Source organism: Euprymna scolopes, chromosome 29, assembly GCF_053919585.1.
Source record: "Euprymna scolopes isolate OS-2025 chromosome 29, ASM5391958v1, whole genome shotgun sequence".
Classification (NCBI taxonomy): Eukaryota; Metazoa; Mollusca; class Cephalopoda; order Sepiida; family Sepiolidae; genus Euprymna; species Euprymna scolopes.
The window spans coordinates 24,022,815-24,144,710 of NC_136510.1; the positions used below are offsets into that span (position 1 = coordinate 24,022,815).

Consider the following 121,896-nt stretch of genomic DNA (forward strand, 5'->3'; position numbering starts at 1 on the left):
CGTGTCTCAAAATTGGAGACTAGAATTAACCGCTCAAGCAAAGATACTCACTTTCCATTTTTCTGCATTCGACACCTGGGAAGTGAATAAAAACTATATAAAACCAACCATCGTCTTGAAGTGAAATGCATTTGTTCAAACAGGTTCCAGCTTCCCTCCAAGAAAAGATGAATTTCAGGTAGACCACAAGACCAATGACGCAGTTAAAAAGTTATTTCAGAATACATGTATGTGTTTATATCTGACACACACATGCAACACATATAGACGATCATGGAACATAGACTGCAACACGATAACTTAGGGTTCAGATAGTAAAGAAGCCACTACATAGAGACTAGTAGCACGACATACAATCACACACACATATAAGGGACTACCAGATGTAAAGAAGTGTGACTATTATTGTATCAATGATTCTTGTATTGTTTTTTTCTTCAGAGAGGATCTTTATTTCAAGTTCGATTGTTCAAACAGGTGAACCAAAAACCAGCTGAATGGAACCTATCAGACAAGAAGGTCTTGTCCGTTTCAATTTTTTGCAATCTGTATATGTCTTGTGAACAGTCCCACACAGTTATACACACGTCGACATAACCACTAGACGATCAATATACAAATTATATATAGTTACGTATACACACACGCAAAACCAAATATATCCCCTGACTGCATAACATATACAGCACCCATTTTTTACTGACTAGGCTCAACGATGCTTAACTTTGGTGACCTAACAAGAACGAGTGTGTTAGTATGATAAAAATGGCATGTTGTTGTCGTCCGTCCGACTGAGCGAGGAGAAGAAATGAACAGTGGAAAGAGAAGAGAGGCAGGCGCAAAAGGACGGCATCCGCAGAGCCTGACAGAGGGTATCCCTGTGGGATGTGCAACAGAATCTGCCGCTCCCGTATCGGTCTGCTCGGTCACAGCAACAGCTGCCACCACTCAACATGACAACCTTCAAGTGTGATTCCCTATCGTCTATCGAGAAGATGGAAGGACGCCAACAACAAAGGTTTGTAGTGGTACTCAGATCTCTTAAGATCCCTTTTTTCACCATAAATAAAATAAAATGTGAAATAAACGGTGTTTATTTACACAAAAATAACCAGTAAATGAATCATTTTTTTTAGTGCCCAAAAGATGCATCTAGATGAACAGTTCTTGTAAAAGCTAGAGACTGTTCATTGTTTTGACAAGAAAAAGCAGAGGATGTCCTTTGTTTTCTTCTGCAAGAAAACCGACTTAATTTTTGTGTTTGCTGGGAGAAATAAAGAGGAAGGTAAATATCCTTGCGTGCGGCTGAATATATGCATTATTCGCAGTGTGTATGTGGATAATCGTGTTTTGTTATGCTGGCGGAAAAATACATAACAACGGAGTCGTTGACGTGAATAAAGAAGTGAGCGAAGGGCCGCTGCAAAGAATGTAGGCTCTTTCTACCGTGCTAGAAGACTACTAACACCCGAAAGTATCCTGTACCTCTATAAGGCGACCATTCGCCCATGTATAGAGTATTGTTGTCACATTTGGGCTGGTGTATCTGCTACTAGTCTCTCGCTCCTTGACAAGGTTCAAAAGAGAGTCGCAAATCTGATAGGCCCTGAACTGGCATCTAAGCTTCAGCCTCTGTCCCATCGACGTAATGTTGCATCCCTCTGCCTGTTCTACAAGTATTTTAATGGTGAATGCTCTGGCGAACTGCAGACACTTGTGCTCCTATGACGTAGACACCCTCGACAAACCCGACAGGCAGCTAAATCCCACCCCAACACAGTAGAGATCCCTAGATATAAAAGATCTTTCTACTCCAGTAGTTTCTTCCCCAGAACCACTAAACTCTGGAATTCCATTCCAGGCCACTGCTTCTCCAACTGTACTGACATGCAGAAGTTTAAATGTAACGTGAATCAACATCTTGCTGCCCAAATCCCAACATAGTACCCCAGTAGTTGTTGCCCCTGATAGTAGCCCCCTACACCAAAGTGGCAATGTGCCTTGTTTGGGGTGAAAATGTAATAAAAAAACAAATAAAATAAAAAAACATGGAGCGCCGAGTAAGAGTGAGTATTTGTCGATTGGCTCCCAGGCGATGTGAGAAAAAAGGTTTTGAAAATTAAATCCGTCTTTGAGTTTTGATTGGTTGAGAAGTTCACTCTTTTGTCATGTGATATGCTTTCAACTACGTCTGCCGAACAAGATGCATTTTCTGTGGCTGAATAAATACAATGACCTGCAAAATGACTTTATGTAATATATGAAAAGTCCTGAACTGCTAAGGTAATGTTGATAATTTAGAAAAAAATAAATAGAAGCGAATCAATATGTAAGTAAATGGCAACATGTTTTGTAAGTGTGGAAGCATTCGTTTAATGGCGAAAGAAGCGAATATAAGAATGGAAAAATGTCTACGCCTCATCCAATCACGGTGGCAGATATCGGCAAGGGAGAAATTATTATGTAGAAGAGATAAAGTGTAAATGGTAATGTATCTGTATGTGGATATTAATCAGTTAAGAGCGGTGCAAACCCAGCAGAGTAGGAATATGTGGAGGTGGCACCAGTGTCTAGTGGTAGTACAGAATAGGCAGGGAGAAAAATATGATCTGCTTCCTCTGCATGTGTTGAGATTGTGATCGTGGCGCTCCTCAGATATGATATAGCATTTTAATCTCACATATAGATGTGTATGTAATGCTGTTCTAAAGTTACATAAGATAGTGTAGTTTTGTCCAAACAGGGAAAATTGCGCCTCTTTTATTATATATATATATATATATATATAGTAAGTTATAAAAGGTATATGCGATTAAGCTACACTGAATATTCCGCGTTTCATCCACTCTAGGATTCATCAGGCTTATGCGCATAAGCCTGAAGAATCCTAGAGTGGATGAAACGTGGAATATTCAGTGTAGCTTAATCGCCATATACATTTTATAATTTACTAACTCGCTCTACCTATGTATTGAGCACTTTTGAAGTAAATACTTAAAGTTTACACATAAATCTATACTTTCGTATATAAATTTATGAGTAAAATATTATTATAATGTAAAAAGAGCCTCGATTTCTAGAAACATGGCAGATAGATAGATTTTCCAGTCAAAAAAGGGAATGTAAACACTAATGCTTTTTTATCTCAATATGTTCTTTAAAAATTTTGAAGGGTGACTTGCATTTCTTGTCAATCAAACAATCTATTATCCAATTGAGAAGAAGAATGGGGAATTATCAAAACTAAAATTGGGGGGAAAAAAATGTGGAGTCAAACAAAGAAAAAGGGGGGGGTCCCTAATGGAGCCATACATATACTGGGTAAATTATGAATTAAAAATAACAATTATTTTTCACCTAATCTAGACATGATCGGTTAAATGTTCGTTTTGGCAACTCCATATTCGTTTGCCTAAAGCACATCTAAATACCATTCCGGGCTAGCTCCTTTCACTCTACACAATCAACATCCATGGAAAAGAGTTTCACCCTCTTTGAAAGGGGAAAGGACATCAGGATATCTGCTTTGCAGTGGGTGGTCAAAAAATCCCTAACATCTCAGAAGAACCAATAAAAAGTTTCAGTAAATATTATAACTCCAAACAGGTTAAAGTGACAATCAAAATAGTTGACGAGAGTCAAAAACAAACAATCCGACACACTACGCTGCAATGAAGCACAGAAGAAGCAATGACTAGTAGTTATGAGAAAATTTATCTCCAGGACTATCAAACCTACCACTACAGGGTGACCCCCCAGAAAAAAAACAGAGGACATTCAATTGTTTTTCTGAGCATTTTACAGTTAATGGAGAAAAAAGACCAAAGACCCTAGTGTTTTTATGTGATGTTTTGAATATAATAAACTAGTTATGACCAAAGTTTTATTTCATTCGGACAAAACACAAAGAAATGGGGTCTAATTAGAGTTGGGGCCCGTGTTTTTGGGTCACCCTGTATATAGCAAACAAGCCAAACTAAAATTACTGCTCAAAGCTATTGGCAGAGGAATTCAAAGCTAGAAAAGTCAGATTCCAGCTGATGTTGAACAATTTAAAGGACACAGTGGTAAAGAAAGGCATCCTGCGTTAAGAGAGGGTTTTGCTATGTAAAAAAAAAAGAAGTCTGAAATGCTAAAAATTAAGCTAAAGAAAATCTAGTTCTCAAAGAAGTCATCGGTCTGAGTTAGAATGACCAGCATTCAAAGATAGTTTATGGCTTTTTTTTTTTTTTTTTACATGGGTATCACTACTTATCAAGGCCAAGCGGCCACTCGAGGATAAGGGTTAAAGAATGTACAGTAGAAATTGGATAATATAGTAATTGTTAGTAATGGAAATTCGGTAAATTTGTTAACTTATATGGAACGGCTCATCAAAAACTTGTTTACGTTAGACTTGAAGACAACCATATTGTAGTCAGCTGGAAAGCAGGAAAACGGAAGACAATTCCACAGGCGTGCAGTTCTAAGAAAGAAGCTTTGTTCATGGAATCTACGTTTAGGTTTAGGTACGGATAAAGAGTGAGGGAAATTGTTGATAGCCTTTTCTGCGAGACAGGTGCTTCCTGCGAAAGTTTGGCGAGGGGGGACCACAGACTGGAGCTCAATCGAGCATTTTCCAGGAAAACAACGATAAAGCAGAGACAAACTCGCAACATCTCTTCTGTGAGAAAGGGGTTGCAGGGAAGAGAAAAGGACATCCCCTACGAGGCCACGGCTTTGGTACTTTGACACTTTAGTGCCCATCTTTTTGTGAGACTCGCTCACCAACGGACAGCGAGTGACGGAAACCACCAGATAATACCGAGTGAGCGAGCAGACAGTAAAAATTGAAAGGGGGAAAAAAAAGGGAAAGGAAAGAGTTTAAAAAGAAAAAAAAAAAAAAGGGCAGAGTATCATTGCGCTTCTTCAAGCAATAAAAAAAAAAAAATGGAGGGAAATGAATCATTCTAGGTTGGAATTTATTTGTAAATCTCCAGAAACGGTTGTCACGTTTTGTCAGGAAAACCGGCTGCTAGCAATAAAAAGGAGGTGTAAAACAAAACAACAAAACGTAACCAATGGTTTCGGATTGGGCCGGATCACACTCTCACCAACTTTAAAAACTTCTTGTGGGATATTTGCCAAGACTATTTCCCAGCAAATACCCCCCCCCCAAAAAAAAAGAAAGTACACCTGTTTCATTGAAAAAATATTTAGCGAAAAATATTGATAAACACCTAAACCAAAAAAAAAAAAAAATGTGTAAATAAGTTTTGATTACTTTAATGAATACAATATCAAAAGGACTTTCCCTAACCAAACAAAACAAAAAATATATCCACTAATTCAAAGAAAAAAAACTTTTATTACTCCCCCCCCCCCAAAAAAAAAAAATACAGTTGCCATAAAAAATATATAAATAAAACAGTAAAATTTCTGAAATTTTTACGGTAGGTTTTTGTTTTATTTTATTTATTTATTTTTTTTTTTCTTCCGTTATAACGGGGCTGTTTCTATCGTTCATTGGGCGTGGCTGAGTGAGACTCACGGAAAAACTGGCACTAAAGAGCAGAAGTTCCATTGCTGCAACCAAAGATTGCCAAATTTGATTGGTTGTTGTGATCTAATCTCAACCAATCAGAAAACAAGTGTCCTGATTTCAGCTGATCGACGATACGTAAGAGGAAAACCAAGTACTTCCGAAGAGAAGGACCACGACTTGCTGAAAGAACTCCTGGCACCTGGGAGAAGCCTGCCAATCAACTCAATCATCGCCAATTCAGCAGGCGACCCATTTTGTCCAAGTTTAGAACCGACAGGCCGCTAAGGACCATTGAACAAACCATCCCATTTAAGGTGTGAAGCAACATACCCTTCGTTATATAGCAGACGACAAACTCTTTTCCCAAACCTTTTCCTCCCTTACCTTGGCCAGATATATTGAAAGACAACGATCATGTGTAACACAGTGAGGGGGGGGCAAGATTCTTCAGGTCCGCCTATACTTTTCTGTATTTTCTTTTATTTTTAATTGCCGCCATAAGTTCCAATTTGAATAAGCTACACAGCACCTTTATTGCTTTGGTTTTTTTATTTGTATTTTTTTTTTCCATAACAAACTAATTTTTTTCCATAACAAACTATTTTTTCTCCATAACAAACTAATTTTTTTCCATAACAAACTAATTTTTTCCATAACAAACTAATTTTTTTCCCATAACAAACTATTTTTTTTCCATAACAAACTAATTTTTTTCCATAACAAACTAATTTTTTTTCCATAACAAACTAATTTTTTTTCCATAACAAACTATTTTTTTCCATAACCAACTAATTTTTTTTTCCATAACAAACTATTTTTTTTCCATAGCAAACTATTTTTTCCATAACATAATGATTGTAAAGAAATGTTTTTTGTGATTTTATTTTTTGTATTAGGGTTAGGGAACTTAGCATTTCGATACCTTCGAGCATTTTATGCAAACTATCCAGACGATTCCGACGATAGCACAGTTTTTACTCTTTTGTTTATTAAATTGTTAAGTGAAAGTTCAAAAGAGTGCATTTTAGTCAAGACATTAAAAAATGAAAATATCAAAAAAAAAAGATTATATTGTACCTATCCGTTTTGGACTGAAGATCTCCCCCCCCCCCCAAAAAAAAATTCATTTAATTTGATCGAGTAGTTTTTTATTTACAGCGGAAAAACACGTTCTTATGAGAGCGTGTTGAAGTCAGCCATTATGAAATTTGCTGAACCCGCCACGGGGAGATAACTCCATGTAAAGTGCCAATAATCTTTAATTCTAGCTTTTCTTCCTAAAAATCGAACCTTTTGCTCAGTATCATAACAAATTGTTTTTTCGCTGTAAAAAAAAAAAAAAAAAAAAAAAAAATTATTTGATGAAATTAAGTGAATTTATTTTTTCGAGGAACTTCGTTCCAAAACAGATACATGCAATATAAGCTTTTTTCGATATTTTCATTTTTTAATGTCTTGATTAAATTGTACAAGTACCCATTTTGTAACTTGGATATAAAACGCCCTCCTCTCTCCATGTTAAGAATGGGTTTCTAAATAATAACGTGATTATTTCAGCACGGTCCGTATTCTGCATATGTACATTTTTCTTTTTTATAAGCCTTTCCACCCAAGCAAAGCCGGGTAGAAACAGCTACAAATGTTACAGAAGATTAAGAATTTACTAGCGGGACCTGTGGAAATTCGACAGGGGACTCATGTTGACATTCTGTAGATGTTCAGCAACAGAGACGCTCTGATATTATTGTACCTATTTACTATGCCTCCCCACGGGGCAGAGTTAGACACCAGGGTCGTTTTTTAACGTGGAGAAAAGGTACAAAAATAAAAATTGTCTCAGTCGTGAAGGATTTCTCCTCCACCGAAAGAGAAAGCTCTTTTGTTAAAACTGCAGAAGTATTTATTTACGCCAGCAGTAGGCCGGTCGTAAAGTATGCTTAAATTTGATATTTTAATTCTTGCAGATTTTGTATATATTGTTATAGAGTTAATGTTCTATCGATTTTTATATATCATAAAGTTGCAATGTAATATATATATATATATATATATATATATATATATATATATATATATATATATATATATATATATATGACTTGGATGCATCTGCATCAGCGTGAATCGAAACCACTCTGATGAGTCGTAGACGACGAAACACGTGTCAGTGGATAATTACATTTCAAAAAATTATATATATATATATATATATATATATATATATATATATATATATATAAACGTGAGTTCCTTCATCGAAACCGAAACCAAGACTTATGAAGAAATCTTGATAAAATCATTTTTTAAAAATATAGATTATTGGAGTGCCATTAGCTATAACCGAAACCAAAATTATGAAGAATTCTTAGTAAACATTTTTATAAAAAAATTAAATGACTTGAGTGCCATCAGCTATAATCGAAATCGAAACCGAAACTTATGCAGAATTCTTGGTAAAATTATTTATTACAAGAAATGGAAGTACATAACAATTAAACGACCCGGATGTAAACGTGACACAGAAAATAATACACGATCGTATTAGATAAAATTCGAGATGTTATTGTGGATATTTTTTGATGAGGAACTTTTTTCGGTCATCACCGATCAGTTTCAAAATATTGTGGAATTGACCAATTTTAACTCATTTTTTTCTGCGATAATTGCGTAAGTTTCCTTTTCAGTTTAATTTTTTGACGAAGAAACTAATTCTAATCAAAATTTCTGTGGTTTATTTTATTTAACTAAATCTGATTTAAACAAAAACAACATTGGAAACTGAATTTAGATGAATACTACGAAGGAAATATTTAGTAGGATTTCTTGCGATTGTGCAGTATAGCTAACAAGAAAAAAGGTTGACAAAAATAAATAAAACAGTTTACGGACCGTGCTATTTTTTTAAACAGGATTTTTAAATAAGATTCAATTTTTACAGTATTTTTTGTTTATTAAATTGTTATATGAAAGTACAAAATTGCTCCGCCTCTCCCCATGTTAAGAATGAGTTTCTTAGGTTATTATTTTGGTGCTTTATGCACTTATGTTATCGTGCTATTTTTTAAAATCGCATTTTCAAGTTAAATTCGACTTTTACGATATCTTTTTTGTTATTAAATTGTTACAGAGTAGTTACAAAACTCCCTCCTCTCCCCATGTTAAGAATGGCTTTCTAAATAATAACGTTATTATTTCAGCACGGTAAGATAGGTGCATAAGAGTCATGCAATATGCACCCCTATGCCTGTTTTACAAGTATTTTAATGGAATGTGCTTTGATGAACTTATTGCAATTGTGCCCACTCGACGTCACGTACATATCACCAACAAACTTGCTTAGCAACAAAATCTCACCCCTTCACTGTTGAGGTCCTTAAGTGCCAGAAAGCTTTTTATTCTAATAGCTTCTTCCCTCGAACATCATTTTCCCCCACCCGACCCCGCCATTTAGCCCTAAAAGTCCTCAAAGCCTTAACATATTTAAATTTGAGTTCAGCACCATGCAAAACTGCTAAATAGACATACATACACAGAAAATTTTGGACAAATATGGTAAAATAGTCCCAAAAATGGAGTGTTTTTATTAGCCGTAAAAGAGACCCTGGGGCACATTCAAAATTATATAGAAATCAGTTAGTTACAACTTTTCAGAAAGTTTTATAAAAATCCAAGGCATCATTTTTTTTTTTCATAACCACGAACGTGTCAATGTTAGCCATTTTAACCCGAACGGCACCTCTAGGGGGTAACCAGAGTTTTCGCGGAAAATCCGTTCTGTTACTTTTTTACTCATATCATGTTTAATGTTTGTGCAAAATTTCAAAAAATTCCAGGGCGTAGTTATTGAGAAAAGTGCGGACAGACGAACGGGCGAACGGACAAGGGTGAATTTACAGGTCCACCCTCCTTTTGTCGGGGACCAAAACTAAGTACCATTATTTCAGCATGCTCATATTTTGCATAAGTACAAAAACAAAATAACTGTTCCTATTTACTTGCCTCTCGGCAGGGGCAGAGTTAGATACGTGGTTGGTTTTTATTGTGAGGAAAATCCAGCTCCCCATAAAGGGGCACTCTGGATGGGAACAAAAATAAAAATTGCCTCAGCCATGAAGGATTTCTCAAGTGGAAAGAAAATTTACTTTAACGTAGCTGCATAATTTTCACGTTCTGTTTATCTTCCTCCAGCGACGGAGTGAGGTGACAAAAGGGTCGGAAAGTGTTGTTTGAAAAGCCAGCGCCCCTAGAGGAAAAGCACTATGGCCTGCCAAAAGTAAAATTTTAAAAATGCCTGCGCAACCCCGTCGGCATTTCCCTGTAGGAGCACGTTGGATGATTAGTAATAAGCTAACTTCTTTCTAAAAGGCAGATGGTAAAGCCTGGGAGGGTGGACCTCCTAGAGCTTCACAGGACCGGAGTATGTTTACTGATTTTTATCGTCTCTATTACTTTTTCTTTTATTATTTTATTGATTTTTTTTTTTAATTCCATTTTCACCCTAAACAAGGCACAGTGCCACTTTGATGTAAGAGGCTTCTATCAGACATATAAGTTGCAGGGATACTATGAAAGGAACAACTAGATGTCTGTTCACATTACACTTGAATTTCTGCATGTCAGTAGTTTGGGAAGCAGGAACCTGGAAGGGATTTCCAAAATCTAACAGTTCTGGGGAAGAAATTATTAGAGTAGAGAAAGAAAACCTTCTTACATCTAGGGATCTCTACTGTGTAGAGGTGGGACTCTGCTGCTTGTTGGGTTTGACACGGGTATTTACATTGAGGGAGTACAAGGGCTTGTAGTTCGTTGGAGTATCCACCATTAAAATACTTTTAAAACAAACAGATGGATACAAGATTTCGTGATAGGACAGAGGTTGAAGCTTAGATGACAGTTCAGAACCTATTAGGTTGATGAGTCTCTTCTAAACTCTGTCCAGGAGTGAGAGATTAGTAGCAGATGCACCAGCCCAAATGTGACAACAATACTCCATACATGGTGGCCTTATAGAGGTACAGGATACTTTAAGGCATAAGTAACTTTCTAGCATGGTAAAGAGAGCCCACCTTCTTCGTAGCAGCCACGGCAATGCCCTCGATGTGTCTGTTTCAGCTCATGTTCCCTGTGAATGTTAAGCCGAGGAGTTAAATGAAGTACTTTCAAGTATTTTTAGCCATAGCTATTGGTGATTGAGAAGGTTTCTTGTAATTATTAAAGGAAATGTGCTTAGTCTTGGCAACATTGAACGTTACCATTGACTTTTGACCCCTTTCCACTAGAGACTGACGGTCTTCCTCTAACGTTTCCGCCATTGCCTTGTATTCATTCATTTTCCCCTCGTACCTGTTATAAAGCGTGGTGTCGTCAGCAAATATACCCATCTCAGAAACAAGGAGGTCATGTATGAATTTCAAGAATAAAATAGGTTCCAAGGATCGACCCCTGAGGACAAGTGTTAAGTGTTGAGACATTATGTTGAACAAAGATGGCGGTGAAGAATCAGTGCAGTTCAGATCTTGATATATATATATATATATATATATATATATATATATATATAATGGTATTATTTATGCTCATGATCATTTACCAGCTCATGAGCATTATCAAATCTGCCACATAATTTACCAAGTGAAAACCGAATATGAAAAGGGAAAGGGAGTGACGCGTTTTCCAACTGTTTGTAGTCGGTTTCCATGGTAACGAGTACATATGTCTTCAAAATTTTATTTACTCAAATTCGTTAAAAATAATTGTGCTTAAATCCTTAGTTTAAAATAAAAACAAGGATTTAATTTTAAAATACTATTAAAGTTTATTAGGAGAATCCTAATATTTAAGTTTTATATAATAATAGAATCCTAATATTTAAAGTTTTATATAATAATAGAATCCTAATATTTAAAGTTTTATATAATAATAGAATCCTAATATTTTAAGTTTTATATAATAATAGAACCCTAATATTTTAAGTTTTATATAATAATAGAATCCTAATATTTTAAGTTTTATATAATAATAGAATCCTAATATTTTAAGTTTTATATAATAATAGAATCCTAATATTTTAAGTTTTATATAATAATAGAATCCTAATATTTTAAGTTTTATATAATAATAGAATCCTAATATTTTAAGTTTTATATAATAATAGAATCCTAATATTTAAAGTTTTATATAATAATAGAATCCTAATATTTAAAGTTTTATATAATAATAGAATCCTAATATTTTAAGTTTTATATAATAATAGAATCCTAATATTTTAAGTTTTATATAATAATAGAATCCTAATATTTAAGTTTTATATAATAATAGAATCCTAATATTTTAAGTTTTATATAATAATAGAATCCTAATATTTTAAGTTTTATATAATAATAGAATCCTAATATTTTAAGTTTTATATAATAATATAATCCTAATATTTAAGTTTTATATAATAATAGAATCCTAATATTTAAAGTTTTATATAATAATAGAATCCTAATATTTTAAGTTTTATATAATAATAGAATCCTAATATTTTAAGTTTTATATAATAATAGAATCCTAATATTAAAGTTTTATATAATAATAGAATCCTAATATTTTAAGTTTTATATAATAATAGAATCCTAATATTTTAAGTTTTATATAATAATAGAATCCTAATATTTTAAGTTTTATATAATAATAGAATCCTAATATTAAAGTTTTATATAATAATAGAATCCTAATATTTTAAGTTTTATATAATAATAGAATCCTAATATTTTAAGTTTTATATAATAATAGAATCCTAATATTTTAAGTTTTATATAATAATAGAATCCTAATATTAAAGTTTTATATAATAATAGAATCCTAATATTAAAGTTTTATATAATAATAGAATCCTAATATTTTAAGTTTTATATAATAATAGAATCCTAATATTAAAGTTTTATATAATAATAGAATCCTAATATTAAAGTTTTATATAATAATAGAATCCTAATATTTTAAGTTTTATATAATAATAGAATCCTAATATTTTAAGTTTGATATAATAATAGAATCCTAATATTTTAAGTTTTATATAATAATAGAATCCTAATATTTTAAGTTTTATATAATAATAGAATCCTAATATTTTAAGTTTTATATAATAATAGAATCCTAATATTTTAAGTTTTATATAATAATAGAATCCTAATATTTTAAGTTTTATATAATAATAGAATCCTAATATTTTAAGTTTTATATAATAATAGAATCCTAATATTTTAAGTTTTATATAATAATAGAATCCTAATATTAAAGTTTTATATAATAATAGAATCCTAATATTTTAAGTTTTATATAATAATAGAATCCTAATATTTTAAGTTTTATATAATAATAGAATCCTAATATTTTAAGTTTTATATAATAATAGAATCCTAATATTAAAGTTTTATATAATAATAGAATCCTAATATTAAAGTTTTATATAATAATAGAATCCTAATATTTTAAGTTTTATATAATAATAGAATCCTAATATTTTAAGTTTTATATAATAATAGAATCCTAATATTTTAAGTTTTATATAATAATAGAATCCTAATATTTTAAGTTTTATATAATAATAGAATCCTAATATTTTAAGTTTTATATAATAATAGAATCCTAATATTTTAAGTTTTATATAATAATAGAATCCTAATATTTTAAGTTTTATATAATAATAGAATCCTAATATTAAAGTTTTATATAATAATATAATCCTAATATTTTAAGTTTTATATAATAATAGAATCCCAATATTAAAGTTTTATATAATAATAGAATCCTAATATTAAAGTTTTATATAATAATAGAATCCTAATATTAAAGTTTTATATAATAATAGAATCCTAATATTAAAGTTTTATATAATAATAGAATCCTAATATTAAAGTTTTATATAATAATAGAATCCTAATATTAAAGTTTTATATAATAATAGAATCCTAATATTAAAGTTTTATATAATAATAGAATCCTAATATTAAAGTTTTATATAATAATAGAATCCTAATATTAAAGTTTTATATAATAATAGAATCCTAATATTAAAGTTTTATATAATAATAGAATCCTAATATTAAAGTTTTATATAATAATAGAATCCTAATATTAAAGTTTTATATAATAATAGAATCCTAATATTAAAGTTTTATATAATAATAGAATCCTAATATTAAAGTTTTATATAATAATAGAATCCTAATATTAAAGTTTTATATAATAATAGAATCCTAATATTAAAGTTTTATATAATAATAGAATCCTAATATTTTAAGTTTTATATAATAATAGAATCCTAATATTAAAGTTTTATATAATAATAGAATCCTAATATTAAAGTTTATATAATAATAGAATCCTAATATTAAAGTTTTATATAATAATAGAATCCTAATATTAAAGTTTTATATAATAATAGAATCCTAATATTAAAGTTTTATATAATAATAGAATCCTAATATTTAAAGTTTTATATAATAATAGAATCCTAATATTAAAGTTTTATATAATAATAGAATCCTAATATTAAAGTTTTATATAATAATAGAATCCTAATATTTTAAGTTTTATATAATAATAGAATCCTAATATTTTAAGTTTTATATAATAATAGAATCCTAATATTAAAGTTTTATATAATAATAGAATCCTAATATTAAAGTTTATATAATAATAGAATCCTAATATTAAAGTTTTATATAATAATAGAATCCTAATATTAAAGTTTTATATAATAATAGAATCCTAATATTAAAGTTTTATATAATAATAGAATCCTAATATTTAAAGTTTTATATAATAATAGAATCCTTATATTAAAGTTTTATATAATAATAGAATCCTAATATTAAAGTTTTATATAATAATAGAATCCTAATATTAAAGTTTATATAATAATAGAATCCTAATATTTTAAGTTTTATATAATAATAGAATCCTAATATTTTAAGTTTTATATAATAATAGAATCCTAATATTTTAAGTTTTATATAATAATAGAATCCTAATATTAAAGTTTTATATAATAATAGAATCCTAATATTAAAGTTTATATAATAATAGAATCCTAATATTAAAGTTTTATATAATAATAGAATCCTAATATTAAAGTTTTATATAATTATAGAATCCTAATATTAAAGTTTTATATAATAATAGAATCCTAATATTTAAAGTTTTATATAATAATAGAATCCTAATATTAAAGTTTTATATAATAATAGAATCCTAATATTAAAGTTTTATATAATAATAGAATCCTAATATTAAAGTTTTATATAATAATAGAATCCTAATATTAAAGTTTTATATAATAATAGAATCCTAATATTAAAGTTTTATATAATAATAGAATCCTAATATTAAAGTTTTATATAATAATAGAATCCTAATATTAAAGTTTTATATAATAATAGAATCCTAATATTAAAGTTTTATATAATAATAGAATCCTAATATTAAAGTTTTATATAATAATAGAATCCTAATATTAAAGTTTTATATAATAATAGAATCCTAATATTAAAGTTTTATATAATAATAGAATCCTAATATTAAAGTTTTATATAATAATAGAATCCTAATATTAAAGTTTTATATAATAATAGAATCCTAATATTAAAGTTTATATAATAATAGAATCCTAATATTAAAGTTTTATATAATAATAGAATCCTAATATTAAAGTTTTATATAATAATAGAATCCTAATATTAAAGTTTATATAATAATAGAATCCTAATATTAAAGTTTTATATAATAATAGAATCCTAATATTAAAGTTTTATATAATAATAGAATCCTAATATTAAAGTTTTATATAATAATAGAATCCTAATATTAAAGTTTTATATAATAATAGAATCCTAATATTAAAGTTTTATATAATAATAGAATCCTAATATTAAAGTTTATATAATAATAGAATCCTAATATTAAAGTTTTATATAATAATAGAATCCTAATATTAAAGTTTTATATAATAATAGAATCCTAATATTAAAGTTTTATATAATAATAGAATCCTAATATTTAAAGTTTTATATAATAATAGAATCCTAATATTAAAGTTTTATATAATAATAGAATCCTAATATTAAAGTTTTATATAATAATAGAATCCTAATATTAAAGTTTTATATAATAATAGAATCCTAATATTAAAGTTTTATATAATAATAGAATCCTAATATTAAAGTTTTATATAATAATAGAATCCTAATATTAAAGTTTTATATAATAATAGAATCCTAATATTAAAGTTTATATAATAATAGAATCCTAATATTAAAGTTTTATATAATAATAGAATCCTAATATTAAAGTTTTATATAATAATAGAATCCTAATATTAAAGTTTATATAATAATAGAATCCTAATATTAAAGTTTTATATAATAATAGAATCCTAATATTAAAGTTTTATATAATAATAGAATCCTAATATTAAAGTTTTATATAATAATAGAATCCTAATATTAAAGTTTTATATAATAATAGAATCCTAATATTAAAGTTTTATATAATAATAGAATCCTAATATTAAAGTTTTATATAATAATAGAATCCTAATATTAAAGTTTTATATAATAATAGAATCCTAATATTAAAGTTTTATATAATAATAGAATCCTAATATTAAAGTTTTATATAATAATAGAATCCTAATATTAAAGTTTTATATAATAATAGAATCCTAATATTTAAAGTTTTATATAATAATAGAATCCTAATATTAAAGTTTTATATAATAATAGAATCCTAATATTAAAGTTTTATATAATAATAGAATCCTAATATTAAAGTTTTATATAATAATAGAATCCTAATATTAAAGTTTTATATAATAATAGAATCCTAATATTAAAGTTTTATATAATAATAGAATCCTAATATTTAAAGTTTTATATAATAATAGAATCCTAATATTAAAGTTTTATATAATAATAGAATCCTAATATTAAAGTTTTATATAATAATAGAATCCTAATATTAAAGTTTTATATAATAATAGAATCCTAATATTAAAGTTTTATATAATAATAGAATCCTAATATTAAAGTTTTATATAATAATAGAATCCTAATATTAAAGTTTTATATAATAATAGAATCCTAATATTAAAGTTTGTATAATAATAGAATCCTAATATTTTAAGTTTTATATAATAATAGAATCCTAATATTTTAAGTTTTATATAATAATAGAATCCTAATATTAAAGTTTTATATAATAATAGAATCCTAATATTAAAGATTTATATAATAATAGAATCCTAATATTAAAGTTTTATATAATAATAGAATCCTAATATTAAAGTTTTATATAATAATAGAATCCTAATATTAAAGATTTATATAATAATAGAATCCTAATATTAAAGTTTTATATAATAATAGAATCCTAATATTAAAGTTTATATAATAATAGAATCCTAATATTAAAGTTTTATATAATAATAGAATCCTAATATTAAAGTTTTATATAATAATAGAATCCTAATATTTTAAGTTTTATATAATAATAGAATCCCAATATTAAAGTTTTATATAATAATAGAATCCTAATATTAAAGTTTTATATAATAATAGAATCCTAATATTTTAAGTTTTATATAATAATAGAATCCTAATATTTTAAGTTTTATATAATAATAGAATCCTAATATTTTAAGTTTTATATAATAATAGAATCCCAATATTAAAGTTTTATATAATAATAGAATCCTAATATTAAAGTTTTATATAATAATAGAATCCTAATATTAAAGTTTTATATAATAATAGAATCCTAATATTTTAAGTTTTATATAATAATAGAATCCCAATATTAAAGTTTTATATAATAATAGAATCCTAATATTAAAGTTTTATATAATAATAGAATCCTAATATTAAAGTTTTATATAATAATAGAATCCTAATATTAAAGTTTTATATAATAATAGAATCCTAATATTTAAGTTTTATATAATAATAGAATCCTAATATTTTAAGTTTTATATAATAATAGAATCCTAATATTAAAGTTTTATATAATAATAGAATCCTAATATTTTAAGTTTTATATAATAATAGAATCCTAATATTAAAGTTTTATATAATAATAGAATCCTAATATTGAAGTTTTATATAATAATAGAATCCTAATATTTAAGTTTTATATAATAATAGAATCCTAATATTTAAAGTTTTATATAATAATAGAATCCTAATATTTTAAGTTTTATATAATAATAGAATCCTAATATTTAAGTTTTATATAATAATAGAATCCTAATATTTAAGTTTTATATAATAATAGAATCCTAATATTTAAGTTTTATATAATAATAGAATCCTAATATTTTAATTTTTATATAATAATAGAATCCTAATATTTTAAGTTTTATATAATAATAGAATCCTAATATTTTAAGTTTTATATAATAATAGAATCCTAATATTTAAAGTTTTATATAATAATAGATCAATCTTCTCAGTGTAAACGAAATAAAATAGTTGTTAAGTGCTGAGGCATTATGTTGAACAGAGATGGCGGTGAAGAAGCAGTGTAGTACGATCCTGAGTGTAATTGCCAGTAACAAAGATAGCGGCGAACTGATTGAATCCAAAATCCGACAATTTTTATAGTAACTTTAGAAGCTTTTCATTGGTTGCTCACCATGACTTGTGGTTATAAAAACGATCGTCGAAATCATTGGTCTCATAATCCCAATCAGGAGTCAAAAACATTTAACACACCTGCATTTATATCATATTGTTTAGACGTACAACCATCGAGGACAATCTGGATTCTTCAGTTATTTTTAGAAGGATTTAATTATGTTAAGTATTCATCCAGTAATACCATAGGATCTGATTTTCATGAGAAGACCATCATGTTATATACCCTGTCAAAAGCTTTAGATATATCTAGGGCTACTACCCTCCCCTCCCCTGCCTTATCCAGTGCATGGTATATACGTTCAGAGATTACAGTTAGAATATCTGTAATAGAACTTAGCCAATCCAGCATGCTTTCCAACATTAATAATAATAATAATAATAATAATAATAACAGGTGCTTATTCAGATTGGCACTGAATGGTGGCAATTAAAAGTAAAGAAAATACAAAAAAGTTTGTATGATGTATGTACCTGTCATGGAATGAAGATGAAACATTCCAAAAATCACATAATTTGATCAATCAAAAATATGCACATATAAAATGGTCGCCAGTGATAACATAAGGAATTATATTGCTTAATATCCGGAAAACTACTTGTTTATGCCTAATTTAAATGCGAGATTCGTTTTCAGCATACCCAAAAACCTAAACAAGTCGTCATTTTAAAGGTTATTGTTGAGGTGGAAAGAAAGTAAAAAGTTACCTTTTTTTTTATTTAAGCAAATCAAATTTTACGATTAAGCCAGTCATAGTGTTTTCATTGGCCATGATTAAATTTGATGAAACAAATAAGGGAGAGACAACTCAAATCAACGTATCGAGGTGAAAACTCAGCCTTATGTTCAATGCAGTTTTGTCATGAAATTGCTAAAAATCGTAAATTTCGATTTTCTTAGTTTAGAAAATGCTGTTTGATCGATTTATGTGATTTTTGGAATATGACGTCTTCGTTCTGTGCTGAGCACGAACATCGTACAGACTTTTCTGTATTTTCTTTCTAGTAATTACCGTTTTTCTTTTCTTTGTCTGCTTTGCGACTGAGGCTACAACGTGTTGGTTCCCGGACAGTGTTAACATTGCATGTTGCCACAGTGACACCTCAAATTGGATTGGTTATCTCGCCTCCCACCCAAGTCCTGGCAAGAGGCAATTGAGGAAAATTATGACATCTTGTCAACACTGCGTTCAAGATCTGATAGTCGATAAATGGGCAGAAACAGAAATAACTGCCCACACACAGCGTGTTTTAATCGTTCGACATGTTACTATATGAGTGAGAACATGTCAATGTGTTCTAAGTTACATGCTTATCACGCCGCCATTCAAGCACTTTTACCCCCTCGACATAAATACCCCCGACAAACCGACAAACAGCTAAATCCCACCCTTTCACGGTAGAGATCCCTAGATGTAAGAGAGCCTTCTACTCCAGTAGTTTCTTCCCCAGAATCGCTAAACTTTGGAATTCCCTTCCAGGTTCCTGCTTCCCCAACTGTACTGACATGCAGAAGTTCAAATGTAACATGAACTGACATCTTGCTGCCCAACTCCCCACATAGTACTCCTGTAGCTTATGTCCCTGATAGTAGCCCCCTACATCAAAGTGGCAATATGCCTTGTTTGTGGTGAAAATGTAATAAAAAAAAAAATTCTTTTAATGGTAAAGAGTGTACATGGCATCTGTTTTTGAGAAAAAAACCCTCTTTTTTTTCTTTTTTTTTTTTTCATGGGGTTCACCACTTATCAAGGCCTGAAGGCCACTCGGGGATAAGGGTTATTGCGTGTACAGTAATCAATGAGATAGTATTGTAGTAATCATTAGTATTGGGGGTTTAGATAGAGTGTCTTACTTAAGGGGGCGGTTTGTCTAGAGTTTGTTTATGTTGGACTTGAAGACGTCCAAGTTGTAGTCAGGTGGGAAACAGGCAAGCGGCAGAGAGTTCCACTGGCTTGCAGTTCTAAGAAAGAAGCTTTGCTCATGGAATCTACGTTTGGATTTAGGCACAGATAAAGAGTGGGGAAAATTATTGACAGTAGTTTCAGCCAGACGGGTGTTTCTCGTGAAAGATTGGCAAGGGGGGACGAGGGATCGGAGCTCAGATGAGCACCTGCCATGGAAATAACGATAAAACAAAGACAGGCTCGCAACGTCTCTTCTGTGGGAGAGAGGTTGCAGGGAAGAGAAAAGGGCATCCCCCACTAAACCACGAAGTCTATTTTGTACTCTATCAAGGCAGGATTTTTTTTTTTTTTTTTTACACAGTGATCACCACTTATCAAGGCCCGGAAGCCACTCAGGGATAAGGGTTATTGCAAGTACATTACGTTAGTGAGGAGATTTGCTGAAATGTTTACTTAAGGGGGCGGTTCATTAGGAATTTGTTAACATTGGACTTGAAGACATCCAAGTTGTAGTCCGGAGGGAAGCAGGCAGACGGAACAGAGTTCCACAGGCGTGCAGTTCTAAGAAAATAGGCTGTTTTTAGCAGCTCCTGCCAAGATGTGGCAGCAGTACTCCATCCTTGGACGTACTTGGCTTTTATACAGATAGAGAATTGCATCAGTAGTGAGATATCTTCTGGAGCGGTAGAAGGATCCCACCATTTTCCCGACGTCCCTGGCAACAGATTTGATGTACGTGTTCCATTTCAGATCAGACCCTGTATTACCCATCTTCTATATATATATATATATATATATATATAAAAGCAAAAATGTGTTTGTGTCCGTGTGTGTGTGTGTGTGTGTGTTTGTGTGCACTTTTTTTTTTGTAAGTCTGGCAAAGGTTTTGTGGGGAGGGCACTAATTATAACAACTTTTTATATACTCCTTACATTATAATATCTCTGATTTACGAAAGGAGTTTGTGTCTATCTTTTATTTGAGTGAATTTTACATGCTATTTTTACACTATTTCTTATTCTCCACGTGTTTGTTTGGCTTTTTCATATAAAAAAGCGAAACTGAATCGGGAGTAAATGTGCCAGGGACGTCCAGAAGCAATGAGTTTTGATCAATGCAGGCAAAACCCCTCATATCAGACAATTGATTATCATTTGGACACTCCCCTTTTTATGGGGAGCTGGTTTTCCTTCATCATCTTGGGGAAACAAAGAAACTGGCTTGCAGCCAAAGTTGAGTGCGGGATTTCATTCCCCTATGACGTGATGTTTGACCTCATTAAATTTACACACCTGTCAATTGACTTTTTAATCATTTATTTTCAACCATTCTCACTTCCGCTGCCCTCGTAGCATTGAGGTAATTTATCAGGTTATCACTTTCTTTTCCGCCTTCGCCTCAAGGTTTCGGGTTCAAGCCTACCAAAACTTCTTTTTTCCTCCTCTCTACGGTCCTGGATATGACCTTAAACTATATCCAGCGGTGAGGCCCCAGCTTGCGGGCTTTGGGGAGTGTGGAGCCAACATTTAATCACCATTGCTCCCAGGTCCACTCTGACCTGGGTCCCAACTATGGGTTAAATAGAAACCGACTTGAAAACAACAAATATATTCTATTAAAAAATTTTTCTTCAAAATTTTTGGATTCGGCATTAAATAACCTGAAAAGGGTTGATATGCCGTAAAACAAAAACAACCAACCAACCAATCCTCCTCTCTACACACACACACCGACAAACACCCGGGCAACGCCGGTCACCCCGCTAGTCTATAATATAAATCTCACCTGTCTGTTTAAATGTATGCATGTATTTATGTATGTATGTTTGTATGTCTGCCTAAAACTTTTGACAGAGGCAACGGATTTTCACAAGATCAGTATTGTTTTGAAGCTTGACCCTTCGGACGACAAATATTGAAAAATTGGCTAAAAACATTAATTCCTTCACTCTCAACTGGGCATTTTTCTACAAGGAGAGGTTGCTTTTTTTTCACTGATATTTCTGAAAGTCATCCCCTCTTTTCGATTGACTAGCCTTAATTTAAACCTTTGCCACTTCCATTTTGACGATGGACGCAACGACAAAGACGTCACGTTTTTTGGGGGGTTTTTTTTCACATTCTTTTCCTCCTTTGCGATGCGGGTTTGAGCCTGCCTGCCTACTACTGCTTGTATTTTTTTGCTCAACATACACCTCCAAACATCCGGGCATCCTAGCTAGTCTCTAATAATGACAAAGAAAGAAGCAGAAAAAAGACCCTCGTCATAATACATCGTCATTGCTTTACTTCCCTTTATTCTCTTCCATATCTGACTAGCACCATGTAAGCTCGTGTTGCAGTATGTTTGTTTATCAAGACAAGACCATAGTAAAAATGATCTTTTAACGAATAAATGTTTGAGAAATTGTATTGTTTATTTTACTGTTTTATTTGTTTTTCTAATTTTCTTATGTTTCTATATTTTTTAGGGAAAGAATTAGCATATTCTATTCAAGATGCTTTCAAACGGATTTACTGTGGATGACATCAAGACTTTGGGCATTTAAGAGAATTGAATCTTTTATTTAAATCATATTCGTTTATTAACTGACTTACCCAACAACTATCATCTGTTTTAAGTCCTCAGTTTAACGGAGGAAGCTAATATTTTATTTAAATTCTTATCAGAAAAAAAGGAAAAAATTATGGCCAGAAGGAGTGCGTCCCATAGGTCCAAAATGGAAATACAAATGTATGAACTGACTTACCAAAAGATTTGTCACCTGTTTTAAGTTGAACTGCTTGATGTGAGTAACTTAGTATTTTATTTTCATTCTTAAGAGAAAAAAGGAAAAAATTATGGCCAGCCGGAGTTCGTCCTATAGGTCCGAAAGGAAATACCAATGTAAATTCTGTACAAAAAGTTTCACTCGTTCAAGTGTGCTCACAGATCACATCCGTGTACATACAGGTGAAAAACCATTTCAATGTAAAACTTGTCTGCGATCTTTTTCGCAACTGGCAAATTTGACGAGGCATTACAAAGTTCACGCCAGTGTGGTACGAACGTTCAGATGTAAATATTGTGATGAGACATTCCCTCATCTTGCATCTCTTCTAGTGCACGAGTCTACACATGCAGCAGAGGAAGACATCACTCCTCTTGCATATCCTGCCGTTTCATTTAGTAACCAAACTGCTGTACGTTCATCTTTAAATGCAGATTCTATTCAAACTGAAAATAGTGCTCACACAAATGTAAATAGCATAAGCGCCAACACTTGTTTCAATAATTCGAACACCATTTTAGTGTCTGATGAAAGTGAAGATTCTTCGTCATTTGACCAACAAATCAATGAAACTTATGAGAATTCATCATGTCCAAGAGATAAGTTGGAATTGCCAACAGACGTGTCTGCTGATTCTGCAAAATATTCTGATGATAAACTCAAAAGAGAGAATTCTTCATTTAAGCTTTCTTTAAAAATCCCAACTGAGGAAGTTCAGGTGATTGAAATTAAACCCGATATTTCGCCTTTATCCGTTACAAATGACAAATTGTTATCAGTAAATAAAACGATAAACATTGCAGAAAGTTTCAATGCTCAAATATTACAGAGGTCATCATCCAATCAAAGCGATTCGGCAGATTGCCCAAATTCCAAGAACTTTGATTTCTATGAAAATACAGAGAATCTTTCTGGAAATATCCAGTATTTTAAATCTGAAAATGATCTTCATTTTGAAAACAATGATCTGAATGTCATTCCTAACTCATCTGCAGAGTCAAGGTCATTGGATGATTCTTCTCTTCCAGGAACTTCCAGTTCGTTTCATTTTGACCATTCTCATTCTTTCATTGATTCTTTCAATTCTGAGAATGATGACATCAGAAGAAATAGTTCCGATTTGGGACAGTTAAATATTTGCCATTCTTCAATTATGAAATTAAATCAAGGTGAGGAATTGGTGATTGAGAATCAAAGTAAAAATGATCCAAGAAACGAGGATTATAAAGTGATTCCGCATGAGATGCCTGTGAATGATCAAATTGAAAACAATGATTCTTTGATAAATAAAGATTTTGTGTCAAGTGATATCATCTTATTGAATCCACCAAGTTCTCCAAAGTCAACATCACAACCAGCAAATCAATTGACATATTTAATTCCACAAGAGAATCAAGTTATTTTGGATTCTCTTAACAAATCTTCAATTTCTGAAAACTCTCACAATGGAAACGATGAAGATGTTTTTATAACACGATGTGACTTGATTTCGCGAAAGTCATTTCAAGAAGAAAACAATTATCAAATCCAAAGTGAATTCAATAGAATCGAAGAATTCTCAGTGGAAAGAGTTTCTGAAGATGTTTCAATTGTTATAGAGTCTGTTTTTTCAATGAAAGAAGATGCGGCCGAGAAATCCTTGCTCTCTTCAGCAGATGCTAAACATTTGGAGACTAGTGATGAGATGAAGAGAAGAAATGATGCTGAAATGATAAATCTTGTTGATTTCTCATCAGATAAATTCAAGTGTGATGAACAACTTAATTGGTCAGTTCCTTTGGTGGACATTCAAGAAATAACAACACAAAAAGTGGACAATGCAGAAACTACTTTCAATAATGAAGAAACAGGAATTGAAGCCAGTATTCTAAAAGAAGCTAATTTGATTAACACTAATATCTTGGACACTAACACTTTAAAAACCGAATTTCAGCAACAGGTTTTAGACTTGGCACCATATTCCCAAGAAATGACCAAAAATCAAAGTAAAGGTGAAAAGTACACTTGCAAATTCTGTGATAAAAGTTTTTCACAAGGCCGTGTTTTGTTAAAACACATTACAACTCACACGGAGGGAAAGACGCCATTTCTGTGTGACCTTTGTCGGCAGCCATTTTCTCAGTTGACTAACTTGAATGAAAAGAGGAATGGTCACTTCAGGAATAAAATGTTACATTGTCAGTTTTGTCAAAGAACTTTCGCTTGCTCGTTTCAACTTTTGAATCATTTGAAACATCATGCACGATCAATTGAAAGAAACATTAAAATCTTGGAAGATAAAATTGAAAGAAGAAAAACAGACGGAAAAGTTCTTGTAAAAAGAACGGAGAAAATTCGTAAGAAATCTTTAGACGTTGGAACATCAACGAATAAAAAGCATGTGCAACAATATGTACAATTATGTAAAAAGAATGCCAATCAAGAAAATGATCCAAATTCTTCAATTTCTGATTGTCAGATTAACACAATTCTGGCAGAAAATGACGAGAATGTGAACCCTCAATATCTTGGTAATAGAGAACGGAAAAAAAATCTGCTCAATGAAAAGGGCGTTAATTCTGTTGAAGTCTGTGAAAATTTGACAATCAACTCTTCATCTGATTCTGTTGTTGATAACATGAGCGTTGGAGAATGCTTTCAACCATCAAACAAAACTTACAAGGAAGAGAACACGACTGAAATTCCAATTTTATTTAATTCTTCTAATGAACAGAACAATATTAAAATTAATTTTGAATCTTTCACAAAGCAGTTTACACCCGAAAATAATTTATCTTCACCAAATATGTTAGAAGATTCCAGAACAACAAATAAATCACTTCAAAATTCCTTGCTTCAAAATCAACCAATCGAACAGGTATCCCAAATTGAATACATCGAAAATCTCCCGCAACATAACCCAATGCCTGTTTCATCGTTTTCTGCTTCTCCTCAAAATGTTTCTTTGGGTGATTTTCAAATTAAATCGGAATTTCCTTTAATACCTGAGAATATCGATACTATACGAACAGATTGCAGTTCAACAACAGGAATAAATTTCCAAAATGATGAAAATAAAACGGAAGCTATTTTTGAGACATCTAAATGTGTGGCAGGTTCATCATATAATGGTTCCTCTTCATACGAGGCTCCAAAATCTGGAGAGTTCCGCTGTAAATTTTGCAACAAATCCTTCAGCCGGAAATTCATCCTCATCAAACATCTCCGAACTCACACTGGAGAGAAACCTTATAAGTGTGAGTTTTGTCCGAGGTTGTTTTCCCAATTGAATAATCTTAACCAACATCGGAAATCTCACATGTCGCTTCGATCATTTCCATGTAAAATGTGTTCCAGCAGGTTCCAAAGTATTTCCGAACTGAATGCGCACAATAAAAAACTGCATGTCGGCATGAAACCATATGTGTGCAAATTCTGCAGCAAGATGTTTTCACGCTCCAGCGTCTTGCGTGAACATATTCGAACACATACTGGAGAAAAACCATATGTTTGTGAATTATGCAATCGCGCTTTTTCCCAATCGACAAATCTCAACCGACACATGAAAGTTCATGTTCCAGGTCGGGTTTTCCGCTGTCGAAATTGTAGTTACACTTTCAAACAGTATTGGCATTTCAAAAGACATATGAAAACACATAATAACTCTGGGAGAACGTCAAACGATGAAGCATCTATAAGGAAAAGCAACAAACCGTATCCACGTGCTGTCCTGCAAATCAATTCCAGGTGGACTAAAACTTCAGATGATATAATTGATAAAATACCTGCCGGTAATGAAAATGACACAAGTAAAAGTAATGGTTTACTTGAAGAGAAAACTGAAAACCTGGAATCAAACAATGATTCTGCTTTTGTAGCTGGAATTTATAAAGACACAATTCAGTGCGATGTTTTAAAAACTTATTCCTTGCAGGATTATTCAAATATCCAACCATTTCAAGAAACTGTTTCAAACATTGCTACACGGACACCAGCGAATTTTTCAGTGAGTGGTCAGTTATTTCCTGCTACTAACAGCTCTCCTTTGCCGCATCTTGCGATGCGGTCAGTTGCAACTCCCATGCAATTAGTACCAAATTTATGCCACAAATCTTTCCAACAAAATTCAGGTCATATCCCACCTGCACAAGGAGACAAATCCGCATTTAACAAAGTCCAATCAAGGCAGCCATTTTTGTTAACTTCTGTTCCAAACCAAACGCAGATTAATAAATCTTTTAGTTTGGTAAAAAGAAATAACAATTTCATTCTTGAAAATCAGGAAACTGTTGATGAATCTCTTAAGAATGAAGATGCCAGAACTTTGGTTAACCCTGTCAATTCATTAAACATCGTCAACGTTAAATTGGAACCTGATGATGTAATTATAGAAAACCGATCGGAAGTCGTCCCTAAAGTCAATCATTTTGATTCTGTTTACAGAAGTCAATCTGCGGCTCCCGTTAAAGAATTTCCTTGCATTTTTTGCAACAAGTTGTTCCATCACAGCCAGGTGCTGTGCAGGCACTTACGCAGCCACCACAAATCCGAAATGATGCTGTCGTCAACTTGTCAGATGTGCCATGTTTCATTTCCTGATTCTGACGCCCTTGTCAGACATCGTAAAACATGTTCCCAATTGATGCTACCATATTTCTGCAATCTCTGCAAAGAAAAGTTCCCAAATTCTTCAGAGCTCAATCAGCATCGGCAAAGAAAGCATTCTGGAGGAGTAAAGCGTTATTCTTGCCGCTACTGCACCAAAGTTTTTGCTCGGAACAGTGTGCTCACAGAACACATACGTACCCATACCGGCGAACGTCCGTTTGTGTGTGAGTTGTGTTTGCGTCCGTTTTCGCAAGCTACAAATTTGAAACGGCATCAAAAAACCCATGCTAAGGACGGCTCTTTTGCATGTCAATATTGCAAAGAAACTTTTAACGAGTTTACACTTTTATCCAGGCATCTTCGTCTGCATGTCGAAGAACGGAAAATTAACAAAAATTATAACGTTGAGCAAAATAGAATGAAGTCAAAGACAAGGCTATTTACCATAAAGGCATCTCCAATCGCTCAGGTTGCACCAAGAGAAGCATCGGAGACTTTGTCCGACAGTGACGTCAATAAAAATAATAATGTGCCTTTTTCAAACATAAAGACACAAATGGGGGCAATAGTAAGCAACTATGATATAGAAAATATTGCTGATGAAGTTGTCTTGGCAACAAACAAATCTAGAATATCTGAAGTCGGTACCATGAATGATCAATGCCAGACGGCTTTGAGATTGCCTGATGTAACGAGGACCACTTTTCGGGCAACTGAGATGGAACAAATTGCTCCAATAGTGGAAGAATCAAGTTTACGTTACTGTTTTTCAGAAATAGATGCAGGAGAAAAGAGTAGAATAATACACAAAGATGATTCATCCGTCCGCATTGCTCGTAAAATGCAAAATGGAACCTCTAATGTTCCCGTCAGTTCATCACAAGCCATTTTATTGGACACAGTTTTCCATGACCAGTCCATAAGGAGAAATTCTTCGGACATGTCAAATCAACCACCTTTAATCAACACCGTGAAAATAGAGGATAACGAGTTGGACCGAAATAACATAGATGCTCAATCGTATGATGTCGGTAACGTCTTTAAACAGCAAATCATTCCTTCCATCACTCCGACCGCAAATGTTAGGCTACACACTTTCATATCCTCTGCTGAAAGAGAATCTGATAGTTTTATAAATAAACCTTACCAAACTCTTGATTTTGAAAAGAAACGGCAATTAAACAGTCATATATCTACCAATTCATTACGAAATGCAAAAATATGTTCCACGAAAACAAACGTGTCACACGTCTGCAAATTCTGCAAGTGCTCTTTTCAGACCTCGCGGCAATTATTGTACCACCAGCAGCTGAAACATCCGCGGAAGAAGTCGCACCAATGTAAATATTGTAACCGCTTCTTTGCTCGCACGAACGTCCTGACGGAACATATTCGAACGCACACAGGCGAGAAACCTTTTGTCTGTAACACATGCGGGAAGGCCTTTTCTCAACTGACGAACCTGAAGCGGCATCAGAAGATCCACGATCGGAAAGTCATTGCGTGCCGATATTGCAAAACTGTTTTCACGGACTATTCCCTGCTTTTGAAACACATGAGATCTCACGGAAAGTCCCAAGAAAAATACCCAAAATGTCCAACCTCTAACGTGCATGCGCCTTGTAATATTTTAACAAATGTTCCAGATGGAATCAAGCACATGTCACCCCAGTTGGATGGAGTCAATACTGAAAATAAAAAAGACACTTCAAATTGTGTGTCTGATATTAAATCTCCCTTTGGTAGCAATCTGGAGCATGAGCAGATTTTTACTCCTAACTCTTCTTCCTATTCGGATTCCTTGGATATTGGTTATTCGACAACTCATGTCCATTCTCGTTACTTTTCAGAAGTAAAAAAGCATCGCTATACTCAGCACGATAGGTTGTCTGAGATTTCCACTTGGCCGTGGAAGACCGAGCTCACAGATAATATTGAACTGATTCCACAATCAGAAGTTGACGAATCTGTAGAAAGAGTAACTAATGATTTGATCAGCGGCAAGGATGGACAACCTAAAAAGGAGGCTCAACATCGCATCAGCTCAAATGATAGTCAATTAAACAAGTTTAGCTCGTTTCATATTTCCTGCTCAAATTCTGTAAACAATGCAAAAAAATATTCTTGTCAATATTGCAAAGACTCTTTTCTTCAACTCGCTGAATTGCATGCTCACATGGCCGTTTGCAATGATCGGGAGAAGCGTCATAGATGCAAATACTGCAACAGGGTCTTTGGTCGTTCAAGCATCCTGAAGCAACATGTCCGAATCCACACTGGCGAAAGACCATTTAAGTGTGACCGATGTTCGATGTGCTTCACGCAGTCGATTCATCTCAAGCGCCACACAAAAAAGCACGGCGTAGATGACAATCAAAAGAAATCTAATCTCAGATCTTTCCCTCATGGTCTCCATAAACAGTTTGGTTATTATAGAAAATCAACATTACGGAAATATAACAAAAAGTCAATTCCAGAAAAATCCTCTGAATCGAATACGGAAATCATATTTTCTCCTTTGTCAAATCCACATTCAACCGATGAATTATCTGTTAATGTTTCACAAACACAATGCGACTCTGTACAGACTATATCGGATAAACCGGTTACTGTCAATTCGAGAAGCACATCGAATGATACAGAATTAATTTTATCGGAATTAAATTCACTGAAACAACAGTCTAAAATCAATGATTCTGATATTAATCCGTCATCGTCAAAAAATGAAAAAACAAATAGAGCAGACAAAGTTACCGTCTCGCTACAACCAGGAATCTCTGCTATAACAGCAGACTCTAATTTTAGACCGACAGCGGAAACGATCAATCCTTCTAATAGAGTGCCGTCTTTTAATGAATCGATTGATTGCAACCGTTATACTTCTGATGAGCAACGAAAATATTCTTCATCTGCCAAAAAACTGCATGTTTGTAAGATCTGCAAGGAAGTGTATGCTAATCGATCGCAGTTAAGTGCTCATTTTAAAAGCCATTCAAAGAGATTATTTCAGTGCACGTTTTGTGAGAAGGGCTTCACTCGATCGAGTGTATTGACAGAACATATTCGAACTCATACGGGGGAAAAGCCGTTTAATTGCATTCATTGTCGACGTTGTTTTTCGCAATTGACAAACTTAAAACGGCATTTGAAAGTGCACAACCGCCAGTACGAGACAGATTCATCAGACAGACGGACAAGTTAAAAACAGGGTTATTTCCCCTGCAGAATTTTATAAAATGACAGATAACATACTTCCTAATTTTCAGCATGGCTGCTACTGGAAGCAAATCAGTTCCTGCACTTTTATTGTTCTTCAGTATTTCTATTGTGAAGCAATTTATCGAAATAAAATATAATGAGAGGACATTATTAAAAAAATATACAATAAAAATTAATAAAATTATAAAAGGATAAAAAAATAACATAATTAGTCTTTATTTGCACTTTTAATAACAAGATTAAAAAAATAAATGTTTTTATTTGATTTGAAATTTTATAAGAAATTATAAAAATTACGTTTTTTTTTTAAGTTTAATAAATCAAAGAATTTTATTTAAATTTATATAAATATATTTATGAAAGTAAAAAAAAATAAAATTATTGAAATCAAAATAATAAAATTTCAAACATTATAAAAAATATGTATCTGATAACATAATATTCACAAAATAGTTCAAAAAGATGTTAAAAAGTGTTTTCAATAATTCTTTAAAAAAGAAGAGCACAAAAAGTGTTGTCAATAATTGTCAAAAAAAAAAAATAATTTCAATAATTCTTAATTAAAATAAGACCGAATTACACTTTTCAATGATTATTAAATAAAAAAAAAGAACCATCGAAAAAGCGTAACATAAAAATGGTACATGCACAGGCAAGATATATTTACATGAGAGAAAAACGTGAAGGAACTAATTTGCCTTATCACCACTTCCGGTAACAGACATGCCGGAAGTTAGGAAGTACGTTAGCTGACTATAACGATAGTGCTTATTTAGATTTTCACTTATAATGAAAATTTTAACTAAAGAAAATGCAGAAAAATCTTTATGATGTACATACTCATTACAGAACAAAGACAGCATATTCCAAAAATCACGAATTTAAGCAAGTAGTTTTTATTTTTTATTTAAGAAAATCAAATGTTATAAATTGCTCGATACGAGAGAAACTGTTCGCCATATTGATTGTAGTTATAATTCATCCCTGCTTACCTCCCCTTAACAACCTCTCCAGAAGCAAGGACTCTCAATGACTGCTGAAAATACTTAATTGCTAAAAGTTGTAAAATTTAATTTTGTTAAATAACACACAAATTTATTTGATCAATTTTTGTGATTTTTGGAACATGACATCTTCATGCCATGACAAGTAGGTACACCATAATAGTTTTTCTTTATTTTTGGTTTCCTAAATAAGTGCAAGTTTAAATCAGTACAAATACTACACCACCACCCTCAAAAAAAGAGCGCAATGAGGTGATCTTTAGGAGGGTGATGTGACCACAGAACACATACTACACGACCACCCCTAAACGGCAAATATTCTCTATTGTGCTTCCGATTTTTTGAGATAAGGATTGACTAGTCCACCCCAGATTTCAGGTCACTTGCAAAACCCTAAACTTCAAAAGAAATTCATTTAATTAGCATTCACGGCTAATTGGTGCGTTACAGTGCAACATTAACAAATTTGTTAGCTTAACCTCATACGTTTCTAATCAAATTATAAAAAAAACTTGTTTGGGAAAAAAATAAAATAACTTTTGTAAATATGTAATTTGTATGTGTTTTTATCGACTATTATTTTTTTATGTCAAGTGGAAATGCAGAAAAGTTGTTTGGAACAAAGATGGTATATTCCAAAAGTCACATAATATTTTTTTTTTTTTTACACAGTGATCACCACTTATCAAGGCCCGGAAACCACTCAGGGATAAGGGTTATTGCAAGTACATTACGTTAGTGTGGAGATTTGATGAAGTGTTTACTTAAGGGGGCGGTTCATTAGGAATTTGTTAACATTGGACTTGAGGACATCCAAGTTGTCGTCCGGTGGGAAGCCGGCAGACGGAACAGAGTTCCACAGGCGTGCAGTTCTAAGAAAGAAGCTTTGTTCATGGAATCCGCGTTTTGATTTAGATACAGATATAGAGTGGGGGAAATTTTTCACAGTGGATTCAGCTAGACGGGTGTTTTTCGTGAAAGATTTGTGAGGGGGGACCAGAGATTGGAGTTCAGACGAGCACCTGCCATGGAAATAACGATAAAACAAGGATAGGCTCGCAACGTCTCTTCTGTGGGAGAGAGGTTGCAGGGTAGAGAAAAGAGCATCCCCCACTAAGCCACAAAGTCTATTTTGTATTCTGTCAAGGCAGGATAGGCTGTTTTTAGCAGCTCCTGCCCAGATATGGCAACAGTATTCCATCCTTGGACGTACTTGGCTTTTATATAGATAGAGAATATGATCTAGTTTATTTTATATTTAAGAAAATAAAATTTCATGACTTGCTCGATGCAAGAGTAACCAGTCACCATATTTGATTGAATTTGAAATTCATCCTTGGTTATCTCTCTTCTAAAAACCTCTCTGGAAGCTAGTAAAAATACTTAATTGCTAAAAGTCGTAAAATTTGATATCCTTAAAAAAAAACTACTTGATCAATTTTTATGATTTTTTTTCATGCTGTGTCAAGTAGGTACAACAAAAAGTTTTTTCTTTATTTTTGTTATCCTAAATAAGTTTAAATAAGCATCAATACTACACTATCCCCTCCAAAAAAAAAGGGGGCAATAAGGTGATCCCTAGAAGGATAGTATGACCATAGAAACCATACTACACAATCACCCCTTAATAAACACTAAAACAACAAATATTTTCTATTTTGCTTCCAATTGATTATTTTTTGTTTTTGTTTTTTACATAGGCATCACCACTTATCAAGGCCCAGAGGCCACCCAAGGATAAGGGTTAAAGAGTGTACAGTAGAAATTGGACAATATAGTAACCGTTACTAATGGAGATTTGGTAAATTTGTTAACTTATATGGAACGGCTCATCAAGAACTTGTTTACGTTAGACTTGAAGACAACCATATTGTAGTCCACTGGAAAGCAGAAAAACGGAAGACAATTCCACAGGCGTGCAGTTCTAAGAAAGAAGCTTTGCTCATGGAATCTACGTTTAGGTTTAGGCACAGATAAAAAGTAGGGGAAATTAGTGATAGTGTTTTCAGCTAGACGGGTGTTTCTTGTGAAAGTTTGGCAAAGGGGGACCATAGAATAGAGCTCAGCCGAGCACTTGCCATGAAAATAACGATAAAGCATAGACAAACTCGCAACATCTCTTCTGTGAGAAAGAGGTTGCAGGGAAGAGAAAAGGACATCCCCCACAAGACTACGAAGTCTATTTTGAATTCTATTAAGGCAGGATAAGTCCTTTCTAGCAGCTCCTGCCCAGATGTGGCAACAGTTCTCCATCCTTGGACGTACCTGGTTCTTATATAGATAGACAATTGCATCAGCAGTGAGATATCTACTGGATCGATAGAAGGATCCCGTTATTTTTCCAGCGGCCTTGGCAACGGATTTAATCAATTATTCGTATTATTTGGATTCTTAAGATTACTGTTCTCATCTTAAGTATTATTTTCACAATGTTTCGGTTGATGCAACCTTCGACCTTTATCTAGCTGCACGGAATTTCAAACGGAACTCTTTATTTAATCCACAGGAGAGTAGAAAGAAAAGACTATTTTTAAGTCGGGATTTTTCCGATTTTTGATACTTATAGGATGAATTCCTGCACAATACATATCTAAGAACACTGTCAGACATATAAATTATCTTTGCGTGAAGTTTGCAAAAGATAGGGTCAGATTTCGAACTTATAAAATTGGCAAAAAAGGTTGTGTGTATGTATATTCATCCACAGTGTATATACATATATACATTGTAGATGCATCTTCAATTTGAAAGTTTCACAGGCACCACAACAAATGACTGTCTCTTCTACAAATTGTGTGTATTGGATTGTTTTTCTTTTCTATTCATGTTAAATTCATTTAATCGTACCCATCATCATCATAATCAGTGAGGATTTGTGCCGTTGTGGACCTGTCTTTAATTTGAAAGTTTCACAGGCACCGCAACAAATGACTATCTCTTCTATGAATTGGATTGTTTTTCTTTTTTATTCATTTAATCGTGGCCATCATCATCATCATCATCGTCATGATCATTAAGGATTTATGCTGTTTGGAACGCATCTCCAATTTGAAAGTTGCACAAATACCGCAACTAATTTCTGTCTGTTCTACAAATTGTGTTAGTTGGATTGCAATGTTTTTATGCATGTTAAATTCATTTAATCATAGTCATCATCATCATCATCATCATTGTTGCCGTCATGAACTCTCCTTCATGTATATTCTAAAATATTTTGAAATAACAGCAAGGGAAGATTTGATTCCAAATATTTCTCATATTTTATATCCCCTCTTTGGTTTTCATACATAAAGTAAATTTTACAGTGTATAAGGATTATTTCATACTGGAGATATTCATAATTGTACTCTTTTTCCAAAAGAGAGAGATATAACATATGAGAAATATTTGCTGTTATTTCAGATCATTTGGAATCATAGCAGTAAGTTTTAGTCTCCTCTCCATCAAAGCCAGAGGTTTCGGAGAAATATATATAAATATATATATATACATGTGCAATAAAATTACAAATATATAACATCAAACAATTTCAACATGGCGATACCCTCAGTCTTGTGTTCTGCACACCTTTTTTTGTCTATATTTAATCTTTCTCTAAGGTCATCAGATCTACGTCTGTCTTAAAGACTCACATTACACATCCACTGTATCGAGCTTGTTCCACAGAAACAATTTCACTTAAAATATTAGTAATCTTCACGTGGTCTTTCTTGAACGTACCCAATGTCTTTCTCAAAACAATTCTGACTAGAAAGATATTAAGGAAACGAATGTCAACAATAATTGGATTCCTACGAAATGAATGAAAGATGCTTAGCAACAACAGCTTCAATTATCAATTTTTGATACTTATCAGAGGTATTCTGATACAAAACCTATCTACCAGGCACATAAGGTATATGTGTGTGAAATTTTTTTAAAATCGGCTCAATCGTTTTGGAGTCTATAGAAAACGAACTCACACACACAAAGTGCCTTTTATATATATATATATATATATATATATATATATATATATATATAGATGCCCTTACTGGGACAAAATTGTAGGTATGGAATATTTACTATCATCTAGAAGATGATCGTGGTTAAAGAGTAAATGATATGGGCTGACAACCTGGATATTCCAAGTTCAAATCCAGTTCGTTCCAGAGAAACACTTTCACTGAGAATGTTAGTAGTCTTCACTTGGTCTCTCTTGGACATACCTAATGTCTTTCTGAAAAGAATTCTAACTAGAAAGATATTAAGGAAACGAATGTCAACAATAATCATTGGATTCCTACGAAATGAATGAAAAGTTACTCAACAACAAGAAACATCATCATCATTATCTGTTTATCGTCGATTCTTCTCTTTCTCTCATGTTTTCCTTGGCCTTCCCCTGTAGACTGACCCTGATACCTCAACTGTTTTACATCTACTAACGCAAGAAATCTCATCATATTGTTCTGTACACATCTCCCCATATTGTACGGATTTTAATCTTCCTCTGAGCTCATAAGATCTAAGTCTGTCTTTAAAACTCATGTTACACGTCCATCGGATTGTTCTCATATCAGTTCTCTCCATGCAACGCACGTCCTCAAAAATAAAAAAATGTAAAAACTTAAGGAAAAAAAAAAAGAAAGACAAACAAAAATGAAAACAAATTTTGTTAAAATATACATGAGGCTTTATTCCAGATATTTTTCAAATAATTTACGACAGAAGTAAAATGACAGAAAGAAAAACACAGAAAATAATCAGTTACAAAGACAGTTTTACAATATTTGCATGAGACGTATTTATGATGAGAGTTCTTCTGATTTGAGAAAATACACTGTATTTACTTTACATTTTTCCACCTCACTACTCACTTGACAACTTTTAAAGGTTTTCGGGTATACTGAAAACAAATATCACATTTAAATTTGGCATATACAAGTAGTTTTCTGGATATTAAGACTTTATTATCCAATGCAATCCCACTGGTGGCCATTTTTTTCTCAACTGAAAAAGTACTAATACGCATGGGTGTTACAAAACACCTTATCCTCGCCAATGGTAAAAGCCACTGACATTTATTAAGTTACGTATTTGTAAAAAAAAAAATATCTTAATATCTAAAAAAAACTACTGTCTGCACAAAATTTAAATGTGATATTCATTTTCAGCATACCCAAAAACCTATAAAAGTCATCATGTTGCTGGTCCTGTGCAGTTGTAGGAGGTCCAGCCTCCCAGGCTTTGCCTTCTCCCTTTGAGAATGTGTTAGTTCATTGCTAATCACCTGATGGAATGCCAACGGAGCTCCCCAGGCATTTTTTGCAGGCCAAAAGGCTCTTTTTCTAGGATGCTAATTATTTGATTCTGTTTTCTAATCCTTGTTCCACATCTTCCTGCTTCAGAGATCAAGAAGTGTGTCCAAATGAACTTACAATGGAACCCCGTGATACAATGGCCCTAGGATATGTTTTTTCAGGTTATGAAATAATAATACAATGTTTTTCTGGACCCTGGTTATGGTATTTGCCCCGCCTTACGGTGTTATTTATAATGTTATTTGATTATATACATGTGTACTATATACTGTACTGTATTTTGTTACTAATTTTCAATGGTGTATAACGCAAAAAAAGCAGACCCTACCTCCCAAAAAATAAAATATGTTCTGGTAAAAAACATACAACCTACAAAGTCGACAAATGTACAAATTTACTTTGATAGAATATTTTTGGAGATATTGTTATCTGTTATACGGCATATCAACCCGAATAGAAGCAGCCAAATATATTTATATTTCCAGTGTAATTAAGTTGCACAGGGGTAGAAAATGAAATAAATAATCTGCAGAGTGAACCAATGCACAAAGATTGAAAGAATATTTTTAGGGTACTGTTGTTTGTTTTACAGCATATCACAGAGTTTGATGGGGGCATTGCTGCCTGTTTTTGCTTTATTTAATGCCAAAATAAATTTTTTAAAAAACTTACAAAGGATTTTTTAATTTAAATTTGGTTACATTTATAAATTTTTGAGGTGAGGATTGATAATTTGTATTATTTGAACCACTGTTCTCATCTTGAGTGTCATTTTCACAACATTTCAACCAATGTAACTTCCAATCTTCAGAGGTATCTTGTATTAATGGTTTGGTTTAGTTTGATTATTTTATGGCATATCAACCCGTTTTGGGTTATTCAATACCGAATCCAGTTATTTTGAAGAAGGTTTTTTTTATTCTCCAAGCTATTTGTATCTTCAATGGCTACTTTGTAATGTTTAGTTTGGTTGTTTTATAGTGGATTTTATCGTTTTTGTCCCCTTCCCTGCAGAACATGAATGAGCTTTGGGAGGAAAAAGGGTTACAGTATTAATGTTTGGTAAATTTTAAGTCAGGATTGGTTTATTGGTTGGTTGTTTTTGTTTTACGGCATATCAACCTTTTTCGGGTTATTTAATGCCGAATCCAAAGATTTTGAAGAAAAATTTTTTAATAGAATATATTTGTTGTTTTCAAGTCATTTTCTATTTAACCCATAGTTGGGACCCTAAAAGGTACTACCACTCCGGGTCAGAGTGGACCTGGGAGCAATGGTAATTAAAGGGTGGCTCCACACTCCTCAAAGCCCACAAGCTGGGGCCTCACCACTGGATATAGTTTAAGGTCATATCCAGGACCCCCATTGAAGGACTTTTACCCTCTGCAGGGGGCCAGTTGGTGTATTCTAATGCCCCACCAGCAGGGCTGTTTAAGTCAGGAAACCAGTCAGGAAGTGGAGAAGATAGAAAGAAAAAGGGGAATTGGGAAGAAGAAAAAGGGCAGAAAAGGTGGATTGTTGTTTTTGGTTTTGCAGAACATAATTAAGTTTTGCAAAAGGAAGTAGCAAAACGAAAAGCATCAATGTCAGAGGCATTTCGTCTCAGGAAGCCAATATCTTCAGACACCCTGATCTGGTAGCACCAGTGTAGTGATGGGACGATTCCAATATTTTTTCTTGAGTCTGACACAATTACGGCTTCTGAACTAAATTTCCAATTCTGATTCTGATTCTTTATGAATCTCTAAATATTTAATTATAAAATCATTATTTTGTCCCAATTACCGTAAAAACACATTTTAAATGTGCATATATTTTACACTGTTGGAGAGACTGATCTATAGATTTTAGTTTTACTAAAAGTTTAAATCGATATTTATTTTGCTTTTATTACTATCAGCAGTGGAAGATTTCGTTTTAAACAGAATCAAATAATGAAAAATATAATTACAGGAATCGTTTTTGGCATCGGAAAACGTGAAAAAAAATGTTCAGATTTCAATACCGATTCCGACACCCCAAAAAGTTTCAATTTTTCTGATTCCCGATTCTGATTCTAATTAATCGTCCCAGCACTAGTATCCTGTCAAACTCAGGAATCTGCACAATATTTAGGACGGAACCCTTCCTTTAATCTATGGGGTAAGCATGCTTTTGTTCTCCAAAGACGTGTAGCATAACGGATAAAGTACTACATAAAATTCAGTTCTAAGTTACACTCTTCTGAAGGCTGAAGGTTCAATCCTCAGTGTAGGCGGTATTAAGAACACAATTGCAAATTACTGAAGACTTCTATCCAGTCATGGCTGATGGAACGGAAGCATTCTACCTCCGTGAATTATGTTGTATTTCTGCTGTGTTTAAAAGAATGACATCACAGTGATATATGTAAATATCACAATATATCTTTATAGACAGTGATGGATGATTGGTTCTTAGAAGAAAAATGTATGCACAGAAATTCGATGGGCTGATTCATCTTGGGCCCAAATAATCAACCAAATCTGATATCCATTTCAGATTATTATTATGTAACCATATGTGATCACCTGAAACACTCTCTTGGGATAGCATTTTCACTGTAGCCACACCCCTAGGGTGTTTTATTCAGCTGTTGACATTTCACTGAATTGACCTGACTTCGGTTTCACTTGATTACACCTGTGTAATCTTTTGCCGAAAATGACTTTTTAAACACTCAACATTTAACTTATCTTTTTGACAATTGATCATGTTTGTGGTTTCTTCCCATGCAGGTGCCTGTGTAAAGCTCATAATTTTTATTCAAATGACCTTTTGGTACATTTGATAATTATTTTATGCTGTTTTTTCATTGAGCTAGGTGCATACTTTTGTCAAAATGATTTCTCGATCCACACTGCCCAGGTTTTAAATAAGATGACAGGTTCATGATTTTTATTCAAATGACGTTTTGGTACATTTGATAATTATTTTATGTTGTTTTTTCATTGAGCTAGGTGCATACTTTTGTCAAAATGATTTCTCAATCCACACTGCCCAGGTTTTAAATAAGATGACAAGTTCATGATTTTTATTCAAATGACGTTTTGGTACATTTGATAATTATTTTATGTAGTTTCCTGCATATCTTCGCCAATTGCACCTCTTTTTGTCAAAATGATTTCTTGGTACACGCGGATATTAAACAATAATTTTATTCCCGAGCAGTATGCACATGAAGATGCATCGAAAGATGACTCATTTGGCTGAAAGTTGCTCTGCAATATTTGCATGTAAAACTACCGTCTCTAATGTGAATTTTCTGATGACGCTTCAAATTTGCTGCTTGTGAGAATGAGCAGTGGCACCATCCGCAGACAAAGGGTCTCTCACCTGTATGTGTTCGTATGTGATTGGTGAGCACGTTATTCTTGGAAAACGATTTGCTGCAATAGCGGCAAGAAAAAATCTTTACTCCTCCAGAATGCTTTCTCTGCCGATGCCGATGGAGCTCTGAAGAATTTGGGAACTTTTCCTTACAGAGATTGCAGAAATATGGCAGCATCAATTGGGAACACGTTTTACGATGTCTGATGAGGGCGTCAGAATCAGGAAATGAAACATGGCACATCTGACAAGTCGACGATAGCATCATTTCGGATTTGTGGTGGCTGCGTAAGTGCCTGCACAGAACTTGGTTGTGATGGAACAACTTGTTACAAAAAATGCACGGAAATTCTTTAACGGAAGCCGCAGACTGACTTCTGTAAACGGAATTGAAACGATCGACTTTAGGGACGACTTCCGATCGGTTTTCTATAATTACATCATCGGGTTCCAATTTAACATCGATAACATTTAATGAATCGACAGGGTGAACCAAAGTTCTGGAATCTTCATTCTTAAGGGATTCAACAATTTTCTGATTTTCAAGAGTGAGAATTCTACTGTTTTGGTGGCTGGAATTGATTTGCGGAACAGTATGTGGATACAGATTTTCAGCTTTCTCTTCGAGTAATCGGTTATTTTTCCTTGTGTTATTTTTATTACTGTCCGGTATTTTAGAAATTAAATCATTCAAAGTTTTAGTCCGTCTGGAATTGATTTGCAGAACAGCACGTGGATACGGTTTGTTGCTTTTCCTTATAGATGCTTCATCGTTTGACGTTCTCCCAGAGTTATTATGTGTTTTCATATGTCTTTTGAAATGCCAATACTGTTTGAAAGTGTAACTACAATTTCGACAGCGGAAAACCCGACCTGGAACATGAACTTTCATGTGTCGGTTGAGATTTGTTGATTGGGAAAAAGCGCGATTGCATAATTCACAAACATATGGTTTTTCGCCAGTATGTGTTCGAATATGAATTTTCAGGACGCTCAAACATGAAAATTTCCGGCTACAAAATTTGCAAATATGCGTTCCTGTGCCAATATGAAGTGTTTCATTGTGCGCATTCAGTTCGGAGATACTTTGGAACCTGCTGGAACACATTTTACATGGAAATGATCGAAGCGACATGTGATATTTCCGATGTTGGTTAAGATTATTCAATTGGGAAAACAACCGCGGACAAAACTCACACTTATAAGGTTTCTCTCCAGTGTGAGTTCGGAGATGTTTGATGAGGATGAATTTCCGGCTGAAGGATTTGTTGCAAAATTTACAGCGGAACTCTCCAGATTTTGGAGCCTCGTATGAAGAGGAACCATTATATGATGAGCCTGCCACACATTTAGATGTCTCAAAAATAGCTTCCGTTTTATTTTCATCATTTTGGAAATTTATTCCTGTTGTTGAACTGCAATCTGTTCGTATAGTATCGATATTCTCAGGTATTAAAGGAAATTCCGATTTAATTTGAAAATCACCCAAAGAAACATTTTGAGGAGAAGCAGAAAAAGATGAAACAGGCATTGGGTTATGTTGCGGGAGATTTTCAATGTATTCAATTTGGGGTACCTGTTCGATTGGTTGATTTTGAAGCAAGGAATTTTGAAGTGATTTATTTGTTGTTCTGGAATCTTCTAATATATTTGGTGAAGATAAATTATTTTCGGGTGTAAACTGCTTTGTGAAAGATTCAAAATTAATTTTAATATTGTTCTGTTCATTAGAAGAATTAAATAAAATTGGAATTTCAGTCGTGTTCTCTTCCTTGTAAGTTTTGTTTGATGGTTGAAAACATTCTCCAACGCTCATGTTATCAACAACAGAATCAGATGAAGAGTTGATTGTCAAATTTTCACAGACTTCAACAGAATTAACGCCCTTTTCATTGAGCAGATTTTTTTTCCGTTCTCTATTACCAAGATATTGAGGGTTCACATTCTCGTCATTTTCTGCCAGAATTGTGTTAATCTGACAATCAGAAATTGAAGAATTTGGATCATTTTCTTGATTGTCATTCTTTTTACATAATTGTACATATTGTTGCACATGCTTTTTATTCGTTGATGTTCCAACGTCTAAAGATTTCTTACGAATTTTCTCCGTTCTTTTTACAAGAACTTTTCCGCCTGTTTTTCTTCTTTCAATTTTATCTTCCAAGATTTTAATGTTTCTTTCAATTGATCGTGCATGATGTTTCAAATGATTCAAAAGTTGAAACGAGCAAGCGAAAGTTCTTTGACAAAACTGACAATGTAACATTTTATTCCTGAAGTGACCATTCCTCTTTTCATTCAAGTTGGTCAACTGAGAAAATGGCTGCCGACATAGGTCACACAGAAATGGCGTCTTTCCCTCCGTGTGAGTTGTAATGTGTTTTAACAAAACACGGCCTTGTGAGAAACTTTTATCACAGAATTTGCAAGTGTACTTTTCACCTTTACTTTGATTTTTGGTCATTTCTTGGGAATATGGTGCCAAGTCTAAAACTTGTTGCTGAAATTCGGTTTTTAAATTGCTAGTGTCCAAGATATTAGTGTTAATCAAATTAGCTTCTTTTAGAATACTGGCTTCAATTCCTGTTTCTTCATTATTGAAAGTACTTTCTGCATTGTCCACTTTTTGTGTTGTTATTTCTTGAATGTCCACCAAAGGAACTGACCAATTAAGTTGTTCATCACACTTGAATTTATTTGATGAGAAATCAACAAGATTTATCATTTCAGCATCATTTCTTCTCTTCATCTCATCACTAGTCTCCAAATGTTTAGCATCTGCTGAAGAGAGCAAGGATTTCTCAGCCGCATCTTCTTTCATTGAAAAAACAGTCTCTATAACAATTGAAACATCTTCAGAAACTCTTTCCACTGAGAATTCTTCGATTCTATTGAATTCACTTTGGATTTGATGATTGTTTTCTTCTTGAAATGACTTTCGCGAAATCGAGTCACATTGTGTTATAAAAACATCTTCATCGTTTCCATTGTGAGAGTTTTCATAAATTGAAGATTTGTTAAGAGAATCCAAAATAACTTGATTCTCTTGTGGAATTAAATATGTCAATTGATTTGCTGGTTGCGATAGTGATTTTGGAGAACTTGGTGGATTCAATAAGATGATATCACTTGACACAAAATCTTTATTTATCAAAGAATCATTGTTTTCAATTTGATCGTTCACAGGCATCTCATGCGGAATCACTTTATAATCCTCGTTTCTTGGATCATTTTCACTTTGATTCTCAATCACCAATTCTTCACCTTGATTTAATTTCATAATTGAAGAATGGCAAATATTTAACCGTCCCAAATCGGAACTATTTCTTCTGATGTCATCATTCTCAGAATTGAAAGAATCAATGAAAGAATGAGAATGGTCAAAATGAAAAGAACTGGAAGTTCCTGGAAGAGAAGAATCATCCAATGACCTTGACTCTGCAGATGAGTTAGGAATGACATTCAGATCATTGTTTTCAAAATGAAGATCATTTTCAGATTTAAAATACTGGATATTTCCAGAAAGATTCTCGGTATTTTCATAGAAATCAAAGTTCTTGGAATTTCGGCAATCTGCCGAATCGCTTTGATTGGATGATGACCCCTGTAATATTCGAGCATTGAAACTTTCCGCAATGTTTACGGTTTTATTTATTGATAATTTCTTATTTGTAATGGATAAAGGCGAAATATCGGGTTTAATTTCAATCACTTGAACTTCATCAGTTGGGATTTTTAAAGAAAGCTCAGATGAAGAATTTTCTCTTTCGTGTTTGTCATCAGAATATTTTGCAGAATCAGCAGACACGTCTGTTGGCAATTCCAACTCATCTCTTGGACATGATGAATTCTCATAATAAGTTTCATTTATTTGTTGGTCAAATGACGAAGAATCTTCACTTTCATCAGACACTAAAATGGCGTTCGAATTATTGAAAAAAGTGTTGGTGCTTATGCTATTTACATTTGTGTGAGCACTATTCTCAGCTTGAATAGAATCTGCATTTAAAGATGGACATACAGCAGTTTGGTTACTAAATGAAACTGCAGGATATGCAAGAGGAGTGATGTCTTCCTCTGCTGCATGTGTAGACTCGTGCACTAGAAGAGATGCAAGATGTGGGAATTTTTTCTTACAATATTTGCATTCAAGCGTTCGCCGATCACTGTGGATCTTATAATGACGCCTCAAGTTGTTCATCTGCGAAAAAGATCGAAGACAAGTTTTACATTGAAATGGTTTTTCACCAGTATGTACACGGATGTGTTTTGTGAGCACGCTCGACCAGCTGAAACATTGCGAGCAGAATTTACATTGGTATTTCCTCTCGGGATTATTGGACGAACTTCTGCTGGCCATAATTTTTTTCCTTTTTTTTTCAGATAAGAATAAAAATAAAATATTAACTTCCTCACGACTGCCAGTTAAACTGAAGACTTAAAACAGATGATTGTTTTTGATGAGTCAGTTAATAAATAGGTATCATTTTAATAAAATAGATTCAATTCTCTTGTATATGTGTCCGACATCTTGATGTTATCAATGGTAAATCTGTTTGAAAGTGTTTTCAGTAGAATATTCTAATCCTTTCCCTAAAACATAAAAAATACATAAGAAAATTAGGAAAACAAATTAAACATTAAAATAAATATTACAATTGCTCAAACATTTATCCATTAAAAGATGTTTTGGTACTTACTGAAATAATAATGTTATTATTTCGAAAGCCATTCTTAACATGGGGAGGGTGTTTTGTAAGTATTCTGTGCTCCCACCTAATGATTTAATAAAAAAAACAGATATCGTGAAACTTGAATTTAACCTGAAAAAACTATTTAAAAATAGCGCGGTACCAAAAGTACATAAGCACTCTTTATTCTGATCTTGTCTTATTATTAGAGCTGAGTAAACCGAGCATGGTGCTAGTCAGATATGTTTTTTGAGTCTGCTCAAGCAGAATTTACATTAGAATTATTCAATGCTTTCCGGCTGATCAATTTTTTTTTCTTTTAGTAAACAACAGATAAAATATTGTTAACCACTCGCCTCTTACCAGAACTTGAGCAGGAGGCAAGAATGTTGGTTAGTAAAGTGCTGTTGTCATAAGTTATATATATATATATATATATATATATATATATATATATATATATATATATATATACCACAAGAAAGATATACTAATAGCATTTCAGCCCGGTGTTGCTCGGGTGTTTGGATGTGTATGTTGAGCAAAAAAAAAAAGCGGTCAATTTTTTTAAACTTTAACCCCTATTATGACCCCTTAACATTTATTGTTTTGGACTCAAATCTAGTTATTAAGTTAGATCCATGTCCAAGGAACCTATATCTAAAATTTCACATGTTTAGACCCAAAATTGTTGGAGGAGTTTGGTAGAGTTCTCAAAGATCAAATCGTTGAACTTTGACCCCTTAACAGCCAAATTTCCGGCCGCAAAACGTATCACAAATCTGCATATCTCTTCTTTGTACTGGACAAATTCCGGGTTCAAATGACGGCGGTTCTTGTGCACATCCCATTAGAACAATGGAGCGTTGTTCATCAATTTATCCCTCGCACAAAACACAAACGTGTGACTGCTTGCTTCTTTCATGATCATCACAGGCATCCCACTGTAGATTTCTGTCAATTTGCAACATTTTCGTATTAAACAAATACAAACTTAGCATATGTTGTTCCCAACAAATGCGGACTTGTTCATTCATTCTTAGCCACTTCAACCCCCCTCCCACTTATGCTGACTGGTTACAACGAGTCCATACAGTGATGGGGGCAGAGAGATTACCATAACAATATAAACTAACGAAATCAAATTTAGATATCATCGAAAAGTTAAAAAAAAAATTTATGAAAATATCCATTTGTTTTTACATACGCGTTTGTATAAAAGAAAACCAGTTCAAATACTCATCCCACAACGGCTTCTTAATAATGAAAGACACATATTACAAAAGAAAAACAAATTTCATTAAAAATATTATATTTTTAAAAATACTTACGTAAGTGAGGAAACTTGTGTTCATTGCTCTCATCGTGTACATTGTGAGTTCTTTGGCTAAATCGATATATCTCTTTTTAAATCTTTTCGGTTTGTTTTGTCTTGGAACGATGCCGGTGCCCCTTTGATGAATGACGCATGCGCAATCAATGCGAGGACGACGACAGCGAAGAAAGTGGGTTTAATTGTGACAAGATACACTGCAAGAAAGAAAAGAACGAGATGCCGTTAATAAACATTGAAAACAAAAGTTATAGAAATAATAATAATAATAATTGTGTATCATGGGGGATCCACCTTCCCTAAATAGGGAGGATTGGTTTGGTTGTTTTTGTTTTACGGCATATCAACCCTTTTCAGGTTATTAGTGCCGAATCCAAAGATTTTGAAGAAAATTTTTTTAATAGAATATATTTGTTGTTTTCACGTCGGTTTCTATTTAACCCATAGTTGGGATCCTAAAAGGTACTACCACTCCGGGTCAGAGTGGAGCTGGAAGCAATGGCAATTAAAGAGTGGCTCCACACTCCCCAAAGCCCACCACTGGATATAGTTAAAGGTCATATCCAGGACCATAAATAGGGAGGAGGATTCTAAATTGAGTGAATGAAAAAAAAATTGCTGTGATCAACTCATGCATGGAACACAATGGAGACTTGTTAGCTTTCAAAGGTTTTATTTAGAGAAAATTTTGTTTATGGGGAAAGACACTAATCTAATTCTCATTACTTTTTTTTTTTTTTTAACTTTGGGATTGAGAGACGCAAATGGCATCATCGGGGTGATATTAGTTTTGTTTTTCTCTCCATTGTTCAGAATGTGTGTTGTCTATCTCTCACTTCTCAAGTCCGACTGTGTAGAAACTCTATTCTCTTTCCTGAACACATGATGTAATTTCTACGCAATATCATTCGACACAACTTTCTACAGGGTGGAATGATAAAAGTGTCACCCTAAAGAAAACAACGCGACAGTTTTATATTTTAAAACTTTTATTGCAAAAATCAATTCAGGTCACTTGATTATGTAGTAGAGCTGACATCTATTTAATGTAGCCGCCTTCAGCCTCAATCACTACCTTGATACAGGTCCGGAAATGGGAGCATGCCTTTTTTACAAGAATTGGCAGGAGCTTTGCGGATGGTGGAAATCAGGCTGGCTTTGGTGTTATAGGAGGTCATGTTGGTGATGTTCACAATGTATGACCAAATGAAGTGATCCAGCGCGTTCAGGTTGAGGGAGGAAGGGATCCAGTGAGAGAAGGGTACAAAGTTGTCGCACTTCTTCTAAGCCAAGTCTGAGACTCTTTGGACTTGCGGGACGGGGCAGAGTCCTGCTGCCACACCCAGGGTCTGCCAGCAGCCACCTGTTTTCACCAGTGACCATAACCGTGACCGGAAATTGTTTTCATCATCTTGGGCAATGGGCACGTTCCTGTTATTCATGGCAATGAGGGTGCTGGCAATGGTCCTGTTGTCATAACTTGGATCAGTAGAGAGCATGAGTTGTACAGCGGCGCATCTCCGATCTCGCTCGTTGAACATTGTGTCACTTTCAGACATGATAGAAGGCTCCTATTATTCTTGGGGTTTGTACACAACTGGCCAACTAGTAGATGGTCTGCAACAAAAAAAGAAAACGTGTTTTCATCAAACAGAAATGGAATCATATCGTCTTTTCTAGGGCGACAATTTTATCATTCCACCTTGTAATATGTTTCTGTCTAGGGAGTCAACCTTTGAACCCTCGCATCAATCACGCTAGCTGCACTGAGTCTATTTCCGTTTGCCACCAGGTTATCCTAACATGTACTTATTGTGACCCTCACCAAAATTCATACTAGTTAACATAATCTCTATTTACTGGTGTAGGGTTCGAATACATAACAATTTGGACACGATTACTGTTCTCATTGCTATCCTGTCTCTCTTATTCACTCATATTAGTCTTTACATATGATTATAAAAGTTTTGTAAGTTGGATCTGGTATAAATTATGATAAATTCGGTTGATATTCTAAATACTGCTGTAACCTCTCCTATGGAAGATTTTCATTTTTAACTGTGCCATTAATTAGTCTCAAAGTTGATTTAAGAAATGAAAACACCAAACTGGAATTGGAAAATGAAACGAAATTAAAAAAAAAAAAAAAAGGGGGGCCAGGGGCTAAATTCACGAAATCTGGCTTAAAAACGTTGAGTGGTTCTAAAATGGGTGATCGATTTACTAGAATGTTGCATTAGAATTAGAGCACCCGCCCCTTACAAATATTTAAATATTGACATTTTTAATTAATTTATTTATTTTTTGATAATCTGGTAGATTAATATCCATTCGATAATAATCCTCTGAAAATATTGAAAAAAAAAAAAAAAAGAAGAACTAAAAAAAACGTATACCTGCCTGCTATCCACTAGCACAAACCCATGGATAAAGACGCATTACAAATAAGTATTTACACACACACACACACACACACATATAATTAAATTTATATTTAGTTTAATAAAATTTCAATGCAGTTTACAGACCATGCTAAGTTTTAGATAGGGATTTCAAGTTAAATTCAATTTTTACAGTATCTTTTGTTTATTAAATTGTTAGATGAAAGCACAAAATAGTTAATAAAGCGCCTCGCCTCTCCCCAGGTTAAGAATGGCTTTCAAATAATGTGAGCAGTAAAATAAAATAAAATCCTTTCCTTAGAATTTTATTGATCTTTTTTTGGTAAATTTTTACGACGTGCCCCAGCGTAATATAAACAACCCACCCTACCCATGTTAAGAACGGCTTTCGGAATACCCCCCCCCCCAACCCCGAAAGCCGTTCTTAACATGGAGTGATTGGGGGTGTTTATATTACGCTGGGGCAGGTCGTAAAAAATACCCTTTTTTTCGGGGAGGGCAGGGGGCAGGTCGTTAAAAAAATACCCTTTTTTTTTCTTTTTTTATAACGTAGGTGGGCATTTTTTTTTTTTTTTTTCTGAGGACAAAATTAAAAATCACGAACGAAAAAAAATAAACTGTCTGACGTTCCACTTTAAAATCAGAAAAAAGAAATTTAAAAAAGCAAAGAAAAAGACAAATAAACTTACTTTCTTACAAAAAAAAGGGTCAAATTTCATTTCTAAATGCAGCAGAAAAAAGAAAAACAAACAAAAATAAACGCATTTTATCTCCGTTTAATAACATAATAATATTTTGAAGTGACCGGTGTCAACCCTAAAAAGTCCCTTAACAAAATATGTCCCGGCATGTGTTATGTTAATGTAGTTTTATCGTTTTTACTTTCTTTATTTGCTTCCCAACGCAGGAAGATGTGACACAAGGCCTGAAGGTGGAGGAGAGAAGCAAACTCAATGCACCATAGGCGGTGCACTCTGCTCCTACAAAAGTAACCAGCGCAGTCTTGTCGGCATTTCCCATTAGGGGCGCTCCAGTCGACCAAAAGAGAGAAGGTACAGCCTGAAAGAGTTCACCCCCAAAAAACTCGAGTATAATTCCAAGAGAAATATTATGAAAAGGAGAGAGAGAGTTTAGAAGGGTCCTCTTTTACACGTGATTGCTCCGCGCTAATAAATTTCTTAAATAAAAGACGACGGTTTACTGACAAAATCCCATTCAGTGTGAACAATTATAAAAACAGCAATAGCATACAACAACAGGAAGGTGACGGTAGCCCAGTGGTTAATGACGCAGGCTGACAGCCTGGGTGTGCCACCTTGTCAATCTTCACAGGATCCCTAAATAGTCATAATTAATTTTAAAAAAAAAATTTTAATAGAAAGATATTTGAGAAAACGAAAACTATATATACCCATTAACCCTTATCCTCGAGTGGCCCCCGGGCCTTCATAAGTGGCGATTCCTGTGTAAAATAAAAAATGATGCTCCTCAACAACAACAACAACAACAACAACAACAACAGTAGCAACAGCAGTTCGACATATATCACAATGAGTCTAGCTTGTAGCTGTTGTTGTATCGTTTTCCCTATATCTTTCTATTAGTGGTAGTGTGGTGGTGGGGATGGGGACGACGCCCAGCTCGGCTTTGCACAGGCGTAAAATACGCTTAAATATGATATTTTAATTTGTCCATATTTCGTATATATTATTATAGAATCGTGATTTCAAATGCAAAACAAAAAATATTTGGGTGCCATCAGCTAGAATCGAAACCGAAACCAAAACTGTAGCATTCAAAGCTGGTGACGTTACCACTGTACCAACGTGACATGCATATGAAATGATTAAAATCAAAAATTAAAAATAAACTAAGATGAATGTACAAAATGTATAACGATTTTTTTTTCCAATTTTAACCCCTTAAAAACCACTGTCAATAATTTTTCCCACTCTTTATCTGTGCCTAAATCAAAACGTAGATTCCATGAACAAAGCTTTTTTCTTAGAAGTGCACGCCTGTGGAACTCTGTTCCGTCTGCCTGTTTCCCACCTGTCTACAACTTGGATGTCATCAAGTCACACATAAACAAATTCCTGATGAACAGCCCCCTTAAGTAAGACACTTTATCAAATCTCCAATACTAATGATTACTACGATTATTGATTACTGTACACGCAATAACCCTTAGCCCCGAGTGGCTTCCGGGCCTTTATAAGTGCTGACCTCCATGTAAAAAAAAAAAAAGAAACAAATTTTTTAACCAGTTAAAGACCCATAAAAGAACATAAAAATTCCAATCATTTGAGGCTTCTGCAACTTTTAGTTTTTTTTTTTTTTTTTTTTTTTACACAGTGATCACCACTTATCAAGGCCCGGAAGCCACTCAGGGATAAGGGTTATTGCAAGTACATTACGTTAGTGTGGAGATTTGATGAAGTGTTTACTTAAGGGGGTGGTTCATTAGGAATTTGTTAACGTTGGACTTGAACACATCCAAGTTGTAGTCCGGTGGGAAGCAGGCAGACGGAACAGAGTTCCACAGGCGTGCAGTTCTAAGAAAGAAGCTTTGTTCATGGAATCCACGTTTTGATTTAGGCACAGATAAAGAGGGGGGGAAATTTTTCACAGTGGATTCAGCTAGACGGGTGTTTTTCGTGAAAGATTGGCGAGGGGGGACCAGAGATTGGAGTTCAGACGAGCACCTGCCATGGAAATAACGATAAAACAAGGATAGGCTCGCAACGTCTCTTCTATGGGAGAGAGGTTGCAGGGTAGAGAAAAGGGCATCCCCCACTAAGCCACAAAGTCTATTTTGTACTCTGTCAAGGCAGGATAGGCTGTTTTTAGCAGTTCCTGCCCAGATATGGCAGCAGTATTCCATCCTTGGACGAGTTTCGGAGGAGATAGAGTTTGAAAATATGGAGGCAAACAGACATATAGCCTTTTATATATAAGATTAAGAATTCTTTCAAGAAAGATATTGGGTACTTACAGAAGGAGGTCACGTGAAGGTTGCCAATGTCTCTAAGCTAAAGTGGTACGGACTGGATTTGAAATTGGCACACCCAGTTTGTCAGTCCGTGTTGTTGACCACTGAGCCACCCGCTGATGTTGAGTATCATTCATTCCTTTTGTATGAATCGGATGATTATTGTTGTCCCTTAACTTTGATCATCTAATGAGAGCCAATGTGTCAACATGGTTCTCATTAATAAATCATTTACAAGAACTCGTCTATCTACCACTACTGCAAAGAACTCTCTCTTTTGTTTTCTGTGCACCTAAAACCAAATGGAAAAAAAAAACAACTGCTCATGGAAGGTTCAAGGACATCTTATCTCTGGAGCACAATACCGCAGGACTGCTTCCTCTTAAATAATCAAATTCTGCTCTTTCCATCGTTTTCAATACTTTTATAATATTTTTCATCATCCAACTGACAATTTCAATGCTTAGCCTCAAGTGGCTTTTTGCCTTGGTAAGTTATGATTCATACGTAGGATGGCTTTTAGAAATTGACTTCCAAACTAATCTATCTTTGGTCCAATCTTTACCTCAAATCCATCCTTATAACTTTCTGGAGACTGCTTGCGAATTTGATAGTCCCATGAACTTCCTCTTTCAAAGGAAGTCAGTTCAACCGACCTAAAGGTAGTGCTGCTTCAGTATGGTAAGTTTTCATGCATGAGTGAACAAAACCCCTAATAAAGATTAATTTACGACACAGAAGCATAGAATAATTAACCAACACCTCTTTTTAGAACAAAACAATAAAAAGCTTTATTTCGAAAGAAGAAGAACTGTGTCTGAGGTGAAAAAAAAAAAAAGAAATAAAGTTTGAGGATGTTCTTGTGTCTGAAGGCAGAAACTTAAAGTGTCCCCAGGTTGTCCAGTAGAAATCTTCAGTAAAGCAGTTGCAGCCTAGGGAGATTCAGCAGACAGAGAGTATGAGGAGAGAGGTCTGTCTTCTTTGGTGGTCTGAGCTCCTCTACTGGCTAGTTTCTGGCAGGGGTAATTACTTTCTTAAGGGACGTATAGGATTAATGTGCCCTAGTAGCTGACTGGTCAATACGTTGCCACATCGGTTAGCAAGGAGACATTAATTCACAAGAGAAAATAGTTTATGGTGACTACTGCACCTTTTTCTATCATCCATTGTTTTAATGTGACCAAACTAATAAAATCTCCTGTTCTGTACATGTCTCTCCATATTTTTTGGATAGTGGGGGTTAGGCGTGGCAAACAAACATTGAGGTGAATGGTCCTGGTTATTGAACTTGGGTGATACAATTGAATCAATTGTCAAAAAAGAAAAAAGTCACCGTAAAACAACATCAGCTAAATGAGATTGTCTGGCAAACACACCTGAATCAAAACAACAATCTATTTCTATCTATATAAAAGCCAAGTACGTCCAAGGATGGAATACTGTTGCCATATCTGGGCAGGAGCTGCTAAAAACAGCCTATCCTGCCTTGACAGAGTACAAAATAGACTTTGTGGCTTAGTGGGGGATGCCCTTTTCTCTACCCTGCAACCTCTCTCCCACAGAAGAGACGTTGCGAGCCTATCCTTGTTTTACCGTTATTTCCATGGCAGGTGCTCGTCTGAACTCCAATCTCTGGTCCCCCCTCGCCAATCTTTCATGAAAAATACCCGTCTAGCTGAATCCACTGTGAAAAATTTCCCCCACTCTTTATCTGTGCTTAAATCAAAACGTGGATTCTATGAACAAGGCTTCTTTCCTAGAACTGCACGCCTGTTGAACTCTGTTCCGTCTGCCTGCTTCCCACCGGACTACAACTTGGATGTGTTCAAGTCCAACGTTAACAAATTCCTAATGAACCGCCCCCTTAAGTAAACACTTCATCAAATCTCCACACTAACGTAATATACTTGCAATAACCCTTATCCCTGAGTGGCTTCTGGGCCTTGATAAGTGGTGATCACTGTGTAAAAAAAAAAAAAAGAAAGAAAAACAACAATAATAAAAAGAGAATTATATTTAATGTAATGAATCGAAAACTACTTACATAAATTGATAAAAAGAGAGAATGAATGGACGAATGCAAGTGTGTTTTGAGACTGAGACTAGGGTGACTGGTTGGTGATAAGAACGAACTGATCAAGTATAAAATATATTGAATTTCTGCATTTTTTAGTCATAGCTTTTCATCTGGATCTTGACTGGATTAAAAATACCATTTCTTACTTGAAATTCTTTACAATTCAAAGTTTTTCTAACTGGATTGACACTGCCAATTTTTGTTTAGGGCGACTATATTTAATATATACAATGTGATACTTTACAAAAGTTATTTGTTTTGCCATTTTCTTTGGGGGCGGGGGGGGGGTATTTTTCTATTACAAGAATAGCTTTCCACTCAAAAATAGGTTTAGAACTAAGTTTCATATCCTTATCTAGAAAATATGTGTTCACTTTGTTTCCTTTAAAAATTTATAACATTTTCTTCAGGTAAGTTGTTTCTCCAATCTAAGATTTTCAGAAAGAAGTGGCAGCAGTTTTTACTTGCATTATATCTACTCCCACCATCTCCAGTTACACCAAGGCCAAATTATTAATGGCATATAATCATGAACACCACTTTCATACTATTCCGTTTCTGTTACTCTTTCATGGCCCAGTTTCATGGAATATAAGAATAATGGTTTTGTAGATCTAACATACTCACTTCATTATTAATATGAATACATATTGACTTATTTCTTTTTAAATTCATTTTGCATTTTTAACATATGATTTACATAACTACAAATTACTAACATTACCGAGGCACTTTAGAGAAAGCAAAATAATTAGGATTACATCTTTAGAACTCTGATTTTATTACCCATAATAGCAGATTACACTTATTTATTTTTAATGCATTAATCTGTTCAATCAGGCACCTAGGCCAAGTTCTTATGTGCTTCCAGAAAACATGTGCACATGTAATTCCTTTTCAAAATTTCTTCATTTCCTACAGATGAGCTGTTTCTCCCAAATAAAACTTACAAAAAGAAGGTATTAGCAATTTTCACTCGCTCATAATATCTACTCCTCCTGCCCTAGTATCACTGAAGACAAATTATTCATGGTATGAGCAGCGTTTGTGTTTTATTTGTCATGCTATTCTTTTTCTAAGTTAACTATTATACATTTTTTAGCATAATTGTTTCTTTCTTAATTCCGGAATATAAACAGACTCAGTTAATTACAATTTACTTCTTTCTTTTTATGTTCATTTCACATTTTTAACAACTTGCAATTCATGTAAAAACAAATTACTAACATTACCAGAGCAGTCCAGAAAAATTAAGTTGATTCAGAATACGTTTTTAGAACTCTTATTTTATTTAATTAATTGGAATTAATTATTGAGATGAGTATTATTTATTCATTTATTTATTGCGGACTATTATCCTCATCTTTATTAGTTGTTGTTTCACAATATTTCAGCCAACTATTCCTCTGACCTTGGTTAGGCGGGAACGGCAAGAGGATAGTAACTCTGAATCTCCCAACTGCATCCTCAGCAATTACTGCCTTCCATAGTTGTTGTCGTCTGATCATATTTTTTGCCAACTAATCCTCTGTCCTGCTTTGGGTAGGATTGAAACTGCTATCTTCAGACAATGCTCACCTGTAACCATACAGATTTAATGTCTCTATCCACTGCACCACGGGCCCCAAATGGCAATGGCAAAATAAAAAATGCAATAAATAAATATTTTATTTGAGAATAGCAGATTACACTTCAGATTCTATTTTTAAACGGTTCATAGTCGCATGCCTCAAATTAAAACGTTTTTTTTTAATTCATTTATTTTTTTATTTACTAGTATGCCGCCAGGTGTTGCCCAGTTATAAAATACGCTTTAATATGATATTTTAATTTATGCAGATTTCATATTACAGAGCCAATTCCCTATTGACTATTATTTTGTACCCAATATAGTGATTTCAATGGTTAAAAAAATATACCTTGGGTGCTAAACCAAAACATATAGTTCTCCAGCATTATTTGTTACTATCTGAGCTAAGCCCATATGCATATCAAAACTTAAACAATAATATTAAACGTGTAAATGTATATTTGCGCATACATAAAAGATAGATGTTTAGTCAACTTATGCTTGCCAAGTTCCAATTTTGACCTCTCAGCATCTATTTTTACCAGATAAAAACCAAATCAAATTTTTTTTTTTTGTAAAAAAAAAAAAAAAAAAGTTCCACAGGTCAGAATCCTCTATATATCAAGTTTCAAGTCTGTACACAGAGTAGTTTGGTAGACACCAATAGCACACAGCAAATATGAGTTTATTAACATTTGTATGAAAATAGTGTCCATTGTATTTTAAATATAGAAATGACACAAATGAAATAAATTAACAAATACTAATAAATACTTGGAAAGTAATATTGTGCTACATAGTTCAATACAAATAAAGTCACAATGTAAGAGACAATCTTTAATTTACTCGTTCAGTCCAGCACCTCTTAGCAGACAATGTTCTTTATTTTTCATTTCTTTCAAATGCTTCCTTTTTATGTATAACGTTTCGCCAATTTCTTTCTTTGGTGAAGAACCACTGCGCATTGAAATTACTATGAGTTCCTTTCTCACACCACAATGATCATTATATATATATATATATATATATATATATATATATATTATAATGATATTTGGCTACATCAAAGGGAGGTGATTCTTATATTCTTGTTTAAGATTGTCCTTTTTAAAGTCAAATTTCACCAATTTTGGCCTTTTTTGAAGCAGCTTGGCCTTCAAAAATTATATTTGGCTTTTTTCAAAACATAACATATGGACTATGTAATGGAAAAGCAGAATATCTTCTTTAATATAAATCTCACCTGTCTGCTTAAATGTATGCATGTATGTTTGTTTGTATATCTGTCTAAAACTTTTGACTGAGGTGACAGATTTTCACGAGATCGGTATCGTTTTGAAGCCTCATTCCACTTCAAATTGGAGGTCATCCTCTAGTGTTTCTGCCATTTCCTTTTATATGTGTTATAGAGAGTGGTGTCATCAGCAAATATACCCATCTCAGGAACAATTTTATCAGGGAGGTCATTTATGAATATCAAGAATAATAAAGGTCCGAGGATGGACCCCTGAGGTACTCCCACATTTATATCATATTGTTTAGATGTACAACTATCAAGGACAACCTGGATTTTTCTCTTACTTAAGAAGGATTTAATTACATTATGTATTCTTCCAGTGATACCATATGATCTAATTTTCCTTAGAAGACCATTGTGCCATACCCTGTCAAAAGCCTTAGATATATTGAGGGCTACCACTCTAGCCTGTTTCTAACTGTTTTGTTCAGTGAATGGTATATACATTCAGAGATTACAGTTAGGATATCTGCTGTGGAATGGGCTTGCCTAAATCCATACTGATTGTCGGTCAGGAGTTTAGCAGCTGTAAGGTGATTGACTAGAGCTTGATTAATTAAGGACTCAAATATTTTGGCAAAAAGCGAGAGAAGGCTAATGGGGCGATAATTTAATGGGTCAGTTCTTTTACCAGAATTCTTAAAAACTGGTACCACAGAAGCAGTTTTCCAGCAGTCAGGAAAGCAAGATTCGTTAAGGAATTTGTTGTAAAGTTTGGAGAGTACTGGAGCAACCTCAGCAGAGCATTTTTTTAATAGTACAGCCGGGATGAGATCGGGTCTACATGCTTTTGAGGTGTCTAGGTTTTTTATGATACCATGTACCTGGGAGGGTATGATTTTCAAGTCATCTAGTGTGGTGTCTGTCCACAAAGGAAAGTCAGGGAGGGAGTGGTGTGCCGGGTCCAATGTGAAGATTGAGGCAAACCGACTGGCGAGCAGATTAGTCTTCACAGTTGCCATGCAAACAACCTCGTGATTGTTTGACAGTGGGGGAATCGTTGACTGCCCATTATTTACTACACTGTTGTAGATTTTCCAAAAATCACTAGTTCCTAATTTCTGTGCTTCGATACGTTTTCTGGTGGTTTCAGTGTATTCTGTCTTAACTGTCGCTATTTCTCTCTTACAATTACTTCTAGCTTCTATATACTGCTGTCTATTTGAACTGGACTTATGTCTGTTGAATCTGTGGTACGCATGCTGCCTTTGAGCAATGGCAGCTGCACAAGTAGAAGTAAACCATTGAGGAGAGTGGGGCTTGCTATAGAATTTCCGTGTTTCAATTGCAGTTTTGAACCATTCAGTGGTCTCATTTTCGCACTGTTCAGCTGAAAGAGAAAAGATATTTCCCCATGGGGCATCTGATGAAATCCCTGATAGTTTCTCAGTCAGTCTTTGTAATACCTCATTGTTTTGAGCAGTAGGTCTTCAGTTTTGAGTCTAGAATTAAGGGCGATTTCTACCATTATCACATGATCAGTGGGCTGTGGACAGTCGTTATACAATCATCGGGAACTGTGGTCAGAAATAGATCTAGAAGTGAGGCATGTTGATCTTGCTGGTCTGGGGAACCTGTTGGAAATGTAACCATCTGTGATAGGGAATGAGATATAGAGAAGCTATGTGTTGTGCTACCATCTACATCTGTGTAATTAGAGAATCCAAGCCAGTTACTGTGGTGGACATTGAAGTCACCAAATACATGTACTTGTGCTCTAGTATCGAAGGAGAGTGCTATATCTATGCTGTCAGAGACTTTATTTATTAGAGTGCAGTCCTGGCTGGATGGAGAGCAGTAGAGAAAATACAAGTAGCTAATATTATGTTGCATGTTAAGTCTGAAGCACATAAAGGGCTGGTCGTCTGATTCTAGTTTTGTTTCTCTAGTCAGAGGGAGGGTATTATGAATACAGACTCCAAGCCCATTCATATGTCTGTCTGAGTCCTTATGGCAGAGAGGGAGATAACCAGGCATATTAAAGTGGTTAGAGAGAATGGAGGAGTGTAGCTTAGTTTCACTTAATGCTAAGATATTCGGAGTGTTTAGTAGAAGAAATGATTCAACATCATTTAAGTTAGATATTTGTGAATGCAAGCCTCAAGGGAGGAGGTAGGTTGGTTTTCTTTGAGTTTGGTCCTGGTTTAAACGTAATTTTAGATTGAACTGTCATTTCATTTTATTTGATTTAAAGGTTTTAGTTAGGGTGAGTGAGGAGTGCTGGACAAGTGGTTGTGCAGAATATCAGACATGCAATACAAGTAGACCATCAGCTGTCACCTCATCTTTAGGATTGTGGCCCTAAACTGGTAAAAGCAAAACATTTTTTTAATTCTTACCTAAAAAGCAAAAAGTATTAGTCTATTATTATGAAATGTTTTGTTTAATGTCTATCTAAACTAAATGTGATTATTTTTTAACATCAGAACTGAAAAATGTTTTCCTTTTAACAATTTTCTGATCCAAAATAAGTATTTTTGAAAGAAACTTCAGCGAAGTACTTATTAAATAAATATTCCAAGCCAAAATAAGCATTAAAAAGAAACAGAAAACTAAAATGATGTACATTTAAAAAAATCTTTTGTCATTAAAAAAAAAAAAAAGGCATTGTAGCTCTATTTTAACTAACAAATAAACAATTATATTTTTCATTAAATAAATGCCTATTAATTTTTTTACAATCGTTTGACTAACATGAAAGTAGATAAAAAAATTTTCTTGAAAACTTTTTTTATTCTAATGTGAGTGGCAGACATAATTTGTTAAGTGTCCATTTTTCTAAGCATAACTCAAATAACAAAGGGAGATAAATTCTCTTTTACCTTGAGGTCAAAATAGAAATTTTTTTTTTTTCATTTCTATTAATATCATCTGCGATATACACATTATTATTAAAAACTAAAATTAGATTACTGGATCCAACAATGGATAGGTTCAATTATGTATATAAAATTTTGAATCAATTATAAAATAGATATAAGCCCAATAGAGATTTTTATCCTCAGTCTACAATGTCAACAGAGATTAAGCCATTCAATGTGTCTGTTGATTTTGCAATAAGAGTTTAGTTCTGTGCAGTTCTAGGAGGTCCACCCTCCCAGATTTTGCCTTCTCTTTTTGAGAAGGGATTAGTTTATTGTTAATCGCCCTTACCAGGGAATGCCGATAGGGCGGCCCAGGCACTTTTTGCAGGTCAGAGTGCTCTTCCTCTGGGGCGCTGACTTCTCAATCCCCTTTCCAATCCTAGTGTTTTGCAGTGGGAGAGAACTAAAAACCCTATAAATTCAAGGTTTTATTGCAGTTGAACATTTCAATTAAGAAACATATCTTTTGGGGAATATTATTGTCATAATATTTTAAATCTTCAAATATACATTTTAAAATGCTGAAGTCAGCCTTTTCAAATCTTAGAAGCATACTTAGAAGACATGGCACAATGGATAAAAGCATTGAATACAATCAGTTCTAAGTGGGTCTTCTGACAGTTCAAGGTTCAATCCTCACTACTAATGATAAGAATAAAATTTAAAAATGATTTTACACATCTACCTAATCATGGCTGACGAAACGCAAACTACAATGTGTTGTGTGATCTAGGGATATCTCTTCTCCGCACCAGCTTCCTAGAGAGGTCTTAAAGGAAACTTAAGGAAGCTGTATTTGAAACAATTTCTTCTGAATCATCTGACCTTCTTTTTCGGTCTGAGTTGTTGTTGTAAAGACAAAGACAAAGAATAGGGTTTCTGTTGGATAGCCAACCAGTAGAAATCTTGAATTGTAAAAGTTTGCAGACGAAGTTTTGACTCCTCATATGGATATGAAAAATTATGTGCGGAAATTTGGACAGAATTTTGGATAGTACCTTCTATTTACTTCACGGAGGTAGCACGCTCTTGTTCCATCAACCATGACTGGATAGAAGCCCTAAGTAATTTGCAATTGTATTTTTCGGTCACAAGAATCTGTGGCGTAGTGGTTAGACTACTTGGAAAAATCAATTGTAAAAGTGATATTCTCTTGAAGGTTGAAGGTTCAATTCTCAGTGTGAGCGACTGAAAAATACAATTGCGAATTACTTAGAACCTCTATCCAGTCATGGTTGATAGAACAAGAGCATGCTACCCCCGTGAAGTAAATAAAGAGTTCCGTTCAACAAAAAGAAAGTCGATGGTTACATTGTATGAAACGTAAAACTGACACTTAAGAGGAGAACAGTAGTTCGATGACTCCAAATAACAGCAAAGTATTTTGACATTAATGCACACAAAAAGTGAATTTTTTTTTTTTAATGGAATCACTGACCTATAACTGAACCGAAGTTCAATAAGTAGAAGTTAAATAGAAGTGTATTTACCGAATGAATGAACACACAAACAATATCACCATTTATTATATTGATAATTTAATGATTAAAACACCAAAAGATAAATTCTAAGTATCATATCAAATTACAATGATTATTTATATCTTGTTAGTGTTTATTTTTTGGTGCTTATACATTATAGGACATAGATGAAAATTGCATTCAAAATAAAAACTCTTCGATATACTTATGTATAAAGCAAAAATAAGTACCTCAGGAAATTATATTAGGAAAATTATCGAGTAGAATCTTAATTAAAAACAAGAATCAGTTTTATCATATTTTGTCAACCTCCCATTATTATTACTTGTTTAAATGACAGACTGACTTATCTCCCCCTGCTTTGAAGGTACTTCAGCTCTTATCAATGGCGGAAGAGCAAAATATGATAAAACTGATTTTTATTTTTAATTAAAATTCTACATGATAATTTTTCTAATTTTTGGTGTAGATATATATTTTTGCCTGATATGTAAGCATATCAAAGAATTTGTATTTTTTTATTATTTATTTGGTACAGTGATTTTTCACCTGTGTAATTTGATTTTCATCTGTACCCTAAGCTGTATAAGCACCCTTTCTTTTTTTCTCTTTTTAAATATTCATGTTTGTTTCTGAGGTTATATTTCATCGATATGAACCCTGTGTCAGATATTATTAAAATGTTCATTATAACTACGTTTACATATTTTTTCTAGTATATATGATGAACTGCTCCCCAAAGAGGAGGTAATGCTTGGGATAACAGTATTATGACAACAGAACAGTACTACACTACTAACTAACTACTCCCCCCACCCTCAAAAAAAAAAGGTAATCACTGAAAGGATAGTATCATAACATATACTACACTGCCTCCTTAAAGAGGAGGTAATGTTTGGGATGATAGTAAACAGAAGATACTATAGTATGCATCCAACCACTTAAAAAAAAAAAAGAAAGATAATATCTTGGTGGACAGTATCATGACAAACAAATATTACATTGTCCCATCAAATAAGGAAGTAATGCCTGGGAGAAACGTATCATGATGAAGAAATATTTACTGCACTTTTTATTATTTTAAGAGTAGGGTTCAATTTTCTATATCATTTTCACACAAAAGTTTTCCTTTTTGATAATTCGTTTTTGTGGTTGAAAGATCAAGTGTGCTTTCTTTTTTTTTTTTTAAATGTTAAACTTACATAAAAACAAATGGTTATAGTCAACTAACGTACTTCCTAATTTTTGACGTGGCTGCTACCGGAAGCGGTGACAAAGCAAATCAGTTCCTTCACTTTTACTGTTCTTCAGAATTTCTATTGTGAAGTGATTTATTGAAATAAAATATAAGAAAAGGACATTATCGAAAAATATACAATAAAAATAAAGAAAATTATAAAAAAGATAAAAAATAACACAATTAGTCTTTATTTGCAGTTTTAATAACAAAATTAAAAAATAAGTTTTTATTTGAAATTTTATAAGAAATATGTTTATGAAATTATAAAAATACCCTTTTTTTAATCTAAAAATAAGTTTTTGTTTTAAATTTATATAATAAATATGTTTATGAAAGTATAAAAATAAAATTATTGAAATCAATCAAACAAATGAAATCAAAATAACAAAGTTTCAAACATTATAAAAAAAAAAATGTATCCAATACATAATATTCCCAAAATAGTTTTAAAAAGATTTTTTAAAGGCGTTTCCAATAATTCTTAAAAAAATTTTTTTTATTTTTTTTTAAGCACAAAATATGTTTTCAATAATTCTTTAAAAAAAAAAAAAGTTTTTTTAAATAAAGCTAATTAATTTCAATAATTCTTATTCAAAATAAGACCAAAACAAATTTTTCAATGATTATTAAATAAAAAAGAATGATCGGAAAAACTTAAGAAAAAGAAAATACATGGGGAGATATAGGCATGAGAGAAAAAAGTGAACGAACAGATTTGCCTTGTCACTGCCTCTGGTAGCAGCCATGCCGGAAGATAGGAAGTACATTAGTTGACTATAATCAAACAAATTGAAACCCCTTGTTAAAAATAAAACAATTGTCTCCAAAAGTTTTCATCTTATAATATGAAAAGTTGGTGCTTAATAAGTATTAATAATCCAGATCATGAAGCGGAGATCGAAAAATACAAAAGGTTTTGGTTGGTCAAACAGAATCACGTTAGGGGAGTGGGGCACATTTGAAGTAGTCAGCAGTAAGTAGTTAAACCAGGAGAAATAAACCGAAAAGGAAAATTCCAATGAATCTATGATGCAACTAACCAACAAGCTAGAAAGATTGGATAACAGAATTAAATAAATTAATGTTGCGAATGTTCATCCCAAGGCAGCCATGAGAAATGAAATTCAAGATGGTGATGGTTCACCCATGGAGTCCAGATAGAACCACTGAGATAATTAGTGGAGAAGAAAAAATATAACGATTTTGAGAACTTTTTAGATGAGGATGTATTATTTGTGCAATTCGGACTACAGTTCTCATCTTGGATGTTATTCTCACAATGTTTTGACCGCGTAACCTATTACTCATTTCAGGTACTTTCACGGCCATACAGTGATGTTATCCTTGAGCTTCAGGTTAGCCTTGCTGTTAAACTAATCTGTACTGAAATCCAGACAGTCGTCTTTATTTGATCCACAGAGGTAGATTGTCCTCATTACGGCAGCAATGATCAGGTAGAAATCTTGAGCAATTTTTATTTTATTGAACTTTCAACCTCCAGAAGATTGTCACTTATTGGTATTTATTTACTTCCCCACAAAAGCAAAATGTGACAGAAGGTAGTTTTTAATGCGGTGGGTGGGGGGTGGGGGGGACTAGCTCCCCAAAAAGGACGCACTTTGGAAGAAGGCAAAAACAAAAAGTGCCTTAGTACAGAAGGGTTTCTCCTACATTAACTAAAGACAAATTAAGTGTAGCATCAGAACAGATACTACATTGTGATCTCGGCCTGAGGGCTGTCACTTACAACTTACTATACTTAGCGTTTTATCCATTGCGCAACAAGTTCACATGGAATTACTTGAGACTTTTATTCGGTCATGGCTGACATAATGAGAACAATCTACCCGTGTGGTTTAAATAAAGGGTTCAGTTTGAAAATCCATACAGATTCACAAGTTCGACAAATGTTCCAGAGTTCGAAAACACACACTTGAAGAATGTCAGAGGCAACATGGCTGACAGAATGAGAACAATCTACCTATGTGAATTAAATAAAGGTAACATTAGCTAAAATGTTGAGAGAATAATATCCAGATGAGAAGAATAGTCGGAACAATCCAACATTTCAATAAATGCTGTGAACAAAACAAATAACTTAAAAAGAAAATTATATGATGAACATTTTATAGGTGCATGTTCTCCTCAGATAATGAACATTCAATAATTGACGAGTTACAATACAGATCAACTGGTACTTATACAGTATAGGACACAAGTGAAAATCACATTTCCAAGTAAAAACTCCCCGATATACTCATGTATGATGCAAAAATAGGAGTTCTTCTTCATTGTAGTGAAATTTGGAAATTGAAATATTGAATTTCCAGTGAAACCATGTCCCAGTAATGAAAATATCCAAAAATTACAAAAAAACGATAAGATAGAAAATTAATTATTAATGAAAATAGTTTGTTCTCATTGTAACAAAAAGGGGGTAAATCATGAAAACTGAAAATCTTTGGCCAATTTAGCAAAACTTAATTTTTGCTAAATTGTCTTTGAGAACTATTTTCATTAATAATTAATTTTTTACCTTTTGGATATGTTCATTATCATGACAATTCAGTAGATACCATTGATTTTACTTGAAATTCAATATTTCAATTTTTGAATTTTGCTACAATAACAAAGAACCAAAATAAGTATTATCATAAAAAATTATGAAAAGTTATCGAATAGGATCTTAATTAAAAATAACAGTTTTATCATAATTTGCCAATCTGCCATTCATTATTACTTGATTAAATGACAGACTGACTTATCTCCCCTTGCTTTATGGGCATTTCCGATCTTATCAATAGTGAATTGGCAAAATATTATAAAACTGATTTTTATTTTTAATTAAAATTCCACTTTATAATTTTCTCTAATTTTTGATGTAGATATATATTTTTTGTCTGATATATAAGTATATCAAAGAGTTTTCTCATTAATTTATTCGAAACTGATTTTCACTTGAGCCCCTAGCTGTACATGCACTGATTAATCTAACACGAGACACTCGAGATGTTCAAAACTTTGTTACGATAAAACGAAGTCCTTTCATGTTGACTGGGACGGATGCTGAAGAGTATGCAATCTGTAAATGTGTACACAACTTTGTTTGTGTCCAGTAATCAAAAAAATCTCTTTGTCCGAACAGAATAGGGTCATGCACGTCATCCCAAAACTGTTAACACAAGCCATCAAAGAACCGGAATAAAGATCCCAAACGCCAAGCACGTTGTCTTGGATGGACAGCAAATTGTCATGAAGAACCAATGCCATTCTAGAGTCAGACCTGGAAAATAAAATAAAAGTAAGACTAAGTTAGCATCTTTAACACCCTCAATTTTAGTTATTTTATTTACTTCTCTTCGGGAGGTTGACACAAGGTCAAGTGTTGGTTTGATAAAAGTGTTTCTGTCAAACAAACTGGATTTGAACTTGGCACAACTAGGTTTGCAGTTAATTTGTTAACCACTTAGCCATTGGCATTCCCTCAATTTAGTTATATTCGCAATATGATACAATGGATGTCCCGCCCCGGATTGTTAGGAAGAGAATCATAAAAAAAAGAGGAAATGATTGATCAGCAGAATAAAAGTATAGGAAGTGGGGTTAATAGAAAAACAATGAAGGAGGGGGTAGTGACTCACCAAGAAACACAAAAGCGATCGGAAATAGGTTGGTTAATCTGGTGTGGTAGTGACTAAGACATTAGACTAGAGTGGATTTCCGATTTTGAATCCATAAATTTAAGAGTTGGAGTTAGTTTTACAGACAGTTTTACAGTTGGTGATAGTTGATGACAATTGGTTGTTCAGAGTAGATCGGGAGAGCGGCTTTGGCTAAGATGTAGCCGTCAGTGTTTAGAGGGTCGTTTTCAATGATGGTATATCACACACACACACACACACACAATGTACAGCTGATATCTATAGAATGTGTTGAAGCCTGTGTTTTCTTTTGTTTCTCTTGCGTTGTTTATTTTATATGTTTGTGAAGCAGTGTTCACCCTTGGCAGTTTCCAATGTGAGAGATGACAGCTTGACCGAAACAAGAAGAGAAAATGGAGAAGAAAACCACACAACTATGTTGAAGCAACGGTTGTCAAGTGGGTGAGCACATGGTCTAACCGCAACATTTTAATCTCTAGACTTCTTCAGGTGTCAGATAGTTCACATTCTTGACCAGGTAGAAACTACCGAAAGAAATGATGAAATTGTCACCCGAGAAAAGACGACATCATTCCATTTCCGTTGGATGAAAACCAGTTTTCTTTTTTGTTGCAGACCATCTACTAGTTAGCTAGTTGTGTACAATTCCCAAGAATGATAGGAGCCTTCTATCATGTCTGAAAGTGACACAATGTTCAACGAGCAAGATTGGAGATGCGCCGCTGTACAACTCATGCTCTGAAGTTATGACAACAGGACCATTGCCAGCACCCTTAAAATGGATTGCCATGAATAAAAGGGATGTGATAAAAAAAAAGTTTCCAGCCACGCTTATGGTCTTTGGTGTGGTTTCAAGTGAGGGCCACATCATACCACCTCACACCTTTGAAGTTGGTACACCAAAGTGTACCTGAATATGATGAAGAGTGTGGTGATCCCCTGGTGCAATCAGGTGGCCGCTGGCAGACTTAACGCCGGCCCACAAGTCCAAAGAGACCTAGGCTTGACTTCAGAAGGAGTGCTACAACTTTGTACCTTCTCTCACCCTCCCCCCTCTTCCAACCTGAAACCTCTGAACTACTTCGTTTGGTCACACGGCGAGAACATCATCAACATGACCTCTCACAACACCAAAGCCAGCCTGATCTTCGCCATCCTCCAAGTATTCGCCAAGCTCCTGCCGGCGCTTATGGAAAAGGCATGCTCCCAGTTCTGGACCCGTATTGAGGCGGTGATTGAGGTTGAAGGTAGCTACATTTAATATGTCAGCTCTACTACATAATCAAGTTATCTGAACTGATTTTTTTAATAAAAGTTTTAAAATAAAGCTGAAGTGTTGTTTTCTTTAGGGCGACACTTATTGTTTCACCTTGTAGTTAACAATCAGTCAAGAACCTGCTTGTTATGGGATTTCCCTCAACTGAGATTTATGCACAAGAAATTTATCCAACATGAGTCCACACCACCATACACGGTTGCAATGCAGAGCTGAGGCCAGTCTGAGAACTTTCAACCTCAATAGCAAAAAGCAAGAAGCATCACTAAGACGCATGCCATAAATCTATCGAACCATAGCCCCATCACTCTTCTGCATCCTCAGAAAGGCAGAGTTAATTAAAAGCCCAGCATTCACTTGCATGTAACAGAGCATTAGGAAAAACTGACGCCGAGTAATAAATGAAAGTAGATGATTGGTTAAAATAAGAGGAAGCTTGGTGAATGATGATGATGATAATGATGATGATGATGATGATCACCATTTAACTTATCACTCCGTAATCTGCACTCTGTAACCTTTGTTGTCCTCCTCTCAGGTCGAGGTGCCTACTCGAGTTTAATCGAACTCAGTGGTAGCTGGCTGTATGCTCCCTAAATGTTCGCAGTATGTTTGACCAGTCAGTTGATTAAATTTGCCCCTCTGCCACATTGTTTGTTTTTTTTTTGATCCAGAAAGCAGATTTGATAATGCAATCGACTGGGGAGAGAGAGAGAGAGAGAGAGAGGGGGGTAGGCTTGACTATGGGCGTCGATGATAGAATTAAAGATTAGAAGATAATAATAACAGGAAACAGCAGTTTTCAAAAATCAGACAAAAACGAGTGAATCGCAATATGTTTACGTATAAATCTTGGCATGAAACAGATTATAGGAGAATGAGGTCGTTTAACATTAACAAAGAAGAAAACAAAACCCGACAGACAGAGGTTTTCTTATGCGTGTCTGTGTGTGGGTGTGCGTGCATGCATGTGTGCGTATGCTGCAAAACGTATAATACTTGGGGAACATTTAGGGCTGATAATCTCAACATGTAACTCAATCTCAACATCAGTCACCTCCCTCCACTGTGGCTCGCCACTCTGTTCGCTGTCTGACCCCTCTCACGGCTCACCAAAAAAAAGACTATTATTGGCAAAAACTGCTGTGTTTATATACAAATCAATTGATTGATAACAGTTTGACCCTTGCGACTACATCCAGCTATCACGCGTTGCCTAATTATTGACATTCTTCAACCGCTATAACTCCTTGTGACAATTCATACATATTATATGTTGCGTACATTGACACTGTTTCTATTGCTCTGCCTATGCCATTTTTAGGTCTATATCTTCCATGTTTATTTTTATCAAATTCTTGTTTACCATTCCATTCCCAAGTTAAAATTCCTTTTTGTTGAATTAGTAAAAACGTCTTTCTATTTCTAATAAACTCCCATGGCTTATCAACCTCTTAATTCCTTAGTCTCTCACTCCACACTGCCCCCCCCCGCCACTATTGCTACTCCTGCATCAGGGTGGCATTTAGTCCCAGACCCCTTCCTTGGGCATTTCTAAGGCCGGTGGGGGGGGGGGGCACACCAAGGTCTGTCTGTTACACACAGTACCTCCCTCCAAAAAAAAAAAAAAAACAAAACAAAAAAAAAACTAAACTAAGATACTTACTTTTTATCAGGCAATAAATGTCTTTGGTATGACAACAATTTAACTACAACATCAGTGTTTGGATTAATTGCAAGAAGACACCCATGTTCAGGGCCATCATCAAATAGTATTGGAAATAAAATGTGGCTCTGGAAAAAAAATACAAAGAATTTAATGTTTTAATGTTGTAATATTAAAAAAAAAAAAAAAGTAAAAAAACCCCAAAAATTTAAATACACAATTTCCAATGTAATATTAAAAAACAACAACACAATTTTGAATGTTGTAATATGAAAAAATAAATAAAAAAGATACAAATAATTTAAATACACAATTTTAAATGTGGTAATACAAAAAAAAAAAAAAAAAAAAATACAAAAGGGCATGTTTGAAATTAACTTTATGTTTCTGCCGAGATAAAAATTTAAAAGTGAGCAATATTTTTGACTGGAGAAGGTGCTAGGATCTAATAAAATAAAATAGAACTGATTTATACTTGCTTCAAAGATCGGCACAAAAAATAAGCACCAATAAGACAAAGTTACTGACGGCAAATTTTCTTCCAATCTTCCTTCCAAATGAAAATAACCAGTTGTCCTCAACACAGAAACCCTTGAAAAAGTCGATCGGTTCAAATATCTTGGCTCTATCATCATTGTCAAGGGGCAGAAGACATGCTCAACAGCATCAGCAATGCTTGCACCATCTTCTGTAGATTTCAATTGCGGCTCTGGTCTCAAAATGAAATAAGGTTGAACACCAAAGTCAGAATCTACCAGGGCCTCGTCTGCACCACTCTGTCTTATGGCTGTTAGACTTGACCTATGCAAGCAAGTGACCTATGCAAACAGGAGGTATTCGACCATCATTAACTACACCACATCCTTCATGTTTGCTGGCAATAGTTTATTCCCAACAGTACACGTCACACTTGCTGCAAGATCCACTCCCTTCAAAAATTTCTCTTTACCAAAAAGTTTCTCGTTGTTTTAGCCAAGCCCTTCGACGACATCTAGATAACTTCATATGTAAAGTCATCAATCCTCCTCCACCACCACCAATACCATGAAAAAGAATTTTAAAAAACTACATAGCAAATATATCCTGTGAACCAAGTGCAAGAGAGATACAATCAATTACACTTAAAGGGACGGTTAGAATCTTAAAACGATCTTTCGGTTGGAAGGTATGAGACAGTAGGTGAATGTCTGGCATCTGGCAGGCTTCCCCATCCCCAGCTAGAACAAAATGATTAAAAATCAGTCATGGTATATATATATCTTACCTGTTTTGTAAAAGCATAAGGCAACATACAGGGTTTCACCAAGATGTCACTCAGAGAAATCTTAGTCAATAGAACGTTAGCAACGTGGTTCCTGAAACAGAAATATTCAAAAAAAATATATTAAGAAAATTTTGTCTAAACTACATTCTCATCTTGCTGAAAGTTAAAAACAAATAGTAGACTACCCGTGATCCATTGGGTCAGCATGTTATATTAGCTATGGAATTAATGTATGAGCGTGACACTTGTGACGTAAAGAAAATAGTTTTTTTTGACATAACAGAAACATTTCTATGAAAGTATATTAAAATGAAAAATCACGGACGGATCACTCAAACATGAAAAAAAAAAATCCTCCCTATTTGTGTAAAGTTACCTATTTTTCCGAATAATCACTCCAAAATTGAAAATTAAACATGATTTTCCTACGAATCGAACACAGACGAAAGTCATTTAGCAGCAAAAACGCACATGAACCTACCGATGAGAAATATAAGAATGAAAACCCATATTGGAATCCTTCAACCAAGTTATAGAAACTTAAAATCTAAAAAAAAAAAAAATTAATAAAACCTGAAGCAAAAAAATAAAACCTAAATAAATAAAATAAAATAAAACTAATATTGAAACAGATTAGTAAATGTGTCAACAAATTCACCGTTCTCACACAACTATTTTGTATCTAGAAATGTAAACAAAAAATAAAAAAGAAGGAAGGAAGGAAGGAAGGAAGGAAAAGGGACAGATAGAGAGTAGTAGTAGTAGTCTTGGCTTTACTACAATTGTTCTTATGTTTGTCAACGGGTTAAAGTTGTTTAGTTGTAAAAAAATAGCGACAGTATAGTTGTAATAAAGAATAGTTGCAAAACACCCCACTCTTCCCATGTTAAATAATAATTCCGAAATAATAACGTTAATATTTCAGTGCGCAGGTCAAAATCTGCAAAAGAAGTGATTTGTGTTTATTTGTTTACGTTGTTATGGGTTAATGTTTATGTGCGCATGTGCAACCGGATGTCATAAACCAGAAAGTAGGTTACATCATTCGTTACAAGGTCACTTGAGTTTTATAATTATATAGATTTCCATTAAATTGTATTAGGTTGACAGGAAAGTTCTTGCAGAATTTTTTTTATTTTGATTTCAAATGATGTATTTTTCAATAAGTTTTCGTTATAAAACATTTACTTTATATATATAATTTCAAAGAGTGTTTTTCACTTTATCTAATTGGGTGCTGCTTTACAATTTGTCACTGCGCAGAGGGAAATAACTCTCTCTTACTAAGAGATTCATTCAATTTTTTCATCTCATAGTTTAGGACGCTTGATGCAACAATATTTTTTATTAAATCAAAACATTAAAAAAAGAAAGCTGCAACGATTTTTTTCTTAATGTAACAAAGTCGATACCATTAATAATACAAAAAGTTGCTGGTGCTGTTTCACAATTGTTTACTGTGCAGAGGGAAACAGCTCCCTTTTATTAAGCGATCCATTCATTTTTCATCTCATAATTTAGGACACTCGATGCAACAATATTATATCGGATTTTAATGTAATGTAAATTTTTATTTTTTTAATCAAAACATTAAGAAAAGAAAGCTGCGACAAATTTTTTTATGTAACAAAGTCGATACCATTAATAATACAAAATGTAGTCTTTATGCGACTATTAAGAAACAATATTTTCATTCGATGAATAAACTGCGGCAACTTTTACTTTTTTAATTAAAAAGTAAATGTTATGGTTTTTAAAAAATACCAAGAATGAAACTCTTTAATAAAAACGAGGATTAAACTTTTAAAGCTGTGACAACTTTTTTTTTTTTTTTTTTTTTACTATAACAAAGCTTATAATATTAATAACACCAACATCTAGTTTTTAACATAAATAATAAATCGCAGTTTTCTTTGATAAAAATTACAATTCCTCTACAACTATCGCCGCATTTTCGTTTTTTGTAATGTTAAAATCTAGGCGTTCGTGTTAATCATATTATAAGCTTTATTACAGTAAAAAAAAATTTGCTGCAACTTTATAAAAATTCCATCCTTGTTTTATTAAAGAGTTTCATTCTTTGTATTTTTTTTTAAGGTTAAAGACTAATTTTTTTAAAACCTTGCCATAACATTTACTTTTTAATTTAAAAAAAAAAGTTTCTGCGGCTTCTTTTTTAAAATTTGTGGCAGCTTTCTTTCTTTTTTTTCTTTTTTTTTTTACACAGTGATCACCACTTATCAAGGCCCGGAAGCCACTCAGGGATAAAGGTTATTGCAAGTACATTACGTTAGTGTGAAGATTTGATGAAGTGTTTACTTAAGGGGGCGGTTCATTAGGAATTTGTTAACGTTGGACTTGAAGACATCCAAGTTGTAGTCCGGTGGGAAGCAGGCAGACGGAACAGAGTTCCACAGGTGTGCAGTTCTAAGAAAGAAGCTTTGTTCATGGAATCCGCGTTTTGATTTAGGCACAGATAAAGAGTGGGGGAAACTTTTGACAGTGGATTCAGCTAGACAGGTGTTTTTCGTGAAAGATTGACGAGGGGGACCAGAGATTGGAGTTCAGACGAGCACCTGCCATGGAAATAACGATAAAACAAGGATAGGCTCGCAACGTCTCTTCTGTGGGAGAGAGGTTGCAGGGTAGAGAAAAGGGCATCCCCCACTAAGCCACGAAGTCTATTTTGTACTCTGTCAAGGCAGGATAGGCTGTTTTTAGCAGCTCCTGCCCAGATATGGCAACAGTATTCCATCCTTGGACGTACTTGGCTTTTATATAGATAGAGAATTGCATCAGTAGTGTTTCTTTTTTTAATGTTTTGATTTAATAAAAAAATATTGCTTCATTGAGTGTCCTAAATTATCAGATGAAAAAATAAATGAATCTCTTACTAAAAGAGAGTTGTTTCCCTCTGCGCAGTGAACTATTGTAAAACAGCACTTCTAATTGTTTAAATTACAATCGTTTTAAAACAATTATTTCTTCTTTTCAGAACGTTGAATACAAGATGGAAAAAAAAGCATATTTGCATAATTTTCTTATTTCAATTCAAGCTAGGCTGAAAAGCTGTTGAAACAGCTTGCAATATCACCAAAGTGTTTGGCCAAAGAGCCACTACAGAATGTACAGCACAATAGTGATTTAAGAAATTTTGTGGCAGCGACAAGAGTCTATAAGATGACGAGCGTATTGGTCGGCCATTGGATGTTGACAACGATCAATTAAGAGCCTTAGTTGAAGCCAATCTACGCACAATTGTTCGAGAACTTGCTTCTGAATTAGATGTAATGTATACAATGATTTCCAACCACTTGAGAGAGATTGGAAAGACAAAAAAAAAAACTTGATAAATAGGTGCCTTATGAATTGAATGACAACCAAAAGAAATGCTGTAATGAAGTGTTATCTTCCCTTATTTTACACAACAAGTACAACCCGTTTCTTGACCAGGTTGCGATGAAAAGTGATTGCAATATTCAGCTCAGTGGTTAGACGTCGACAAAGCTCCACGACACTTCTGAAGCCAGATTTGCACGAAAAAACGGTCATGTTGACTGTCTGGTGATCTGCAATCGGTCTCATCCATTATAGTTTTTTTTTTAATGCAGACGAAACCATTATGGCGGTGAAGTACTGCCAACAAATGAATAAAATGCACCAGAAACTTCGACAACAACACCCAGCATTAGTCAACAGAAAAGGCGCAATTCTCGTCCATGACAAAGCACGACCGCACGTTGCTAAACCGACTCTGCAGACGTTGAACGAATTGGCATACTCTGCCTCATCCGCCATACTCTCCAGACCTATCACTTTTTTTAAGTATCTTAACAACTTTCTGCATGAGAAATGCTTCAAAAACCTAAGCGATATGAAAACGCTTTCAGCAACTTCACTGCCACCAGAACACAGTCTAAAAGGAAGAGCTTTGTCGTGGTTCTTGGCATGCCAAGCATTCTGGAGGGTTTTCTTTTTTTTAGAAGGAAGGAGTGGGTTATGCGTGCGTGTCCTATGCGAATGGTTATCAATCAGTTGTTAGTTTTTAAACAGAACAGTAACAAAGCAAAAACAAGTGCTTGTGTAGATCTCTTAAACCAACGCATTTCAGGTGAAAACATTATTACATACTAATGCATCATGTTGAAATTAGTATAGATTCTAAAAATCATGAAAAATGATAGCCTAAAAAAAATTAATTACAAGTAAAAATAGAATTTATTGAATTATCAAGTTTCATCATATTATTTAATGTTGAAGAATTGTGTGACCAATTCAGTATGACAAACTGACTTACCTCCCTTGCATTTAAACTGACTTAAAATAAAGTCTTGAGTTGTAAGTCATATTTAATTTCAGAAGAGTTTCCGATCGGTAGTTATTCTATACAAGTCTTGGAGATGACGAATTCTCAGTGAACAGCTGTTCTGTAGAGGTTCCAGACTTTATAATTTAGCAGCCAAAGAGCAAAAGATGTGCTGGGATGATAAAACGTTTAATTTTTATGGAGCAATTTTGGTTTCTGATTGGTTGAATTAATTTGATTCGTCAGTTCCTAGCAGCAGCATTTATAAATAGAATCTCCCCACTCTGAGGGAGCATACCCTCATTATGAGTAAAAAATATTTCAACATTAAGTATCAGCCATTTTTAAACACATTTTAAAGGAACGTAATTGTGGACAATTTTTTTGTTAAAAATACATTTACCAAATTTTCTACTGGATCATTATCCGTAGTTTTTGGAATTTATACTAATTTTGACATAACACGAAAGTACGTAATAATGTTTTCATCTGAGATGCGTCGGTTTAAAAAAAAAAAAAAAAATCACCGTTCTTTACAAGCACCCAAAAACGTTTACATACTCACCATACAAACAAAATATAAGTTGCTGTGAAACCTAGCAGGGCGGCAGGTAAACCTTTGACGGCATTCAACGATAGAAGTCTATCTGATGAAAATTCTAACATGTGGATACTTTCTATGGAAGAAAGATTCTCGGAGAGGACATATTTGCTGATTTCAATCGTCCTGTCATTTGAGGTTCTCGCTACTGCCATTGTGTAACTATTTAAACAAATGTACACTAATCTGAAGGAAAAGAAAAGACTTTTATTTAGAATTTGATTTAATAAAAAAAAGCAATTGTCTGAAAAAGAGAAGACACAAAAAGAAAGAAAGAAATAATACAGACTTTTCTTTTTGCATCTTCAATTTTTCAAACAATTTTTTACCAAAATTTTTTGAAAATGATTCGTTCATTTCATTTTTTCGACAATTTATTACCTAAATCTTTCAAAAGAGATCCAATCATTTAGACATCATTTTTATTTTATTTATTTTAATTACATTTCATATACTTTATTTCATTTATTATAAAATATCAAAAAATTCCTGTGAAAAATTTTGGCAAGAAATTTTCTGAAAAAGAGAAGCTTTTTTTTTTGCGTCAAAAACTATTAAAACGCATTTTATTCTTATATCAGCATTTCACATTTTTAAATTACCATGTGACGTAGGCATAACTCCATCTCATTGATGTAACCCTAACTACGTGACGTAGGCATAACTCCATCTTATTGATGATGCTTTAACCTATTTTTGATCTATACTATATGGATAATGATTTACAAACAGTAAACCTTGTTGAGAAATAGAGGAAAGAGAGAAATAGAAGCAAAATAGAGGAGAGAGAGAGAGAGAAATAGAAGAGAAATAGAGGAGAGAGAAAGAGAGAAATAGAAGAGAAATAGAGGAGAGAGAGAGAAATAGAAGAGAAATAGAGGAGAGAGAGAGAGAAATGGAAGAGAAATAGAGGAGAGAGAGAGAGAAATGGAAGAGAAATAGAGGAGAGAGAGAGAAATAGAAGAGAGAGAGAGAGAGAAATAGAAGAGAAATGGAGAGAGAGAAATAGAAGAGAAATAGAGGAGAGAGAGAGAGAGAGAAATAGAGAAGAGAGAGAAATAGAAGAGAGAGAGAGAGAGAGAGAGAGAGAGAGAGAGAGAGAGAGAGAAATAGAAGAGAAATAGAGGAGAGGAAGAGAAATAGAGGAGAGAGAGAGAGAGAGAAATAGAGAAGAGAGAGAAATAGAGGAGAGAGAGAGAAACAGAGGAGAGAGAGAGAGAAATAGAGGAGAGAGAGAAATAGAGGAGAGAGAGAGGAAGAAAGAGAAATAGAAGAGAAATAGAGAAGAGAGAGAAATAGAAGAGAAATAGAGGAGAGAGAGAAATAGAAGAGAAATAGAGGAGAGAGAGAGAAATAGAGGAGAGAGAGAGAAATAGAGGAGAGAGAGAGAAATAGAGGAGAGAGAGAGAGAGAAATAATGAAGACATAGAAGAAAGAGAAGAGTAAAAGAAAAGAGAAGTAAAATAAGGAGGAAGAAAAAAAAGCGAATTTCAACCAAATAGATTTTAAAAAATTCGGAAATCAGCTTCTCCCCCATTTACCAAATAATTAAAAAAAAAAAAAAAAAAAAATTAAAAAGATAATGTGCCCGTATTACTCTCCATGTTGTTTAGAATATATATTCCGAAATTCATAATGATATATTCATTAGTTTATGAGATTATCCTGCACATAGTGTTTCATAGGAGACCATATTAGAGAGAAAGAGACGGATGGTGACATTCCTATTGATGAGGGGGAAGATACGTTTATACAGATATTACAGAGGGGGAGAGAAGAGAGAAGACATTTATAACTTTTACAGTTCTGTGGATGTTCCTTCTTTTAACATATATTAGAGTGGAGAGAGATTGATTAGTTCTTTAACACCGGAGGGGACAGTCATTACTTAGATGGAGAGGGGGACACATTTCTTAGATGGAGGGGGACACATTACTTAGATGAGTTATACACAAAGTTCATTATAAAGATGAGTGGGAACAATGTTCATATAAATGATTTCACATTACCTTCAATTTGGTTGAAACATGACACGAAGGCGGCAGTTACAAAAATATGAGATGTTCTTTTATTCCATTTGACCGGTCGAAATGATGATCACATCCAGGAATTCAAAGTTGTTTCTTCATGTTTAAAACTTTCCCCCTTCGCTTCTAAAGGGACCCTCCTCTGATTCGATCCAGACTCAACTCTGGACTCCGTCTCTCTCTGTCTCACTCATCTTCGACTCTAGCTCCTATGTTGAGAATTCATTTCTGCCATGACGTCATACATGTGTCTAAAACGTGATCGACCCACGTGGCCTGAACATGCGTGGTTCGCACATCTTCCCAAACTATTTCTGCAGACAAAGAATTCTTATTAACCTATTTTTCAACCTAACTTATTTTTTAATATGTTTTTAATTTGCTATTATTCGTTATTTTCTAGATGATCTTATATCAATTCTGTTTTCATAAAAAGAATTGAACAATCAAAATTCCTTTTACTACAAAATATCTAAACTATTTTATGTGAACTGAGCAATGCTAAATTCCATTTCTGAATCTATTCCTGAACCTTGCTTACAAGGTTCGAATCTCGGTCTATCCTAATCCCATTTTTACTTATCTAATGTTTTTCTTACTTACAAGAAAAGGGGAACCTTTCTTGTAACATTAGTAATAAATATATAAACATAGCAAACTTATATATAAGGAATATAAAAATATGAAATCGAAATCCAGACAAGATGCAAGGTTTTATATATGGTACAATGAGTAAGCATATAATAATAATAATAATAATCCAGATGCCTCTGTTCAGTCTGGAAAGACAAAGTATACCCTCTGTAGGGGCAGCTGTGTGTGAAATTGTGAGGGAAGGGTTACGCAATCCCCAACCACGCGTCTCTTGAATCGGCAATGTTTGAATCCAGTGGCAAGAAGTCCAGGATGACTGGAAACAATGCCGAGATAAGTGGAGAGCACATACAACACTTAGAAGTCCCAAATGGTCACTCATTTAGTACTGACCAGGTTTAACGTTGCTTAACTTCGGTGATCCAGCGGGAACCGGTGTGTCAACTTGATTATGCCGTACATAATAATAATAGGTTGTTTACCTGTATTCTACATAAATTGATAATAATAATAATAATATAACTAATATAAATAATAATGTGAACACATCTCTAAAGTCAAATAAAGAGAGTGAGAAGGAGAGAAAAAAAAAAAAATGAGAACAGTGAATTATAACCAAACAGACAAAACCCGGAAATCAGTTCCCCACTCCACCCCTATCCCACCCTCATTAAAAAAAAAAATGATATTCCATCAATTACAGATGATGCTATGACCTACTTATGTATTTGCTGCAAAGTAACCGGAAGTTGTTTGCTTTCTATATCTTCCTGCATCTGGAACGCATGAAGTACTAATTGGCTTTCTCCTTCCGAGGTGACCAAAACAGTTGCCACCCCAATACCATTTTCGAGAGGATGAAGAGAGGCTTGACAGCATCGACCCTGTTAGTAAAAAAAAAAAAAAAAAAAAAAATACATAAGAAAAACAAAAAATTTAGTCAAAATAGTCGAGATGATGAGGTAAAATTACTATTATATATTATTCCCATTCATACCGATTGGTTGATCTGTTTGTCATATTACATCAGCATTTTTGAGAAAAATGATTCTTTGAAATAAAAGGTTTTACACTGAAACCTTTGGTTTCTGTCATAAGAGGACATTTAAATATGAAAAAAAATATGAAAAGAAAAAAAAAAAAAATCACAATTCTTGCATAAATAATCTATAATATAAATCTCACCTGTTGTTTAAATGTATATATGTTTATATGTATGTTTGTATGTCTGCCTAAAACTTTGGACTTTGCGACGGATTTTCACGAGATCGGTATTGTTTTGAAGCTTGACCTTTTGGACGACAAACATGGAAAAAATTGGCTAAAAATATTAATTCCTTCACCCTCAACTGGGCACTTTTCTACAGGAAGGGGTTGTTTTCTTCATCGATATTTTCGAAAATAATCCCCTCTTTTTGATTAACTAGCCTTAATTTAAAACTTCACTTCTGGTTTGGCGATGGACGCAACGACAAAGACATCACGTTTATTTTTTTCACGTTTTTTTTCTTCTTCACGGTACGGGTTCGAGCCTGCCTGCCTACTAACACTTTTTTTTTTTTTTTTTGCTCAACACACACCTCCAAAACACCCAGGCAATGCCAGGCACCCAGGCTAGTATAAAATCTATAAATATAAAAGCGAAAATGTTTGTCCAAAAAAGGCTTTTTTCCGAGAACTGATCGGTCGCCTCACAACTTCTTAAAACTTTTTATATCGCGCCTAAATGATAATATCTACGAGTTAACAATTGGGGTCGCCTGTCTATTTAATTTGCCCGACTTTGAAAAGATAAATATTCAACAACTTTCGATCGCCACATGTACATTAAGCTTTTTCGTATAAAAAAAAGAAGCGAACAAACTTGCGGTAAATAAAACACTGTCCCGCACTCAAAGTTAACGTCAATAACTCGTCAGAAACGGGCACCTGCCAAGTTGCACTTTTTTTTTCACACGTTATTATTTTCCAATTGCGCATCAAGGCTTTGTTTGTTTTTTTTTAAAACAAACACCCGGCCAACGATTTACCTCAAAACACACACACCTACAAACATGCGGGCAACTCCGGGTACCCTCCGCTAGTATAAAATAAATATAAAAATATAATAATAATATAAAATTTATATTATAATATATAATGACATAAAATATATTACATAATAATATAAAACTTTTACTGTTAAAATACATTACAGTACAATTAGAAAATAAAAAGATTCTTTTTAAGCGTTTCTGGAAGTTTCTACAAATAGAACAAAAACTGTTCTTTTTCTGAGGGCTCCAGAAAGTTCCAAGTCATAGTGTTTAATTTTAGAAATTCTAGAATGTTCCATCCACGATGACTATAAATAGATGCCAATAGCATCATAACTGGAGTTATTAAATCAGCTCTTAGAAGGAATGCTAGTTTTGGACGACTTTTCAACTATTTATGACTCTGGTATTTTTTTTTTTTTTTTTACATGATAGTCACCACTTATCAAGGTTCAGAAGCCACTCGGGGATAAGGGTTATTGCGTGTACAGTAATCAATGGGATGATATTGTAGTAATCGTTAGTAATGGAGATTTGATAAAGTGTCTTACTTAAGGGGGCAGTTTATCAGGAATATTTTTCCTGGGATAAATAAAATCCGGTTGCAAGGAATTTCTGAAACAAGCCAATTGCAAACACCCTCACAAAGAACTTGACTTTTGGTAAATATTGATTTTCTGATCTTATACTCTGAAATTGACTGAATTTTGATTAAAAAAAAAAATGAATTAAATTTACACATGATGACGGCAAAAATTCTAATGTTGTTTGTTATCTTGCGTGTTTGTCATATGTAAAAGAATGTTTCAAATGATAGGAGGAAATGCGTAAATAAAGAAAAGAAAAATGGCAATGTAAAAAAAGAGTAGAAAAGAGAAAGGGGAAGAAAGAGATGGGAAGAGGAAGAGAGAGAAAGATAAAAAAATGAGGGAGAGGGTGAAAGAAAGGGAGTAAAAAAAGAGAGGAAGTAGAAAAGAGCAAAAGAAGAGAGAGATACAGAGAAGTGAGGATGAAAAGAGGCAGAAAGGGGGAAGAGAGGCTAAAGAAAAAGAGAAAGAAAGAGAGAGAGAAATGGGGAAGAGAGAAATGGGGAAGAGAGATTTTATCAGGCTAAAAATTGATATTAAAATTTTTTTTTAGTCATTTAAACCAAGGGTCTCCAAACTACAACCCACCAAAGTCTTTAATCTGTCTTAAATGAGGAAGAGGGTGAAAGAAAGAGAGGGCATGAAAAAAGAGAGGGGGAGAGAAAGATAGAGAAGTGAGGATAGAAAGAGGCAGAAAGGAGGATAACGGGCTAAAGAAAGAGAGAGAGAGAGAGAGAGAGAGAGAGAGAGAGGATAAAAGAGAGAAATGGGGAAAAGAGATTTCCTCAGGCTAAAAATCGATATTAAAATTTTTTTTTTAGTTATTTAACCCAGGGGTCTCCAAACTACAGCCTACCAATGTCTTTAATCTGTCTTGTGGAAAACGTAAAAATATTCAGGAAAAATTTTTTTAAATGGAAATGTGTAAAAATAGCATGGTCGTTTCTTTTTGTTCAGAAAATGATTAAAAGAATGAAGTTTTAGAAAAACGGTTTCACTAATAAGCAAAACAGGATAAAACATGTCCAGATTTTTTATTTTTATTATTTTGGCCCACATAGCTTTAAAAAATCAGCAACATAATATCCCTATACAAAACCTTTGAGGATCCGTGATTTTAACTATTTTTTTCTTTCAAAACCATTGCAAATATTATTTTAGAGAAAAAAAAAAATCTTAATTTTTAGACAGAAGTTTTACATTGCTATTAGAATTCATTGCAAACTAAACTTCCTCGACAAAGTGTAGCAGGAACAAGTAATCTGAAAAGTAATTTTGGATATACAGGCAATTGGAGGTCGAGTAGAGAATGCAGGAGGATGTCTCTTCTTGAAGTTCGTAGTATATGGTTGTCATATGAGGCCATATTTTCCTCTTAAATATGAAGAAATTATGATTTCTTTGAGCATTTTAGTGCCTATAAATAGTTTTATATTTTCTTTTCTGTTTTCAATCAATTTTTTTTACTACACACTCTTTTTTTTTTTACTCTTTTTTTATTAAATATATTTGTTGCAGTAACAAAACACAATAACGTAACAATGTTTTTCAGCCAAAAGTGCAATAAAAGTTGAATCTCCTATTAACACTAATTATTCAACAATTTCTGATTAGAAATTGTTGAATCCTTAAAAGCTTGCTTACCTATATTCTGCATAAATTGATAGTCCTCCTTTTTACTGACACCGTAATACGTACCATGTCTTAACTTCACTGTGTTCTCTTGGCTCCAAAATAATATGTCATGCCACAATGTAGCACATTTGCACAGCTCACCTTCTTCAAAATGAACTCCCTCTTTCTTTAAACAATTTGAATTTATTCAGCCCAAGTCTAATTTGCATACAAATGGCAAGAATTTGCATTAGTTCATGTTAGGTTTAAAAGCAGCATTTAATAAAGAGGGAAGCTTACCTGGCCTCTGGCCAGCTTTAAAAGCAGCATTTAATAAAGTGGGAAGCTTACCTGGCCTCTGGCCAGCTTTAAAAGCAGCATTCATTTCTGCGCATGCGTGGCAACTCCTATGATTCTTAAGTTAATTACAAATTCATTGAATTCACTATCGTTTTTTTTTTAAATTTTAACCATGTGGAAGTCATTCTTAACATTGCTTTATCTTTATGCCAATATCTTCTACCCAGGCAATGCCGGGTACTCTCTACTAGTATATCTATAAAAGTGAGAATGTGTGTGTGTGAGGACACTTCTCAACCAATATACTCAACGAATTTTTGATCTACAAATTTAAAATTTGTACATAGGGTAATCAGACATGGGAAAAACTTTTTAATCAGTTTTCATCCGGGGAAAAGGGATACTAAGGGAAACGTAGGGGTGGGGGGTGGGGGTCATTGGATTTTTATGTGTGAATCATTCACATAACAGATTACTTACGTTAAGAATAAGTAGGTTTGGAAACACTTTTTAAACACTGTGGCAAGCTGGCCTAATGGTTATCATACTTGACTCACTGTCTTTAGGTTTTGGTTTCAATCTCAGCTTGAGTATTTTTTTTCTCCTTACTAACAAGAAGTGAACTCTTTAAAAAAAAATATTACTCACATGCACAGGTTTCAGGTTCTCTCATTTTTTTTTTTTACTTCATTTTTTAAAGGAATTTAATGTTATGTTTTAATATCTATGGTATTTCTGTTATGTAAATAAGAATTCTGCATATTTTATGACTGGGCAACGCCAGGTAGCCTGCTAGTATATCTATAGAATTCGCATTAGTTCATGTGACCATTGAGGATAAAATCAACTGTGTATCGCCATTTTGTTTTTTTCTATTATTCACCAGTCGAATCCTACAAAATGTGGAGACACATGGGTACTTTTGGGGGGGGGGGGGGCAAATAATTTTCCACACTCACAACAATTTCCTCTACACTACCGCTCCTCCATTTACATAAACACACGCACACATACATTCAAGCATTAAAGTAAGGGGGAAGAAAAAAAGAAGTACAATAAGAAACCCGTGCTCCAAAAGTGTCTCAAATGTTAACATTCGAAGTTACTTGCTCCTGGGTAATGTTCAGTCTCCTTGCTAGCACAACTTGATCAATAAAACATCCTTGGATAAGTCTCAGTTGATAAATCACTTACCGTTTCTGTTATCTGTTGTTGATGCACAATTTCCCATGTGCCTAATTGAGTCACAGCCCACAAATATATCCTGCATTGAGTGACGCATATGAGCAGGTCCTTCGACGTAGAGGAGAGGTCGTCACAGCTAGAAGGACAAAGTCGGCTGTTAAGGAGACTCACAACTTCTTCATTGCTGTCTGGGAGCTAACAAGCAGAATATATAAATTGAAAAAATTAAATTGATAATCTAATTATCTATAAAGTGTTTGAGACAAATTTTATCATATATTATTTCATTTGGAATTCATGAGATGAGTATTATTTATTAATCTATTTATTGCGGACTATTATCCTCATCTTCTTTTTTAGCTGTTATTTCACAATGTTTCGGCCAACTATTCCTCTGGCCTTCATTAGGTGGTAACTGCGATGGGATAGGAACTCCGGATCTCCTAACTGCATCCACAGCAATTTCTGCTGTCTGTAGTTGTTGTCATCTCACCACGTTTTGGCCAAGTAAATCTCTGGCCGGCTTTGGGTAGAATTGAAACCGCTATTTTCAGATAATTCTCACCTAGAACCGTAGAGATTTAACATCTCTATCTACTGCGCAACAGACCCGGAAGGGTGATCAAGGTTTAATTTTTTGGTCTTATAAATTCATGTTTTAATTATTTATTATCTGATCTTCCATGGTCGGATACCGAATGGTATATTTACATTATTTTATTTGGAATTCATTATTGAGATGAGTATTATTTATTAATTTATTTATTGCAGACGATTATCCTCAGCTTTTTAGTTGTTTCACGACGTTACCACCTGATGAAGGCCAGAGGAATAGTTGGCCGAAGCATCATGAAACAACTAAAAAAAAAAGATGAGGCTAATAGTCTGGAATAAATACATTAATACAAATTTTATTATTTTAAAAATATTTTTTCATTTTAGAACTATTTCAGATATTTAATAGTGGTAAACTGCAACAGATGGCTGTTTGTGTGTGCTGGAGACCATGAGGGGATATGAGCGCGTATGAAAATAGCAGCAGCAGCAAAGGATGGATGGCAAGCTATTGTATTAGCAGCAGGAGCAGTGTTGGAATGCATATGCAAATTGGCAAGTGTGCTCGGGTTTGTATCTGAGGAAAAAGAAAAACGATATCACATGGTTGGGGGAGAAACAAAGTTGGCGCCAAAGGAAACAGATATGTAAAGTGAGGGCCAGAATTTGGCCAGCGTGCAATCAGAGGAAAGATACGCGGCCATGCTAGACTTTTTAAGCGATGTCGAGACAAGAAAGTAACGGTAATAAATGCTGTTGTTAAAAAAGAAAAAATGCCGGCCCGGATTTGTATTTCTTTCCAATTTTATTTTTATAAATTACTAAAGTAAAGTGTAACAGCCACATTACATATATTTATTTTGAATGCAATATCATAAAAGGGTCAAGATGAAGAAGAAAAAAAAAAGAAAAAGAAAATAAACATTACCATGGAAAAATGCAGTTGCAAAAGAGAGATAAAAAAATAAAACAGTCACAAATAGGACTTAAAAACAAACTCAGCCAAGAGTGTAAAATTTAAAAAAAAAAAAAAAAGGTGAGGATATTGCACCAGTCAGTGAGTCACTTGTTCACTTTTTAAAAATTTTTTGTTCTTGTCTACACACTTTCGAATTTTCTTTGGTTCTGTCAGTCATATGTTAAAGATGAATAAGGCTAGGACAACAGCATAATCTTTTTATTGTTTTAACTCTCGAGTATGTATCCATTGATATCTTATATGCTTTTATATAGAGTGATGTGGTTCTTGGTTAATTAACTATATCTAACTATGTTCGATATATACTCGAAAGTCAAAACAATGAAAAGAATATGCTGTTGTAATAGCCCTAAAGATAAATGTTCTAGTCTTATGGGTTGGTTATGCATTATTATAAGTGATATTGTTTCATACTCATTTTAATGTAGCAAATAACTTGTTTTGTTTTAGATAGAAATTTGGAATAAACCATTTTGACTTGAACATATTTTTATGAGTTTGTGTTTAAACTGTTTAAGTGGTATCTCTAGTTTTATTGTTATGAATTACTAAACTTTCAAAATTTGAAAAAAAAACTTGGTTGAAGGTTTTGCAAGACTGGAATAAATGTTTAAACAATTATAACATGTGAAAAAATAAAAATACGTACTAAAAAAATAAAAATAAATTTGACTTTATTTCTATAAGGAGTAGTCTTACAGGTTGTTTATAATTGACTATTAATCCTGTCATTGTGTAAAAGGATTATTAAATATGAAGATATTGTATTTATTTTATTTTTTGAATAAAAAACTGAAAAAGAAAAGACACGTTCATTTATAGCACGGGCTATACTGAGCAATTTATGAATAATTTTGTTTTATTTGCGAGGTTTTTCACCATCTCTGGTGCTTTTGTTTGCCGGTATTTTGCTACATTGATTCATAAAAATGAAATATTAAAATGTTAAGCAGTTTTAATTTTAAAATAAAAGCAAGACTGCATGATGGTCAGGTGGGACACTTTTTTTTTTTTTTTTTAATTTTTTACAAAGGACTCACCACTTATCAAGGTCTAGAGACCACTTGAGGATAAGGGTTAATGAATGTACAGTAGTCAATGTGATAATATTGTAGTAATCATTAGTAGTACAAATTTGGTAAATTGGATTACTTAAGGGGACGGCTCATCAAGAACTTGTTTACATTGAACTTGAAGACGAACATATTGTAACCAGCCGGAAAGCAAGCAAACGGAAGAGAGTTCCACAGGTGTGCAGTTCTAAGAAAGAAGCTTTGTTCATGGAATCTATATTTAGGTTTATACACAGATAAAGAGTGGGGGAAATTATTGATAGTGTTTTCAGCTAGACGAATGTTTTTCATGAAAGTTTGGTGAGGGAGAACTATAGATTGGAGTTCAGATGAGCACTTGCGATGAAAATAATGATAAAGCAGAGATAGGCTTGCAACATCTCTTCTGTGGAAAAGTGGTTGCAGGAAAAGGACAAGGGTATTCCCCACTAGGCTACAAAGTCTATTTTGAACTCTATCAAGGCAGGATAAGATCTTTCTAGCAGCTCTTGCCCAGATGTGGCTACAGTACTCTGTCCTTGGCTGTACTTGGCTCTTATTCAGGTAAAGAATTTTTCCTTGGCAATCGATTTGATGTGCATGTTCCATTTCAGATCAGGAGTAAAGGTTAGATCCAGAAGCTTGTCAAAACACAGAGCCTAAAAGGAGATTATTTTTTGTAACTGAAACTCTTTATGACAATAAGACACAGCAGCTTGCATTGCCGCTATAGTAGAAAGATAAGTGCCTACTAAATATTTGGAGTGCTCACAGTCCTCAGTTATAGAGATAGAGGATGTGAATAGCAAGGAGTCTTTTCTGTGGACAGTCCAAAAGTTGTTGACAGGGTTCAGAGAACGGATCAAATTTCCCTGGTATGCAACATGATCTAGCCATCGGAAGTACGTGACTCGACTTTTGGTGGGTCAGTTTACGAACAAAGAAGCTTAAAGGATAGCGGAAATTAGAATAAACATTACTTGCATTAAATAGATTGTCGATTCTTAATGATAAGGTCAAACTGTATTATATTATGAAAAGATGTAAATGTCTGGGACATGGATAACGCCTTTGGCTCGTTGGGTCAGGTACCGTAATTCTCTTGAATAGTCTCATCAAAAGTAACTGAGCACTGAAAAGACAAAAATGGGATGAAATTGTCTTGAATAATCTCGCCAAATGGGCTGAACCGTTAAAAGATAAAAAGTGGTCATGGATGAAACAAAGGATTAGATTAACTAGTATTCTCTCAAATAATCTTGTTAAAATAACTGGGCACTAAAGGGACAAATGAGTCATAGCACTAGGAAAAAAGTTATGATAAATAGTTTAGTGAAAATTTCAAAAAGGAAGTTTTAACCAACTAGAAATCTATCAATGAGCAAAGAGATATAAATGTAATGACTGATAGGCTATTGAGAGAGAATTGAGGGTTGATGTCGGAGAATAAGAATCAAGCGCAAAAAAAAACTTACAAAAGACATATATGTATAAATGTATCTTGAAACAATTAACATTATAACCTATGTGTTGCGAAGACTGTCAAGAAAAAAAATGACGTTATTACTAAAATAAAAATATCCCATTTCCATTTGGTGAACTTTCAGACTAAGGACCAACAAACATCAAAGACTATGCAAACCCTGATTTGGTCTTGCAATTTGCCTTTGTAAAATATTTTTAACATTTGAAACTGTGTTCTTGCACAACCAAGCTGAAACACTTCAACACTGCTTCAGTGAAATTTTTAAAAATCAAAGAAAAAAAATACATCCTTGCTATTTAAACAGTTAACTAATTTATTTCCCCTTTCAACATATTAAAAATATTGCTTTAAATATTTGGAAAAATATGTCAGAATTCCTTTATTTTTACAAATGAAAAAAAAAAAGAAAGAATAAATAAGGAAAGGAATTTCTGACATAAAAAAAAATGTATGGAAATATCGAACAGACTATACACTAAAGCAGGTATGACTAGAAAGAACTGGATAGTTAGAAGACAGTGGCTTACATCATGGTGATTTACGCTAGAATAAGAAATTTGTAAACAGTCAGAAAATGCTTGATGAAAATCCATTTTGTCTGATTCAAAAGCTTCTTTTCTTCTTTATAGCGAGCGTGTAAGGTCTCTCTCTTTCATCTACTGTTTTTCTTTTTTCATTTACTCCATCTCTTTCATCCACTCCCTCTCTCTCCCTCTTTCATCCACTCCTTCTCTGTTCCTTTTTCATCCACTCCATTTATCTCTTTCTCTTTCATCTATTTTGTTTTTCTTTATTTCATGGATTCCATTTCTCCTTCATCCACTCCATCTCTCTTTCTTTCTTTCATTCTCTCTCTCTCCTCCTTCCTCTCTTTTCTCCATAATCTCACCAACAAACTCCTTTTCTCTTTCTTTCTATCATCTACTCTCTCTCTTCTTTCCTCTATTTTCATCTTATGAAACACAGTTGATGTGATTGTTTCCTCTAGTTTGCACCTAATCATGATGCACACATTTGACCAAAGCCATTGCATATCAGAACCATTCAGGACCCATGCGTCACCATCATTCGAGATGGTAGAGTGAACAAAAAATGAAAAGACTTTATCATGAATCTAGAAAGAAACGTACACAGACATACGGATTGGCAGCAACTTTGTGAACACCTTGCCCATGCAACACAGCACTGAACAACCATGGTGCATTCGCAACTACCACCAGCATCCAACATGTCACCCAAATCGCAGAAAGCAGCTTCAACATTAAATGGGGACGCCACCTACATCCACATGTGCCATAGTTCGACCATCAATTGCATGCGCAAAACCCCAACATCTGTGACAGCTTGTAAATGGTTACACGAGGATTAGAAAGAAGATAAGAATGGGTAAATGACAAGATTAGTATTCAAGTTATTTATCTACCTCCCATGGTGGGTTAATGTGACACAAGGGTTAGAAAGTCAGATTTAAAAAATCAGCAACCCAGAGGAAGAGTACTCTTGCTTGCCAAAAATGCCTGAGCAGCCATGTCTGCATTCCTCTGTAGAGATGTTTCAGGCAATTTGCAATAAACTAACCCCTTCTCAAATGGAGAAGGCAAAACCTGAGATGATAGACCTTCTAGAACTGCAGATACATATCTCAGTCAACAGGGAATGGACTAGATTCTGTTTGTTTGATGAGGAGGAAAAAATCTTGGTTGGATACTATACTAATAGTTAACCCATTAACATCCATGGCTCTTTTTTAAGGACCACACAAAAAATGTTTAATATTTACTGAAATGGAACACGTACACAAAGTCTGTTACCAAGGTCGCTGGAAAAATGGTAGGATCCTTCTATTGCTCCAAAAGATATCTCACTGCTGATGCAATTCTCTATCTATATCAGAGCCAAGAACGTCCAAGGATGGAGTATTGCTGCCAAATCTGGGCAGGAGCTGTTAAAAACAGCTTATCCTGCCTTGACAGAGTACAAAATAGACTTTGTGGCTTAGTGGGGGATGCCCTTTTCTCTTCCCTGCAACCTCTCTCCCACAGAAGAGACGTTGTGAGCCTGTCTTTGTTTTATCGTTATTTCTATGGCAGGTGCTCATCTGAGCTCCAATCTCTGGTCTCCCCTCACCAATCTTTCATGAAAAATACCTGTCTAGCTGAAACCACTGTCAACAGTTTTCCCCACTCTTTATCTGTGCCTAAATCAAAACATAGATTCCATGAACAAAGCTTTTTTCTTAGAAGTGCACGCCTGTGGAACTCTCTTCTGTTTGTCTGTTTCCCACCTGACTACAACTTTTATGTCTTCAAGTCCAACATAAACAAATTCCTGATAAACCGCCCACTTAAGTGAGAAACTTTATCAAATCTCCATTACTAATGATTACTACAATATTATCTCATTGATTACTGTACATGCAATAACCCTTATCCCCGAGTGGCTTCCGGGCCTTGATAAGTAGTGACTATCATGTAAAAAAAAGAAAAAAAAAAAAAAGAAAAAAAAGAACAGTTAGTTTTTTCAGAAATATTTTTAATTAGCACTAAATGTCTATGTGTATATTAAATAATATTAAATATTAAATCTAAATAAATATTAAATAATATTAAATATTAAATATAAATAAATATTAAATATAGTTAAATATTAAATATAAATAAATATTAAATATAGGTAGAATTCATTTTATAACAATTTCATCTAATATTTTGAAGCAAAAATAAACATAATTACCAAACAAATTAACTAAAAAATAAAATTGGGCGTTAATGGGTCAAAGTGCTTAAAATATTAGAATAAATGTACTGCGGCTTCCTGAACCTTCCCCATACTACACAACAGGGAGCAGTAATAATACATTCGTACCTACCACCACTATCCAACATGCCATCCAAATCGCAGGAAGCAACTTTAACATCAAGTAGAGCACAATCTACATCCACATATGCCATAGTTTGACCATTGATTGCCTCCAACATCTGTGACAGCCTATTAATGGTTACATGAGGACCAGAGAGAAGATAAAAATGAGTATGTAACAAGATCAGTATTCAAGTTATCTCCTTCCTACACTGGGTTGATGTGATGCAAGGGTCGGAAAATGGGATTGGAAAAATCAGCACCGTAGAGGAAGAGCACTCTGGCCTGCAAAAAAATGCCTAGACAGCCCAGCCTGCATTCCGTGGTAGGGATGTTTCAGGTGATTAGCAATAAACTCCTCAAATGGAGAAGGCAAAGCCTGGGAGAATGGACCCTTTAGAAATGCACAGGACCAGAAACATATCTCAGTCAAAAAGAAACAAACCATTTCAACAATGGCCGAGATTCTGTTGGCTTTGGTGCTGAGTGGAAAAAACTTCACTCGGCTTGAGTAGTTGAAGTGTTTAAACGTATTGCAATACTGTTAATACTTACCTTGAAACTGTCAGCCGTCTTCAAATTCTGGAATGCCTTATTGTTTAACTCACTATCACAGACAAAAGATGAAAACGTATGTACACAAGACTTGACGATTAACGATGGCGCTGAAATCCGTTCGGACTGAGAGTCAACGCACTTTGACATGTCTTCATTGGAAAGATCAGAACGATGCCCAGAATGATGAATTACAGATTTATATCCGGTTTCAGGATCTTGTTTGTCCGTTTTAAGCGCCGTCTGGTTTTTATTATCACACAAAGTCATTTTGGTTGTAGATTCTGTATTATTATTTTCTATATGAATAATCCGATCACCTTCTGACTGAATCTCGGATGAAATACTTCTATTAGCACTCACATTCTCTATGTTCATTGTGCTACCAGTATTGGTATTATTGCTCTTTGAGGAGATAATTCTTGTCTTAGAATACGATTCTTCATGAAACGAATCTTGATTTTCTGTTTTTGAAAACAAATCTATGGGACTTTCTTTGTTTTGCCATCTTTTTGTAAGAGTTTTGTCATCAGAAACAGAGTCCTTCATGGGGTTTGTTATATTAACCTGAGATAACCCCTGAGAACACCGGGGAAGTAAGGGCAGCCCTCTATCACTCAACAGCTCATCAACATCCACCGAATCTAATATATCTTGATGATCGGTTAAACAACTTTTTGATTTTGAATCCGTAATCGGAATTTGGTGATTTGTTTTATCGAACATCCTCGACTGACAATTCCCAGGATCTTCAGAATCAACATGATCCAAAGAATCCAAGCGTTCTTGGGATTCTTGGAAGTGGTTTTTAAAGTTGGTATTTGGTTCAGGTTTATGAGTGACCTTTTGAGGATTCTTAACAGTATCGGTTCTGGTAAATGGTAAACATCTCAGAAAACTTTTGGAATTTCCAAGCAAGGATGCATCTTTGGAATCCACAGAGGAAATTTCTACCTTGGAATTAACATTCTGTTTTGGAATTTTTCTTGGTGTATCAACCGATTCGCTTTCTAAAAGACATTCTTGGATGTTATCAGACATGCAAACAGATTCTAATAAATTCCGGGATACCAATTTACAACTGTCACCATTGCTGGCATCTTCAGGAAGAGAATTTTGAAGATCTTCACTCGGGTTTGATAAGTGTTTTCGGAAATGTTCAGATTCTTCAAGATTGGCCGAATTTGTTATATTTGAACATTCTTTCAAACTATTAATCGGATTATCTTTAATACTGATAACTTTATCAACGCCAACCATTTTTGTCGCAGACTGGCAACTTGAAGAACTCTCTACTTTTCTACAAGATTTAGTCTTTTTTATCTTTTTGGATTTAATGTGAGCATATTCAGAATCCGGAAGTTGGAATTCTTTGAAGATGGCATCGCGTTTTCCTTCTTCTACAATATAATCTAAAACCGACAAAAGAATAACATTCTGTTCTTCCTTTTTGAACGAACGCCTTTTTTGCTTTGGTTTCTCTTTTAAAGAACTTTGGTTAATATCACAGTAGAATTCGGTATTGGCGGATTCAGTTGTCGGTGGCGGAATGTCTCTAAAAGATGCACTGTATTTCCGTTTCCTTCTGATTGTCGGTGGAACTGAGTTACTGGAACCAAAACTGGAATTGTTTTGTTTTATGCTCAAAGCAGAAATCTTCAAGATGTCTGCAGAATTTTCAGAATTCAGATTATCGACATTTCCAGAGGAATTGGAATTATCTTTGATCTCACTTTCTGGAAGTTTCTCTAAATTTCTTGAACAAATTATCTGGTTCTCAGAAGAGGCAATGCTACATTTTTCGACATCTTCATCTTTATAATCATTGGATTCATCCAAGCACGTCTTTTCTTCTGAAGGTGAGTCTCGAGAACTGTCTTCACTTGCGTCTTTATTTATCGGACTTGGCTTACAATTCTGACTTGGCAATTTTTCCTTTTTAGAAGAATCTGAATTTCGCAACATTAGATCGGAAAGGGTTAAAGCTAATGATTTCTCTTTAGAAGACAAAACAATTGGGGAATTGACATTTCCTCTGTCAGATTTGTCTTGGAAACTTCCTTCATCTCTTGTCATCAATTCGTTCTGTTCTTGAATTTTCCTTTGTACATGTTCTCTAGCATTCTTGACTCGTATGGCAAGCTGTAACAAGAAAGAAAAGAAGTTGTTTTTAAAGAATATCTCAACCAATGAAAATACAATTAATATTCTTTTATTTATAGAAGCCATTGTATTAAATATTAAATTATATTTACCCAGTTTGATATTGTTTTTACCTGCAAGTTGTTTTTAAACTTACAATCTAAAACAGGCATGTCAAACTCAAAGTCCTCTCAGGGCCATAAGTGTCGATTTGTATTGTCATGAGGGCCGCAAATGTTGAGCATCTATAATGTAAATCTCACCTGTCTGTTTAAATGTATGTTTGTATGTCTGCCTAAAACTTTCAACAGAGGTGATGGATTTTCATGAGATCGGTATCGTTTTGAAGCTCGACCCTTCGGATGACAAATATCGAAAAATTGGCCAAAAACATTAATTCCTTCACCTTTCAACAGAGGTGATGGATTTTCATGAGATCGGTATCGTTTTGAAGCTTGACCCTTCGGATGACAAATATTGATAAATTCGCTAAAAACATTAATTCCTTCACCCTCAACTAGGCACTTTTCTACAAGGAGGGGGTCGCTTTTTTCAAAAGTCATCCCCTCTTTTTGATTGACAAGCCTTAATTTAAGCATTCACCACTTCCGGTTTGGCATGGGTGCAACAGCAAATACATTACATTTTTTTTTCATGTTCTCTTCCTCCTTCACGGTACGGGTTTGAGCCTGCCTGCCTACTACCACATTTTTTTTTTTTTTTTTGCTCAACACACACCTCCAAACACCCGGGCAATGCCGAGCACACAAACTAAATAAAAGTTTTAGATTTTTTTTTTTTTTTCAATTTCAAAACATACAGGAAAATTATACAAGTAATAGTGTATGTGTAGTTTAACAAAACAAGATAATGAAAATTTTGATGATCTTCATCAATTTCAATACAATAGCAAAAATGCATTATACATAAATTTAAAACTGACATTCATCAATAAGAATTCAAAGACCTTAACTGTTTTGCCCTGAGGTTGGACATCTTTTTTTGTTGACAATTTTCTCCCACTTCTACTACGCTGAAACATACCAAACTCTTGCCAATGAGTTGCAAAGGAAAGGAAGCTCATTTATGCGGGCCATAAACATAAAAAATGAAGGCAAATAAAATGTAGTCGAAGAAACTATTCACACAAACAGCAGCATATCAGTTGTCGGGTGACAGGATCGAGAAAGGAAAATGAAAAGAAAACTTTGAATTCATAGATGGATTCTTTATATAGATGACGTTACTTTGCATATGAGGTAGGAATAGAGGCTATAAGAAGGACTAATTGGAGAGGATAGTAAATTGAAATTTTGACAGACAAGAAAGAGAGAGAGAGCATAGACGTTGAGAGTTGATGTTGTGAATTTGAGGTTAAAAGGGATTGGTATGAATTGCGTGTTGGTGAGAAGTTCTGAGAATCTTTTTTTTGGGGGGGATTTCTTTGGATTACATTTTTTATTCCAAAGGAAAATAACTCTCTATTGACGAATACATTTTTTTAGACTAGTCTGAGTGTCCAGGTGTTTGGAGGTGTGTGTTGAAAAAAAAAAGTGGTAGTAGGCAGGCAGGCGCGAATCCGTGACGCAAAGGCAGAAAAGAAAGTCAAAGAAAATATGACATCTTACCGCTACTCCATGACGCGACCAGAATTTCGGAATGTTAAAATTAGGCAAAGTCAATCCAATCGATATGATGACTTGCAAAAATGGCTTGCAAAAAAAATAAAAAAATAAAAAAAAATGACCCCTCTTTGTAGAAAACTGCTTAGTTAAAGGTGAAGGAATTAATGATTTTGGCCAATTCTTCGATATTTGTCTTTCGAGATGTTGAGCTTTAAAATGATACTGATCTCCTTTAAAAATCTGTCACCTCTGTCAAAAGTTTTAGGCATACATGCAAACATACATAAACACATACAGAAAGGTGAGATGAGATCTGTGTGACCTGACCCAGTCAAAGTATTTTCTGGAAGGAATTACATTGAATTATATTTTATTCTTTTAAACACCAATCCACAAAAGAACTGAAAAACTAAAAATCAATCAAATATTAATTTTCTCGAAAGAAGGTATATCAGTGATAAAAATCAAGAAAGGGACTGACTTTATTTTATTGTGACTTGGTAAATAATGCCTTTAGTTGAGCAGTTATTTTTTAGTGGAAAAAGTGCATGAGTGCTACAGTTACAGTTTTTCTCTGTATCATTAATGTAACATAGTTGCTGGCTCTGCCATTAAATGACCAACCCAGCAAGTTGAGCTTTGTATTATACTGATAAGTCACCTTTTAAAGAATTTATCTAGTTCTTTGTGGTTCCCCCTCCATATACATAAATGTTTTTTTTTAGGATAGGAATGATGCAAGTGACAGAAAGACTATTTTTCAGGCAGTTTTTTTTTTTTTTACATAGGCATCACCACTTATCAAGGCCAAGAGGCCACTTGAGGATAAAGGTTAAAAAGTGTACAGTAGAAATTGGACAATATAGTAATCGTTAATAATGGAAATTCGGTAAATTTGTTAACTTATATGGAACGGTTCATCAAAAATTTGTTTAAGTTAGACTTGAAGACAACCATATTGTAGTCAGCTGGAAAGCAGGAAAATGGAAGATAATTCCACAGGCGTGCAGTTCTAAGAAAGAAGCTTTGTTCATGGAATCTATGTTTAGGTTTAGGCACAGATAAAGAGTGGGGGAAATTAGTGATAGTGTTTTCTGCTAGACGGGTGTTTCTTGTAAATGTCTGGGGAGGAGGGACCATAGATTGGAGCTCAGCCGAGCACTTGCCATGAAAATAACGATAAAGCAGAGACAAATTCGCAACATCTCTTCTGTGAGAAAGAGGTTGCAGGGAAGAGAAAAGGACATCCCCTACGAGACTACAAAGTCTATTTTGAACTCTATCAAGGCAGGATAAGTCCTTTCTAGCAGCTCCTGCCCAGATGTGGCAATAGTATTCCATCCTTGGACGTACCTGGCTCTTATATAGATAGAGAATTGCACCAGCAGTGAGATATTTACTGGATCGATAGAAGAATCCCACCATTTTTCCAGCAGCTTTGGCAACGGATTTAATGCATGTGTTCCATTTAAGATCAGGAGTAAAGGTCAAGCCCAGAAGGTCAGTTAATTCTTTAAAAATCTTTTTAAAATTGGGGTTTTCATTCAATTAAAAGAATTTTGTTAGCGATTTTCTTGAAATATTTGTGTTGGTTTTTATATGGAAAACCTATTTTTTTTACTGAACTTGAATTTATTTTTTCTAACTTACCTCTCCACTTAAATTAAAAATTATTTTTTGAAAATTGAAAAATTAATCTAAGTATTATAATATTTACCACATTTGAAGAATATAGATTGATAAGAAATTTTTATTTTCTTACAAATCGTTATGATAGACCTTACCCAACAGATTCTTTATTTAAAAAATAAATAACCAAATAAAATAAATACAAAATAAAAAATAAAAAACAGTAAAAAAATTTTTTGAAATTGTTTTGTCTAAAATTATTTATTTTAAAATAGAAATTTAAAGCTATTATAGTAATAATTCAAAAGTGATACATTTGCAAATAAATAAATAAAAACAGAGGAATTTCAGGTCGGTCATAAAAACAGGGTTCAATTTTTGCAACTAAAGAAATTTATGTTTTAATTTTTATAGTACACCCGTGGAAATTTTTGTAAGGGGTGAGGAGTTTGTTGTTATTTTTCTTAGAAATTATAAATTAACTGTAATAAAGTAAATAATCTATTTTGTGTTTTGTAAAGTGTTAAGTGATGATTATTAGAAACTGCAAAAAATAAAAATTAATTTTAAATGTTTCGTAAAGTTCAGACATCGCCTCACTCGAAAGATCAGATTCCACATTTTCGTATTAAAAATTATAATCATTATCGCATTATGTTCTAACATTTATCTTATTTACAATTATTCGTTTGGTTTGGTTGTTTTACAGCATATCAACCCTTTTTGGATTATTTAATGCCGAATTCAGTTATTTTGGAAATAGTATTCGTGTTGCATCCAGTTATTTTGTAGAAGGTTTTTTTTTTTTCAAGTTCTTTGTATCTTCAATCGCTTGTAGTGTTTGGTTTGGTTGTTTTATAGTGGATTTTATTCAATGCCCTGCAGAACATGAATGAGTTTTGCAATGGGAGACGGAAAAGGTTTACAGTATTAATGTTTGGTACATTTTAAGTTAGGAAACCAGTTAGGAAGTGGGGGGAAATAGAAATACCCAAAGGGGAAATGGGAAGAACGAAAAGGCGGAAAAGAGAAGTTCTTTTTAGTTTTGCAGAAGATAATTTAGTTTTGCAAAAAGAAGTAGAAAAACAAAAAAGCATCAATGTTAGGTGCATTTCTTCTTAGGATTGGTTGGTAGGTTGTTTTTGTTTTACGGCATATCAACCCTTTTCAGGTTATTTAATGCCAAATACAGTTATTTTGAAGAACAATTTTTTAATAGAGTATATTTGTTTTTGTTTTTTTTAAGTCGGTTTCTATTTAACCCATAGTTGGGACCCTAACAGGTACTACCACTCCGGGTCAGAGTGGACCTGGGAGCAATAGCAATTAAAGGGTGGCTCCACTCTCCCTAAAGCCCGCAAGCTGGGGTCTCATCATCGGATATAGTTTAAGGTCATATCCAGGAAGCCAATATCTTCAGACAGCCTGATCTAGTAGCACCAGTCTAGCTATTAATGGTGAGGTACTATTTGGCTCTTATTTCATTAAGGTTTTACCCATATAAAATTTAATGAGTGTTTTCATAGGGATTGAAACGGATTAGATAATTTACGTGTAAAACGCCTTTCAGGATATGAACATTTCAAGATACGAAAGTCAAAACGAAACCAATCAATTTTGTATCTAGAGGTTCCACTGTGTAAGCATCAAGATCAGAAGGAAAGGAGTAAGAGAAAAAAAAGACGCAGGCAATTTAGAAGGTATTATATTGTTAAGCACACAAGTATCTTCCTCTTACCCCCATTGAAAGTGAGCCAGCCAGCCAGAGAGAATTACTGCAACACAACAGTTGATTGTAGCAAAAAACAATTGACTGTTATCTGACCAGAAAAAGGAAAGAAGAAACGAACATATTGTGTTGTGTCGAAAATACGTTTTGGCAACTTGCGTGTGAAACGAATGAAAAAAATAACTTTCTTTTACCTAAAAAGTTTGTGTCAAAGTTTTATTTTCTTTGCGAGATTCTAAATACGATGTTTGGTTCATTTTAAAAGTAATAACAACGTTACGTTAACTTTCTTATTTCTATTTAAGTGAGCAATTATTTTGCAGTGGATAAAGTGCACGAGTTCTACAGTTACAGCTTTTAGATGATGGTTATTATTGTTCGAGTTCATTATTATTTCTTGCAAAGACAAACATTGTCACAATATTTGCACATGAAACCACGAATGACAAATAAATACTATTTAGCAATGCTAAATTGGCCTCTTTATGCTGCGAAAATGAGTAAACAGTGAAATTTTGGCAAAATTTAACATATGATACAACGCATCTGTAATTGTACCAAAGTCTTTTGTTCTGAAACAATGATTGATAAAGTGTACAAGATTTCTGGAATGTAATGTTGTTTATTTATATACTAACCTGAGTGCCCGGCGTTGCCTGGGTATTTGGAGGTGTGTGTTGAGAAAAACAAAAAGCGGTAGTAGGCAGGCAGGTTCGAACCCGTGAATGTGGAGAGAATTGTTAAAAAAAAAAAAAAAAAAAAAAAAAAAAAAAAAAGTGGTAGTAGGCAGGCAGGCTCGAACCCGTAACGTGAAGGCAGAAAAGGAAGGGAAAGAAAATCTGACATCTTAGCCGATGTCTCCATGACGCAACCGGAAGTCAAAAACGTTGAAATTAACCGAAGTCAATTCAACGGTGACAATGACTTGTTAAAATGTCAGCGAAAAAAAAAAATCGACCCCTCTTTGTAGAAAACGGCCGAGTTTAGGGTAAAGGAATTAATGTTGAAATAAATATTAAATATAGTTAAATATTGATATATGCTCTGTTGTTATATGTGAACAATTATCGAGCTTCAACTTTAAAACAGTTGCTATATATAATGAATAGAAATCATATATAAAAACATTTTTGCACACCCAGATTATATACACATATACCACTTTTATGTCCGCTGTGAAGATTCAACTCAAGATGATACTAATCTTTATGTCTAGAATCCTCATTCCAATTTTTATCAAAATCCATTTGATTCGAGTAAACATTTAAAATTTTAGGCTTAAGCTTAAGGAATCTTAAGAAGAAAAGAAAATACAGAGAATCTTGCTTAATTGGTGTCTAAAGATTATGAACCAATTCAATACAAATCTAAAATATTTGAATATTTTCAAATGGGAGGTTGTGTTTGTATTATGCTTCCTCTAAAAGCCCTTTAAAAGAGTCCAAAGAAATTGAAATTTGAAAAATTATTAATTGATGCCCAATACCTATTACAATTTCACAAACATTGGAGATACTTGAATTTTCACCCCCCCCTCCCATTTTGTCTATTGTGTGTACATGGCTTGAACCGGTTTCCTCCTAAGGATGAAATGTCAAAGGAATAAAGGATGGAACGATAAATTTGTCACCCTAAAGAAAAAAACACTACAGCTTTATTTTAAAACTTTTATTGAAAAAATCAATTCAGGTAACTTGATTATTCAGTAGAGTTGACATCTATTTAATGTAGCCACCTTCAGCCTCAATAAAGCCTTGATACAGGTCTGAAACTGGGAGCATGCCTTTTCCACAAGCGCTGGTGAGAGCTCAGTGAATGGCGGTGATCAGGCTTGCTTTGGTGTGTGGGAGGTCATGTTGGTGATGTTCTCAACGTATGACCAAACAAAGTAATCCAGCAGGCGTGAGGTCAGGAGAGGAGGAGGGGGCAGTTAGAGAAGGGTACAAAATTGTAGCACTCCTTCTGAAGCTAAGCCTGGGTCTCTTTTGACTTATGAGCCGGTGTTGAGTCATGCTATCACACCCAAGGTCTACCAGCGGCTACCTGATTGCACCAGGGATCACCACACTTTTCAACACATCCAGGTACACTTTGGTGTTGACTTTTAAGCTGACTTTGAAGATGTGAGGTAGCATGATATGGCCCTCACTTGAAATCACACCAAAGATCATAACTGTGGCCAGAAACTTTGTTTTTATCACCCTGGGTAAGTCCCTGTTATTCGTGGCAATCCAGCGATGCATTTTGAGGGTGCTGGCAATGGTCCTGTTGTCATAACTTGGATCGGTAGAGAGCATGAGTTGTACAGCAGTACATCTCCGATCTCGCTCGTTGAACATTGTGTCACTCTCAGATATGATAGAAGGCTCCTATCGTTCTTGAGATTTGTACACGACTGGCTAGTAGATAGTCTGTAACAAAAATGAAAACCGGTTTTCATCAAGCGGAAATAGAATCATGTTGTCTTTTATAGGGCGACAATTTTATCGTTCCACTCTGTATTAAATTCATAGGTGGTCCCCAGTCACTTTCATCCTCCTACCTATGCATAAAACTAAATATAGTTCACATTTGCACTCCTTATGCTTTATTAGCTGTATTCCAAAATTCCAAATGGTTGGTTAATTAATTACATACGAATAGGATCCACAAAATAGTCCAAAATCTAATACGTCCTACACTATCGGCCAAGCTTCAGCCCCTGTTCCATCACCACAATGTTGCATTCCTGTGTGTTTTACAAATACTTTAATCGAATGAACTAGTAGTATTTGTGCTCCCCTCAACGTAAATACCCCCAGCTAACCCAACAAGTAGCAAAATCTAACCCTTTCACTGTTGAGGTCCCTAGATGGTCCCTAGATGCCTGAAAGCCTACTCAAATAGTTTCTTTCCTTTGATAGCTAGATTAAAAAAAGGGATGACAGATGAATTCAAATATATATATATATATATATATATATATATATATATATATATATATATATATAGTAAATAATTATGTCAGCCCCTTTAAGAAACTTGTTTATCGTTGAGCACTTTCAGTTGTAATAAGTCGGTCAACTTCGTTCATATGCGTAGATCATCATATAATGACTAGATCACTCTGACTGACGTTAAAAGCATTTAAAAAGAATAAATGTTTAATATCAACTGTATCTTTCGCGGTTGAGACATGACTTCTGTTGCAGGGGTTCGAATCTCTCGACTGGCGCTAATCGTGACACCCTGCACTGATGACTCCTGAAAGGATGAAACACTAGTATCTGTAGGCATTTAATAATTATTATAGTAAATAATTATATATATATATATATATATAAAATAAAAATTACAATTAAATTTACCAAAATGATCCAAGATGGTAAAATTAAAGTATATTATAAATATTAAAGAATTAATATTTATAAAGTTATCTCAGCCAGATGTAAAAGCTCGATAAAACCAAATAGGAGATAGAGCTTATAATATGAGCAAACAGTTAATAAAATATGTTAAAAAACACTTTGAAAGGAGTTAAAAACATATTTAATCTGAAAAGGAAACACTAGATAAGTGGATAGTCCTTAATCCGCGGACTATATATATATATAGGCAGTATAGGATTATATATATAGTCCAAAAAAGTAACTAAAGGGTTTTGAACTTAAATAGATTCTTTATTTTTGAGTGACTTTTTAGACACCCTGTATGTATGTATGTATGTATGTATGTATGTATGTATGTATGTATATATATATATATATATATATATATATATTTTTCTGAAATAGAACAGCGTCACACTTTGCACGTGAAACATTTTCAAATATTTTGTACTGGTGTTTTTTGTTTCTTAATCTCATTCATCCAGAGGAAGTCTCGAAATAAAGACAAAACGTTGATGAACACATAATACGGTTTGTTTCCTTTTTATTTCTCTATTTTGTCGGAATACTATTTCCATTATTTTTATCATATATATATATATATATATATATATATATGGGCATGGCTCTGAGGCTAAGGAATAAAGATGTTATATGCTGTAGCTTCGATACTAGCTGATATCACCCAAGTTATATATATATATATATATTAGTTTTGATCTTACTACTATATATTAGGTTCAATATAATAATCAATAGTGAATTGTCTATAATAATAAATACGTAATTTGCATGAATTAAAATATCATATTTAACTATATTTTACAACTGAGCAATGCCGGACGTCCTGCTAGTATATATATATATATATATATACACACACACACATACAACGAAGAAGAGAGTTTGAGTAAACAAACTTTTACATTCCTGGCATAGAGTGGCGACCTACATACTTTCATCACGTATCGTATGGAATCAGAACAAAAATTGATGTCACATGTGAAAGTTATAATTTGAGGAGTCAGCAATTTTAGTATGATTGGAATTATAATGAAAATATCAAAGTTGTTGTAGATTGCTTGGTATTTCGTTAAATAACTTTTTTTTTTTACTTCAAAATTCACTCATGCAAGTATTACAAAAATTGGTTCTGATTGAGAATTCAACATAATTTACAAAAAAAAAAAATACTGCACAATCTTTATGATGTATGTACCCGTCACAGAACAAAACTATCATATTCCAAAAATCACGTAAATTGATCAAATAAGTTTTTTAAACTCAGAAAATCATGTTTTTACGATTTTTAGTAATTAATATTATATCGTAGCCATTACAAGACTGATTTTAAAATCTCGGTAGTTCGAATTGAGTTGTCTCCCTTTATTGAATATGGCAGATCAAGTCACACAATTCACCATAAAATTTAATTTACTTAGTTAAAAAAAAAAAACTATTAATTTATTTTTATTTCGGACTATTATTCTCATTTTTATTAGTTGTTTTTTTTCCATCTTTATTGGTTGTTGTTTTTCACAATGTTTCGGCCAACTATTCCCCTGGTCTTCGTCAGGTGGTAACTGCGACGGATAGGAACTTTGAATCTCCTAACTGCATTCTCAGCTATAACTGCCATCCGTAGTTGTTGTCGTCTCACCACGTTTTAGCCAAGTAAACCTCTGGTACGCTTTGGGTAGGATTGAAACTGCTATCTTCATATAATGTCCATCTGGAACCGTAGAGATTCAACGTCTCTATCAACTGCACCACGGACCCGAAAGGGCGATCAAGGTTGGATTCTTTGATCTTATAAATCCACGTTTATTTATTATCTGATCTTCCATAGTCGGGTCCGTACCGATTGGTATATATATTATTCCTTAATTGGAATTCATTTTTGAGATGAACATTATATATATTAATTTATTTTTATTTCAAACTATTATTCTCATCTTTATTAGTTGTTGTTTTCATCTTTATTGGTTGTTGTTTTTCATGACGTTTCGGCGAACTATTCCTCTGGCCTTCGTCAGATGGTAACCGCGACGAAATTGTTTCTGAATTTTTGAGATGAGGATTGGAAAAACTATTCTCATCTTGAATGTCATTCTCACATTTCAGATGATGTAGCCTCCAACCTTTTTCAGGTGTACATTGTCGAATTTGGTAATCTGTACCTAATTTCAAACAGAGCCCTTTATTTAATCCACAGAGGTAGCATACTCTTGTTTATTCAACCATAACCAGGTAGATGTCTTAAACAATTCGCAATTGCATTCTTAGAAGTGAACCTTCAACCTCTAGAAGAGTATCACTTAAAACTGAATTTTACTTTGTACTATATTGATTATGCCATGGACAAGATATGCCTAAAGAAGATCGGTTACATCAGCGGAAACATTTTTGAAAATAACACTCAAGAATAGAATAGTATCTCAAAAATAATGAAAATTATCAATCGTTATTAAAAAAATAATGAAAACTATCAATCCTTATTTAAATAATGAAAATTATTAATCCTTATTTAAACAATAATGAAAATTACTAATCCTTATTTAAAAAATAATGAAAATTACTAATCCTTATTTAAAAAATAATGAAAATTATCAATCGTTACTTAAAAAATAATGAAAATTATCAATCCTTATTTAAACAATAATTAAAATTATTAATCCTTATTTAAAAAATAATGAAAATTAATCATCCTTATTTAAAAAATAATGAAAATTAATTATCCTTATTTAAAAAATAATGAAAATTAATTATCCTTATTTAAAATATAATGAAAATTATCGATTCTTATCTCAAAGTTAGAATAATCAAAATAATATAAATCAGAACTGATCAAGATATTGGTGTAATCTTTGTTTGGTTTTACTTGGAAAGATTGTTGGTAAAATAAAATTGGTCAGCTTTCTTTTTTTTTTGGGGGGGGTTGAGAGGTGAGGAAAGTGAATGATGAGAAATCAAATATAGAATAGAGGGCAAAGGGAATAAAAGATAGGAGTCAGTAAAAAGTGGGTGTAAAAATGTATAGGAAGGACCAAGGGAAGTTGAGAAGGGAGAGAGAGAGGAGGGGCCAAGGGGTTGAGGAGAGAAGAAAGAAAGACCAAAAGGAGTTGAGAAGGGAGAGAGGATACAGAGGCCCAGAAGAATTGAGAAGGGAGAAAGAGACCAAGCGGAGTTGAAAAGGGAGAGAAAAGAGAGGCCAAGGAGAGTTGAGAAGGAAGAGAGAGAGAGAGAGAGAGAGAGAGAGAGAGAGAGAGAGAGAGAGAGAGAGAAGACAAGGGGATTTGAAAAGGGAAATAAAGAAAGGCTATGGGGAGAAGGGATAGAAGAGCGAGAAACCAAGGGGTGTTGAGAAGCAAGAAAGAAAGAGGCCAAAGGAAGTTGAGAAAGGCAGAGAGAGAAAGACTAAAGGAGAAAGAACAGAGATGCCAAGGGAAGATGAGAAAGGGAGAGAGAAATGCCAAGGCAAAGTGAGAAAGGGAGAGAGAGAAGACAAGGGGAGTTGAGAAGGGAGAGAGAGAGAGAGAGGCCAAGAAGAGTTTGAGAAGGGAAGTTGCGAAGGGAGTGGCAGAGGCTAAAGGAGAGTTAGAACAGAGAGAGAGAGGCCAAAGAGAGTTGAGAATTACGAAAGAAAGGGGCCCGAGGTGAAGTGAGAGAAGGAAGAGGCCAAGGAGAGTTGAGAAAAGAGAGAGAGAAAGAGACTAAGGGGAGTTGAGAAGAGAGAGAGAGAGAGGTAAAGGCGAGTTCAGAAAGAAGAGAAATAGGCCAAGGGGAGATCAGAAGGAATAGAGAGAGAGAGAGAGACCAAGTGACATTGAGAAGAGAGAGAGAGGGGGCTAAGGGATTCGAAAAGGGATAAAGAGAGTTGAGAAGGGAGAGAAAGAGAAGATAAGGAGAGTTGAGAAGGGAAAGAGACAAAGAGGTTAAGGGGAGCTGAGAAAGGGAGCGAGGACAGAGGCCTAGGGGGTGTTGAGAAGGGAGAGAGAGAGAGAGAGAGAGGGGGGCGAAGGGGTATTGAAAAGTGAGAGAGAGAGAGAGACCAAGATGAGTTGTGAGGGGAGAGAGAGAGGCCAACAAGAGTTGAGAGGGGAGAGAAGAGAGAGGCCAAGAGGAGTTTTGAAAGGTGGCGAGGTGAGAGAGGAGAGAGGCCAAGGGGAGTTGAGAAAGGGAGAGAGGAGAGAGGCCAAGGGGAGTTGAGAAAGGGAGAGAGGAGAGAGGCCAAGGGGAGTTGAGAAAGGGAGAGAGAGACAGGCCAAAGGGAGGTTAGAAAAGGGGGGGGGGGGGAGAGAGAGAGCGGCCAAAGGAAGTTGAGAAAGGGAGAGAAAGAGAGGCCAAGAGAAGTTGAAAGAGAGAGAGAGAGAGAGAGAGGCCAAAAAGATTTGAGAAGGGAAATAGAGAGAGGCCAAGGGGAATCTAGAAGGGAGAGAAGAAGGGAGAAATAGAGAGGCAAGAGGAAGTTTAAAAAGGGATAGAGAGAGAAATGCCAAATGAGGAGTTTAGAAGAGAGAGAGAGGCCAAAGGGGAGTTGAGAATTGTGAAAAAAAAGGACTAAGGGGGAGTTGAGAAAGAGAGAGAGAGAGAGAGAGAGAGAGAGAGAGAGGCCGGCCAAGGTGAGTTATTTGTGTTTTTATGACACCTCAAGGTATATATTTTTTGTAAACAAAACTAATATTGCTAATCACCATTTGAGTTATGTCCTAAGTGAAGACATTAAGCACTTTTTTTATATAAACACTAGCAGAGCAACACGTCATTACCCAGGACAAAAGTGTAACATAACTTCTAGCCTTTTCTTTTTCCTACTTCCTTGTTTTCGTCGTCCTCCTCCTCGCATCGCCTCTTTCTTTTTCGCTCAACCCATTTCTCTCTCTGGAACCACACACAACTTGAGTTGGCATAAGGGAAATAACTGTGAAAAAAATTCAGAGTTACTTCCCTTTACGTATTAATATTAATATTACTTCTTGAAAACATTAAATGACATGAATGGTCAGTTGATCTCCAAAGAATAAATCATTTTTTTTTTTTTTTTTTTAATTTTTAGATATTATTTTTCCGGATGTCCACTAATAAAAAATATTCACTTTGTTGTCACATTTGGGCCAAAAAAATAAAATAAAAATAAAAAAGATAACAAAAGAATACAAAAACAATAATAAGAAAAGGGTATCGTAAAATTTTAATTAAACTTGAAAATAATATTTAAAAATAGCGCGGATTCCATCCATCCAAAGAAGAAAAAAACAAAAAACAGATAAAATCGTAATAACAAAAAATCGGCGAAGCTTAGATAAGTAAGTCTGGCAGACGAGCCTCGTTCTGACATTCGGAACATTTAGGTTAACAACCGGTGAAACTACCGAAAAGTAACCCTTTTGAAAGAAGATGGATATAAACAATATTTTTAAAATTAATTTCTTAATTTTACTTAAAAACAAATTGTAAACATGTACAAACAAAATATTTTAGAAAACAATTTCTTAATTTTAAATAAAAATTGATTATAAAGAATTTTTTTTTAAAATAATTATTGAAAAATATTGCAAAGTGTTTACATAGCTGGTTCTTTGGGATAATAGAGGCGCCTAAAACCTCCCTTCCGAAACAAAAAAAGCTTTAGTGTTTTTACTATTTTACATAAAATTAGCTAGGTTAAATAAACAAAATAACCCCGGGCAAGCATACGTGGAAAGGTCGCACTTTGAGATACGTGTAGTTTTTGAATGATGTTGTGACAGAACTGAAGTGAAGAGGTCAGAAAAGTTAGAGAAAGGGTAGCGTTTGAGTTTGGTCACGGAAGCGAGGCTGTGAAGAACAAGCACGTCGACACAAAATGCAGACTCCTTGTGAAGACCATTTGAGACAGCTGAAATAAATTTATATTTTAAACATATAAAGTGTTGTTCTGTGGTTTCACAAAATAAGAAAGAACAGAGGTCTCAATTGGTTATGGTGTTGGTCATTTCATGTTTCATCACAGAGCTCAGCAGTGAAGATAGAAGAACTCTTGGAGAAAGAAAAGGTATGAGGCATATATTATTCTTATAAAAAAAATAACTGTAACATATACTAGGGTTGGATCAAATACAATTGTATTTGTATTTCAATTGTATTTAAATACAATTTTAATGTAATTGTATTTGTCTTTTAACATCACAAGAAAAAGTAATTTTTATTTGTATTATGGCATCCAGGAAAATAGTATTTTGTATTTGTATTTATATTTGAGAGAGACAGAGAGAGAGAAGGAAACTTTCAGAGCTCTAATGATAATAAAATGCAATGCGGACATGATATAGAATGTAATGTAGATGTCAAATTTGGAAGGAAATATTTCTTTTCTTTTTCTTCTTTTTTTGTATATTTTCAGATTTCTTTATTACTTTGAAAAAAAAAAAGTACTTATATTTGTTTTTGTTTAAATCAGTTATTGTATTTTTATTTGTATTTTGAGATTGAGGAATAAAAGTATTTGTATTTTTAGACTTAGGAATAAAAGTATCTGTATTTGTATTTCTGGTAACCTAAACGAAAGTATTTGTATTTGTATTTCAATTGTTAAAAGTCAGTATTTGATCCAACCCTAATATATACCAGTGTGATAACTCTCTGATACAACATGACTCAGTTTATACGTCGATATCATATCCCCTGGTTAAACAATACATACAATTTATATGTTTATAACAGGTGCTATCATAGGAACAATACCTCACACCCTTTCATACAACACATACATACAGATGTGTGCCCTTTATGATTCTATACTATAGAAGTCTGATTTCATAATAAGCATTATATTGTTACAGTAATGGTCAAGCGATTGATGGATATCGATTAAAAGTGAAAAAAAAAAAAAAAAATTTGTCAGTATGAAGATTTATCTTACCTGAAGTTTTTTGCGCTTTTTATCATATTCTTTTTTCATTTGCATCAGTTGTTGGAAAAGCTGTAATGGAAAAAATAGGTTATCATTCTTAAAAAAAAAAAAAAAAAAAAATGAATCTTAAAATTTTTTTTGATAAATATCTAATGGGTATTAAACTATTACTTTTCAAATGCATAAATGTTTTATATTTTATATTGATAACTATGTTTCACAAATGTCACAAAAGATTTTGTACAGAAATTATTGTAAACACGCCTTATGCTGCATGTTTAATGGCGTTGCATAGATGCGTGCTACAAACGACAGTCCTGCAATGGGAAAAATATTCAGCTAAGATAAAAGAGTATAAAACAGTATAAAATAAGAGTATAACATTAAATTCATTGAAATAAATTTGGCAAAAAATAAAGTAAGCATGTTTCAGTTGTATGAGAAGGGCGGTAGAAATTTACACACAAGAGGATAAGGTGCTTATTTAGAATTACACTTGATTAAAAAAAAAAAAAATAATATACAGAAAAATGTGTATGCTGTATGTCCTCGTCATGGAACAAAGATGCCATACTCCAAAAATCATATAAATTGACCTAGTAGGTTTTTTTTTTTTAATTAAGGAAATCAAATTTTACAATTTTTAGAGATTAAAAAGTTTTACTTATTTTGAATACAAACAAAATCTCTGTAGTCGAATTGAAGTCCTTGAATTTTAGAACAATTTAAAACAATATGGCCGCTCTTGGCTTTCTCTCATTCCATCATAAAATTTGATTTTTTTAATTAAAAAAAAAACAAATGCTTGCTTCATTTAGATGATTTTTGGAATATGACATGTTTGTTCTGTGAGGAGTATGTACATCATAAAGATTTTTTTTGTATTTTTGTTTTTTTTAAATAAGTGTAATGTTTGAATAAGCACCGAGGATACAGTAGCCTAACACCTGTCCTTGAATTTATTACATAACATTGAGGTTCAAACATATATAGATATTTTGTTAACGTTTATTTGCTGATTATTGCCTTCATTCCGATTTATCAAGTCTTTATATTTCACGCACTTATAAACAGCATTTAACCAGTAACTCAGTTAGCAGACAGTTTGGGGCTTCTACAGAATTGGGACAAGATTTTGTAGTCAATAAATGGAGTTTTCAGATAAAAAAACAATGGTTTCAACTGTATTTTTTTTTGTCAATTCTAATAAATTACAATGGTAGCTTCTAAATTATGCAATCGGAATTACCTGAATATTACTGAATTGTAAAATAAAACTTTAATCGTGTTAGCAGGTGAAAAATTACCGCCATCTTGTTTTAAATCAAAACGGAAAATTACCTCCCTTTTGAATCCTTCTGTGTCTTACAATTGTTTTCATCAAATTCTATTTTTATTTTCTTTAATAAATAATTTTCTACCTTATCGATTTTCGTAATTTTTGGATAGAATTATCTTAAAAATACGAGGAATACGTAGATACCATTGTTTTCATGAGAAATTCAGTATTACGATTTCCGAAATTTTCTCCCAATAGCGTAGAAGCACCGACAGTTTATTTAACTTTTGGTCTGTGATCGTCTTTCTTTTATACATACATATAAATGTTGACGGATAACATCATATCAACGATTTTTGACTTTAAGTTACTTTATAGCACATACCTCAAGGAACGCCTTTTACTCTGTTACCGTTATCTATTCATTTTTCTCCGTAAAGAAATATTCTTCATGCACGCACAAAAATGGAAACACTGAGTTGTCTGTGTTTTTTTTTTTTTTGATACAGTTAAGTTTATTGGATTTTGATAGTGGTTCAGAAACAAGTTGTCAAGTTCTCTTTGTTAGCCCTCCACCTTGGATGAGTGCATTCGGTGGTTACATCTTAAAATATGCTCTCTCGCTCCCAAGAACAAACTGAGAATGCTTTTCAAATCTCACTTCAGAAAAAAGTGATCATCCCAACTCTTGTTAATTCATATTCTCACAAATCAGGTTCCAACACTGCAAGCATCTGGACTCATTAACTTTTTAATGACCTCATGACCTCCACACAAACCTCCATGCCTATGACAGTTTCATCCATCTGCTGATCACCAGGCAAAACCTATTTCTGATATCCACATTACTGTGATACTAGAGTCGACCGCCCCCTCCCCCAAGTACTAGGAAATAGAGAAAAGAAAAAGGATATTTAACAAAAAAAAAAAAAAGAAAAAGAAATAGATTTATGGGGTAACAAAAGAAATAGGTGTTGGATATTGGTAGGTGACACCAGAGAAGAAACATTCAATGGGTTGCACACATGCAGATGTATTCCATATGAAGAATGCAGGACTTTCCACCACTGTCTATTGGAATGTATAATTTGACCCAGAAGTATGTGAGAGGATATCAGTCAAAGGAATTGAAGCAATAGGCAATAGGAAACGTTAAACATTTCAGTCGGAAAAGAATGTATATATAAATAAATCATCACAAAGAGAAAAGTGAGCAGTCGATTAGAGAGAAGCAAGACATTCACATTTCTTCACCGCCAACATTCTTATGAGCTTTCAGAGATGTCAAAACACCAGTAACGACTTATAATCCAAAGCTGATTTGTCGGTGTGAAATTAAAACAGTATATTTTTTATAGATCAACTCGTTAGTGTTTATATACCATGGAATAGCGACAAAAGTAGATGTTAACAATTATATAGACTGGAAACACATTTTGAACAACTGGGCGCAGTAAATACATAACATAGGAAATAATAGAGAAGGTAGACAAAAGAAACTTTGTATGGGATTGTTGATCAGGTGACAGCAACAAAAGCACAGAACAATAGATGTAGATATATTTAGATTTGGATTGTAAGTACTTTAGGATTGACAAGTTTTATACATTAAGGATTGGTTTAATGACGTTTTATAACAGTGTCCAATTCGCAATGGTTGGGAGCAGTTTTTGGTAATGGTCAAAGTTGAGTTCCCTGTGGGACTTGACGGCACTTGAAAGCCAGATACGATTGAACACAGATTGTGGCTCGGAGCAGATGGGGAAATAAATTGATCATCAGAGCACATTCCATTAAAATATTTGTAAAAAAAAAAGGCACAGAAATGCAACATTGTGGTGATGGGACAGGGGTTGGAGCTTAGTTGACAAAGTGGGACCTATTAAATTGAAAATCTTTAAAATAATGTCTTTTTGGATACAAGATTCCCTGCTGTGATTCTATCCCGCTTAAGACTTTCCAAAAGTTATGATCACTGTAGATGGTGAGCACCCTCCCCCACTAAAGTCAGTAAGACTTTATGCCCAGTAATAAAACAGATTAGTCTTTACAAATAGATGAATGTGCAGTCTACCATAAATTACATCAATATATATATATATATATATATATATATATATATATATATATATATATATATATATATATATATATATATATATATACCAACATGGGCAAGGGGGTTGTAGTTGGGTTTCTGTAGTTTTCAGAGACAGGCAAGCCTTTAGGTCCTAAGCTGAAGAACTCTTTGTGTTCAGTAGGACTTATAATTTGATTTCATCAGTTTTGAGTCCTTATTGCAAAGTCTTATCATGAGCTTTTAAAAGTGAAAGATTCATAACTTGGATTATTCAGATTATTGTTCTCATCTTGAGTATTATTCACACAGCATTTCGGCCCATACAGTCCTGGATATGACCTTAAACTATATCCAATGGTGAGACCCCAGCTTGCGGGCTTTGGGGAGTGTGGAGACACCCTTTAATTGCCATTATTCCCAGGTCCACTCCGACCCGAACTGGTAGTACCTGTTAGGGTCCCAACTATGGGTTAAATAGAAACCGACTTAAAAAAACAAATATAGTCTATTCAAAAATTGTTCTCCAATATCACTGGATTCGGCATTAAATAACTTGAAAAGGGTTGATATGTCCTAAAACAAAAACAACCAACTGGTTGGTTGTTTTTGTTTTAGGGCATATATTTTGTTGAGCTGAAATGGTTGGTCAACCATTTCAGCTCATGTAACCTTCGACCTTCTTCAGAGGTATCTTGTCAAACCCAGGAATCTGCACATAATTTTAAACTGAACTCTTTGTAAAAAAATCTACCATTATCGTCTAAAACATTATGGCAGCCATCAACTTGTGAAACAAGGGAGATAAGTGAGTTTAGCAAAAAAAAAAAAAATTAAAAGAAAATAAACAGTTCCGAATTATTAATTTATTTAAACGGCGAAAAGCAATAAGTTCATCAAATTAAATAATTTATTTTCCTAAATATTAATTATTTCTAAACAATTAACAGTAATCAGTAATTTCAGTTGTTTTCATAAATCTTTATATATAAAAGCGAAAATGTATGTATGTATGCATGTGTGTTCGCTTTTTCTGTGTGTCAACAAAAGGCTTTTTTCAGAGAAGCAGTCGCTCGATTCACAACTTTTTATATCACATATAAATCATAATATCTCACAGTTAACAACGAAGCTCGCCTGTCTATTTAATTTGCTCGATTTCGGGAAGATAAATATTCAATATTTGTCACTCGCCGCATGTGGGTTAGTCTTTTTCCTATAACATCTTGGGGGGGGAGCATTCAGCAGTAAATGAATACTATCCCGCAGTCAAACTTGGCCTCATTAACTCATTAAAACGGGCACCTGCTAAATACAAGTAATTAAATAAATTCAAATGTGTTTTCGTTAGCATCTCGCGGTGGGGCAATGGTTAACGTCGCACTTTTTTTTTTCCACACTTTAATTTACAACTTTGCCTCAACGGTTCGGGTTCGATCCTCATACTTACTTTTTTTTTTTTACCCCCCCCCCCCACACACACATACCTCCAAACACCTGGGCAATGCCGGGTACCCCTCGCTAGTTCATATATAAAATATTTAAAAAATATTTTTAAAATATTTAATTAAATAATGCACAAAAAGCAACAGTACTAGTGCACTTATTTGATCCGTGCTGAAATAATGTTAGAAATAAAGCAGAAAGCTATTCTTATGATGGGAAGGAGAGGTTTTGTACCTATTCTGTACTTTAAACTTACAATTTAATAAAAACACATATCATAAAACTTTACTTAAACTTGAAAATACTATTTAAAAAAATAGCACGGATCAATAAGTGCACTAGCACCAAAGCAACATATGGTGTCTAAAAAATAGTATTCAAACAGGAATTGAAAACGGAACTCTGAAATTAGGCACCACCAAAGCTGTGTGTAAAACGTCAGCGTTTTACACAATAACAACAACGTCATCATTTCATGTGTTTACTATTTTCTGAGTCAATTTCTATGGATAAGCATTGACGTTGTAAGTGTTAATGGAAGTAACGTTTTTTTTTTTTTTTTTTGCTATCGGATTTTCATATTTACATTGTAAAACAAATACATTCTTTTAATGAACTACACAGACGAAAGTTAATAAAATAAAATTAATTTTAACGTCTTCTTTTGACAGTTATGTATCTAAAGATAGTGTTGCTTACAGGCCGCCATACTTTTTGAGAAAAAAGCACCAGAAAATAAGGATCACCCTCTATCATTTTAATTAATTAAATCAAAAAAAAATTTTTTTTAGGCCTATTTTGTATTTTTAATTTTTATTCTTTCAAGAGTCATATATTCGCTTATATGAATATATTTTTTTAATATTGAAAATCTGTTTTAAAGAGTCGATAATGTAAACACTATTTTTGTCTCGTATTTTCATTATTTTTGTATGCTGTAAAATTTAAAAAAAAAATATTAGCAGTTTATTTAAGGCTTCTTTTAAATGGTCAAAAAGTTAGGATGTGTTGAAAATTTTCCAAAACCAAAGGAAAGTAGGTAGATCAGAGTAGGGCCGGGGACAACGGTTGTGAAATTTTGCAAGATCGCGACCCCCAGCTCTGATCAGGAGTCAAGAAACATGAGGCTTCAAGACCAACCTGTGCGTCTGTTCTCTTATTATCTTCTATCTATATAAAGAAAACAGTAGACGTATGTGTGTGTGTAAATATCTAACAGGTAAACTCTTAAACTACTGGTCACGTAGCACTGAAATTCTCAGGAAATAATATTCATGCACCCACCAAGGGTGGTTGATAGCGAATAATATCTTTGCTTACATGCATGCATATCGCATACAGACATCGGCAAATTTACATGTAAAATGTTCATTAAGCATTAGCTGACATTTTGGTTTTGTATGCGCCTGCATTCAATTTTTTCTCAGGCTGGAATGCTCGTTTTTTTTTAATTTATTTATTTCAATTCTAACTGATGACACCAACTCATTTTTCATGTCTTTGTATTTAAAAAAAAAAAAAATGTAATCATACGTAAATTTTACTCGCGGTTTGAAATTTGTAAATTTGAAAACAAACCTGTATATCTTTTTTACGATCTCATATTTACTTTATTTCCATACATATTTTTAAGATGGAGGCGGGGGGGGGGGGACACACGGGATACGGACTGTGCTGAAATAATAACGCTATTTAGAAATCCATTTTTAATATGGAGAGAGGAAGGTATTATTTAAACTATTCCGTACTTTAAGCTAACAATTTATTAAATAAGAAACTGACATGTATTATCTAGTTTTGTTTAGTATTAGTTAACATTAATATCCGTTTCTCAATCCAATTTCTTGATTAGTCTATTGTAAAGCAAGTGTTGCCTAATCACTAACTGCACTTTGAAATATTTATTTTTTGAGTAGTATGAATTTTAAATAAGGTGCTTCTACAGGTGAGGTTGGGGTCTAGTGAATTAGTGCCTGTTCATTCTTCCAAGCATTAACACCACTTTTTCTGTTTATGGTGTGGGGGCCAGTAGATAATTTCCCTGAAATGCTGTGTCAGAACAGATACTACACTTTGATCTTAGCTTAGTTTTCTATCAGGTATTACCTCCTTCTAAAAAAAAAAAAAATACAAAATAACCGACACAGCATATATTTTAAGTGGTGAAGAGGGGAATATGCAGTAAGTCCCGGAAATGGCTGAAGCAATTTATGATCTCAAAAATATTTTATTTCATATATATTTTTAAAATAAGTGGGGATATGCAGTCAGGCTCGGAAACGGCTCAAGCAGTTTACGATCTCAAAATTACTTTATTTCACATATATTTTTAACAGTGAGGAGGGGGGATATGGTGTCAGTCTGGCAAATTGCTGAAACAGTTTATGATCTCAAAATTACTTTATTTCATATATGAATAGAAGAGACAGGGGATATGAAGTCAGTCCCAGAAATGGCTGAGGTAGTTTATGATCTCAAATTTCCTTTATTTCATATCTATTTTTAAGAAAGAGAAATGATATGGAGTCAGTCCCGGAAATGGCTGAAGCAGTTTACGATCTCCAAGTTTCATTTTTTATCTATTTTTAAGAGAGATGGGATGATATGGAATCAATCCCGGAAATGGTTGCAGAACTTTACGATCTCATATTTACTTTATTTCATATATATTTTTTTAGACAAAGGGCAGGGGGGGGGAACTGACATACGGAATATGGACTATGCTGAAATAATAACATTATTTAGAAAGCCATTCTTAATATTGGAGGAGGATATCTTTTTAACTATTCTGTACTTTCACCTAACAATTTAATAAATAAAAAAACTGACATATCAAATACTGACCGTGCTGAAATAATGTTATAGAAAGCCATCCTTAATATAGGGAGAGGAGGGTACTTTTGTAAACTATTCTGTACTTTCATCTAACAATTTATTAAATAACAAACTGACATACAGAATACGGACCATGCTGAAATAATATTTACATATTTATTTGGAAAATTTGCTGAGTCCTATTCTGGAAATTATATAATTTCGCTTAAAACTATAGTTTCAGTGGTGTTTTGGTGGGAAAAGAAACACAGTAATGACGAATTTTCTGTTGAAGCAAGCGTTACCTAATCACTAACCAAGACAATGTATTTATATATTTAGTTGAAAATTCTAATGATTCATCTTCTAACAGTGAATTCATTTTTCTTAAAATTATGATGACCTTGGTGGGAAGAGAAATTAGTTTATATATGTTGTACAATACTTGTCGAGAGTATGTTAAATTGTTATATATTTACATTACCCGTCAGAGGGTAAGAAAATGTTGTACATTATCCGTCCTAGGAATTGTAAAATTATGTAATATTCGTGCTGTTAATCACATGTCCTAGGGAAGTTAAAATTATTTCATACATAATAAACACAAAAAAAAATTTGTCTCTCCTAAGAATAACAGATATGTTCAAACTTCATTTTTCTAATTGTTTTATTATACGGTCCTGAGCAACGCCGTGTGGGCCTGCTAGTTGATAATAGTCCACTGCAAGTTTCAGTCATTTAAGCACTAGGTGTATCAAAATTTTTGGGGAATTTTTGACACCGTTAACAGAAAACTGCGAATAAAATATAAAAAACTCGTAATTTCTCTGTTTAAAGTGGGTTGTTTATTTTCTGTATAGAATATACTTATTAAAGTTGTTTAAAAAATAATATTTCTATTATTTTTTATTTTTTAAAAAACAGTGTTTACAAAGTGCTAGTGCACGTTCAACCAGCCATTTTTTTTACGTATGAAATCAATTGAATTTTACGAGTTAAATTTTTTTCAATTTTTAAACTTTAAAAATCTATCAAAATTTTTCTATTGGTTCAATTTTTACAATATTTTCAGGGTCAATGTGAAATTTTATGCTCTTTCCAATAAACGAATATAATATTTTAGACAAACGTTTCTTTTTAAATTCACTCCCCCCATTTTGAAATGTCTATTAAAATTTAAATAATTAATTTACTCACCAAAATTTTATATATCACAAATTGAAGATAAAAGTTCAATAAATAAAACATTCTAATTTTAAAAAAAAAAAAAAGAAAAAAAAGTGTTTTTTGGGAAATTTACCTTTTTTTTTTAAAACCACGTTAATTTTTTTTTTTTTAAATGAAAGCTCATGTTATGCTTATATCGTCAAGTAAATACGGACGCTGATGAGAATTTTTTCTATTTCATTCAATGTTTTCTTTTTTTAGATATTTAAAAAAAAAATTCACTCGATAAAGTAGAAATAAAATATAATTAATGAAATACACGAGTTTTTGATTAGAGAATTAAAAAAAAAAAATTTAGTCGACTCGGCAAAAACTTATAAGTGAATGTGTGCTTTTTTTCAGCTATGGAGGCCCCAAAATATTAATTTTGGTTAACAGCACGCAATAAAAACACATTAATTCTGGCGTTTATAACTGGCCGTAAGATAAACGCAAAAAAAAAAATCAGAGCTTTGTCTCCCTTTATTTGAACAGTCAAAAAAGGAGTTCGCGTTTTTTTTTTTTTGAATCCTTGTTTAAAAAAGTATTTTATTTAAAAAGGACATGGAATATAAGTATAAATATGGATAAATTCTTAACAATGAACAACTGAAGAACAGATTGAATAGAATTTTTTATAGGTAAGTGATTTTTTGGAATTTATATATATTTTTTATAATCGAAGTAAGTAAAAGTTTGTTATTTTCTTTAAATCCTTTTTAAAGAAAACCGATTTAAAAAAAAAAAACAAATGTTGCATTAATTTGCTATTACACTTGTTATTTTTTAAAAATTTGGTCTTTACCACTTTAATTGAAAAAAAAAATTAGAGTTTGAATTACATAGGTTCTGAACTGTCATCTAGGCTTCAGCCTCTGTCCCATCGACGAGATGTTGCATCCCTCTGTCTGTTCTACAAATACTTTAATGATGAATGCTCTGACGAACTGCAAACACTTGTACCTCCCCGACGTAACTACCCCCAACAAACCCGGCAGGCTACTAAGTCTCATCCCTTTACAGTAGAGATCCCTAGGTGCAAGAAAGCCTTTTACTCCAAAAGTTTCTTCCCCAGAACTGCGAGTCTTTGGAACTCTCTTCCGGGATTCTGCTTTCCCAACTGCACTGATATGCAGAAGTTCAAGTGTAATGTTAACAAACATCTTTCTACTCATCTCCCTTCATAATGACCTCGCTAATTAAGTCCCTAATAGTAGCCCCCTGCTTCAAAGTGGCACTGTGCCTTGTTTGGGGTGAAAATTGAATAAAAAAAAAAAAAAAAAAAGTTTCGAAAGATAGTAAGTTGATTTATTCAAGTTCATATACGGCATTTTTAATGGCCCATTCTGATACACCTATCTAAGCACACCCTATCCCAATGGAAGCAATTCTTTAAATGGTTAGTAACAGTCATTATGCAAGCAAAGAGTCAAACGTCACCGGTTTTGTTTAGTCCAAAACAAACCCGACCTCCCCCCCCCCACCTCTGATTACCAACCTCCTCTAGTCCGATGAGTTTAATTTATTTTTCTCACAGATGATAATATTAAATTAATTTACAGTTACATCGTGTTACAGACAGCGGAGGTTAAAACTCTGGCGTGCGTTGGAGATACCTATTGAATATAAACAATCTTAGTTGTAATCCCTGTTTTCGCGATCTTCAGGGTGTTCACATAGAAAATGCAGTTTCCCCCAATTTTCCGTAAAAATTACTTTTAACTATATAATAAATTTCTACTCAATGAATTTTCGTAATTTTTGGATATATTACTATTTTCGACATGACAAATACGACGTATTTGAAATACGTGATATTGTTTTTGTTTAAAACGACATATTATAGGGAAATCGATCTGTCGCCTCTATCTTAACAAGCACCCAAAATTATGTTGATCAAAACAATGAATTATAAGCGGAGATTTTTGCAATTTACACAAAATATTGTCAAAAGAAAAAAAAATATATATATATATAACAAACAAGTGTTACCAAAGGTAAGATAACGGTCAATTTTTACGACGTGTCCCAACAACCCCATGTTAAAAACGGCTTTCAGAATACTTCCCAGCCTCGAAAGCCGTTCTTAACATCGGGAGGTCGAGGTGTTTATAATACGCTGGGCCGGGGCACGTCGTAAAAATTGACCAAGATAACTTACTCTACTACCTATCTGGATGAGTTTTAACTTATTTTAAAGTGTTTATTTACTTCGACACACACACGTAGTGTCGAGTCAAGTTAGAACAAGAAAAAAATGGCTGATATTAGACGATCATGTGAGAAGTCTCGATAATGATTCAAATATCGAAAAGTAAACAAAGTACTGCCAGAAACAGACGACAAAATATGGCTGTGACATTTTTGGTGGGTTTCAATCATTTGGATTTATTTTCGATTTTTAAGCGATTATTGAGATTCCCCATATGACTGTGTCATAGCCATTTTTTCGTCTTCTAACTTAGAGTCGACATTGTTTCAAAGTAAATAAATACTTCAAAATAAGTAAAAACAAAAAACTTCTCGGAGTAGAGGAAAGAGTAATTTATCTTGCCTTTGTAACATTTATTTGTTAATTTATTTGCTTTTTGGCCACTTTTTGTTTTGTTTTGTTCGGTTATACTGCAAAATGTCCCGATGACGTACTTACATAATAATTTGATTAAAAAATTAAAAAAAAAAAAAAGCAAAACAAAAATGAAAGTACAAGATGCCGAGTTAACTATTATTATAAATTTGTAAAATTTGGTCATTTTTTAATTAATTTTTTTAATTGTCAAAATTACAAAAACAAACAAACAAACAAATTGTGAAAAAAAAATAAATAAATAATTTTTACTTCAAAACTTTTAAATTATGACCGAATTAAAATAAATGCGATTCTTGCCTTCAACCTACCTCTTTCTTATCCATTATTGCATACACACGTTTCCCTTCTTTTTTTTTTCTATAGATGAAGACTTTTATTATTTTTGTTCTAATGATTAAAATCAGAAAAAAAAACTCAACAAGTTAATTCATTGAAGAGAAATGACATGTTTGTTTTGCCGCCACACAAACCGGAAGTGATTATTCGACCTCTCCCCCTCTCACTCTATTCAACGGGAGTTTCACGGCAGGAGAAGAGGGTGAAGCAGACGTCCGTTGAAATAAATACGGAGACCCACTGTGATAAAATAAACACATTACTTACATTACTTAGAATGGAATATGTTCGGTCTAAAGAGGCCATAATCCCAGACATTACCGCCTCTTCCGGGAGGGGAATTGGTTTAATGCTGGTTGCCTGAAGCGTCCTGTTGAAGAAGGTATGTATTTTTCACCCACAGTGACACTGTGGATCGAAAAGGGAGAATTGAAAAGTCAGCGCTCCAGAGGAGGGGCACTTTGATCCTGCAAAAGATACCTGGGCAGCCCTGTCAGCATTCCCCCGGTAGAGGCGCCTCAGGCGATTAGCAAGAAACTAATTCTTTCTAAAAGAGAGGTGGTAAAACCTAGGAGAGTGGACCTCCTAGAACTACGCCGAACCAGCTTTATGCTGCAATCAACAGGGAAAGGTCATTATGATAATGGCTTAGACTATGTTGATTTGGGCGGGCCAAGGGGAAAAAAGGTCTCTGATGTAGACAATCTATGCATTTTTTTTCTAAAGTGAACAGAGCCGATTCCATTTTTTAAATTACCCCTTCCCTGTTGACTGCAGTATGTTGCTGGTCCTGTGCTGTTCTGGGAGGTTCACCCTTTCCCTTCTCCCTTTGAGAAGGGGTTTGCTTATTGCTAATCACCTGAGGCGCTTCTACCAGGGAATGTTGACGAGGCTGCCCATGCACTTTTTGCAAGCCAGAGTGTTCCTCCTTTGAGGTACTGGCTCTTCAGTCACAGTCTTCGATCCTTGTGTCATATCTTTTTGCTGATGGAGAGAGATAAATACCCAGAGTGCTCCTTTTTTTTCCTCTTTTTGGTGAAGAGAGGCTGGATTTCTTTCTATAAACTGATCTCATGTCTAACCTTACTGCAATGAGAGACAAATAAATATACAAACAAATAGGATGATCTTGGGGTAAAAAAAGGAAGATCGAATTTTTTTTTACAAAGGAGTCACCACTTATCAAGGCTAGGAGGCCACTCGAGGATAAGGGTTACTGGGTATACATAAGTAGTGGAAATTTTGTAAATTGGATTACTTAGGGAAATGGTTCATCAAGAACTTGTTTACATTGGACTTGAAGACAATCAAATTGTAGTCAGCTGGAAAGCAGGCAAACGGAACAGAGTTCCACAGGTGTGCAGTTCTAAGAAAGAAGCTTTGTTCATAGAATCTACATTTAGATTTAGGCACAGATAAAGAGTGTAGGAAATTATTGATAGTGGTTTTGGCAAAACGAGTGTATTTTGTGAAAGTTTGACCAAGAAGGGACCATAGATTGAAACTCAGACAAGCACTTGCCATGAAAATAATGATAAAGCGGAGACAGGCTCACAGCATCTATTCTGTGGGAAAGAGGTTGCAGGGAAGATAAAAGGACATCCCCCACTAAGCTACAAAGTCTATTTTGAACTCTGTCAAGGCAGGATAAGCTGCTTCTAGTAGCTCCTGCCCAGATTTGGCAATAGTACTCCATCATTGGCCGTACCTGGCTTTTATATAAATAGAGAATTGCATCAGGAGTGAGTTATCTACTGGAGTGGTAGGAAGATCCTACCATTTGTCCAGCAACCTTGGCAATGGATTTGATGTATGTGTTTCATTTCAGATCAGGAGTAAAGGTCGAGCCCAGAAGCTTGTCAAAACATGGAAT

General features: G+C 33.6%; 3 protein-coding genes across 5 annotated transcripts; 1 reads left to right on the top strand and 2 right to left on the bottom strand.

Annotated features, from left to right (window-relative positions):
• The first annotated feature begins 8,114 nt into the window (after positions 1–8,114).
• Positions 8,115–84,951, top strand: LOC145252545 (uncharacterized). Of its 2 annotated transcripts, none has more exons than XR_013863614.1 (2): positions 8,115–8,191; positions 84,347–84,951. XR_013863614.1 is itself a non-coding variant. In XM_080112097.1 (2 exons), the coding sequence occupies exon 2, from the start codon at positions 22,949–22,951 to the stop codon at positions 30,665–30,667; it is 7,719 nt and encodes a 2,572-aa protein (XP_079968223.1). In that variant the 5' UTR covers positions 8,120–8,191; positions 22,579–22,948; the 3' UTR covers positions 30,668–35,680. The 2 variants fall into 2 exon arrangements, 1 of the variants encoding a protein (XP_079968223.1); XM_080112097.1 differs by lacking the exon at positions 84,347–84,951 and adding an exon at positions 22,579–35,680 and having other exon boundaries at positions 8,120–8,191.
• On the bottom strand, positions 36,346–49,673 carry LOC145252546 (uncharacterized). Of its 2 annotated transcripts, XM_080112098.1 has the most exons (3): positions 49,455–49,673; positions 46,362–46,560; positions 36,346–44,932 (listed from the first exon to the last, which is right to left on the bottom strand). In XM_080112098.1, the coding sequence occupies exon 3, from the start codon at positions 44,697–44,699 to the stop codon at positions 40,167–40,169; it is 4,533 nt and encodes a 1,510-aa protein (XP_079968224.1). In that variant the 5' UTR covers positions 44,700–44,932; positions 46,362–46,560; positions 49,455–49,673; the 3' UTR covers positions 36,346–40,166. The 2 variants fall into 2 exon arrangements, 1 of the variants encoding a protein (XP_079968224.1); XR_013863615.1 differs by lacking the exons at positions 36,346–44,932; positions 46,362–46,560 and adding an exon at positions 46,963–47,980.
• On the bottom strand, positions 65,294–120,172 carry LOC145252547 (uncharacterized). The gene is made up of 9 exons (XM_080112099.1): positions 119,996–120,172; positions 108,285–108,344; positions 90,891–93,032; positions 83,414–83,599; positions 78,403–78,566; positions 75,026–75,247; positions 70,155–70,245; positions 68,891–69,018; positions 65,294–65,569 (listed from the first exon to the last, which is right to left on the bottom strand). Exons 1-9 carry the CDS (start codon positions 120,008–120,010, stop codon positions 65,332–65,334), a joined length of 3,246 nt encoding a protein of 1,081 aa, XP_079968225.1. The 5' UTR covers positions 120,011–120,172; the 3' UTR covers positions 65,294–65,331.
• Positions 120,173–121,896: the final 1,724 nt, after the last annotated feature.

Coding starts and splice junctions, on each gene's coding strand:
- LOC145252545 (XM_080112097.1), top strand. CDS start 22,949: ATGGCCAGCCGGAGTTCGTCCTATAGGTCCGAAAGGAAATACCAATGT.
- LOC145252546 (XM_080112098.1), bottom strand. CDS start 44,699: ATGGCCAGCAGAAGTTCGTCCAATAATCCCGAGAGGAAATACCAATGT.
- LOC145252547 (XM_080112099.1), bottom strand. Junction 78,567..83,413: donor AACAACAGATAACAGAAACG/GTAAGTGATTTA, acceptor TTTTACTAACAG/GGTCGATGCTGTCAAGCCTC. Junction 70,246..75,025: donor ACTTATATTTTGTTTGTATG/GTGAGTATGTAA, acceptor TTTCTGTTTCAG/GAACCACGTTGCTAACGTTC.